We start from the raw sequence: 105809 nt of genomic DNA on the forward strand, positions 1-105809 counted from the left end.
AGAGGCCCTGGGATGTCTGATCTGGTTGGACCCGCCCCCTGGAATGATTTGACTGGCTCTGCCTCTCTTGCTTGAGCAGAGACTGTCATATGAGGCATTCAAAGCCACAGCGTTCTTCAGGAGCCCCATGGTCAGGGGCTGAAAGGGGGGCTGCTTTTCTGCCCAGCCACAAAGCTTAGGCCTTGCTGTTCGCACCAGTTTTATGCAAGTGAGGAGTAGTATGCACCCACTGAGGTCAGGGAAGGTTCTCACATGAGGTCAAGTCTAACTACCAGGAAAAAAAAAATTCAGGCCCTTATAGAGACTTCTCCTTTGGGAAGTCAACATCCAGGAGCCCGTGGAGAAAGTGTACTGACAGGGAGAAGCATGGCCTCAGAAACACACGGACTTGGTGGCCACATTGCATAGACCATAGGCCAGACTGAGGGCTTCTCACCATCTCCCTCCTGCTCACAGGAACCCAGACGGAGATGTGCAGCCGTGGTGCTACGTGGCAGAGACAGAAGAGGGCATCTACTGGCGCTACTGTGATATCCCCACATGTCACAGTGAGTAAACTCTGGAGCCCACCCAGCCAGAGGGTGCCTTTCAGGGGTGAGACGCTAACTCTGCTCCCTCCACAGTGCCTGGGTACCTGGGCTGCTTCGTGGACTCTGGGGCTCCCCCTGCTCTCAGTGGTCCCAGTGGCACCTCCACAAAGCTCACAGTCCAGGTGTGCCTTCGATTCTGCCGCATGAAGGGCTACCAGGTACTGTTCTAGAGCCCAGATCTAGACCCTTGACCTTGACCTCAGAACCCTACCCAGCTCCCAACACAGATGCCAAACTTGACACTCTAACTTCTGAACCTCACCAGTTCCCTACTTCCCTGTCCCACTACTCCACCCATATCCACCATCCCTGCCTTTGAGGTCACCCAGTCTGTGCTCCCAGCTGGCTGGCGTGGAGGCTGGTTATGCCTGCTTCTGTGGCTCTGAAAGTGACCTGGCCCGGGGACGCCCAGCCCCTGCCACCGACTGTGACCAGATCTGTTTTGGCCACCCAGGCCAGTTGTGTGGAGGCGATGGACGATTGGGCATCTATGAAGGTAAGACATAGACCAGAATGAAGGGTGGAGTCTAATGTGCCTTTTCCCCAATAGGAGTGGAATTGGGACGCCTTCTGTTGGAATGGGGCATGATAGGGAGACAAAGGTTGAAGGCGGGATCTGTAATGGGCCTGAGGCTGAACCTGATGGTGAAGCCAACACTTGATTAGGAATTGGTCCGAAGGCGGGTCCTATTTAAAGAAACTGTGCGGTGGGTGCCAGTACCGGGGCAGGAATGAGGCCTAGCTCGAAGTCATCCGGATCACTGGAAAGAAAGCCAGGCTGGCCTCTGTTGCTTGACCGCTTGCTCTGCCCGCAGTGTCTGTGGGCTCCTGCCAGGGAAACTGGACGGCTCCCCAAGGCGTCATCTACTCCCCGGATTTTCCGGATGAGTATGGGCCAGACCGGAACTGCAGCTGGGTACTGGGCCAACTGGGCACTGTGCTAGAGCTCACCTTCCGCCTCTTCGAGTTGGCCGATTCTCGAGACCGGCTGGAGCTACGCGACGCCTCGTCGGGCAACCTGCTCCGTGCCTTCGACGGCGCCCATCCGCCGCCGCCGGGGCCGCTGCACCTGCGCACTGCTGCACTGCTGCTCACCTTCCGCAGCGACGCACGAGGCCATGCTCAAGGCTTCGCGCTCACCTACCGCGGTGAGCCAGGGCCCGGTCCTCTTGCCGCCGCCCACACAACTTCACTCCTGGCCACCTCGCCTCACACGTCTCTCCGCAGGGCTGCGGGATACAGCGGAGGACAGAGCATCTCCAGAGGATTCAGCTGAGACTCCCGCAGAGGACCCCGATGGGGCTAACGCGAGCTGCAGCCCCAAGCCCGGACCCGCACAGGCTTCTATAGGTGGTGAGGCTGACTTACAAGGTGGGAGTTAAACAAGGAGTGGCCTCTCGGAGGCCTGTCCTCACCGCACCCCTGTGCCCGCAGCCCGAGTCTTCTCCACCGTGACGGCCATCTCTGTGCTGCTGCTGCTGCTCCTGTCGCTACTGCGTTTGCTGCGTCGACGGTGCGGGCGCTGGGGCAGGGCCTGAGGGCAGAGCCCGCAGTGGGCGCCTGATGCCTCGTGCCTCGGGTGCGGGGTCTCCGGTGGGAAGCCTGGGCTGGGGAACAAAGCTAGGAAGGTCCTGGGTTCTTGAGTGGGCGAGGCCTTGGGAGAACTGGTTCGCAGGCAGAGCAGGATGTTAGAGGCAGGGCTGAGTGTGGGTCCAGCTGACGTCTGCTCCCTCTCTAGGAGCTGTCTGCTGGCTCCAGGAAAAGGGTCTCTGGCCATGGGACCTTCCCGGGGCCCCGGGAGAAGCTGGGCTGTGTGGTACCGCCGGCCCCGAGGGGTGGCCCTGCCCTGTCCCCCAGGGGACTCTCAAGCTGAGGGTCCTGCTGCGGGCTACCGGCCCCTGAGTGCCTCCAGCCAGAGCTCCTTGCGTTCGCTCGTCTCTGCTCTTTGACCCCAGACGTACGTGCGTCCCTCACCACTTCTGCCAGCGAGATGGACACCTGAGATATTATGCAGCACCCTACCTCGACCCTGTACCCCTTTAAAGGCAGCTCGGCCTCTGGTCATCTCGGGGAAACCAGAAAATCGGACAGGAAGTATCCGGTGCTATTTGGGAACTTGGCCTGACTCTTGGGGTCCGTATGACTGAAGCCAAAAGACAAAGGGAATCCAACACCCTAATTCATGGACCTTGATGTGATGGGTGGTGTTTGGTTTCAGGGTTCTCTGTGCCTCTTTTGGGGGGTGGTCCTGGACTGCTGCCCTCGATCAAAGGTTAGGGGCCAAAAAAGTGATCTAAAGACTCAGTATAGACTTAAAATAAAAGGCCTATTTTGGTAGAGGCTTCAGCAAGTTCTTTGCGTGAGGAAGAACCTATGTTAACAAGGGTGTGAGGCAGGGGTCTGCGGGTGAGATGCTGGATGCTCGCATGGTGAGCTTTCTGACAAAAGGATGTGGAAATTGGTCGTGGGTACTTTTAAGAGGAAGAGGTACCTTCCTTGTCCCTGCTAGAGTAGAGGGGAACCGACTTTGACTGGTCTCCTGCCTTGCCCGTTCCTTGCCTGGGCAGGGCTAAGGGTGTGCTTTGTGGGCGATAAAAGGGAGTGAACTGGGTGGAACCCAAGCTCGACGCAGCCTGGCCGGAAGGGCTGGGCCTCGCCAAGGATTTCAGGTGCACCACACATCTTAGACGCTTGGCTTTCCCGCCAATAGAAATATACCCCCAAAGTGGGTAAGCGCGGGCTCTGCTCCGGACTCATCGGAAGGGGGTGGGGGAGTTAGTCAGCAGCACCTTGGACAGAGTCTGACGAGTTGCCGGGTTGTGTACTTGAGGTAGGTGCCCAAAGGTGCGACGGCCTGAAGGTCACTAAGAAAGCTGGGGTGTGATATGTTGGTAGACCCAAGGCGCTAGGCCACTCCAGTAGAGGAGCCCAACACAGAACGCCACGTCCCAAACCAACAACCACTCCATGCAAAGAAGGTTGGACCCGCATATGTTAAAAAGAGAAGGCCTGGGCGGTCTCGGGGCGGAGCATCCCCGTCCGCAGCGCCCATTGGTCCCTGCAACGCGAACGTCAGGAATCCAGCGCGCGAAACACAGGCAGGGTGGCGGGGGCGAGGAGCCGGGGTGGAGCCTGCTGTCCCCTCCGGCGTCCGGCCGCGCCCGTCCTCCGGGCTGCGGCGAGACGCCCGGCTGCCGTTGCGGCCAAGCGCTCTCCCTCCGCCGCTCTGCCACGGTGGAGCTGAATGCACTGAGCTCCGACACTGGGGTTTCCAGCTTCCTCTCTCTTGCGGGGGCGTCGAACTCGCGCGTGCGCAGCGCGTAAGGGAAGGGGGCCGGGATCCCCCGGCTGACCCCGGCAGGGCGACCGGACAGCCGGAGGTGAATCGGGATGAGCTTCCCAGCGCTGCAGCTCCACTGAGAAGGGAAGCCCAGGGGCAGAGGGTCGCCGGTCGGCCGCAGTACGTGAGGCCATGGCGTTCCTGACCGGGCCGCGTCTTCTGGACTGGGCTAGCTCGCCGCCGCACCTGCAGTTCAATAAGTTCGTATTGACCGGCTACCGGCCGGCCAGCAGCGGCTCGGGCTGCTTGCGCAGCCTTTTCTACCTACACAACGAGCTGGGCAACATCTACACACACGGTAGGTGAGCCGCGCCCCGATTCATGCTTCTTGCAGTCGCGGCCGCCTTGCCTGTGAGCACAGCAGCCCCCCAAGTCCAAGTCCTGGACTGTCGCTGCCCTGGTTGGGTCGGGCGCCGCGGTGACAAAGCTGCCATTGTCCCAAGCTTCGTTGCCAGCTTCTGCTTTCCCAGTAGTGCCCCAAGGCAGAAGAGGGGAGCCGAGTGGGAGCCAGCTTAATCCGGCTGAGCTCTAGGGGTAAGAATCCTGGTATCCCCTTAGTAATCCTGCGCCTTGGGCACCCTCCCCCTCCAGCGCTCATCCTGGAGATGGGCGTTCACTGGCTAGGAGGAGTCGGAGAGAAGAAAACCGCCCCTGCCTGACCCAAGCCCCTCCTCGCGGTAGCCTTGAGTCCCCGCGACCATAGCAGTACCATGGGGCTCCGCCTGGTGGCTCATTCCCCCCACCCCGCCCCCTAACACACTTCTTGCGGGGCCCCTAGAGCTCTGCTGACACAGCCCTGGCCTGTCCTTGAGCCGCCCCAGCTGGGAGAGGGAACTAGAGTCAGCTAGGTTTAGACTTGGGCTTTTCTCTAGAGGAAGAGCGCTATTGTTTAGTCACACCCCCAAGAGTGGAGCTGATGCCTGCGCTGCTTGTCCTCTCTCTGTTTAAGGCAATGCCAACTGCCTGTGGGGAAGGGAGGAATGTCCAAGAAAGGCTAGCACTGGAAGGATCGGAGCACCGGAGAGCACCCCAGTGGAGATAGGATAGGCGTCTTCCAGTGTTCCCCTGCATCTGGCGTTTCCCAGCTTGCTTTCTTTCTTTTTTTTCTTTCTTTTTTATTTTTGGTTTTTTTTTCGAGACAGGGTTTCTCTGTGTAGCCCTGGTTGTCTTGGAACTCACTCTGTAGACCAGACTGGCCTCAAACTCGGAGATCCACCTGCCTCTGCCTCCCAGATTACAGGCGTGTGCCACCACGGCCCGGCTCCTAGCTTGCTTTCTTTATGGAAAACAAAAAGATCCAAAGCCTCCTTCTGCCTGGACATTTGACAATGTTAAGTAACCCTGAGGCTGGTGTGTCCCTCCTGTCCTAAGCAGAACTCAGGCTGAGGTCTTGCATCTCTAGGTTTCTGCAGACACTCCGGGACGGACAGACAGACCTGGTCTGGCCTCCTGTGTAGCAGGGAGGAGCTGTGGCTTTAACCAGGAATTAGTCTGCCCTGGTTCCTCCTCTATCCTTTGCCTGCTGGCTGGGCTCAGCTGGGACAGATTACTCCAAGCTTGTCTCTGCACCTGCAAAGTGGGGCTTATTGCCTCTGCTTCCTAGATCTGCGGAGATCGTTCTGAAAGTTGGTAGCCCACAAGCCCTGCCTGCCTCCGTGTGGGTGGGCAGCAGCACTGAACTCTGCCTCGCTCCATAGTCAGGCTACCTTTATTTTTTAACATAGTGTATGAGTGGGTGGGCGTCCTTCTGCCCAGGAATGTGGAGGTCAGAAGACAATTTGTGAGGCCTGCTTCTCTCCTACCGTGTGGAGTCCAGGATCAAGCTAAGGCTGTCAGGCTTAACAGCTTTTATCGACTAAGCTCTTTTTCCTGGCTCCAATTGCTGTCTTTTATGGATGTGATTCTCCTGTTATGCTGAATGTGTCTGATGTACAACTCTCCCTCCTTTCTAGGGCTAGCCCTGCTGGGCTTCCTGGTGCTGGTGCCAATGACCATGCCCTGGAGTCAGCTGGGCAAGGATGGCTGGCTAGGAGGTACACACTGTGTGGCTTGCCTGGCCCCCCCTGCAGCCTCCGTGCTCTATCATCTCTTCATGTGCCACCAAGGGGGCAGTGCTGTGTACACCCGGCTCCTTGCCTTGGATATGTGTGGAGTCTGCCTTGTCAACACCCTAGGTGAGCCGGGGGTCCCAGGAAGGTGGAGGCAAGGGCCACTGGTGGGAGCCCTGGGTTGGGAAGACCAGCTAATTTGGATTTCAGTCCTTTCTCTGCTCTCTCTGTCTACAGGGGCCCTGCCCATCATCCACTGCACTCTGGCGTGCCGACCCTGGCTTCGCCCAGCTGCCCTGATGGGTTACACTGCACTGTCCGGTGTAGCCGGCTGGAGAGCCCTCACTGCCCCTTCCACCAGTGCCCGGCTTCGCGCCTTTGGTTGGCAAGCTGGGGCCCGCCTGCTGGTGTTTGGGGCCCGTGGAGTGGGGCTGGGTTCAGGGGCTCCAGGCTCCCTGCCCTGCTACTTGCGCATGGACGCCCTGGCTCTGCTTGGAGGGCTGGTGAATGTGGCGCGTCTGCCAGAGCGTTGGGGGCCTGGTCGCTTCGACTACTGGGGCAACTCCCACCAGATCATGCACTTGCTGAGCGTGGGCTCCATCCTCCAGCTGCACGCTGGGGTTGTGCCTGACCTGCTCTGGGCTGCACACCATGCCTGCCCCCCAGACTGAGCTGCCTCCTAGCTGCCAAACTGGCCTGCCCACAGCTTTCTGGGACAAATTACACCACCTTTCCTCCTGCTGGTCTGCAAGGGGCTGGCTCCCTGGAAGAACCAGCACATGGGACTTCCCAGCTGGGAGAGCACTCTTCATTCCTGCCCATGGATTCACCATCTCCTGCACCCAGCCCTTCAGATCCCAGCTGCCCCTCTCCTAGCCATACTCCCTCCTGGGTACTGTTTTGCTGTCATTAGAATGAAACCTTTTTTTTTTCTTCTCCCAATTTACCCTGTTTACCTGTGAGAGTCTCTGTCAATTGAGTTCTGCCAACTTACCAAGCCTCTAGCCCAGAACCACTACCCCTATGTTGCTGCTCCCGTCCTACACGTCCTGTCCTGGATTCTTGAACTACTCTCTCTGACCCTGCTTCCTAAGCGCCATCTTCCTGCTCTGCATGCCAAACCTCTCAGCAGCCAGAATGTTGCTGTTCCTGTCATTCCTGCAGTGAGGATGCGGAGGAGAGGGACCAGGCTTCTCTCAGAATCAAGTGGCACTGGCCCTGCTTGTGTCATCTGGCCAGGAGACATGAGGAGAGCTGCTGCTTCCCAGGGCGACAGGCAGGTGTGGAATGGAGGCTTTGGACTCATGGTCCACTGGACCAAGGACTCGGCTTCAGTGCCGTGGTCTGACTGACCTGCCCACCAGAGACTTGTGTGCTCACAAAATCCCTATACAGTGGGTGGCTCCAGCCTGCTGACCCAAGGGCACTCTAAAGCAGGGTGCCGACTCACAGCCAGATCATCCCAAAGGCCCAAGGCCCTAGGCAACATCAATAAAGAGACAAGAAGAGCTGTTGCCACATGAGCAACCTTGGGTGTTCCCAGGACGCATTCCTTTTTATTAGATACAGAACTTTCAGGGGACAGGTGGGCAAGAAGATCAGAGACTTAAAAGCACCAAGGCTGGCTGGGCCTGTGGCTCAGGCTGGGTCTAGGGAGTCCTCAAATAGGCTGAGGAGGTTCCTTGGCTCAAAGGTGGGGCAGGGACCTCTTGGAGGCTCTGAGTCCATATCAGTTAGGTCCAGGGCATCCCTTGGGGGAGGAACACAAAGGAATACGACACTGGGTCCTAGAGACAACTGTGCCCAGCCCCACCCTGGGCTGGCTCAGCTCCTCACCTTGGAATGTGCCTGCCCCGAGGGGTGGAGGTTCTCCTAGTGATTCGGGACAGGATGGTCTCTGGGGAGAGTGAGGGACTACAAGAAAGAGGACAAGCAGGGTGTTGAGGGTTGGGCAAAGTAGACTATAAACAGCTCTGCTCCTTCTTGGCTCCAGGCTCCTGCTTGGTGAAGGTACAAGGCCACAATTGAAATAAACACTGGCAGCTGACACGTTCTCCCACCTGACCGCGTTCATGGGTTAAGTCTGTCCTTTTTCAGGTTCAGCTGAGCTGGGTGTCGAGTTTTGGTAATTGAAGCTTTCCTAGGATTTTGCTATGTTAGAAAGAGCCTTCAGAGTGAGGAGACGGTTCTATAAAGGGAGGGATCCCAAGAGTGCACCATTCCTCCTTGCAGCCGTTTCTTAATTATACACTCTTTCCCTTGGCTAGCAGACACCTGGGAGCAGGGAACCCTCTCAGGACAGGGACTTACCAGGCGCTGGGAGGCGTCCACTCAGGGGAAGACAGCACTTTATCTCTCAACAGGGGCAGCTCTAGAGTTGGGGACTGCAGTCCTGCCCTGAATGTCAGAACTGCCCAGACAGACCAGCAGCTACCTCTACACTGGCAGTCTTTGTCCCGAGTATGACAGAGGCTCATTCACCCGCCTTCTGCATGGGGCCCGAGACCCCTTCCACTGACCACGGTGACAGACACACACACCACCCCTGAGTCCTGGGTTCTCTCACCCACCCTATGCTGTCATCGTCCCAGCTGCTGGAGAGGGTGTTGTCCAGGAGGGGGCTGCACGGTGGAGAGCCAGGTGGCGTGGCTGGTGGGCCTGGAGGCTGCAGCCAACTAGCAGGATGAACCAGCCCATGCCAGAGCCAGCAGAGCAGAGTGACCAGGGCCTAAGGAAGAGGTGAGCCTCAGAAACCAAGCCTTGTGACAAATCACAGCACTTGGGAGGCTGAGGTGGGAAGATGATGAGTTCAAGGACAACCTGATCTATACAGGTTCAGAAGTGAGCCTTGGGAGACCAGGAAGGATAGCCCAGCACCACAAAGGCTTACCTGCCACAGGGCCCAACCTCGACTCAGGGCTTCTGCAGCCATGTACCACAGAACATTCCAGGGACGTGGCTGCCTCAGCATGGGCAAGGCCAGCAGGGCCTCAGCTGTGGCTCGAAGCTGGGGGTCAGGGTCCAGCATCATGGTGAGGACGGAACGCAGCTCAGCAGACAGACCTGCCGATGAGGCAGGGCCATGTCAGGCCAGGGTAAGGCCGGACCCTTAGTCCAGTGGTGCCCCCACTACTCACCACCCTCGCCAGAAGCTGGCAATAGCTGGCTCTTCCTCTCAACTCCTACTCACCAGCAGTGAACTCAGGGGGCAAGTATCCCTGGCGCAGCTGCTGCCAGCCCTCTCCACCATGGGGCAGTTCCATGTTGCAGGCCACTTCCAAGATGGTGAGACCCAGACTAGGAAGGACAGGACACGAAGACAAACAGAGCCAAGTAAGCTTTGTGGCACAGATGCCAGTCCTACCCAGCATCCTGGTGGGAAGGGCTGTTCTCTTCTACCATAAACCATAAAGCTAGTGAGGGGGAGGAGCTCTGAGGAGAGCCCTGGAGGCCACTGAACACCAGCCAAGATGGACCCCACATTCAAGCAGTTAACCCAGTGGAGGGAGGGAAGGAGGGCCGTCAGAGCCTCAGAACCACACTGACATGCAAATTGGTTTCCATGGTTACTAGGGTTGGCATCGGGCATTCTGTAGAGACAAACAGAATACACTGAAGCAGGGCAGTATGGACTCAAAACTCTGGGCCTGGCTATAGTCCTCGATGTTAACTGCGGACCTGACAAATCCCTCCACCTCGTTACCCTCCCGTCCCGGAGCACAGCCATGGAGCTGCGAGGAGATGGCTAGCCTACAATGTAAGGGGCTCTGGTGGGCTTGATGCTTACTCTGGGGGCCTCTCAGCCAGCGGGAGGGACAGCACCCCCCAGGCCGGAATGCCTCCCTGTCCTCTGCCAGGAAAGAGCTCCTCTATGGGGCAGGCCCTTCCTTTCTGCTGACCCTCACCCCAGCCTCACCTGAACACATCTGCTGCTGTCCCATAGGAGCCCTGCAGCAGCTCTGGGGCCATGTAGCGAGGATCTCCCTCCTGGGCCTCGCCAGCACTGGTTGAACCCAGCTCCACAAGTAGTCCAAAGTCGCCCAGCTTACAGCGGCCCCTCGGGCCCAGGAAGATGTTGGCAGGCTTGACATCAAGGTGAACCAGGCCTTGACTATGCAGATGGTCCAGGGCGAGGAGAGTGTCCCGCAGGTAGCCCCAGACCTGGGCCTCCGGCAGGCTGGCCCCCCAGGCCTCACAGTGTTGCTGCAGGCTGGGCCCGCAGAGCTCTGTCTGCAGGTACAGGATGCCACCCTCTTCCCAGGCCCGCTCCAGTCTCACGCAGTGTGGATGCTGCCCCACCTTCTCGTGGCCGCCTACCTCAGCCAGCTTACGAGTTCGGTCTTTAGGGCCTCGGAAGGGCGACATGGAGCGCTTAACAGCATACAGTCGCCCATCTTCCTTGGAGCGCACCTAGAAGGGAGGGGTTGCCCAGAAGCAGGATGCAGGGGTGGGGTTGGGGGGGCAATCAAAGAACTGTTCCGACTTCACATGTAGGGAATACATGTCAGCCTTGGGTCTCTGCATGCAATAACAACTAACTGGACACATGTCCCCTGTAGAATGGTGCACCAGAGACCCAGCAACAGAGGAGATGGGGCAGACCTATGCCCTCTGGCCAGGGTCCGGGACTGAGAGGAAACGGTAGTCCCCAAAAACATTGGCAGTGTGCTCTACTGTGTCCAAGCTTTGCTCTGGTGAGGAACTGATCCAAGGGCCTGTGCTGCTTGCATTTTAAATAAAATTCCTTTAAAATAATGCTTGCATAAAGGAAAGCTACTATTTTAGGAGAAATATAGTTAAAAAATTAAAACCATATTAAAGAAAATGACGGTCTGGAGAGACAGTTAAGAGCACTGACTGTTCTTACAGAGGTCATAAGTTCAGCTCCCAGAATCCAACTGGTGTCGCACAACCATCTGTAATGGAATCCAATGCCCTCTTCTGGTATGTCTGAAGACTCTGTGTGTGTGTGTGTGTGTGTGTGTGTGTGTGTGTGTGTGTGTGTGTGTGTAAATCTTTAAAAAAAAAAAACAAAAGAAAATGAGGATGAGGCAGGGAAAGGACCAGCTTCTGACCCTGCTGGCCTGGGGAACACTGTCAGCCCCAGGTCAGACAGGAGCAGGCATGGACCCAGCACAGCCATCTCCAGGCAGAGAGCGGAGAACTGCTGTGGCTGTGCTGGGCCTGGACAAGAGGCCGGTGTGCGTGAGGCAGCTCCTGAAGGTACCTGATCTTGGGATGGAGAGGTGGCTATAAGCCTAGAGGAAGTCTGTCAGAGACAAAAGGGCAGCAGGATGCCTAGGACACTGTCCCACTGAGGAGGGAACCCAAGCAGAGAGGCCTGGGAAAGCACCCTCCCGTTTACCTTGAAGACTTCTCCGTAGGAGCCGTGCCCCAGGCGGCTGAGCCTCTGGAAGTTCTGCTGAAAGAAGGACTCTGGCCGGCTCGGGTCATAGCCAGGACTCTGCAGGGTCTCTGAGGTTTCACACAGGAAAGACACCCTCCGGGGCTGGGGCTGGTGCCAGCCTGGGGTCCGAGGGGGGAACAGACGGCTGATAGGGATGCTGCCCTTGGCAGGGGGCCGAGGTGGAAGGCTCCGGCTGAGGCCCCCAGGCCTTTTGAGGGAGAAACCAGGCTCTGCATGTCGGAAGTAAGCTGGAACTGGGATGGGGGTGCCGCTTAGGGGTGGTGGGGTGCCCTCAGCGGGCATGGACATGGCTAGAGGATCCAAGCACAAAGCAATGTGTCCACTCAAACAGTGCTTGATCCTGTGGCCAACAAGAGAGCCACTTCTCTGCTACACACACGTTGTCCTGTCCACATGAAGGTTGTGTGGGCCACAAGTACCTGTAGAGAAAAGAACAGTGCTGTCACACCCCTGCACACGGTGCCATCATACCCCTGCACACAGTGCCGTCACACACCTGCACACGGTGCCGTCACACACCTGCACACGGTGCCGTCACACACCTGCACACGGTGCCGTCACACACCTGCACACGGTGTCATCTGAGGCTTGGAGGTGGCAATTACATGGAGTCAGGACCACATCCTGTGTCCCTGTGTCCCCAAGAGCCTCACAGCCAGCAGGGAATTCTAGGCCCGGCCACCCCACAGTTGTCCACTCAGCCGTCCTCCTTGCAGTCTCCCCAAGGACCCTCAGCACCAGTTTAACAGTAAAAACAACTTCTGAGTTCCAAAACTTTCTTCTTCTATTTTCAGAATTATTATACTAGAATGGATTCTCTTCTGGAATATCCCTATAAAATATGAGACCTGAGGACTTCTCAGAAATAGAATGGCGGGGAACTGTTCCCATCATCTTAAGTCTCTGAATGTAGTACTAAAGACAGAGAAACGAAGTGTTTACAGAAGAAAATCTAGCAAATCTTGGTAAGAATGTGGAGAAACAAGTAGTAGGATCTGCAAGCCACTGGCGGTGGGCAGGGTCTGGAGTGAGGCTCTGCTGCCGTGCCTCCTGTCAAACCTGGGGTTTGCCTAGGAGAGCAGGCTCTCAGCATTCCTCAGTCTCCCACCAGCTCCACAGGGCAGAGGCTAGTCTTCAGCTGAGTTGTAGATTAGCCAAACCTTTTCTCTCTCCAGCCCCACTGAAAGACAAGACGGAAGCTCTGCACTGGGCCTAGCAGGCTGAGAAGCCCATGGGTCAAGCCCTAGCTCATTCACAGGAAGAGAGTCCCACACTGGAAGAGGCAAGCAGGGAACGCCAGGGGCCTCTGTCCTGCCTCAGCATCCCACTTCTAAGGCAACATGGCAAGCCAGGGAAAAGGGCACCACCTGTTCCACAGCACAGCTCAGATATTGCCCAGGGTCGAAGCAATCTGTCAAACAGAGTACTGAGGCTGTCCACAGGAAAACTTAACTTTGAAATACTAAGACGTTCATATCTGACAATTCTGTCAACAAAGTAAGGGGGAGGGGTAAATGGAGCTGGGCACAGGGACCATCACCTATAATCTCAGCACTTGGGAGGCAGAGGCAAAGGGTAAGAAGTCCAAGGCTATCCTAGTCACCTATAGAATTTAAGGCCAACATGAGTTCTGAGACCTTCCTCAAAAAAAAAAAAAAAAAACCAACAAAAACCAACAAAAAACCAGAACCTGAAAGATGGCTGAGCAGGGGAAAAGCTTGCCTTCCAAGACTGATGACCAGCCACATCCATGTGATAGCACTCCCGCCCTGATAACAATAAATAGTTCTTAGTGAATGAAAGCTTTAGGTCTTAGCTGTGGGGCTGGGCATGGTGTGTATCCCTGTAATTCCAGTAGGGACAACGAAACACGAAGTTCACGGATCAGCCTGGGTCACATATCCAGATTGTCTCAAAAGAAGGAAGAGGGCTAGGGAGGAGGCGGAGCGGTAAGAGGAGCGAGGGCTCCGCCAGGACTTTCAGCACCCCATGACTGCTGCTGCTGGGGGAACCAAACACCACTCACTTGTAAAACATAGGCAGGCAGGCAGACAAAACACCCACCCACATAAAGTAAAAAACAAGCAGCTAGGAAGAAACCCTGGGCATGATGCCTTCAACGCCAGAATTCAGGAGGCACAGGATCTTATGAGGTGAGAAGAACTTAGTCTTCACAGAGGTATCCAGGCTAGCCAGGGCTACATATACAGTGAGACCCTGCCTAGAACAACAACAAAAAAAAAGGGGGGGGGGGAGGAGAATAAGGAGGAAGAGGAGGAGGAGGAGGAGGAGGAAGAAATGTAGCTCCCTGGCTCAGTGGTAGAACACTCCCTGGCATGTGATAGGCCCTGGTTTGACCCTAAACCAAAACCAAAATGAAGGAAGATATGCTGGGGGCACAGATGTCCTTGCACTCACCATTAGCACTAGGGAAACCCACAATGTTAAACACACACACACAGTTGTCTTTTCAAACAAAAAGACCTCTTTTACCTGGAAGGCTGGGAATAGAAGTGGCTAATAACCTAACCCTGTGGCTCCCCAGATTGTCCCAAGCAAAACCGGAGGTGGCTAGCCCATGTGACTGCTGACCAGATCCTCCCCTAGGCCTTAAGATAACACATGTAACCTATCTACAGAACTGAGACAAGTTTTGATCTAATTATGCTTCCTTATACAGAAGGGATTCTGTTACACCAGGAAACCTTTTTCCAAATTGTACTGTACTTAAATATGCCTATAAACTACCCAGTGTCAAATTCTCGAAGTTTGAACCAACACCAGCTACTGAGTAGTGTTGAACTGGATTTTCTTGTTGCCTTACAGATCAACCATTTATAGGTCCTAAAGGTTGCAGATGTCCCCCATCGCCCACCCCACCCCACACCACACACCTACAAAGAACTAAAGGCCTAAATAAAAGGGGAAACCCGTTCATGGCGATGGTCTTGAAGTTGTGGACCGGTGTATACTTATGGTACATTGTCACCAGACTTTTCTCAAAACAAAGGCCCTCAGGGCAAACTGTACAATCCCTGTTAGAATTCCCGCTGACTTTGTTATTGAAACAATGAGCTTCCCAAGCAGTGGTGGCGCAGGCCTTTACTCCCAGCACTTGGGAGGCAGAGGCAGGTGGATTTCTGAGTTTGAGGCCAGCCTGGTCTACAGAGTGAGTTCCAGGACAGCCAGGGCTATACAGAGAAACCCTGTCTTGAAAAACAAAAAAACAAAACAAAACAAATAAACAAAAAGTTCCAGGACTGCCAGGGCTATAGAGAGAAACCTTGTCTCAGAAAACAAAGTGGGGAAAAAGTAACAAGCTGCTTCCAATTCCTATCCCGCCTTCGAGTGCCCACTGCCAGTCAAACTCACAAAAGACTAAATGTGGAAGAGACATAATTCCAAAGTTTCAAACTTCCTACAAAGCCATAGTAATCGAAAAAGTTTATTCACATAAAGATTAAGGGGATACAACTAAAGGCTCTAAAATTCATTGTTAAATCAATTTTTCTTTGAAGCCGGGCACACTCCTTTAACCCTAGCACTTGAAGCAGGCTGATCTCTGGGAGTTCGAGGCCAGCATAGTCTATGAGCAAGTTCCAGGACAGCCAGGGCTACACAGAGTGACCAAGTGTCATAAAAATTTTATCTTGTTTTTTTTCCCCTCAAGACGGGACTCATTATGTAGTTCAAGGTGGCTCTGAACAGCCTCCTACCTCAACCTCCAGAAAGCTGGAATTACTTATTTTCAAAAAGAATGCCAACCCAACAGGAAAGAAGAATCTTTCTAACAAATGACAGACAACTTGGTAGCTACATGAAAAACATTACTACAGGGGAAAAAAATCAACTTTCTCTACTTTTCTCCCTCAGTACACTTATAGTTTTATTTTGTTTTGAAAAGAGTCTATGTAGCCAGGACTAATCTTAAATTTGAAGCAATCCTCCTGCCTCAGTCTTCTAAGCGCTAGGATTACAAGCATGAGATACCACTAGCTGCCTTTCTTTCTTTCTTTCTTTCTTTCTTTCTTTCTTTCTTTCTTTCTTTCTTTCTTTCTTTCTTTCTTTCTTTCTTTCTTTCTTTCTTTCTTTCTTTCTTTTTGGTTTTCAGAGACAGGGTTTCTCTGTGTAGCCCTGGCTGTCCTGGAACTCACTCTGTAGACCAGGCTGGCCTCAAACTCAGAGATCCGCCTGCCTCTGCCTCCCAGAGTGCTGGTATTAAAGGTGTGCGCCACCACTGCCCAGCACTAGCTGACTTTCATTGACAGAAATATTTGGTTTGATCTTGGAATGTAGGCCTTAGATTCACTAGTAGTCTTATACATATAAGCTTGCTTTCTTTTTCTTTCTTTCTTTCTTTCTTTCTTTCTTTCTTTCTTTCTTTCTTTCTTTCTTTCTTTCTTTCTTTCTTTCTTCCTTCCTTTCTTTCTTTTCTGGTTTTTTTTCCGAGACTGACAGGGTTTCTCTGTGTAGTCCTGGCTGTCCTGGAACTCACTCTGTAGACCAGGCTGGCCTCAAACTCAGAAATCCTCCTGCCTCTGCCTCCCAGAGTGCTGGGATTACAGGCGTGCGCCACCACTGCCCGGCACATATAAGCTTTCTTAGGATGGAACGCTTCACGAATTTGTGTTGTCATCCTTGCGCAGGAGCCATGCTAATCTTCTCTGTGTCGTTCCACTAGGATGCCTTTTCAAAAGTTATTATTCATTTATGGATCACACCATTATTTAAAAGCTACTAGTCATTATGGGTCAAATAAAGGGGCTAACACATGCCAGGAAAGCATTCCACAGAGCTCCATCCTTAGCCCTGCATTTGTGCTTTCTAAATCTGAGACTTTTTTTTGTCTTATTTTTGAGACAAGGTCTCTAGTTCAGGCTGTCTTCATGCTCCCTTCCTGCACAGCCAGGGAAACCCGTGAGGTTTTGATCCTCTGACACCACCTCCAGGGAGCTAGGATCACACACACATCCCACGACATCAAGTTTATGAGGTACTGTGTATCAAACTCAGGGCATGACTCATGTTAGGTAAATGCTAAACCAACTGACTTATTAAAATAACTCCAGGCCCTACATCTGGGATATTTTGAATTAGGAAGAGCACGTGGCACCAGGAGTGTGTGGGGTTGCAACTCTGCACTGACATACAGAAAGCTGAAGGGCTTAAGACTGGGGTCTAGCAAAAATGCTACCCGCTGTCCTAATCAGTGCTTTAGAGAGTAGTTGAAATGACTCAAGGAGAGTAGTGTCCTGGTGTCAGTAACTAACTGTGCCCTTGGGGCAAAAGGGGGCATAAGGTTGCTACAATAGTAATTGTAATTTGTAATTGTACACTGTAATTGAAACAAAGGCAAAAAGAATCCATTTTTGGCAAAGCTACAAGGTATCAAAAGATGCCACACCTAGCCTAGGGTAATAGCTAGATCAAATTACTACTTAGGGCTGGGTGGTGGTGGCAGTGGCACACGCCTGTAATCTCAGCACTCTGGGAGGCAGAGGCAGGTGGATTTCTAAATTCGAGGCCACCCTGGTCTACAGAGTGAGTTTCAGGACAGCCAGGGCTACACAGAGAAACCAGCTCGAAAAAAACCAAATCCAAAAAAAATAAAACAAAACAAAAAACTGTAACAAATTACTACTTAGGTACTTAAATTAAGAGGCTTGGCTGGAAGGCTCTCTTGTGATGGTTCTATTTACTTCAAGAATCCCATCCCAGAGGTGGCATTTATTTATTTATTTATTTGGTTGGTTGGTTGGTTTTTCCGAGACAGGGTTTCTCTGTATAGCCCTGGCTGTCCTGGAACTCACTCTGTAGACCAGGCTGGCCTCAAACTCAGAAATCCGCCTGCCTCTGCCTCCCAAGTGCTGGGATTAAAAGCATGTGCCATCACCCCACCGCCCGGTGGATTTTTTTATTTTATTTTATTTTATTTGCCAGAGGTGGCCTTTTGCTTAGTGATAGAGTACCTGCCTAGCACCATCAGGGTCCTGCATTTGATGTCCACCCTAGAAAAAAAGAAAAAACAAACCCCATCCCAGGTCTTCTTGAAGGAATCAGACTGTCAGGATTCACAGTCATGCTGGTTAATTAAACCTACAGCCTTGGCATGGGGGTGGGGGTGGGGCAGGGTAAGAGTACTTGCCGCCATTCCAAAGGACCAGGTTTGATTCCCTGACACACAAGCATCGGTAATTCCAATTCCAAGGGGATCTGACACCCTGTTCTGACCTATGTGGGCACTAGGCACAAGCGTGGTGCACAGGCACACATACAGACAAAAATACACATACATTTAAAAAAATAGCAAAAGACTCCCCCCCCCCCCCCCAGATGGGGTTTCTCTGTGTAGCCCTGGCTGTCCTGGAACTCACTCTGTAGACCAGGCTGGCCTTGAACTCAGAAATCCGCCTGCCTCTGCCTCCCAAGTGCTGGGATTAAAGGCGTGCGCCACCACTGCCCGGCAATACCTTTTTTTTTAAGGAAGAAGGAATACAGTCTCCATTCCTAGCACCTGGGAATCCATCACCATCTGTCTTCAGCCAAAAGACCGTTCCCTCTCAATGTCATTTTCGTTTCAACATCACTGGTTATTTACATTCTAATACCTCTGGCATGGTCAGACGGCCTTTATGGGGTGAGAAGGATTGGTACTGGAGTCCCGGCGGAGTCCAGAGTGCCTCACCCTCTTACTGAGCTCGACACATCTGTGGACCACCATCTAGTGCAAGACTGTGAGTTCCTCCCGTGCAGGGCCGCTGCTCAATTCGCTCGGTGGGCGAGGGGGAACTCTGACAAACAATTGCGTAGACAGGCTGTCACCCGGGGATGGACGGGCTCTTCCCAGAGGGCGGCGGAGGAAAGAGAGGCAGTGCTGGGAATCCTTTCCCAGTGGGAAGGGACAGGAAGCCCGCGGGAGTAGGCGGGGCGTGAGCGACAGCGCTAACCTGGAGTCATCCGAGGGCTAGCCGGGCCCGTGACAGACAGGGAGGGGTGGGGCTGCTGCAGGGGGCGACCGGACACTGAGAGGAGGCCGGAGGGCCGTCACGGGGCGCAGCGCAGCAGGAGCGCGGGCCAGGGCGCCGGGCGGAAGAGCGGCGCGGCCGGGAGACCTCACTCGGGGCTGGGCTCACCTGGGGAGGCTGGGCGGGTCGCAGCGAGGCGCAGCAGCGAGGTCCCAGGTTCCGGGTCGGCGAAGGCCGCTGGGGACCTCGCAGAGGCCAGGAAGGCCGGGGTCGGGCAGAGGGGCCTCTGGACACCGGGACGAAGCACCCTCCAAGAAGGGGAACGGCCCGTGAACGCGCGCGGAGTCAGCTCGCGCCAAAAATTCCAAACCGGCCTCGAGGCCCCGCCCAGGCTCGCCCGTGGCCCCGCCCCCGCCTGCTGCAGGCGGTCAGGCTTCGGGATCATTGGCTCCGCCTCACGTCCTGCGTGCGCACCGAGGTCTCCCCGCCCCCGAAGTTTGGCCGAGCGATTTCAGTGCGCAGGCGCGCCTCTTCGGGGACCCTTGCAGGCTAGGTAGCTAAATTCTTAGTCCCAGACGCCAGGTGGGAGCGATCCTTGACCCCTCTCCCTCGGTATCTCCAGGACATTTGTCGGCCTTCAGACTATGGTCCCCACACCAGCTGCTCTCCATTGGCTGCCTTAATATTCGTGTCCATTTAAGGAACAGGTAGGGCTCTGCACCAAGTGGCATTTCCTCAGGGAGTTGCCACTGGGGGCAGCACAAGCAAACGCTACGAATAATCTTATGCGCTGGGCGGTGGTAGCGCACGCCTGTAATCCCAGCACTCTGGGAGGCAGAGGCAGGCGGATTTCCGAGTTCCAGGCCAGCCTGGTCTACAGCGAGAGTTCCAGGACAGCCAGGGCTTTATTTACATTTGAAATGTAAATAAAGAAAACATCCAATTAAAAAAAAAAAGCACTAACTGTTCTTCCAGAGGTCCTGAGTTCAATTCCTAGCAACCACATGCTAGGATGTGGTTCACAAACATCTGTAATGGGATCCGATGCCCTTTTCTGGTGTGTCTGAAGATAGCTAGTGTAGTGTACTCACATACATTAAATAAATAAAATCTTTAAAAAAAAAAAAGAAAAAGAAAAAGAAAACTTGATTTAAAAAAAAAGCAAGCCGGGTGGTGGTGGTGCATGCCCTTAACCCCAGCACTTGGGAGGCAGAGGCAGGCGGATTTCTGATTTGAGGCCAGCCTGGTCTACTGAGTGAGTTCCAGGACAGCCAGGGCTACACAGAGAAACCCTGTCTTGAAAAAAAAAAAAGTTGGGTAAAGCGGTGTATAGATCTATAATCCCAGCACTGAGAGACTGGGGAGGCTACAGCAGGGGGAATCTCTGAGTTTGAGGCAGCCCTGATATATGTCAGAAATTCCAGGCCAGCCTGGGCTACATAGTGAGACCCTGTCTCAAAACCCAGGGCAGTTTTAGCAATTTGAACCCTGTCTTGTAAAGGAAATGGGAAAGGGAGTAAAAAGGCTGATTTGTCAGTTCAGTGGTAGCTAGTGGGTGTGAAGCCATTGGTTCAAACCCAGCCTTGCAGGGAGAAATAAAAGCATTTAATTTCAGTGGCATATGTCAGTAAACATCTCACTCTGCAGAGAAAGACTGTACTATACACACAATAAATACAAATTAGTAGTGGTTACAGAAAAGTGTACAGGTGTTGTGTGAGGGAACTAAAGGCAGTATGTTGCTCTGCCAGTCTCCACATGTGTAAAATGAATAATAGCTCCTCCCTACTTGAAGAAACGAGCATCAACTGAGAAAATATACGTGAACTGCTTTTGTTAGAGGAGAGGCAGACCAGAGAGGTCTGCACTTTTCTGCCTAGGTTCATGGTTTCATCAGTTTAAAAGCAAAAAATCATGAATAGAAACAGAAGGTTGGGCTGGAGAGAAGGCTCTGGCTCAGCAGGTAAGAGCACTGACTGCTCTTCCGAAGGTCCTGGGTTCAAATCCCAGCAACCACATGGTGGCTCACAGCCATCCATAAAGAGATCTGACACCCTCTTCTGGTGTCTGAAGACAGCTACAGTACTTACATATAATAAATAAATAAATAAATAAATAAATAAATAAATAAATAAATAAAATCTTTAAAAAAAGTCTCCAGGCAGTGGTGGCTCATGCCTTTAATCCCAGCACTTGGGAGGCAGAATCATGAGGATTTCTGAGTTTGAGGCCAGCCTGGTCTACAGAGTGAGTTCCAGGACAGCCAAGGCTACACAGAGAAATCCTGGGGTTGGGGGGAGAAAAAGAAAAAAGGAACCCCCCCCCCCCAACAGTTGGTTTAATGCTTTTTACCAGTACAGGCGAGAACCACTAGAGGTCTCAACCTGTGGATCAAGACCTATTTGAAGTAATCTAAAGACCATTTCACAGAGGCTGCCTAAGACTGTCAGAACACACATATATTTACATTATGGTTCATAACAGTAGAAAGATTACGTGACAACAATAATAACTTATGGTTGGGGGTCACCTCAACATGAGGATCTGTATTAAAGAGTTGCAGCTTTAGGACAATTGAGAACCACTGATCTACTATAAGAGCCTTCTCTCTCTTTGATGCAAAATGGGCCCACGGGTTGCATCCGTCAAGACCAGAGCTCCTGGTTAAGTCAGGAGTCACTTCTACTCGTACTACGATGGCACAGACAGAGGCTTGTTCCCAAAGGAATCAAAACCAGGACTCTTAGCTGGGCATGGCAATGCACGCCTTTAATCCCAACACTGAGAGCCAGAAGCAGGCCGATCTCTCAGAGTTTGGGGCCAGCCTGATTTCCCTTGCAAGTCTCAGGCCAGCCAAGACTACACGTAGAGACCTTGTCTCAACAACAACAAAAACAAAAAACACTAGGACTCTTGCACTTGAGACCTCAAATCTCCCCCAGGCACTTGGTTCTACAAGCCCCACCCCTCATCCAGGGGAGGACCCCCCCAAACACTCCCAGTGAGACACTTCACCACAGAGCTGTACACACTTCCCAGACTCTTAAGAAGATTCCCTCGCTCAGATGAGATCACAAAAGGAGTGGCCTGACAAGAAAGGGAGGCAAAGACTATACTCAAATGGAACATACAGATCGGAAGGAAGCCAGATGGGAGCTTCTGAGGAGGGGCTGCCTTCTATTTCTGTTGCATAGTGTTTATGAGCATTTGTTACATTGTATATTTCTGTCTAGTGTATGCTTGCTTCTCTATGTGTATCATATATCATGGTTGCAACAATTCTAGTAATTGTCGGGGGTGGGGGGCTGGGAGAGGAGGTTAATAGAGGTCGGCTTTGCCCATTTGTGGGTTCCTGGGTAATGTCTGGGAAGGTGTCCCAAAGGCAGCCAAGGGAAATCGGAAGCTCAGATCTGGCCTAAAGAGCTGCCGACACAGGGCGGAGGGGGCAGCTGAGGGGCAGCAGCACAGCTGCCGGTACAGGAGGTGTCTGCCCACAGGCGCCTGGCTGCGCCTCCAGCTGTCCTCCCACATGCCCACCCTCACAGGTGCTGCTGGAGTTAAGCCACTGTCAGGGAATCCTTTGACACAGCCTGCCATTTTAGGTAGCATGTGTCCTGGGCATCAGCCCTGCGGTTCAGCAGCTACTATCTCCTTGCCCTTGATCCCTGCCAGACACCTCTTCTGTTTAGATATTTGGATACCGGGTCATGTCCCCTGTCCCCTTCATTTCAGGGTGCTCAGCAGCCCAGACTGGTACTCTAGCAGGGGTTGTTTGAGCGCCCAGCTCTGTTCTCAGACTACCTGGGTGGACCCAGTAGGGTGATTCTGCAGGGCTTGAGCAGATAGCAAACTGGCCCAAGGACCCAGGCTGGCTGGCATTTTCCACAGGCCCGTGCCAGCTCCCAAGCAGCCTGGCGCTGGCGAACACACCTCCCGGGTAGCCCCTTGGGATCGCTCCCCTTACCTCCCGGGCTCCCTGCAATGAGTACTGTGTGTCTGGCTCTGCTTAGGGGGCTCTCGGCTGCCATGGCTCTGAAACTTTCTGACATAATCGGGCCTGGGCCTGCTCAGGAGAACGGGGAAAGTTAAGAGGAGGAGAGAAAAACCCCTGGAGTGCTTGGCATCAGACTCTAGCCCAACTCAGCAGCTGTACCAGTTGGGCCAAATGCCTTTTCTTCTCTGCCTCTGTTTCCCCCATCTACAAAACAAGACATCCCAGTAGCTCTGACCCCTGGCTTTTACTGCCCTCACTTTGGAGGAAAGTACTCAGCCTCAGAAAGGCCAGATGATTGCCCAAGGTCCAAGGTCAACTCAGTGACTGCCTAGGACCCATTCAGCTGGCCTTTTGGGGAAACCAAGCAGGAAAAGCAGGAGACCAATGCCCATGATCTGTGACAAAGCAGGCCACGTTGTAGCATGAACGTTCTTCTATCCAGTCGTCCTGAACCCGAAGGGAGCAGTGGGAGCCTGAGCACCCTGTGTCCTTCTCAGTGACTAGTAGAAGATCCAGTCCGCTTGACTTCAAGCAGGATGGAAATGGGCAAGCGTGGGGCTGCTGTACTGAGATGCTGGGCTAAGGGACTCTGCAGTCGATTTTTTTCACAAAAGGTGAATCTTTTGGGGGAAGGTAGAGAGATACTATGGGATTGATCATATGAATGCATGTCTGTAGGAGTCCCAGAGTGGGGAAAGCTTATCAGTGGGGTGTAGCCCTGAGTTGGGGGGGGGGGCAAGAGTGGAGAGATCTCTAGAGCTAGCTTGGTTCTGGGATTGACCTATGAGTGAAAGAAGGGTGCTGAGTATTAGTCTGCTGGCTGCTGGCTGCAAGCACTGGCCTTCGAGGTGTGGTGGGCTCAGAGGGTCCATTGTCTCCACCCTGTCTGGAAGCCAGCATTGGCAAAGTGGCCTCCTCAGCCAGCAGCTCCAGGAGGGCCTGAGGTTTGAGAAGCGCCAACAGACAGACAGGATGCGGGGCTTTCTGGTCTTCAGTCCAAGGTCCAGGTTCTGACTCAATGCTGTCCTTAGCCAGCCCAGTGGGGTCCACAGATTCACTTTGCTACGAGTGGGGGCATTTCCTGGCCAGACACCACCCTAGTGTATCCCTTAGGAGAGCTTGCCTCTCCTAAGCACAACCTGCCAGGCCCCCTGCAGCAAGTCCAGCTCCAGGTTCAACAGTTCAGCCCCTCCCCCCAGAGAATGAAAGATGCTGCAGTCCTAAGCGCCCTGCACAGCCTGCCCCACCCGTCCTAAGCAACAGATCCTGAATTTACCCCTAAAGTCAATTCGGACAAAGAAGAGAAGACAACAGAGAGCAGAGTAATCGATTCCTATGTGACCCTGCCCCGCCCCAGGGGGAGTGAGAGCACAGGATGAGGACTGGAAGTTGGGGTACCCCTCTAGCAAGCCAGTCCTCGTTTGGGGGCAAAAAGATTCATTTCTATGATCCGTGGAGGAATCAGACAGGACAAGAGCTAGTCCCTTGTGACTGCAACCTGAGAGTTCCATAGCTTCTGATACACTGTTGTGTTTTCTGCTTGCCTTTCTAGTAACACTAGTTACCTTTCCCAGGTCTCTGGACCAGCCCTGCTCCCACCTATTCCACAGCTGTGTTTAGGCTGGGCTTAGAGTGCCAGCCTACTCCTCCCCAGCTGCTGGGGGAACATCTGAACCCTTCCAGTCTGGCGCCAGGGCCAGTGTCGTGGACAGGGTGGAGGCGCCCCGGGGAGGCCTATCCCAGCTGTCAGCACCACTGATGGATGAGGGGGTACATTATAGGGAGACCCAGAGGACCAGACGCCTGCTCTGCTCCAGGGGGGGGGAACCCCTGGACTGGCCCCCTGGGGTCTATAAGCAGAGCTGCTGCCCCTCACAGCTGGGGACCTGAGTAAAGGAATATCCCAGAGAGGCTGCTTAAAGCCCCAAAGGGTTGCTGAGCCTTCACACTCCCTGGACATCATGGGCATCAGGGTCTTCCCCGCTGCCCTCCTCCTGCTCTGCGTGACTTCTGAGAGCTTGCAAGGCGGTGAGGGTGGGCTTCTGGGGAGGGTCCTGGCTATGACTGGGGCTGAGATTTGACTAGAATATGAGTTAAGGCAGCTAGGTTCTGGGGGTGGGGATGGAATGAATGCAGTTGGTAGTGTTTCCAGGACAAGCAGAAGTTCACGATCTTTCTTGGCTTCATGGCTGTATGAGACTATACAGCAAGTTTGAGGCTAGCCTGGGGTACATAAGCCCCCTCCCAAAGTTCCAGAATGATCAGGGTTGGGTGGGCCTTGGGGCTAGGAAGCCTCATCCAGTAGAGAATTCAGATGAGAAGGATTTTAGGTGCATTGCACTAGAGGTAGATGTATGTCTGGGTCTAGCCTTTCAGTTTCTGAGATCGCAGCCTTGAATTGTAAGTACCCTTTGCTTCCCTAGGACTTCCCCGACTCCCTTCCAACCTGGGGAAAGGTAAGCGGCCCTCTGGATACTTTTGACCCCAGGGATCTTTGGAGCTTTCTAGATATTCCCTAGATATTCCCCAGCTCTGAGATTCCAGATAAGAAGGCCAGGAGAGCACGGAGTCTTTTCCCAGCAGGCAGCATTAGCAATGTCTGCTTGAGGATATGAAGCTCGGAAACTCATCTTCTTGGGAGAGTCGGGAGATTTGTCCTTGAGAACGTAGAGTCCCTACGATGTGACAACAGGGAGGAAGGTGACTCTGGCGGCATCCAAGGGCAGAGTGCTACAGTGGGACAGGAGCGGGGACCAGGGAGCCGAGAGGCTGCAAGGCTTTGGGACTGAGTGTCATGAACGGGGCCTATGGAGTTCTAAGGGTAGGAGGAGGGATCCCGGAGACTGGATGAAGAGGAGAGGGAACAGAGTCCAGTGATGAGGCTAGAGGGGGGAGGCTATAACAGTGAAAGGAGAGCAAAGTATGCGCTGCTCCTCACATATCCAGGGGTATAGCTTGGCACCCCCATTGATGCCAAGATCCAATCTTCGGTCCCCCAATCCCAGCCTATCCTCTGGCTCTGTCCTTATACCTCCTGTGACCAGAGGGGAAACTGAGGTTTAGAAGCAGAGATTTGGCATCCTGGTTCCCACCTCAATCCTCCCCAACTCAGCGAGCTTTGCCAGGCCAGCCGGCTACATATGAAGCTGAATCTGTTGTGGAGGTGAAAGCAGAGTGGTCCGGAGGCTCCTGCCCCGCTGCGCTGCGCTTCCCTAAGCTAAAGCCCTCGTTTCTCCTCCAGGCTACAGCCCCTCCAGTGGACTGGGGACAGGTGAGGTGAAGGGAGAATTTAGGGGCCGGGGCCAGGACACTCTATCTCTCTCCCCTACGAAGGAGAGCCAGACAGTGCAGGGAAAGAGGATACAGGCAGACAGACATCTTGGAATTGTGGGAAGCGGGGTGCGGTGGTTCCCACCAGTAAACCCCAGGCTCAGAACTTGCAGCAGGAAGGTTTCTGAGCGCTCAAGTCAGCCTGGACTGCATAGCAAGTTCCAGGCCTGCTCGGGTTGCACAGTAAGACTGTTCTACCCTCGTGCTCTACCCCAAAGGGAGGAATGGCGGGATGGACACTGGGCACTTGGTAGAGGCCCATTCTTTGCGTGGTTTGATCTGAGCATAGTCCCAGAAGGAGGGGCAACCCACTGACGAGCGTGACTATGTAGGGGGAGCCCCTCAGCCTGGTACCCTAGGTACGCACCTGCTTTCTTTCTCCCCTAGCCTTTGGAGGAGATGCTAAACCTCAAAAGTCAGGTGAGCTCTACCAGCCTAGCCTCCATCTGTCTGTCTGTCTCCCTTTCCCACACCCTTCCTTCTCTAACCAGGACACAGGAACCCCCAGCAAGGTGAGCATGCCCAGGGGGGAGGATGTCAGCATCTGGGGCCTTCTCTTGCCTCTGAGGCAAACCAGTGAGTGACAGAGGTTGAGGAGGCATTTGGGATATTTTGTTTCTATCTTGTTCTCCGAGAAGACTTTCAAGGCCCCCACACCCCCACTTCAGCTGGGACCCCACACTTCCTTAACTCAGTTCTTTCCCTCCTCACAGGCGCTCCAACTCAAAATGGCTACGGAACAGGTAGAGGTGGGGCTTCCATGTGGAGGAAGGAATCAAGGGCTGTCCCTAGGAAGGGGGAATCCTGTGACCTTCAGTTAACCTTCACCTCTTTCTCAGGCATCGGAGGAGGTGTGGAACCTCCAAAGCCAGGTGAGGCCTCCTCAGATGCTTCCTGGTTTTCCCCACCTCTGCACCCTCCCCCCGCGAGCCTCCCTGACAACCCTGACTCCATGGTGAATGGTAATGGCATTGGTACAGAAGCAGGAGCTTCCCCAAGCATAACATCCTAGGTCTGAGGTGCAGGAAAATAGGGGTGTTTCTGTTTGGGAGTACAGTCCCACTAGGTTAATTCCTCTGAGCCTCAAGGAGATAGAACTCCTGGCTTAGGAAGGGAAGGCAGGAGGCGTGGTAGCCTCTGGTGTCAGGTGTGGGGAGCAGAGAACAGGGCACTGTCTCACCACTACTTTATTTAAGGATTTATTTATTTTACTTATATGAGTAACTGTCTTCAGACACACCAAAGAAGGCATCGGATCCCATTACAGATGGTTGTGAGCCACCATGTGGTTGCTGGGAATGGAACTCAGGACCTCTGGAAGAGCAGTCAGTGCTCTTAACCATCTCTCCATCCTTCTTACCACCACTTTAGCTGGGCCCCAGACACCACCTTAGGCCCCTTAGTTCACAATGGATATAGAACAGAGAACCCGGGAGGAGGCTCGGTCCCAGAGGTCCCATCGTCTGCCTTGTCTCTCTCCTCAGGCTTTGGAGGGGTGGTGAAGCCCCAGAAATCAGGTGAGAGCTCTCTCCATGCCTGTTCCTCCTCAGCCCGATGCCCCCACCCCCTCGTTATCCTTCTTTCTGGCTCTTTTATCCCAGGATATGGACCTGGGCTAGGAACTGGAGCTTTTCCGGGAGTGGGAGGAGCTCAGCCAGGTAAGGACCACTGGATAGAAAAGGATAGAAAAGGATACACAAGGACCCCTGGCTCTGGAAGAAGGGAGGGCTCAGCTGTCCATCTGACCCAGGCCTGGGAGGAGACTCTCCAAGCTGTGGGCTTGAAGATCCTGCCCTGCCCATGTCTTAGCTGCATACCATCCTGTGACTCCCTGTGTCCCTCCGACACATCCACCCATGCCCTACCACTTTCTCCCCAGGATTTAATGGCAGAAATGGCGTGGGCATCAGTATGTCCCCTAAGGCAGGAAGCCTGCCAGGTGAGAGGAACTGGGCAGGGACTGTGGGGGTGCAGGTGGTAAAGAAGGGTCAGGGCACAGTTTTAATCCGAGGACAGGGATGACAATCTTGTTATGTCTCTCTCTGGCCCAGGAGGAGGCATGAAACCTCAGAAACCAGGTGCCTTTCTTCTGCATTGCTGTTGTTTGTTTATCTCTCTCTCTGTGATGCTATAGCCCCAGCCCAGTCCTGTCATCTCTAGGTTCCAGCTTTCCTTGTCCCAAGCTCTGCCCCTGCATTACCTCCCAAGAACAGGTCCCTTCCCTGCTCTTCCAGGCCTATTGCTTGAGAAGTAGTATCCCCTCTCGGGATGGTCTCCTGGGCTGATCCTGGGACATATTCCCCGGGAGAACTGCTGGAGGATTAGGACACAAATGTCTGGGGTAGGGATGCCATGAAGGTGGTCCAGGCCACCTCAGTGTAGCCTCCTGCCAGCCAGGCTATAGCCTCTGCCTTTCTCTACCCACAGCCCCTGCACCTCAGAATGGCTATGGACCAGGTAAGGAAGGGCCAGGAGGAGTTGGGGTATGTGCTAAGGTTGGGGTTCTGGGGAGCTCTTACTTCCTCACCTGGTCCCCATGTCTTTCTCAGGTACCACAGAGGGCATGAAACCTCCAAAGCCAGGTGAGGGAGGTCTGCCCGTCCAGTGCCCCTGGGCAGCCCACTGAGTCACATAGCCTGACTTCCTTTACTCCTTCCTGCTGTCTCCCAGGGTTCAGCAATGGGAATGGAATAGGAGCTGGGGCCTTCCCAGGAGCTGGGGCCTTCCCAGGAGCTGGGGCCTTCCCAGGAGCTGGGGCCCAGCCAGGTGAGGATTAAACTGGGCATCTGGAGATGAGGGCAAGGGGTACTCTACAGGAAGTCAGGAAATCGTGGACTGGGAGAGCGAAGGCTGATTTCTGGACCCTGGGGTGGCACACACCTTTAATCCCAGTGCCTAGGAGGCAGAGGCAGGTGGATCTCTATGAGTTCTGGGTTAGCCTGATATACGTATATACAGAGAGAATCTCAGGCCAGGTAGGACTGTATAGTGTGTATAGTGAGACTTTTTCAGTAAATAAATACCTAATAGTAAATTGGTGATGCACACCTTTAATCCCAGCCCTGTAGAGGCAGAGGCAGGCAGATCTCCGAGTCCAGTGCCAGCCTAGTCTACAGTTTCAGGACAGTCAGGGCTACACAGAGAAACCCTGTTCCCAAAAAAGTGGGAAAATAATGGGAAGGGGATAAAAGAAGGTAATGATGTTTCCGTGTGTGTGTGTGTGTGTGTGTGTGTGTGTGTGTGTGTGTGAGAGAGAGAGAGAGAGAGAGGGGGGGGGGGAGAACAACCAAATCCATTAAATACATGAATAAAATTGTCCAAGAATTTTAAAATAGATTGAAATAATTAAAATTGTGGAATACAGTTTAGTGGGAAGGGTGCTTCCTCGGTGTGCACAGAGCCTCAAATTTAACCTCTGGTGCTGAAAAAAAGAAAAGGAAAAAGAAAAAGAAATGAGACGTCGATTTCTTGGACAATAGGAGTAGCGATGGGGTCTGCACATGACTCAGTTTCCCCGGGTCTTCCCCCAGGCTTGGGAGCTGGCATGAAGCCTCAGAAGCCAGGTGAGCTGAGCAGGCCCATCGCCCCATTGTCCTCTTGGCTCTGTCCCCACCCACCTGAGACCTTCACTCCCTTCCTCAAACCCTCTGCTCACACCCACTTTTCCCCTTAGGATTTGGCAATGGAAACACCCTCGGGTCCCAGCCAGGTAAGCACATGGATGGTGGCAGGTCCAGGGCCCGCCTAGGCACCTAACGCAGGGTTTCTAGACGCTCACTCACGTGACCACTCTCCCAAGTTCACCCCTCAGCTAGACCTGGTGTTGAGCCCTATGGACACCCTGGAGCTCAAGTTCAACTTACACACAGATTGGTGAGCTCACTTTATAGCTCCTGCAGGACATGGAGGCTTACAGCTGTAATCTCCATGCTCAGGGCCCAGTGCAGGAGAATCAAGAGTTCTATATCATCCGATAGATCAACCATGGGAGACATGGTAATTCCAGGCTAGTTGGAGTAACAAAGCAGACCCTGGTGGTACAAATCTGCAGTCCTAGCACTGGGGAGGTAGAGACCCTCCCTCCATCAAAGTCACCCTAGGCTAATAGAGAGTTAGAGGCCCAGCCTCAGCTACAGGAAACATTGTCTCAACAAAACAAAGCTATACATAGTGACAAAGGTCTTTAATACCAGTTCTCAGAAGGTAGAAACAGGCAAATGTCTATGAGTCCAAGGACAGCCTATTCGATATAGAGAGTTCCAGACCACTTAGGGCTACATAGTGAGACCTTGTCTCAAAACAAACAAATAAACAAACATCCAACTGGGAAGGAATTTAAACATGGAGGAACAGGTCCACAGGCCAGGCAGCCGAGCCGAGAGCAGAGCAGTGGCTTTGCACCCTGTAAAGTGCAGCCACCGGTCCTATGTCAACTTCCTCTTCTCCCAATCAGGCGCTGCAGATCAGAACGGCTTCGGAGCAGGTAAGGGTTGTGTGTGTGTGTGTGTGTGTGTGTGTGTGTGTGTGTGTGTGTGTGAAGGACAGGGACAGATGCAGGGTGTCCTGGGCTGAGTTTCTGGAGAGAAGCAGGCCCAGGGATGGGGCACTCACCGTACCTCTCTTCCAGGCTTTGGAGGAGCTGGAAAAGCCCAGAAGTCAGGTCAGACACTTGCTGCCCCCATTCTTGTTCACATGCAGCTGCATTTCTCCCAATCTCACTCCTTTTCATGGTCTCCCCAGGACTTGGGAACAGAAATGGGCAGGGCGCCGGGGCCTTCCTGGGAACTGCAGCCCAGCCAGGTGAAGTACTGTGATTTTCTAAGCACCTCTGAATAGGAGTGCTAATGTGGAGACCTAAAAGTTTCTCTTCTTCCCCAGGCCTTGGAGGAGGACTACGAGCCCAGAAGTCAGGTGAGACCCAGTCGCTTGATTTCCAGCTTAACCCCACACAGCAAACACTCGGTCAACAAACCACAAACCACGCCCATTCTGGGTTAGCCAGGTGTAGGAGCCCAGGGTATGCTGGGAAGGCAGACAGGACAACAGCATGGCACTAAGGCTGTCACAAGAGCCACCCTGAGCATTCTAGAACAGAAGCAGAAGCTGGGGAGTAGGCTGTGGTCCACTACAAATTGGTGAAGGCTTGAGGAACATTGAAGAGAGGTCCACAGAAAGAAGTTGTAGGCTCTCAAAATGACCAAGGGAACTACAAGGCTGGAGGATAGTATTGACGAAGGACGAAGAAGTTTTTTTGGTTGGTTGGTTGTAACCAAAGAAGGACCCAGGCAACTGGATATGGCCTCCAGTGCTTTAGAGAGGCAAGGCCCAAGAAGAAGGTTAAAAGCCCATCACAACAGACGATAGACCCATCACCTTCTAGAACATGGGCAAATGAAAGGAACCCATGAAGAGACTGAGAAGCAGCAGGGGACAGAAGAGGGACAGGAAGTGAGGGACTGTCAGAGCCAGACCTGGAGGAACCAGAAGCTCAAGCAGGGCCACCATATGCAATGAAGATCTGAATATGCAGAGGCCCAGTGAGAAGCTGCTAGGACTTGGTGCTTCAGACTGGGACAAGGAGCCAGCACACAGTATGACTGCTGCCTCAAGACCATGCAGAGCTGTCTGTGGGGGGCTGGTGCTGGAACCCAAGGACTTGGGCAGAGAGAGGCCTGACATTCAGACTCTCTTGCTTTTCCCCTGCTAGACCCTGCGCCTCAGAATGGCTATGGTCCAGGCAGGAGTGGGGCTGGGCTCCTTAGGAGGAACCCAAATAGGAATCCAGGTCCCTCACCTTGATCTGTCTTTCCTACAGGCTATGAAGGTGTGAAGCCCCAGAAACCAGGTAAACTCTGTTCTGACCGGTTTCTCTATCCCTCCCGGAGCCCTGAGCTTCCCTCCGTCCAGTCACGCCCTTCTGTGCCCCCAGGATTTTGGAACGGAAATGGATTTGGCCTGGGAACTCAGCCAGGTGATGGTGGTGGACTCTGGGGTCCACATGCCTATAACCTGCTTTCCCTCCCAGGCTCTGAAGGACAGGGCCAGTCAGCCAGTGGGTTAGGGAAGTTGGTTCCCTAGATTTCTGCCTGGCCATCAAGTGGGGACTCACTGTGGGCCCTTTGTCCCTTGTTCATCCTTCTCATTCCCACAGGGCCTCCAGCTCAGAATGGCCACGGACCAGGTAAGGAAGGGACAGGAGGAGTTGGGGTACATGCTAAGGTTGGGGTTCTGGGGAGCTCTTACTTCCTCACCTGGTCCCCATGTCTTTCTCAGGTACCACAGAGGGCATGAAACCTCCAAAGCCAGGTGAGGGAGGTCTGCCCGTCCAGGGCCCCTGGGCAGCCCACTGAGTCACATAGCCTGACTTCCCTTACTCCTTCCTGCTGTCTCCCAGGGTTCAGCAATGGGAATGGAATAGGAGCTGGGGCCTTCTCAGGAGCTGGGGCCTTCCCAGGAGCTGGGGCCTTCCCAGGAGCTGGGGCCCAGCCAGGTGAGGGCACCAGGGAACTGGGAGAGGTCAGAGCCAGGGTAGTAGCGTTCTCAGAGAGGCATTCCTGAGTCCTCACCTGCTCCCCATTTCTCTCCCTTGCTTTGGAGTGCAATCAAAGCCCCAGAAGGCAAGTGAGCATCACTCCTGTCCATGACTGTCTTCTCCCAAGTTCAGTGCTGCCTCCCTGTCGCTCCCTGGGGTTTGGGAATGGGAATGGACTGGGAGCCCAGTCTGGTGAGATGGGGCCTGAGGGACCCACATTTGGGGTGTCCTTCTGTGCTCCCCTCCCAAGCCACAGAAGGGAAGATTCGGTAAAAAATTGAGGGGTTGCTGAGAACAGGCCTCCAGGATTCTAGGTTCCTAGTTTTATACAAGAGAGACCTTCCCCTTCCCCTATGCCGAACCCCAAATCCTACTTTCCCCTTCACGTTATAGTCTGGCAGCCCATAACAGAATTGTAGGAGGAAGGGCCAGGGTCCAGTGGGGGGGGGGGAGGCTGGGAGACTTTTATATGTGTTTGAGGGTGGGGTGGGGGTGAGCCAGCAGGGTTCACCAGTGCGTGTCTCCTATAGGTTTTAGAGAGGGCAGGAAACCCCAGAAGCCAGGTGAGTCTTGTGTCTCGTCTACTTTGGGTCTGTCCTTGCCTTAGGTTTTTTTTTTTTTGGTTTTTTGGATTTTGGTTTTGTCGAGACAGGGTTTCTCTGTGTAGCCTTGGCTGTCCTGGAACTCACTCTGTAGACCAGGCTGGCCTCAAACTCAGAAATCTGCCTGCCTCTGCCTCCCAAGTGCTGAGATTACAGGCGTGTGCCACCACCGCCTGGCTTAGTTTGGGTTTCTGCTACTGTGCTAAAACACCATGACCAAAGAAACTTAGATGGGGAAGGCTTTATTTAGCCTTAAATGTCCTGATCATTGCCTTTCTTTCTTTCTTTCTTTCTTTCTTTCTTTCTTTCTTTCTTTCTTTCTTTCTTTCTTAAGATTTATTTATTTATTTTATGTATATGAGTATACAGTAGCCGTCTTCAGACACACCAGAAGAGGGCATCAGATCCCATTACAGACGATTGTGAGCCACCATGTGGTTGCTGGGAATTGAACTCAGGACCTCTGGAAGAGCACTCTAAGCCATCTCTCCAGCCCAATAACTGCCTTTCATAAAGGGGAGACAGGGCAGGAAATGGGCAGGCTCTGAGGCAGAGCCCATGGAGGAGTGCTGCTAACTGGCTTGCTCCTCCGGGCTTCCTCCGCCTGCTTTCTTATACACTGCACCACAGCACTGTCCACAGTGAGCTGGACCCTTCCACATCAATCTCCAATCAAGAAAATGCCCCGCAGGCCAATTTGATGCATGCATTTTCTCAATTCAGAGGCCCTCTTCTCAGAAACGCTAGGCTTGTGTCAAGTTGACAAAAGCAACCAGCCCAGTGCCCTGACCTTGCACTCCTGAATCCAAACACGCGGCCACACCACCACTCACGACTCTCTTTAAGGCAATGGGCTGACAGCTGGGGTCTTTCCTGGGACCGGATCTCAGCCAGGTGAAGACCTTAAGGCAAAGACACACCTTTTAGAGATCTGGAACTGGGACCACAGAGGTCCTGATTGAGTGGTGGATGGATGGGTGGTCTATCCTGAGGCTTGGAGTCTGTGTCTTCCTTCGTAGACCTGGAAGGGGATCCTTCTAGGTGGACCCCTAGGAGTCCAGGGGAGAGGGGGTCTTCTCATTCCCCTGCCTGTCTCAGAGGGAGATTGTCTCCTCTTGAGGGCCGCATCTCACCCCACTCCCTTTTCTCCCCAGGATATGGGAACGGAAATGGACAGGATGCCCTGCCAGGTGTGGTCTTCTAGGCGTGGCTGTTGGCAAACCAGGCAGATGGGGAGAAGGGCTAGGGGCAGGTACCAGGAGGACAGAGGGCTGCAGGGGTTTCCCGACACAACTGTCTCTTGACAGATGTAGGGGTAAGTGGGAAGCTTCAGAAGCCAGGTTAAGGCGAGCCTATGACCTCTCTATCCACCTCTGCCCTCACCGTCCTTGGTCCTTAAGCTCAGGTGATAGGGGTTTTCTGCCCCTGACTCCAAGGAGAAGCCAGCCTCAGTCTCTAAATAGAAGGAAGTATGTAAATCAGTAGAACCAGTGGGGATCCTGGCGCTGGGGAGGGAGGTGCAGACACTAAGGGACCCCCTCCTCCTGGCCTCTGCTTCTGTGGTCCACGGATACCATCTCCTCTCCTCCCACAGCCCCTGCTGCTCAAAATGGCTACGGACAAGGTAGGAGCAGGGCCAGGCTTATGAGGCGGAGAGACAGGGAATCCAGGAGCTCTCACCAGTACCCTGTATTTCTTTCAGGTTACAGACCAGACTCGAAGGCTCAGAAACCAGGTGAGCCCAGTTCTAGCCTAGCTTGGCCACCTGCCCTACGCTCTTCTCCCCTTTTTAATGTCCCCTCCCTCTGTATTCCCAGGATTATGGAATAGTCACGGGCTTGGAATCCAGCTGGGTAAGGAGTGTGTGTCTGGCTCCTCTGCCTCTGTCCCCTTTCAGGTCTGCAGGGGCAGGTCCAAAGGCGTCTCTAGTTTCTGGCCTGAGTCTTTAGAGTCTTTAGGGAGGCTAAAGTCCCTTCCTCCCCAACTTTAGCTCCACCCTCTTGCTTCCAGGTCAGAAAGGTAATAAGCAGATACTAGGGGCTGGGGGTGGGGGTGGGGCGGCTGGGAAAGTGGAGAAAAGGAAACAAACGGATACTCACTCTTAACACTATCTGAGGGACCCAGAGGCTTCTGCAAAACCAGAGGACACTTCTGCCCTTCATCTTCCTCTGCCCAATAGACATTGCAGTTCCATCAGCTATGGACCAGGAAGTGAAGCGGAGGTGCTGTAGGCCAGAGGTTAGAGACTAGAAGAAAGGTCTTTACAGGAGGGGTAACCCCACTTTTCTCCATAGGGTACAGAAACGGGGGACCTAGATCCTTCCAAGGCCAGGGACCATGGCCAGGTAAGGGGAACAAGCCATCTGGGGCATAGATGGTCCTGGGAAGGGGCAGGGGCAAGGTGGGGTCCCCATACCCTGTTCACCCCACCTCAGGACTCGAAACTTCTGAAGCTAGGTGAAACCCTTTCTGCCTCGCTCCCTGCCCCCTTGGTATTCCCACCCCTAATGTCTTGTCAGCCCTGCCCTCATAGCCTTCCTCCCTCCCAGGGTACATGCCAGGGAGCAGGCTGGGGATCCCACCAGGTGAGTGCCAGGCAGTAGGGGGGCGGTGCAGACATTTCACTCCTAAGGAAGGGTGTATCTGTGATCAATTCTTTGTCTCCCCCAGGCCTGGGAGCGGGTATGAAACCTCCAAAGACAGGCAAGTGAGAGACCCCTGCACCTCTGCCTCCTGTCTCCCCTGCCTCTCCCTCAGGCTCACCCCATCCTGCTCCCCCCTCTTCTCCCCTTTCTTCTCCAGGATACAGTAATGGAAATGGCATGGTAGCCCAGCCAGGTGAGTGCTCCAGCCAGGTGAGTGCTCCAGCCAGGTGAGTGCTCCAGCCAGGTTGAGAAGAGGGGTCAGATGGCATGGTTGGGAGGTGGGGGGGTTGGGTGGTTGACAGCAAGAGCCTTTGGTCTATGTGAGCTAGCTACCTTATCCCCCTGAGCAGTATGGCCCACGGAAGCTGGGCTGTCTCTCATCTAGTAGATGTCTCCAGAGGATGCCGGGAATGTCCTGTCCACTGCAAAGCTTGGCTTGTCCTGGCACAGGTCCAGAGAGGTTCAGGGTGAGCAGCGACCTGTAGCCAACTCCTCACTGTCTTTCTCCCTCATTTAGGTCCCTGTAGTGGAGGTGCTCCAGCACAACTCCTCCCCAGGCCTCCCACACCAATCCCTTCAGATACAGGAGGCAGCTGGGGCCTGAAATCCCAGCTCCCACCCCCAGTGCGGAATGGTAAAATCCCAGGTCAGCAAGAAGCTTGTGGGTAGGGTGGCACCAGGAGGCGTGTGGCTCTGGGAGGGTCTGGGCCTGCCTACATGTTCTGGTTACATGTCCTCTGAACGGACGCTCAGAGAGGCCCTGTGCTGGGCTCATTTCTGTGTCCCTCATTGTAGCACCAACCCCAGCCACCCAGTGGGGAGTGAAGCCTCAGAAAGCAGGTACGTAAGTCTCCAAGTCTCGTATCTCAGAGGGGCAAACCCTCAACTTTTCTGCCTGTCTCTGGGTATCAGGGCATCCACCACCCTGTTCTCAAGCTGCTTCAGGTACCCTAAGGCCAGGCAGGCACCCCAGGCTGCCCTCAAAGTCTCTCATTGCTAAGGTCTTCTGCGTTTCCATTTCGGGTAAACAGGGCCAGTTCCTGCCTCTTCCTCAAGGTTCCCTAGGTCAATACGTGGCCCCTAAGGAGATCACAAGGTCTCTAGCCACCATCTCTGACCTCCGCCTTCTCGCAGGTTACCAGCCCTTCAATGGCTATGGAGCTGGAGCAGAACTGGGTGAGAAGGCTGTTTCCTCTCCCCACTCCTCTCTGCACCTCTTTCTCCTCGGTCCACCTCCAGAAGAGGGGAGGGAAAGGCCCGGGTCCTGTGGCCTCACAGTCTTCTCTCCCCTCAGGCTTCCACGGTGGCCTCAAGCTGCAGAAAGTTGGTGAGCCCTGCAATACCGCCAAGCAGCTCTGCCTCTCCATTTATCCTGGACTCTCTGTCGTCGTCGTCTTCTTCTTCTTCTTCTTCTTCTTCTTCTTCTTCTTCTTCTTCTTCTTCTTCTTCTTCTCCTCTTCCTCCTCTTCTTCCTCCTTCTCCTGTTGCTCTTTCTCCTCCTCCTCCTTTTCTGGTTTGTTTAGACAGAATCTCACTATGAGGACCTGGCTGGCCTGGAACTCACTATGTAGATAAGACTGACCTGACGTTCATAGAGATCTGCCTGCCTCTTCCCCTGTCTCCACAGCACTGGGGTTACAGGCATGCACCACCACCTTCCTTATCCACCCAACACCCATTCCTCCATGATGGTGGCCAGTGCCAATGTGACCCTGCCTGAGGTGGAGGCGTGATGACACTCAGAAGGAAGCCAGGAGGAAGGCAGCTTCAGAAGTTGCCCAGAAGGAAAGTCAGGGAGGGCTTCCTGGGGGTGACAGTGGGAAAGTTGAACAGGGATTAGTTGGATGAGGAGGTACAAGAGTGGTCATGATGGATGTAGCCAACACTACCCCAGCCGTCTTTTTACTTTCTGTTCTTGATATCATCATCATCATCATCAGGTGTTTTGTTTTGTTTTGTTGTCTCTTGAGACAGGGTCTCTCTACATAGCCCTGGCTGTTCTGGATCTCCCTCTGTTGATCAGGCTGGCCTGGAACTCAGAGATCTGCCTGCCTCTGTGTCCCAAGTGCTGGGATTAAAGCCGTGCACCACCATGCCAGGCCTTTTTACTATTTTCAAAAATGTATTGTTATGAGCAAGTGGTGAATGTACCGTGTCATACATATGGGGCTCAGAGGACAACTTTATGGGGTCATCTCTCTCCACCTTCATGTGACTTCTAGAAACACTCAGCACATCAGGTTTACCCATCTCATCAGCATCCCAAGTATTTTGTGCCTGCACCACCAGGGGGCGCTCTGCCCTGTGATCTGAATTGGTCTTTCTGTATTGTCTTGCTGAGAGCTGGCTACCAGGCTGCCCTGCCCTGGCCCTTCCTGCTTCATTCTTTCTCTCATGCAGGTTTCCATTATGGGGATGGAGCTCTGGAAGCTGGAATTTTGCCAGAGACTCTGCAGCCAGGTGCCTGGGGAGGGGACGACGGGACTGGGACTGAGATAGGAGACAGGAAGGTTTACGGAGCACCACCCCCTCTAAACCTTCTCTTTGATCCTCCAGGATTCCCCATGGCCAATGGCTTTAGGAATGGTGAGTTGGAGCCAGGGTAACAGAAACAATGAGGAAGAGGATGGGTCATAGTGAACAGCTGGACAGGAATAATGACCTGATCCTTTGCAGGACTCAGAGGGGAGACTCTTCTCTACCCTAAGGCAACAGTTCCAACCCTTGGGAGACATGGTAAAATAGTAGTAGTAGTAACAACAACAACCAGCAATGGAGGTCAAGAGGGCTCCAACATCCAGAGGACTGGGGCCTCTTGGGTGCCCAGTTCTGGGGGATACTGTACTGTACCCTAGTTCTCCTCTTGGGTGCCCAGTTCTGGGGGATACTGTACTGTACCCTAGTTCTCCTCTTGGGTGCCCAGTTCTGGGGGATACTGTACTGTACCCTAGTTCTCCTCTTGCAGGTCAGGCTGGGGCCTTCCAGCCCTGGGGGGCTGGAATGAAGCCAGGGTATGGATACGCAGGCCCAAGGATGCAGGCAGGTAAATGGGGTGTGAACGTTGGGGTGTCGGCAGTGTCAGGGCCCTGAGTTCAGGCCAAACGCACAGCTGTGGGGGAGAGCGAAAGAGGACACATACCCATGGCTGAGAGAACAGGGAACAACGGCATGAGGGCACAGGGGAGACTGAGAAGGAAAAATAAGGCTGGGGGAGGGGCTGAGCCCAGGCTGGATGCGGTTCTGAAATTTGGAGGAAAAGAAGGGATTGTGTAGGTTATCAACCTAACCCTCCCCCATCCCCCCACCCCACCGCCATCCCCTCAGGGCCCTATGGGCAGCTCAGGCCAGAGCATCTGGAGCATTTGGGTGAGTGAGAGAATCTCTATGAGCCCGAGGTGAAGGAGCTGGGAAAGCAAAGCAGAAGTGCCCTAGTGTCCCACATGTCCCTGGTGTCCCACATGTCCCTTGGCGGTCTGTGTTGTAGGGGATCCTGCAGTGAAGACATACACCAACAGCCAGCTGGGAAATGGCTACAGAGGTAGGAGGAGTCATGGCGGCAGATATGCTCCTCTCAGGGGTCCCCAGACCTTGGCAGGGATCGTAGGCTCCAAGGCCTTAGACTGCTGAGGAGTGATCCCAAGAGACATCCCTGGTGCTCCAGCCTCCCTCCTTGTTCTGCCTCTCCCAGGACACTGCCCTTCTGGGAAATGCTGAATGACTCCTATCCCCTGCCTACCCTGAGGGTCTCTGCATTAGCACCTGGTTGGAGGAGCTCAGCAGAAGGCTCCCGAGACTTGCCTAGGGCACTGCCCTGCCCTAACCCTCAGGGCTGAAGTATTAATAAAAACCTGCGATTCCCCATTAGCCTCTGTGTGCCCTGGGGGGATGCTGACTTCTGGGAGGGTGGTATGTGGTACCTCACCTCATCTTCATCCCCTCACCGATGACAGTGTGGCTCTGTGCCAGGGGTGGACTCCAGATGGAAGACAGTGAAACAGACTTAAAACCTGTCCCTAGGGAGCTGGTGTCATTTGGTCACAGTTTAGTAGAGGAAAAAACAAAACAAAAACAAAAACACATGCCCCATCTTTCGTATGTACTGGGTATGTACCTCAGTACTGCCCGGAATGCTCCAGACCCTGGGTTTGAGCTCCAGTACTGAAAAAGGAAGACCGACCTCTAAATAGAGTCACATTCTGAGCTCCCGGGGGTGGGGTGGGGGGGTCTAGGATGTAGGGAGCTTTTCTTAACCTTGCAAAAGAATGTTTTATAACTTCTTTCAATTTATACCCCATTTGCTAAAGTTGTTAAGGAGGCTGGGTGTGCTGGCTGCATTCTAACCTTGAAAGGGAAAAGCAGGAAGGCTGAAAAGCTGAGGCAGGAGGGTTCAGAATTCAAGGCTACACAGTGTGACCCTATCTCAAAAAAAAAAAAAAGAAAGAAAGAAAGAAAGAAAGAAAGAAAGAAAGAAAGAAAGAAAGAAAGAGAAAAGAAAAGAAAAGAAAAGAAAAGAAAAGAAAAGGTTGGGGTCTGGAAGGATGGCTCAGTGGTTAAGGGCACTTGCTGCTTTTCTGGAGGACGGACGACCCAAGTTCAGTTCCCAGCACTCACATGGTGACTCTCAACTGTCTGTGACTTCAGGGGATCTGACCCCCTCTCTGGCATCCAAGAGCACTGCACGCACATAGTATACAGACAGACATGCAAGCAAAACACCCGTGCACATAAAATAATAAATAAAATAAAAATGTTTTCTAGTTTAATTGACTTATTATTTTGCGAGGGTGTGGCTTGTGTGTGATGGTGGGTGCGTGAATGTCACTGCCCACAAGCAGAGGTCAGAGGACAATTGGGGGTGGGGTCAATACTCCCTCCTAGTGTGCGTTCTGCAATCAGGCTCCTACGCCAAGCCGGTTCACCAGACTCTCTCTGGTTTTTGTTGTTTTGTTGTTTTCTTTTGTTTGAGACAGGATCTTACAGTTTCCGTAAGTCTGAGGCTGGCTCTGACTTGCTGTATAGCCGAGGCTGGCTTTGAACTCCCGATCTGCAGGTATTTAGTTAACCACTTTGCTCCCGCAGGCCACTCCTTCTTATAGTCACTCACTCTCATTGCACCAGCCAGGAGCTATCTGGATTCACAAACGAAAGATACACAAGATACACACACACACACACACACACACACACACACACACGTGTTTGAGCATGCACTTGTGCTAGTTAATTTTGTTTGTTTTGCTTTTGTTTGTTTTTTTGAGACAGGGTTTCTCTGTGTAGCCCTGGCTGTCCTGGAACTCACTCTGTAGACCAGGCTGGCCTCGAACTCAGAAATCCGCCTGCCTTGCCTCCCCAAGTGCTGGGACTAAAGGTGTGCACCACCACCGCCCGGCATGCCAGTTAGTTTTAATATGCCTTTAGTAGCTCAAAGGCTGGGCAGTTCTAATCCTTGCAGCAAGCACATATTTCCCTCTGGTACTTCTGGCTTAACGCCCTCTAATTCTATATTTAATCTTTGTTCCCCTGGCTCCTTCTGGGTGGCTCCGTAGTCTTTGCTGCCCATGATGCTTCTGGGCAGCCCTTCCAGGAGACATTTTCCTTCTCACCTACATTTCAGATGATTTTCCTTCTGCAGCTCTAAATCTGATCCATCTCCCTCTGAATCACGGTGATTCTCTGTCTTCCTTTCTCCCAGTTCCTAACCCTGCAAATCTAAAGGTCCTGCCTCAGTCTGCCTGCCCAGCCATTGACCTTTGGCTCCTTACTGACCGATCAAAAACTAACTGGGAACAAAGACCTTCTGCGTTCAGACATGCAGATTCCTGATTTTTTGGGGTGGGATTAACTCAAAGCGTTAGAACTGATCCCCAACACCGATCTTCCTGCTTCCGGTTCCCAAGTGGCGGATTACAGGCACAAGCCACCATGCACCAGGCTCAAAAATATTTTTCCTTAGGATTTACAGTTATGGCCAAGAAATGGTGGCACACACCTTTAATCCCAGCACTTGGGAGACAGAGGCAGGGGGATTTCTGAGTTCAAGGCCAGCCTGGTCTACAGAGTGAGTTCCAGGACAGCCAGGGCTACACAGAGAAACCCTGTCTGGAAAAACAAGAAAAACAAAACAAAAAAAAACAAGGCTTTCTCCTTACTGGAGAATAGAATTGTGAGGCCCAGTAAGGTCCTAGTAAGGTCAATAGAAAGGAATCCAGAACACAAACACGCTAAGAAGTACTCTGTCAGAGCCCCATTCCCAGGACTGTCTATATCACTAACCCTAGAATAACCATTCTGTTATTACTAATTATTATTGTTATTGGTTTTTGGAGACAAGATTTCTCTTACAGCCCTGGCTGTCCTGTAACTGTCTCTGTAGACCAGGCTAGCCTTGAATCCCGCCTCTGCTTCCCAAGTGCTGGGATTAAAAGTGTGCATCACCACCGCTCCATGCTATTAATTATTCTAATAAAAGTTCCTAAATTCCAATGCCAAATTTTTCTTAGTTTTTCAAACCTTGTTTTATACAAATATAAGGAGGCTGGAAGAGGGCACTCGACCCCTAGAACTGGAGTTACAGACGAGACACCCAGCGGGTGTTGGGAAGAGACCACTTCAGAGTTATTGGCCTTTTTCTTTTTTCTCCTTCTTTTGCTCTTTCATTTCATTTTGAGTCAGATTCTTGGGCAGTCCAAGCTGCCTCAAACTGGCTGAGTAGCTGAGGCTAGCCTTGGTTTCCTGTTTCCCCTGTCTGTGCCTCACAAGGGCAAGGAGAACAGGCTTGCGTCTTTTTTATTTATTTATTTATTTATTTATTTATTTATTTATTTTCTTTCTTTCCCAGAATCCCACCCATTTGTCATTCAGAATTGTTGGGACAATACGTACAGCATATTGTCCCCAATCTCCCTCATTCCCTTCCCAGGATCTCATCTAGCTCTGACTAGCCTTGACTTTGGCTATGCGGTTGAGGGTAACCCTGGGCTTCTTCTGATCTTACTGCCTCCATCTCCCCTGAGTTCCGGTATTACACCTGACTCGTGTGGGGGCTGAGGACTGGACTCAGAGCCTCACACAGCTAGGGAAGCACTTCATCAACAGAGCTGCATACTCGACCCAAAACCTTGTATTTGAGCACTTTTATTTATATTTTGTTTACTTATTTTATGTGTGCGGTGTGTTCTTGCCGCGGGTTTGGGGGTCAGAGAGGACAACTAGTAGGTATTAGTTCTCTCCTTCCACTATGTGGGTCTCCTGACTGAACTCAGTTCTAAGCTTGGAGGTAAGCAATTTACCCACCTGGTAGTCTGTATTCCTGGACTCAAGAAGTGGAAGTAGGAGGACCTCGAGTGAGACGGCATCCTGAGCTGCGTACTGATACCAGCCTGGGTTCCCTTGTCTCAAAACGGAAAATGGAATGAAAATATGCATCACTTCGGAGTCAACATTAAAAAACAGCAACAATTGCAGGGGCACGGCCTGGAGACTGCAACTTCTCAGAGCACAGTCGGACCAGGAGAGGGCGCCCAGGGCGCGTGTGCGCCAGTAGCGTGGCTGGACCCGATGATTGGTTGGGGTGCCCAGGCAGCAAGCGCACCAGCTTGTGTTTGGCTGGAACGCGTTGCCGGCAACTCCAATTGGCTGGACGGACCTAGCGGACTCGTGGCCCTCGCTCCCAGGCAGCGGCGGGCAGCAAGCACTGGGTCCTAGGGTGGCAGCGTCGGCCAAGCTGGCGGCGCGGTGGCCCCGCTCCCGCTCGCACCCGCGGCGCGACCGCGGCCGCTGGCACTCTCGGCTGAGCCGATCTCGCGCGTCCCTGCCGCCCACCCCGCCGCCCGCAGCGTCCCTGCCGCACCCGCCGCTACCGGGGTTACCGCCCGGCTTGAGTTCCGGACCTCCGCCGCCCTCGGCGCTCGCCCTAGCTGAGCTGCCGCCGCTGCCTGCCCTCCCGCTGCGCCCGGAGCTGCTGGCGCCCTGGGGCCCCGGGGTCCACCTGGCTCTGCCAGAGCTGCCGCCCGAGGTCTGCGCGCCCGCGCCGCCAGCAGCCGCGCTCGCCCTGCAGGATCTGCCGCGTCTGCCCGCGCCCGCGCCGCCGCCCGCGCACTTGCCACTACCACCGCTTCCGGAAGCCGCGGTCGCCGCCACCCCCGGACCGGTGGGTGCTCGCGGCCGGCCCCCGCTGCTCGCCGAGCCTCCCCCGCAGCCACTGCCGCCGCTGCCCGCGCGACCCTCACCCTTCACCCTGCTGGCGCCGCCGCTCCCCCGCGAGCCCTGGCCGCTCCCCGCGTTTCCCCCGCCGCTGCCGCCGCCGCCCCCGCCGCCCTACTTCTTCCTGTCGCCGCCCTGCTGACCGCCTGGCTCCGCGGGGGCTGCAAGCGGGTGAGTCCGTGCCTGGACACCGGCAGGCTCGGAAGGCCCGGGCCAGAGCTCGGCTGGGAATAAGACAAGAATGCCAGGACTGCAGCCAAGGCTCGGGGAGAAAAAAGTAAACCTGGCATTAAGATGAGGGATGTCAGCTGGGGCTGGCGGCACACGCCCGTAATCCCAACATTAGGGATACTTAAGTAGAGGGATCACGAGTTAAAAGGTCAGCCCTTGTTACTTAGTGAGACCCTGACTCAAAGCAACTTAAAAGAAAGAGAAGGGACCTTTGCCCCTCCCCCACCCCTCTTGTCCTGCAGCGTCCTCCCTAGGTAATTTAAGGAGAAACTCATCAAAGTACTGATAAAACTAGCTGTTGCTTTGGGACTGCAGCGCCTACCCAACAGCACTGATGTGAAAGAAACCCAGGTCCTTCTATATGAAAACACAAGTTTGGCTGGTGTTTGCCTTGGGATTTTTGAGACAGATTTCTTTTTTTTTTTTCTTGTTTTTGTTGTTTGGGTTTATTTGTTTGTTTGTTTTTCAGAACATGAACATTTCTCTGTGTAATAGCCCTGGCTGCCCTGGACTCACTTTGTAGACCAGGCTGGCCCCAAAGTCAGAGATCAACCTGCCTTTGCTTCCGGAAATCTAACCTTTTTGCTATGTAGTACTAGCTGTACCTTGAACTCAGCAATCCCGTTATCCTGTCAGCCTTCTGAGTGCTGGGTTAAATATTTGGGACACCGAGATGGGCTTTGAAAACAAAAACTTCAGACACTGCAGCTAGGGTCTGGAATGATACCTTGTCCTTTACCCAGGGTGTATGTGTATTGCTAAGGCCTTCTCTCCTCACTTGGAAACTCCCAAGTCTTAGGAGTCAAACTTCCACCTGAAATAGATCCGGGAGTCCTCCTACCCACAAATGGTGTGGATGCACAGTTGATACTGGGCAGGAGAATCACATGCAGGGACTATGAAGTCATCTCCAGGGGAGAAGAGACTCCCCCCTCTCCCCCCACCTTTCAGGCCCCCTGCCCCCACAGCTGGTTTCTGTGGCAGCCTGGACACTGTAATACAACGTTCTCTTTGTTCCACAGGGAGCCTGGGCTGAGGTAACCAGGTGGATGGCAGACCTCTTCAGCACTCAGGAGTGGCATCAGGAAGCCAGCCCTGACCTTGGGGGACCTCTGAAAGCCCAGGTCCCATCAGCGAGATCAATTAGTTTATTAGGTTCCTGTGACTGAAATAACAAATTATGTGAACCGAGTAGCCTGAGACAGCGGGAATGTATTCTCCTCACAGGGCGGTGGCCAGAGATCTAAACTAGGACCCGCAGTGGCCGCAGCAGCCTGAGACATGGCCTCCCCTTGCCTCTCTTCAGCAGGTCCTTGCATGGGCTGGGAAAGGAATTCCTTTGCGTCAGCCGCTAAGGGCATTGCCTTTCTTAAATCTGAGTTGACTTCATGTTGAGATCCTCCATCAAGCATGTTTGCAAAGATACTTTTATCAGCCGGATGTGGCAGCATGGTCCTTTAATCCCAGCACTTGGGAGGCAGAGACAAGTGGATCTCTGAGTTCAAGGCCAGCTGGGCCTACGTAGTTTCAGGCTAGCCAGAACCATATAGTGAGACCTTTGTAAAAGCAAACCAGAGACACTTGTCACATGAGGTGTCACGGCCAAGCTCCATCACCATCTGGTTCATACAAGCCAAGCCCTCTCTACAGGCCAGGCTGCCTTTGAACTCAGAGTCCGAATGCTCTGATGTGGATTGGAGGATTGGGCTCTGGCTTACTTAGGCTTGTTTTTCCACTCTGTCTCACCTTCTGTCTGTCTTCTCAGAACTTAACTGTTTTCTAGGCCATGTCCTTCGCTGACCTGGGCCCTCGAGTGGTCTGAGAGCCCGTGGGCAATAGTAGCTGACACACTATCCCCGGTACAGGGAAAAAGTAACATGCCTGCTTTTCCTAGTGCCCAGCTTTCTACTCCCCTCTCTTCCTAGGGCCTCGTTTCCACCTGGTCCCCACCCTATTGTCTTTCTGCCTTCCCACCCTCTTTCCTCTTGTGTAGCTCCCCTCTCCTTGCTAAGAAGCGGAGGATATCAGGAGAAACGGTGAACGTATCTTGTGGGAGCCCAGCTCTCCAGCTTCGGAGTGATAACTGCGGCTTGGGTTGAACACTGACGGAGACTGATAATAAAGTTAATTGTTACCCAGCTCTGGGCTGTGAGCTATCCAGGTGAAACTGTCTTTCCTTTGTCTGAGACCTCGATGGGGAGGAACGGGAAAGGTATTGCTCTGGAAACTGCTTGTCATGGCCCCGTGTAGGGGAGCTCCTTTCCCATTACAATCCAGAGCTGCACTGGAAATGGGACACCTGTGGCAGGCCCAGAGAGGCTCAGTGGTGGGAGCCTGGGCTGCTGCTTGTGAAGACTTTCCTCACTAGGGATCCAGGCCCTGGGAATGAACCCAGGATGGAAAGAGGCTTCCCGGTAAAGTCAAGTACATATATACACGCGCATATGACAAGAGGTTCTGTCTGGGAAGCAGATAGGTCTTAGGGACGTCCGGGTGGTGTACAGATACTCAGCAGTTCCGGGAAAGATGTCTTTCCCTGCTGCAGATGGATGGGTACTCAGAGGCCTGCCTTCCTGACCTGTTGAGAGAGCAGCAGACTTAGAAATGGTGTCTTTAGCCCATTTTAGGTGGTGGTGCACGCCTTTAATCCAGGCGCTTGGGAGGCAGAGGCAGGCAGATTTCTGAGTTCGAGGCCAGCTTGGTCTACAGAGTGAGTTCCAGAACAGCCAGGGCTACACAGAGCCCAACAAGAACATAAAAACAGAAATGGGGTCTTTGCTTCATGTCCCTCCTGTTGCCTCTGTCTACACAGTCTAGCTTTTTTAGTGTTCTGGGCCTGTTTTCTGTCTGTAGTAGGTGGCTAGTGAACTGCTGAGAACTACAGGGATCTAAAGTCTTCAAACTCACTGAAGGTTCGGGAGCTGGGGAACTGGCCCCTCTACTGGGCTCTACGGTAGCTGGTGGGCTCTCCAGAGGCCGTGGAGGACACAGCCTGAGGGTTCTTCCCTTCCAGTGTAATTAAGCAGCTTCAACTTTGAGGAAACCCACTTAGGCCCGGTTCATGTAAACTGAACCCTAGTTTGAACTGCCCTCCAGAGCCCACTGGCCCCTGATGGGCCTACTCAGCCAGGACAAAGAATGTTGTTTAGTTACTCTACATGGGGGTGGGGCGTTTCCTCTAGCAATTAGGACACTGAGGAAAATTTCTCACATCCTTCCTAGCCTAGGGAAAGGGGGGTGGGGTGGGGATTCTGGAGGACCTGTTAAAGTCTCATTGAGATGGGAACTGCACAGGGGGGCCCTGCCTCTTCATATCAATGGAACTGCCTTGCAGTTAGTAAATCCAAACTTGGTTAACATTTGATTTCCCGGGACCCAACTGAGGTGAGACAGACTGGGAGATAACCTAATTGAAATCTAGGGCCACCCAGGTGGTCCTGAGGAAAGCAAAGCCCCGCCCCCCAAGTACAGAAGTCCAGGTGGTCCTGAGGAAAGCAAAGACCCCACCCCCAGCCCCCAAGTACAGAAGCAAGCTTTTGCAGCCTGAGCTCGAGTCCTCCAAGGAGCAGTGCCCAGTTCTTCAGGTTTCCGGAATGTAGGGGCTGTTCCCCACGTTTGCTCTCCCCAGACCTGAATCTTAGAAAGAAACGGTGAAGCCTGATGGTATTGCTGTACACTTTTAATCCCAGAGCTTGGGAGGCAGAGGCAGGTGGATCTCTGTGAGTTCAAGGCCAGCCTGGTCTCCAGAGGGACTTCTAGGATAGCTAGGGCCACATGGGGAAACCCTGTCTTGAAACACCAAAATAAAACAAAAAACAAACAAAAAGGCCATTGGGAGACATGCTACCTGAGCCACTTGAAGGCCAGTCCAACCAAAACTGCTCACTGGTGGTGTGTCCTGTCCACAACACAAACTTCCCGGTGGTTCAGCAGTACCTGGCGTTCTGGGTGATTTCTACTATGCTTCTAGATAAAGGACAGGAAACATCCCGCACACTGGGGCTGCAGAGAAATTGGGGCCTCTTGCCCCCTGCTTCCTGAGAATGCTCACTCTTAGTCTACCACGGGGTGTAGAGCTTAGAATTGCAAAGCCTTCTGTAGATTAATCAACTCTCCCAGATACAGAATCCAAGAACCCAATCTTGGATCAGTCCTCAAATTCAAAATATCCAGGGCCAACCAGGGTGAGCTAGCCTCCGACACACAAAGCCAGAAGACTTTCTCTGTGCTTGGTGAAGTCGCTCCAGGCTTGGGCTTGGAGAGGGTGGAGTCCTAGGCCCCTAGACCCGGGCTAGCCTCTGTCTCAGATACCTAACCAAACCTGCATGACCAGATTCCAGGAGGCCCCGGAAGGCTTCAGAAGAAACCTCTAGCGACCAGACTCCGCTGGCCCGGTTTCACAGCCACTCCCTTACAACATCCTGTGAAATCCATGCCCCAGGAGGCAGATGAGTAGGACAAATCTGACCTATCACCAGAGGGCTGGAAGCTGGCCCACTGATCTGAAGAGCCTCCTAGTTCTGACTCAGACACTACAGAAAAGAGATCCCCACTGGCTATCAAAATGGCTCAGTGTGTAAAAATATACTTGCCAACAGTGTGACAAACTGAGTTTGACTCCTGGGCCCCGTGTTGAGGAAGAAGAGCACTACCAAGCACTTACTGAAAGTTGTTCTCTGACCTCACACATGCCTGATGCCTGGGTGCCACACCCACCACACACAGGTAAGTAAAATGTTGTCAGACCTTATCAGCTGAAAGGCTGGAAAGGTGGCTCAGCAACTCTGAGTGCACACTGTCCCTCCAGAGAATCAGAGGAGTGTCCCCGGCACATAGCCACCTATAACCCCAGCTCCAGGGGGACGTGATGCCTCAGGCCTCTGCAGGCACCTGCACCCGTGTGCACATACCTGCACATGCAAAATTAGCGGGGGAAAAGTAAATGTTGTGTCTCCATGCTCCAGATGGTGGAAAGAGAACTGCAAGTTATCCTCTCTGGTTATCCTCTCTGTCTGTCTGTCTGTCTGTCTTTCTCCCTCTTCCTCTCTTCCTCTCTCTCTCCCTCTGTGTGTGTGTGTGTGTGTGTGTTTGTGTGTGTTGTACCTCCCAGCTCTGCCCCATCAGTGTCTCTCTGAAATGAGAGGCTGACCTACCCTACATCAAGAAGCCCTTTCTCGCACAGTCCCTGCTCCTTTTTGTCTTTTTTTCAGTGCTAGATAGAAATGCCGCTCAGGGCCTGGTGCATCTGGCATACACAGAACAAGCCCACTGCTGACTCACACCTCTAGCATCTCCCTTTTTATTAGTATATAGTATTTATTGTTCAAACCTACAGATGTCAAGATAATATTTTTAAAGGCAGAAGTGGTGCACGCCTTTAATCCTAGCCCTTGGGAGGGAGGCAGAGGCAGCCTGATCTCTGAGTTCAAGGCTAGCCTGGTCTACAGTGTGAGTTCTAGGACATCCAGGGCTACACAGAGAAACCCTGTCTTGAACAACAACAACAACAAAAAGATAGTATTTTCATAATGTATATTACATGATTTACTAAAACCTGTTTCTTTTTCCGTTCTTAAAAGATGTGTACTCTTTCTTTCTTTCTTTCTTTCTTTCTTTCTTTCTTTCTTTCTTTCTTTCTTTCTTTCTTTCTTCCTTCCTTCCTTCCTTTCTTCTTTTGTTTTTTCCTGAGGCAGGGTCTCACTCTATAGACCAGGCTGGCCTCAATCTGGCCTCAGACTCAGAGAGACCAACCTGCCTCTGCTTCCTAAGTGCTGGGATTAAATTCAGAGACCATGCCTAGCTTTTCTTGTTTGCTTGTTTCTCTTTCTTTCTAAGATTTTTTTAATCTTTCTTTCTTTTTTTAGATTTATTTCATTTCAAGTAAGTCTGTGGTTGCACTTGCCTTTTTACTTCCAGATTTCTGAGTTCGAGGCCAGCCTGGTCTCCAGAGGGAGTTCCAGACCAGCTAGGGCTACACAGAGAGACCCTGTCTCCAAAAAATGTTTTATTTAATTTCATGTGCAACTGTGTGTGCAGGTGCCCAGAGGCTAGAAGGTGTCATATACCTAAGAACTGGATCTACAGGCAGTTGTGAGAGCTACTAAATGTGGGTGTCAGAAACCCAGGAACCCAGGAACTGTGCCCAAGGGCAGCACTCACTCGGAACTTCTTCTTCTTCTTCTTCTTCTTCTTCTTCTTCTTCTTCTTCTTCTTCTTCTTCTTCTTCTTCTTCTTCTTCTTCTTCTTCTTTTTCGTTTTTTTTCGAGACAGGGTTTCTCTGTGTAGTTCTGGCTGTCCTGGAATTCACTCTGTAGACCAGGCTGGCCTCGAACTCAGAAATCCACCTGCCTCTGCCTCCCAAGTGCTGGGATTACAGGTGTGCGCCACCACACCCGGCTCCTCTTCTTCTTCTTCTTCTTCTTCCTCTTCTTCTTCCTCTTCTTCTTCTTCCTCCTCCTCTTCTTCTTCTTCTTCTTCTTCTTCTTCTTCTTCTTCTTCTTCTTCTTCTTCTTCTTCTTCTTCTTCTTTTTTGGTTTTTTGAGACAGGATTTCTCTGCCTCTGCCTCCCAAGTGCTGGGATTAAAGGGGTGTGCCACCCCTGCCCGCTTCCCTTTTCCTTTTTTAAAGACAAGAGTTTCACTGTGCAGCCCTACCCTTTTGTATAACACACACAGACACGCACAGACACGCCCATGCCCAGACACGCCCATGCCCATGCACACACGTCACGCATGCTGTTTCTGCTCAGGTACCGTTGCCTGTGGATGTTTGCGTAAGTGACACTGGGTGTGTTAATATTTTTTCTTTTTAAGACAGGGTTTTTCTGTGCAGTTCTGGCTGTCCTTGAAACTCTTTAGTCGGTCTGCTTCTGCCTCCTGAGTGCTGGGGTTAAAGATGTGTGCCCGGCTACTGTTTTTTTTTTTTTCCTTTTCTTTTTATTTATGTATCTGATGCTGTAATTGTCCTGGCCGTCTTGGAATCCTGGAGCTCACTAGGTAGATAAGTCTAACCTTGAACTCACAGAGACCAGTCCTTTTCTGCCTCCAGAGTGACAAGAATGTGGCACCATGCCTGGATGGCAGTTTTTGTCTTTTAGATAATAGTCCTTGGGCCTGGAGAGATGGCTCAGCAGGTTAAGAGCACTGACTGCTCTTCCAAGGGCCTTAGTTCAAGCCCCAGCAACCACGTGATGGCTCACAGCCATTTGTGATGAGATCCAGTTCTGCTGTGTCTGAGGATGGTGACGGTGTATTCACATACAAAAGTCTTTAAAAAAAAAAAAAATATATATATATATATATATATATATTAAAAAAATAGTGAAGCTGGGCATGGTGGTGCACGCCTGTAATCTCTGCACTTTACAGATGTCAAGATAATATTTTTGCCGGCAGAAGTGGTACATTCCTTTAATCCTAGCCCTTGGGAGGGAGGCAGAGGCAGGCAGATTTCTGAGTTCAAGGCCAGCCTGGTCTAGAGAGTGAGTTCCAGGACAGCCAGGGTTACACAGGGAAACCCTGTCTTGAAAAACCAAAAAAAAAAAAAAAATAATAATAATAATAAATAAAAAGTCCTCAAAGCTGGGCATGGTGGCAAGCACCTTTATTAGCACTTAGGAGGTAGAGGAAGGCAGGTTTCTACAAAGGTCAGCCAGGTCTACATAATGAGTTCCAGGCTAGCCAGAATTATGAAGAGACCGTGCCCAGACAAAGAAGCCCCTGGAAGGAACTGCTCAATGAAATAGGCAAATATTGGTTGAGAGCTCATTCACCAAGCTCTCTGCTCCAAGCATCCCATGCAAACTCTTTACATTTTCTCAACAGGGTCTCTGATCCCAACAGGTTAAGACGCCTGGCCCTCCCTGGCCACCCTCGGTGGGGGTCCTTTGTGTGGCCTGGAAGTAAGAGCTCAGGGGCCTCCCTCTGGTCCTTGCTCCCCTGTCCGCCTCTGTGGTATCTGTGCCTGGCTGGCTATTCATGTGACTGTCGGAAAGAGCACTCCTCAGGGTTCCCCTTGTCCCTTCTTGCTTCAAGTCTCTTTCGGCCCCTCCCCATCTCCACAAAAGGCTCTTTTATCACCAGGCCCCCAGAGACCTGCAGCCGCTCAGTTCTGCCCCCCCAGTTTTGGCCATGGGGGTGGAGTGGGAACACCTGAGCTGAGGTAGAGGCGGGTGCCTGTGTCTGTGTGAGGGCAGGGCCGATAGTTTTCTAGGCCGTCGCCTTGGTAATGCCACCTGAGCTGGGCGCCAGGCACCTGTTGTCTGGGAAACTGTAGGCGGAGCCTCTCCCCTAGGAACTGCCCGGGTTATTGAACTGAGACTGGAGACAGATCAGATTCCAGAGTCCTGAAAGGATGGGGGAAGGGGAGGGGGTATAATGATGGATAAGGGGGACAATATTTACCCCACCAACACAGAGTGAATTAGAGGGGTGGCAAAGAGGGAGCGGCCGGTCTCAGGCTGGGAGCTTATCTGACCATTCCAGGCAGAGTAATGGGATCCTCTCTCCCCTTTCTGTTTGTCCTATCTTCCCGGAATTTCTTTGTTCTTGAGTTTCCATTTGGTCTTGGCACCAGACCCTAACCCTGAGGCTCCCCCATCCATCCCTTTTCCCCACTGCTCTGGCTCTGCTACCCAATAGCAGCCTCCAGGTCTCTTGCTGGGCTCCTCCCCTGCCTAGGCCTTAAAACCCCGCCTGCAGTCAGCGCCCTCAGACGCCCCAAGTGGCACCTCACAGTTCCCTGTTTTGAGACAAGCTGTATACCAGCTGGGAGAAGACTTCAACCAAGAAAGTATGCGGGCAGCCAGCAGAGAGGAACGCAGCTGTTCCTAGCCCGTGGCAGACCTGGAGGGGCTGTAATGGGCAAGGGCTGCCAGGGAGACACAAGCAAGGCAGCTGAGCCGGACCTAAGGACTTTTTCCTATTCAGTGAGTACCAGATGTGTGAGAGACCCGCAGCTGTGAGGTCTGTCCTGGCCTGAGATCAACAGATCCCCCTCCTGAGACGTGAGACCCGCCCGAACTCCAACACAGGTGCTCCCAGCCCTGTGGAGTGATTCAGGCTGAGAGCTGAGAGACCTGAGGAGCAGATGGCTTCCACGGGCCTTGAACTCCTCGGCATGACCCTGGCTGTGCTAGGCTGGCTAGGGACCCTGGTGTCCTGTGCCCTGCCACTGTGGAAGGTGACCGCCTTCATCGGCAACAGCATCGTGGTGGCCCAAGTGGTATGGGAGGGGCTGTGGATGTCCTGCGTGGTCCAGAGCACTGGCCAGATGCAATGCAAGGTGTACGACTCACTGCTGGCGCTGCCCCAGGACCTGCAGGCTGCCAGAGCCCTCTGTGTAGTGGCCCTGCTGTTGGCTTTGCTGGGCTTGCTGGTGGCCATCACGGGCGCCCAGTGCACCACATGTGTGGAGGACGAAGGTGCCAAGGCGCGGATCGTGCTCACCGCAGGGGTCCTCCTCCTCCTCTCGGGCATCCTGGTGCTCATCCCTGTCTGCTGGACAGCCCATGCCATCATCCAGGATTTTTATAACCCACTGGTTGCCGAAGCCCTCAAGAGAGAGCTGGGGGCTTCCCTCTACCTGGGCTGGGCCGCCGCTGCCCTGCTCATGCTAGGAGGAGGGCTTCTCTGCTGTACGTGTCCTCCGTCCCACTTCGAGCGACCCCGCGGTCCCAGGCTGGGCTACTCCATCCCTTCCCGTTCAGGTGCTTCGGGACTGGATAAGAGGGACTATGTGTGAGGCTGAGGCTTCTTCTGGAAGCTGCCACCTGCAGCCGTATGCCCGGCCCTGGGCTACATGCTTACATCTCATCAAATTCACGCGCCTGGGAAGCTCATGTATGTGGTGAGGACTTGGCTCTAGGGGCATCTCAGCTGGTCTGACTTGAGCTGACATCCTCTGCAGTGGTTGCAACCTTGAGAAAGGTCCAGATACTGGGTACCTACCCTGCCCATCACTGCCTCCCAGGATATTGCTGTGGTTTTTCTCCTGGACTTTCTTACTCTGGATCCTGGACCTCAGACTCCTTGCCTTCAAGTAAGAAATGGACTGTGATCTAACGGGCCTTTAGCTGGTCAAGTCTAGCCCAAGCGCCACCTGAATCAAAGTTGCTCAGCCCCCTCCCTACCCAACCTGGGAATAAAAGCACATTGTAAACGACCCTCCCCTGGTCTGTGAAAGAAGGGTGTGTATGGTGGGGGAAGGGGTCTCCAGCCGGTGAGCAGCTGGCTTAGACCATGAACTGGCTTCTAACTCTACCGAGGCTGGTACTGAACACCAAGAGACGCAACCAGGAAAACATCATAAGAAAAAAAAATCTTGTTTTATTTAGTAAAACGTTGTGTGGGCAGGGAAATGTGCAAGGTTAGAGGTATGGGGGGGAGGGTCTATAGCACAGCTGGGAGAGTACACAGTAACCTTGGTGATGGGATTCAGGGGCCAAAGGTTGGAAGTCTCAGGGTAGAAAATTCTTTGGTAACTTATCACCTGCCCTTCCAGGACTGGGAAGAGAAGTCTGACCAGGGCGGGGGCAGTCTGTCCTGTGAGTTACCTCCAGCCACAGCTGGGACTCTTGGGACAGGCCATTTTGAGAAAAACAAAGGCCAGATTCACAGGCAGCTGTAAGCCACTTTGCACAGAAGATGGCCAGAATGAAAAGACGCAGGAACTCAAATGTCTCATCCTTCCAGCCGCAGTAGCTAAAAGCGAGAGAGGCCAGCAGCAGAGAGAGGTGGAGCTCGGACTCAGGCTGAGGCAGGAACACTTCAGCTGGAGGTCAGTCAGATGCACAAGGAGAGGAGAGCCCGCCTCAAAAGCAGGTGGGACCAACCCAAGGGGCAGGGTGCCACGCGGCTCACTGGTGGAGTGCTTGCCTCCTGAATGCGCGGGGCCCCAGGTTCAATACCCAGTACTGCAAAAGAAAAACAAGAAAGCAAGACACCCCCCAAACCTACTCAGCATCCTTTCCTGACTGCTCAGCTCAGGTTCCCCCCCGGCTTGTAGAGCCTCACTCCGAAGTGAGCATCACACATAATTCTTGGTGGGGTATTCAGAGGGGCCCCGAGAATGTGGGACAGATGTAGAATAGCGGGCCATGTAATGGCCGGGTCCCGGGGTCCCTCCAGAAGAACAGGCACAGCACAACAGACCCCCGCCTAGCAGCAAAAGGCTCGAGGCCGCCCAGCCCAGGTAGAGGGAGGCCCCCAGCTCCCGCTTCTGAGCGTCAGCAACCAAGGGGTTGTAGAAGTCTTGGATGATGGCGTGGGCAGTCCAGCAGACAGGAACGAGGGTCAGGACTCCGGAGATGACGAAGATGATTCCAGAGATGAGCACCAGGCGAGACTTGGAGTTCTTGTCTTCCACACAGGTAGTGCACTTGGCTCCGGCCAGGTACACAAGCAGGCCAAGCAGGACGATGAGGAGGGTGACCACACAGAGGGCTCTGGCAGCCTGCAGGTCCTGGGGCAGCGCCAGCAGTGAGTCGTACACTTTACACTGCATCTGGCCAGTGCTCTGGACCACGCAGGACATCCACAGCCCCTCCCACACCATCTGGGCCACGACGATGCTGTTGCCGATGAAGGCGGTCACCTTCCACAGTGGCAGGGCACAGGACACCAGGGCATTGACCCAGCCAAGTAGGGTCAGGACGATCCCCAAGATCTGCAGACCAGTAGAGGCCATGGTGAGGTGGAGGGGGGCTGTATAGTGTGGAGGAGATAAGAGGAGAATGAGGTTAAAGGTCGGCATGTCTGGACATCCGTCTCACCTGCTGTGAAACGAGGACCCAGCACCTTGACAGTTGGTGCTATGTCCTGCAGTGTGGGTTAGATACATTCCCCGGGATCAACCAAGAGCAAAATAGGTATTTGATTCTTTCCTAGACTGTGACAGGTGGAGAATGAAATCTTGTTCTCTTGCAGGGGACAGGAAATGGGACATATCTGAAGCACAGGCTAGCCCACAGCGACAGCTACATTCTAGTTTTTGTTGTTGGTTTTTTTTGTTTGTTTGTTTGTTTTTGTTTTTTCTAGACAGGGTTTCTCTGTGTAGCCCTGGCTGTCCTGGAGCTCACTCTGTAAACCAGGCTGGCCTCGAACACAGAAATCTGCCGACCTCTGCCTCCCAAGTGCTGGAATTAAAGGCGTGTGCCGCCACTGCCCGGCTTGCATTCTAGTTTTTAGGTTTGCTTTTTAAAATCTTGGCTGAGACAGGGTCTGATGTAGCTCAGGCTGGCCGGCCCTAAATTCCCTGCATAGCGGATGCTGGCCTTGAACTCCTGATCCTTCTGGGTCTACCTCCTGAATGCTGGGACTGCAGGTGTTTATCACCAGAGGTGTAAACACCTCACCCAGTTACAGCCGACTGCAGGCAGAGCTTTGGCTTTGTGTTTGCCCGGCAACCTTTCTAGGAGCTGAGCCACATCCTCAGGTACATTTTTTGTTTGTTTGTTTTTCGAGACAGGGTTTCTCTGTGTAGCCCTGGCTATCCTGGAACTCACTCTGTAGACCAGGCTGGCCTCAAACTCAGAGATCCGCCTGCCTCTGCCTCCCAAGTGCTGGGATTAAAGGCGTGTGCCACCACTGCCAGGCCCTCAGGTACATTTTATCCGAACCAAGAGAATCAGGTGTGTAATTTCTGGAAGGTCAGACTCTTGCTATAAATTTCAGGCCCAACGTTATCAGTTCGGCACTCAGGAGCCCTGAAGCTTCTTCTGACCACCCAAGCAAGCTTCAAGTGGAACCCCCAGCTCTGTTTCAGGGGGACCTAATTCCATGAAATGCCCCCCTCCCCGGGTTCCAAGGTCACTTCCTCCCAATCCCTGGTAGTTGCTGGAAGAAGCCCTTCTAGGCCCGGCCCACCCTGTAGGGCAAGAGATAAGGAAAAACAAGCCCTTTTACCGCAAGGCAGAGTTTTCTAGGCTACCAGCTCATTCTGGGTCCACCTCCACCTCTAAGGGTCAGGGTGCACGCTTCAAGGCGGGGGAGCATTCTTTTGAAAAAAAATTTTTTTTTTGGTTTTTCGAGACAGGGTTTCTCTGTATAGCCCTGGCTGTCCTGGAACTCACTCTGTAGACCAGGCTGGCCTCGAACTCAGAAATCCACCTGCCTCTGCCTCCAAAGTGCTGGGATTAAAGGCGTGCGCCACCACCGCCCGGCTCTCTTTTGAGTTTTAGACCAAAGGCCCTGCTACCCCTCTCGGCACAGCTTGAAGGCGCTAAAAGTCCAAGACCCCAGTGCCTTATGTGTCAGGATGCACCTGTGTCCTTCACTCCGCACTTCACGCTGCTGATACGAAGAGAATCGGTTCCGCTTGGCGCCCTGCTGTGGCTCTCCATTACCCTCGGTTCTAAATGTCCACCTTGCCCCTAAGAATGGCAAAGGCCCCTTTCGCCTCCTCTCTCACTGGCGGCCTCACGCTGGAGACCGTTCTCTCCCTCTCCTCTCTGTCCCTCTCTACTTACCGAATGCTCAGGCAGCTCTGTCTGCGGGCGTCCTGTCCGGCTTGGCCACCCCTGATATCCGAGCCTAGGAGTGCGAGACCAGGAGGGGCTTAATGGCGGCGCCCGCAGCTGGGTCCGCGCCTGCAGGTGAGGGGGAAGGGAGTCCCGCCCCAAAGTGGCCAAGCAGGTGGAGGAGGGGCGTCCCAGGTTTCGGTGTCTTTGTCCCAGGGGAGGGGGAGGGGCGTTTAACTTTTCCTGGGCCGCGGGGACTCGATCGCCTCGCGGGGCTCGACGCAACCCGCTCCTGCCGAGGGACATGCCTCCCCAGGTGGCCGCCCCTAGGATCAAAGCTTCAGCACTTTACTCGCGCCCCCACGCACTCGGCCACATCCCCCTGCCTGCGTATTTTCACACCCACAATTTACACACATACCCCAGGCTCACCTGCAAAAGAGACTGCTAAGATTCCCAGGTGGAAAGTAGGAAGGAGGGCGGAGGCAAGGGGTCTTAAAGTCTCAGTGACGTCACTGGACCACCTCTCTCTGGGAGGAGCAGAGACCCCTGCGGCGACCGCCACCTGCGTGCGTTTCCCAAGTTCCCTCAGTTGCTGACTCCGAGGGCGGCACCTGCTGAGGTCAGTAACCTGGGCTGTGACTTGAGACTTCACTTTCCCCAGACCCAGTTTCTCATTTTGCGAATGAAGACCGGTCTGTGTGTTACCTAACGACACATTACTTTTGAGGCTTTTTTGAGGATTGGAGTCAGGGGGCGCGGGGGGGGGGGAGGGGAACCTGTCACACTGCATAGTTATGGTCAGAGTTTGTTTTCTGAGTTCTCAGAGTTGTTGTCTTCCACTCTGTGGGCTGCAGGGACCGAACTCAGAACCCAGGCTTGGCAGCCGTCCACTGAGTCATCTGGTGCTCTTATGTTGTTTTTGTTGTATTCCCGAGGCACTTAAGAAAGCAACATATATGGCCAAGATGACACATGCCCTTAATCCCAGGGCTGGGAAGGCAGAGGCAGGTGGATCTCTGTGAGTTCGAGGCCAGCCTGGTCTACAGCGTGAGTTCCAGGACAGCCAGGGCACAGAGAAACCTTGTCACACATACACACAAAGGCAGCATGTGGGTCTGGAAAGATGACTCACAGGTTATGAGCCTTTCTGCTCTGACAGGTGACAGGTTTTTTAAGCCCAGCTGATAACCAACCACCTGAAATTCCATTTCCAGGAGATCTGTTGCCCTCCTCTGGACTCCAGAGACACTCAAACATATGTCACACACACACACACACACACACATACACACACACACACACACACACAAGATATCTTCTAAAAAAGAAAGTAGTGTATATATATATATACTTGCGGTACTGTGTACTGATACTGGAGAATGCCGAGATCAAGACCTGCCGAGATCAAGACCAGCCTAAGCTATACAGCTAAAAAACCAAACCAAACCAAAGAAACTCTGGGTGTGGTGGCGCCTGCCTGCAATCCTAGCATACCCTGGCATAGAGTATGAGATCTCGGCTCAAAACAAACACACAAACAAACCCAAAAAACAAATTCGAACAAAGCAAACAACATAAGGGATGTGTGGATATAACTCAGTGCTCGCCTGATATGTTTGAGCCTCTTGTCTCCACCCCAGAATTGCAAAATAATGGGCAATCAAATCTAATTTATTTGGACTTAAAAAGAGGAAAACCCTTATAACTGATTTCATCTGCTCTTGGAGGGACTGTGTTGAATGAATGGTTTAATTTAACTGCTTACTCTGGCATAGCTAAGCGGAGTGGCTGCTGGGGCGGGGCGAGGCAAGCTCCGCCCCGGAAGGCGGGGGCGGGGCGGAGCCGCAGCCCTGAGCCCCGGCCGGCGGGTAGTGGGAGCAGACCGCTCCTGCCTCTGGACCGGCAATCATGGCTCCGGGTTGGCCGCGGCCTCTGCCGCAGATCCTCGTGCTGGGATTCGGGTTGGTGTTGATGCGCGCCGCGGCCGGGGAGCAAGCACCAGGTATGCACGGCTCAGAGGACGGTAAACCTCGGACTTGTGGGTGGTTAGAAACGGAATTTGGGTGCCCGGAGAACCGGGTGAAACCGGGAAGACACGAGGATCTGCGGTCTGTGCTCTTCGGGCAGCGAGTTCCGAGTGAGGAAGGTCTCACTCCAAGTTTTATTCGCAATTCGAGCTTCAGTTTCGCTACCTGTCCAATTGAAGCCTGGGGGTCTTCTGTCCCAAGAGTGAGAGCCAGAGTAGAGAGAGAAAGTAAACTTGAGGGCAGGAGGTTTGTTTTGGGAAGGGGGCACGCCCTCACACTGGTCTGTAATGGGGTCTGTCCAGTCCTGGTACCTAAGAATCGCGAAGGGGCAATGGGGACTTTGCCCTCTATACCATGTGGGGGTGCCCCTTCCATCCGGTGACTTCAATGCCCAGTTATGCGGGGGGAGGGACTGGGGTCGGGCCCGGTGCCCAGGAGTGAGTCACACTGTGGCGCGGGGGGAACTGTCCCCCCTCCCAAGTCCCGCGCTACCCGACCCCCTCCCGCACTGCCGCGTCTGGGTCAGGCGGTGCGGTCACCTGTGAGGAATGCGGGGGTGGGGGGGCGATGGTGACTCACGTTATTCGAGCCGACTGACCCTGACCTCAGCCCCCAGAATAGCCGCACCCAGCCGCCAGCTTCTGACCTGCAGCCCCCTCCCCAGGCACCGCCCCATGCTCTAGCGGCAGCTCCTGGAGCGCGGACCTCGACAAGTGCATGGACTGCGCTTCTTGTCCAGCGCGACCGCACAGCGACTTCTGCCTGGGATGTGAGTGGGGGCGGGGGCGGGGGCGGGGCAGGTGGCAAGCGGATCCTAGATCTGGGTAGTGAGTTGTTGGGGCAGAGAGAAGGGTTGTCGATTCTGTATAAATCAGGGAAGACTGCCTGAGGAAGGGGCTTCTATCAGGGTGTGTGTGTGTGTGTGTGAGTGTGTGTGTGAGTGAGACCCCCTTGAGGGCAGACTGGACTGGCGTCCCAAGGGCAAGATCTGATTTGAACCCTGATCACTAGGCGCTGCGGCACCTCCTGCCCACTTCGGGCTGCTGTGGCCCATTTTGGGAGGTGCTCTTAGTCTGACCCTGGTTCTGGCGCTGGTTTCTGGTTTCCTGGTCTGGAGACGATGCCGCCGGAGAGAAAAGTTTACTAGTAAGTGAGCTCTCCACCCTCACTCCTCCCACGCCCCTCGTCACTTCCCTAATGGTCCCCTAACTACGACAACCCCACTTCTTATCTTCCAGCCCCCATAGAGGAGACTGGTGGAGAGGGCTGCCCAGGTGTGGCACTGATCCAGTGAGGAGCGCCCGCGCTGGTGCCCACTCATCGTCCATTCATTCATTCTGGAGCCAGCCTGGCCTTCCAGACACACGCGGAGCCAGACTCTTTCAACCACAAGGGGGCGGGGCGAGGTGGTGACTCACCTCCAAGGACTGGGCTTAGGGTTCAGGGAGCCTTCCGAGGTGTCTAATTGCCCTGCCTCTGGTTCCGGGGCAGACTGGGTCACAAAGCGACCCATACTAAGCATCTGCAGCGTTTGCACAAGGGGATCTCTTGCTCCCCACAAGTCCCGGCGGCCTGGCTGACTTGAGGGGCAGACACAACACTGGGTTCCACCCACTAGGATGGACTATAATGCCACTACCCCGAGTTTTAGCCCTGGGAGTGGGTCAGATTGAGGGACCTGTTCTTAACACTAAGGGGGCTGGCCCCAGTACACACAAACACAACCCATCCCCCAAGGGGGGTGTGATATTTATTGTGGGGATAAAGTTTGGGGGGGAGGGAGACAGACTTATTAATAAAAGAATCTTTAACTTTAAATGGTCTGGAGTACGGCCTGATCCCCAATGACTCCCCAGAACCGGAGGGAGGGAGGGAGGGAGGGAGTCAGTCGGCCACTGCGGGGGCGGGGGTGAGGCTCTGACTCACACATTCTCAATGCCTGGAGCCCGGCCTGCCAGGACCTGGCTTGCCCTCACCGTTTTCCAGGGAAGATTTTTGAGGAGAAACCCCAGCGTCCAGCACCCCGCCCTCCCCAAAGGCTGCTGAGAAATCTTCAACTGTTCACAGGTTTTTATTTACTAATGGGGTGACACTTTCCCAGGCCGCTTCTCACTGAGGGTCCCACCAAGCTCTGTGTCTTCCAGTCAGGGGAAGGTCCTGGTGGCCAGGCACCTGGTTTGGAGAAGGACTTCATCCCTTTCTGGGAGTTGCTGGTCTTTGTTGTCAGGAAGAAGATGGGGAGGGACACAAGCCATCAGCACTCAGCTCCATGATGTCCCCAGCTGGGGATGCAGGCTAGTAGGGACTGGGGGTATCCCCCAGCCTCAGCAGCCTGAGGGCCTCAGGAATCAGGCTCCCGGGATAGCGCCAGAGAAGCAGCTCTGGGCAAGGGCTCCTGAAAGAAGAAAAAAGAGACTGAAAGACCAGAGCAGGAGGCTGGCCTGGCAGAGCCACCTCCTACCAGGACCAGGTCACCCGGAGCCAAAGATGGAAAACAGCACAAGTTGGCTAGAAGCTAAAAATAGCGCGATGAGGCAGAGCGTGAGGAGGGGCTCTGAGGACCGGATGTGATCCTCCAGAAGGCCCTCAAGGGGAGGTGCCTACCTGAGTGGTGGCAGGGCTTCGGGGAAAGTCACAGGGGGGCTGCAGTAGGGGTGGTCATTATGTAGGCTGAGTCGGGAGAAATGGGTGGCCATGTTCTCCTCAGACAGGAACTGCTTGTGCAAAGGTTCCCTGGGGGAAAGACCAGAGAAGAAAAGAGGCAGGGATGTTGAGAGTGGAGGCAAACTCCTGCGGACCAAAGGTGCTATCTTGGGAGCCCCGTCTGCCCCTGCACTTAGAAGTTCTTCTCCAGGGTTCTCCGTGTTCACTGGCACAGCTCCTCGGAAAGGGGAGCTGGGAAGTAGCGCCAGGTGTAATCCACCCTCTTTGCCCCTTCCCAAAGATCTGTCCACCTGAGTCTACAGGGTAAACCAGGATCCCAGAACCAACCTTGTCTTGTGTGGCCTAAGCCACCTTCCTCTCCCAGGCTGTACACCAGGTTACCTTGGAAATCTTGACCTTGGCTTCCCTCCTTCAACACAAGCTCAGCACCACGGTTTCCTACACCGCCTCGCCACTTTCCAGAATCCCCCTCCTGACCAGCCCTGGATCCCCCCAGCCAAAACTCCAGCCCTCCGCTAGTCCGGCCCACTCCGGGACCAGTTACGCACCTGGCATCCAGGCGGCGGGTCACCCCAGTGGTGGCCCGTGGGTCCCGACTTGGGGGACCTCGCTCCAGGGGCTGTTGCAAGATCATTACGGCTCAGGGTCCTGCAGATAGAGGGGTGGGATTCACGCAGCAGAGGCGGAGCCTTTGAGGGCGTGGTACAGCGCGAGGGGCGGGGCCACCGGCGTGCGCACTGGAGACGTTTTACGCAGGCGCGGAAGACGAGCCGTACGAGGTTAGAAGGCGGGACAGGTCGGCGCGGTGGGGGAGGGGATCCGGCGTGGCTGGACAGTTCTGGGCACTGCTTAGCATAAGAGTGCTTCGTGGAGTTCTAGGTTTCTGTGGTTCGAGACAGCACTGACCCGCCGCCTTAGTTGTTGGGCGATAGGCAGTGCCAGGTCTTGGGGCGCAACGAGAAGAGCCACCCTCAGACACGTCCGGAGTCGAGAGGTTGTGTCGCGCGTCGAGAGATTGTGTCACACGTAGAGCCCTCTGGGACTTGTAGTTCTCAAGATGGAGCATGCCACACCGCTCGCGGTGCCTCTGGGTCAGGTGAGTCGACTGTACGCACAGTGCCTTCTGGGGTTTGTAGTCTTGCTCTGACATCTGACCCTGGAGTGTTCCAGAATACCCAGTGTTCAAAGGTGGTTTGTGGGACTCGTACCCTGAGGCCCCAAAAAGTGATCCCGAACTTTGGGATCTAATAGTGACTGAAGGATTAGATGTCGGTACATTTTACTGTGCGGGATAATAGAGCCACTTAAAAAATTTAGCGCCGTTGGAGGTGGTGCCACACTTAAAATCCTAGCACTGGGAAGGCAGAGGGAGACAAATCTCCTATGAGTTAGAAACCAGCCTACTACTTAGCGAATTCCACGTCATCCAATGCTATATAGTTAGACCCTGACTCAAAAAAAAAAACAAAAAACATTCATCGTAATTGTACATGAGGCACCCCTGCCCCTTTAAACCCAGGGTCTTGGGCATCATAAGAACGTGCTCTATCATTTAGTTACACCTCAGCCTGCTGCTTACTGTTGTGAGACAGTCTTGTAAGTCTTGAACTTTGTTATATACTAGAGAATGACCTTGAACTTCTGTTCCTCTTGCCTTTACCTCCCACTGATGCTCCAGGCTATTGGGTGTGCTGCAAAGCCCAATATATACAAGGCTGGTGCTCAGACACTGGGCTTTGGGTAAGGATAGACTTTCAGACTGGAGAGAGCGCGGAGGATCTGAGCTGGCCCAGCACTCTAGTTCCAAAGCTTGTAATTGCCTGTTAACTCCAGCTACAGGGGATCTAATCCCCTGGCCCCTGCGTACTCGCTTGTATATACTTCCCTCACATATTTATATAAAATACAAACAATTAAAAGCAGTCAAGTAAATCTAAAAAAAAAAAAAAAAGGAAGAAAAGAGAATGCTCTACCAGTTGAGCACTTACCCTCAACCTTAAGAACCACTGCGCCTGCACACACACACACACACACACACACACACACACACACACACACACACAGGTATTTTGAGACAACGTTTCTCGTGTAGACTTGGCCTTGTTTTTACAGAGATCTGTCTGCTGCCTCTCAAGTTCTGGGATTAAAGGCGTGTGTCACCACTGCTCATATATATATATATATATTCGTAATATTCGTATGTATGTATATGGGCAGTATATATAATATATGGGCCAGAGAGGGTTTCTTTCTTTCTTTCTTTCTTTTCTTTTTTTTCTTTTTTCTTTTTGGTTTTTGGGGTTTGGTTTTTTTTTTGTTTTTTTTCGAGACAGGGTTTCTCTGTGTAGCCCTGGCTGTCCTGGAACTCACTCTGTAGACCAGGCTGGCCTCGAACTCAGAAATCCGCCTGCCTCTGCCTCCCAAGTGCTGGGATTACAGGCGTGCGCCACCACTGCCCGGCTGCACCCTCGTTTTTTAAAGGTTGATTTATTATTTTGAGTCACTTAGTTTTTTGAGATAGGGTCTGAGATATTTCAGGCTGGCGTGGGGTTTGTCACATAGTGGGAAGTGTCCGCGTGCCGGATCCCAGGCTACACGGGCGTGCTTGCTCTATGCAGTGTGCTGTGCTAAGCAGGCACCTTACCAACTCAGTTCCATCCTTAGCGTGTATCTGAGGCCGGCTCAGGTAGCCTGGGCTGCCTTTGAACTCGCTGAGGATAACCTTGAATTACCGCCGATTCTCCCGCCTCCAGCTATCACATGCTGGGCTTACACTCTGTACTGTCCCCTCTAAATCCTCTCACAGTTTATTAGTTTACTAATAACTAATAAACAGTTGCCCTCTGTGCCCCGGGTGGGAGAGGCTTGGTCTTGCTCAAGTGTCAGGCATGGCTCCTCAGTTCTTCTCTCTTCTTGGAGCCCCTCCTGCGCGGGCTGATGCCTGTGGGCCTGACTAAGGCAGGCTGAGAAGCCTGGGCCGGGGAGACAAGCAGAAGTCTGTAGGAGGAGGCCACAGATTTCTTAGAGTCTTTTTTGTTTGTTTGTTTGTTGGGTTGGTTTTTTGAGACAGGGTTTCTCTGTGTAGCTCTGGCTGTTCTGGAACTCACTCTGTAGACCAGGCTGGCCTCGAACTCAGAAATCTGCCTGCCTGGTGAGATGGCTCAGTGGTTAAGAGCACTAACTGTTCTTCCAAAGGTCCTGAGTTCAAATCCCAGCAACCACATGGTGACTCACAACCATCCGTAATGAGATCCAATGCCCTCTTCTGGTGTGTCTGAAGACAGCAACAGTGTACTTACATATAATAATAAATAAATCTTTAAAAAAAAAAAAGGAAATCTGCCTGCCTCTGCCTCCCAGAGTGCTGGGATTACAGGGGTGCACCACCTCTCTCAGTGATTTATTTATTTATTTATCATATGTAAGTACACTGTAGCTATCTCCAGACACTCCAGAAGAGGGTGTCAGAACTCATGGATGGTTGTGAGCCACCATGTGGTTGCTGGGATTTGAACTCAGGACCTTCGGAAGAGCAGTCAGTGCTCTCAAGCACTGAGTCATCTCTCCAGCCCCTTTCTTAGACTCTCTCCATCCACCCTTCCCACAGGCTGAGGTGTTCCAGGCCCTGCAGCGACTGCACATGACCATCTTCTCCCAGAGCGTCTCGCCCTGTGGGAAGTTTCTGGCAGCTGGCAACAATTATGGGCAGATCGCCATCTTCAGGTACCCTCAGCCCTGATGCCCACTACACGTGAGCCCTGGCACTCGTGCCTCCGTGGCTTTGACGTGCCTCCCCACCTCTCTTTCAGTTTGTCTGCTGCCTTAAGTTCAGAGGCCAAAGAAGAAAGCAAAAAGCCCATGGTGACCTTCCACGGTGGGTCTAGCTGCCTAGTGTGGCTCAGGTGACCTCGGGAGAGAGAAGGGCGCACAGGGGCTCACGAGAGTTTTCTGTGTCTCTCTAGCTCATGACGGGCCCGTCTACAGCATGGTCTCCACAGATCGACATCTGCTCAGTGCTGGAGACGGAGAGGTCAAGGGCTGGCTTTGGGCAGAAATCCTCAAGAAGGTAAGAAGTCTGGAGACTGGGGCGGAGCTGGGCTTCCCCACCTCAAGAGGCCGGGGGTCAGTGTTTCCTCCTGTGTTTCTCCATGAAGGGCTGTAAGGAACTGTGGCGGCGCCAGCCTCCGTACAGGTGAGCATGGTGGTGGAGGCAGGTGAGGTCACGGACACTCTCTGTGATTTTGACTCTTCTCTTCCTCTACCTAGGACCAGCCTGGAAGTCCCTGAAATCAATGCCTTGCTGCTTGTCCCCAAGGTCTGATCTCTTTGTGACCATTCTAGATCAAGCATTGATCCTTTACCCTTTCCCTACCCTGAGGGACAGGGACTTTCAGCTCTCTCCTGCCTCCCTCCATAGGAGAACTCACTCATCCTGGCTGGGGGAGATTGTCAGCTGCACACCATGGATCTAGAAACTGGGACCTTCACAGTGAGTAGGGCTCTGGAGGCAGGTCTGGGCCTGTGCCGTGCTTCCTGGATCTCCTGAGCCATCTCTCTTCCCTGCAGCGGGCCCTCCGGGGCCACACAGACTACATTCATTGCTTGGCACTGAGGGAACGCAGCCCTGAGGTATTGTCCGGTGGTGAGGACGGAGCTGTACGGCTTTGGGGTAAGGAAAAGTCTAGTTAGAAGGTAAGGTAAGCTAGGCCTAGTGGCGTATGCCTTTAACCCCAGCACTTGGGAGGCAGGCTGGTCTACAGAGTGAGTTCCAGGACAGCCTGAGCTTTGTAGAGACGTTGTCTAGAAAAATAAAGAAACAAAACAAAAAATAAGAAAGTGGGGGTGGGGGAGGTCCTCAGGCTCTGTGGCTCTCCGGGAGCCCTGGTGGTTTCATTTCCTCACAGATCTCCGTATAGCCAAAGAGGTCCAGACCATCGAAGTCTACAAGCACGAGGTGAGGAGAGACTGTCCCCGAGTCCCCTTTCTCATCCGTCCTCAGGCGCCCTCACGTCTTTTCTCCTTCCCAGGAGTGCTCGAGGCCCCACAATGGGCGCTGGATTGGATGCTTGGCGACCGACTCAGACTGGATGGTGAGCGGGGCAGAGTGTGGGGTGGAGTGTTCCCTGAACGTCCGCGGCTCACAGTGACCGGAGCCTGCCACCTTTCTGCGCAGGTCTGTGGAGGGGGCCCAGCCCTCACCCTCTGGCACCTCAGGTCTTCCACACCCACTACTGTCTTTCCCATTCGAGCACCACAGAAGCATGTCACCTTCTACCAGGACCTGGTGAGACCCTGTCTTGATTCTGTCCCACTCTCCAGTGCCCCCACCTAGACCTGACCTAGACCTCCTCTTTGTCCTCCACAGATCCTGTCTGCTGGCCAGGGCTGTTGTGTCAATCACTGGCAACTGAGTGGGGAGCTTAAGGCCCAGGTGCCTGGCTCCTCCCCGGGGCTGCTCAGCCTGAGCCTCAACCAGCAGCCAGCAGCCCCCGAGTGCAAGGTGGGTCTAGGAAGGGCCGTGGGGCCTCACGGGGCCCGTGGGGTGGGTGAGTTAGCCGTGGGGCCTCATGGGGCCCGTGGGGTGGGCGTGTTAGCCGTGGGATCTCACGGGGCCCTTGGGGTGGGCAAGTTAGCTGTGGGATCTCACGGGGCCCGTGCGATGGGCGAGTTAGCCATGGTGTCTTCTTTGCCTTTAGGTCCTGACTGCATCGGGCAACAGCTGTCGTGTAGATGTCTTTACCAACCTGGGTTACCGAGCTTTCTCCTTGTCCTTCTGACATTGTGAGCCTCCATTTTAGGAGCTACAGTGATGTTTGTGTTTTGGGATGGGGGTCTTATACTTTAGCTCAGGCTGGTCTGGAATTCTGTGGCTTAACTTGGTCTCAAATTCCTGTCTGAGAGTTAGATATGTGAACCATTACATTCAGTTTTTATTTTTCTGACAAAATAAAATTTTAGGCTTTTCTTGTTTGCATTTTCTTCCCAAAAATGGAGACCGATTAAGTATAGTGATTTATATATTGCTCTGACTTATCCTTACACATAAATACCCATCCCCACCCCTCTCGCACAGATGGGGCAGGACCTGGCGCTTAGAAAAGATAGCTCTATATAGATTCAAAAAAATAAACAGCTCTGCCCCCGCCACCCACCCGGGGCTCCTGCCCCAAAGCTGGCCCCTGCTCCCAAAGTGCCTCTGTCCACCTCTTGGGGCATGGAAGACAATGACCTCCCTTGGAAGTCATTTTAGGCCCCGTGGTTCCATTGGCTGTTAGGAAATTGAGCTCCAGAGTGAGAAAAAGTAGTCCTGGCCCCCAGCCCTCAGGTCCTTCGGAAGAGGCTGCTCAGAAAGCCTCCACTCTGCCCAGACCCCAGGCGCAGTGAAAAGCGGGTCTTCGAGCGTCTTGGGGCGGCTGCTGCCTCACTGAGTTCTTTCTGGCGCTGGGAGCGCAGCTGCTGTCCAATCACTACCTGCATGTCGTCCTGCAGGTAGGAGGCAAAGCAGGGTGGGTATGGGGGTGGGATCAGGTCAGGATGTCTGTGCACCAGTCCTCCCCGGGCCCGCCCTCTCACCTGCCACGCCTCGAGCTCCTGCGTCAGCTCCACCTTCTGGCGGATGGCGCGCATCAGCTCCCGGGACAGAGAGTCCCGCTCTAGGGAGACACGGCTGAGCTCCAGGGACAGCTTCAGGGCCCTGCGAATCAAAGGGGTAGAGGCGGTGGTCCGGGGAGTGCTGGGGTCTCCTGGACCTTGGTGAAAGGGGGGCTGAGGCTTCTGAGTCAAGATGAAGGCTCTACCCCTGTCAGGGTGGTGGAAATCAGCGACCCAGAAGGACCAGAGTCCAAGCCCCGCCGAGGCAGTGGGGAGGCTAGAATGCGGGGCTCACTTGTTGACTGCTTCGTCCCGGTCAGAGAGCGCACAGCTCAGGGCTTCCTCTGGCTTGTCCTGCGCCCTCAGCTCCTTCTGTCTCTGCAGCTCATCCCGCAGCGTCTGTAGCTCTGCGCGGTGCAGCGTGATCTACAGGCCAGGGAAGAAGGCAGACGGACAAAAGCCGTGAAGGACAACCTAAGGACAACCTGCCCTCCCGCGACCTGTCCGTGAAGGACAACCTAAGGACAACCTGCCCTCCCGCGACCTGTGCCTGCGCGACAAACACTGCAGGCAACACAGCCTGTGTTCAAATCGGAGCGGATCCTCTGACTCAGTCTGGTGGGGGTGGCGTAGTAAAGGAGAGGCAGGGTAAGCCTTCAACAGGGCGGATGCAGGGAAAAGTTTAGGGAGGACAGCGGAGCCCCAGAAGGCTTCCTGGAGGAATAGAGCAGCTCGGGAAGGCTACAGGTTCATTGAGAAGAGGGCTCGGCAGTGGAGATGGGAAAGGATTGGAGACCTGGGGCTCTGTGTGCAGTGCCGTGCTCCCCCACCTCATCCTGCAGCCTGGCCACTTCTGCCTCCTTCTCCTCCAGGATCTCCACTGGGCTCAGGGTTGCTCGCTTCTTGGGTGGTTCCAAGATCTCTTCCTGGATTGAGGGCTGGGGACTGGATGGCTCTTGAGTCTCGGGGGACAATGTGGTCTGTTTGTCAAAGGAATTGGTCAGTGATGTAGGTTACCTCTGGGAAAAGGAGGAGTCGAGCCTGCATCCTTCATGAATTACTCAAATGTGGGGCTGGTAGGCTACAAGCTCACCTGAGAGCCCCCGCATTCATTGACTTGCTGGTCTTGGTCCGGATCACTGTCTAGGCTGTGGGCGAGCTCGGTCTGCAGGGAGGCGCCCGATATCTCGGCGTCCTGGAGTCGTGACTCCTCCTCCAGCTCTGACACCCGTCGCTGCAGCCTCCTCAGCGAGCTCAGCGCCTCTCCAGCCTCGAAGCGAGCGCGTTCCAGCTGCAGGTCAAACAGCTGTCAGCAGGAAGTCGGCCCTCTGCGGTCGGCCCACAGGGGGCGCCCGAGGGCAGTGCAAGGGTCTGCACCCCGGTGGAGCAGGCCTGCTCACTCCTGAATCACAGTTACCTAGAACACCCTTTTGCAGGCACCAATTTCCTCAGCTATAAAGCAGGGCGTGTCTGGCATCATCCTGTGTCCCAGGTCTGGCTCCATCAGGTCATCTCTCACAGAGTGGGTCCCCTCCCTTGTGCAGTCTCCTTCTAATTCACTAATTGCTTTGATCTAGCGTTTATTGATTCTTCTGAGTCCTGCAGTCTCACCACAGTCCTTTGAGGTGTACGGTACCACTCCAGTTCACAAATGGGGAAACTGAGGCAGGGTGTGGCTAAGAAGCCAAACCATCTGAACTCAGACTGCCCTTCCTTTTCACTCCTTTCCACCGTGTCCACAGCCCCAGACTGTCCAGGCCAGGGATTTCTGTCTTCCTGGCCCTCTTCCTGGCCTGCCAGGCTGCCTGATGCACCTTAAAAGTTCCTGTCCCTCCCTCAATACACTTCCTTGCCTCCCACTTCCCGTCAGCGTCCCACTAGCTCTTGGTGATCTAACCGGCCATATCTCCCAGAAATCCCGCGGCCCTTGCCCAGCTGGCTGCCCCTCCCCCAGCCCCTCTGATCACCTCCATCCTGTGCTCTTTTCTCTCTCTACGAAGCAGCAGCAATTCCTCATGGGTGGTCTGTAGCCTGCCCTGCCCTTTGTCCACTTCTTCACGAAGGCCTCGGATCTGGGCCTCCAGGTCCTGCCGGCGGTCCTGCAGCATCTGGTTCTGGGGCCAGATGTCAGAGATGAGGCGGAGGTAGGGGCACGGGGCTGCCTGGGCCAGTCTCGGGGAGCCCCAGCTGCTACTCACCTCTGCCTGCAGGCTCTCCAGCCTCGCTCGCAGCTCTGCTTCTGCCAGGGCCTGAGTCTGACACTGCCCCCGAAGGGTGTCCAGCTCCCGCTGAAGCTCCTGCTCAGTCCTGGAGGCCTGGGGAGGGGGCGGACAGTGGAGCCATCCGTCGGTCTGGAGCCACCAACCCAGCCTGTCCACTGACCCGCCCCCCAACTGAGGACCTGTGCAGCAGTTCCCATCGCCCCGGGGGCCAGGGCCATCCCACCTGGGCCAGCTGCTGGCTGAGCCTGAGGTTTTGCTCGCTGAGTTCGCCCAGGGCCTTCGCCCGCTCTCGCCCACTGTCCTGCTGCTCTGACCGCTGCTCGCCAAGCTGGGCCCGCAGGGCTTCCACATCTCCCTCCAGCTCCACCGCTCTGGCCTCCCACTCAGCACCCCGGGCTGCCAGTCCTCGACGAAGCTCATGATTCTCCTGCTGCAGCCTCTGTGTGGAGGGAAACACGAAGCCACCACAGATTGGAGCAGACTCGGAGACAGAGATGGATGGGGGCGGGGTGGGGACACCCAGAGCTTCCGTGAAAGAGGCCAGACAGGAGAGCAAAAAGCAAGTCTGTGAGAGGCAGAAAGAGTGAAATGAAACCCAGACAGCTAGGAAGAAGCCTCCAGGCGAACTAGGTGGGCTCACACAGGCAGCGTTGGGAGCCAGAGCCCTGATGCCCACTCACCTCCTGCTGCCGCCTGGGCTTCTGGACCCGAAGTCGTAATCGACGTTTTTGGCGTCTGAGTCTGGTAGAATTTAAGCCCCGGCCCATGGCCTCTCACACGGGCGAAGTCTCCTGGAACTTCTGTGGGCCAGCTCGGCCCAGCCCCTCTTCCCATCTCCCTCTAATTAATCCTGGGCTGTCCCACTCAGAGCCCCACCCACCCCTCGATCTGCCTTCCCCCAAACCTGTTGGACCAGAGAGAAGGTGTGTGTGTGTGGGGGGGGGCACTTTACACACTAAGGTGCCCAGCATGGGAAGAGAGACGAGTCTGGGAGGCTCGCTGTCTCTTGAGGCCTTAAAGCAGGAAGGGATGGGCCAAGTGACTCTGACCACAGTTGCTAATTAAGAGCAGGTGTTCCTGCCAGGTGCTTTGCTGGCTCCCTATCTGCATTACTTCATTTCAGCCACTAGAGGGAGAACATTCAACATCCTCAAACGAGGAACCGGGGTCAGAGCTGGAAGCGTGGGACCGCAAGCGAGGTAGCCTGATTCTTAATATTGCTAGGGCAATAAAAGACTGCTTGGTGCTTGGTTCTGCTACTGCTTTTTTGACGAGTCCTTTTAATATCTTGCAAGTCCCTTTAACACCCCCAAGCCCTTTGTTCTTCAACTGCTACAGACATCATCCCTACTCAACATTTCCCGATTTCCTTCTATTCTAGGGTCTGGCTAAGTAAGAGCTGAAGGAGACCTTCACTGCTAGAGGGTCACAAGCAAATGGGCATATGCCTGAGTCAGGCAGATTCAGAGGGGGAGAGAGAGAGAGAGAGAGAGATTGAAAAGCAGAACAGGGGTTCACTTAAGGAGGGGCTGTTTTGACCGGGTGGTGGTGGCGCACGCCTGTAATCCCAGCACTCTGGGAGGCAGAGGCAGGCGAATTTCTGAGTTCGAGGCCAGCCTGGTCTACAGAGTGAGTTCCAGGACAGCCAGGGCTACACAGAGAAACCCAGTCTCGAGAAAAACCAAATCCAAAAAAAAAAAAAAAAAAAAAAGGAGGGGCTGTTTTCATTAACGCCTGCAGAGCAAGGGAGGCCGACCAAAAGGAGGGTGGCGGGTGGAACACAGTGCAAACCAGGAGCAAAAGCACACATCTGCATTCTCAACATCTGGGAGAGTAAAGGCTGGAGGAGGAGTTCAAGGCCAACCCTGAGTGGCAGAGCAAGCCTGACTCAACACTGGGGCAGGCAGGCAAAAGTAAAAGCCCTAAGAGCAGGCCTGCCTCACTGGAGGAACTGAAAGAGACCCTGTCAAAAGACGGGTATTGTCACTGACACTAGAGGCCACAAGTTCCTTGGACTTTTAGGCCACAGTGAGGAATTTCAGTTCTATGGTGACAGCTGTGGTTTGGGAATTAAGTCATACGCAATAGAGTACTTTTTCTTTTCCTCTTCTTCTTCCTCCTCCTCCTCCTCCCCCTCTTCCCCCTCCTCCTCCTCCTCCTCTTCCTCCTCCTCCTCCTCCTCCTCCTCCTCTTCCTCCTCCTCCTCCTCCTCTTCTTCTTCTTCTTCTTCTTCTTCTTCTTCTTCTTCTTCTTCTTCTTCTTCTTCTTCTTCTTCTTCTTCTTCTCCTTGACAGGTTTTTCTCTGTATCCCTGGCTGTCCTGTCCTGGAACTTCCTTCATAGATCTAGCTTGGTCTTGGAGTCACAGAGACCCACCTGCCTCTGCCACCCAAGTGCTAACATTAAAGGCATGCACCACTGTGCCCAGCCTAATTGCACTTTTGATATTCATCAGCTACTAGAGTCACAGAGTCCAGGAAGGCTGTGGCCAGGGTGGCAATGCTGCAGAGTCTGAGGCAGAGCCATGGGCACTGCCACCAGTGTTGAAGCTACAGAGAGTGACATACGGGATGGGGAATTCGGAACCAGGTGTAGAAGATTCAACAAGGCTACAGCTATGCAGAGACCTGTGCGCCACCATTTTTGTGCATACGCTGCTTGGTGGCCTGGCAGGGATGGTGCGGGGCATTTAGTCACCGAGGTCAACTGAGGGCAGGGAGCCAAGTCTACAGTGTGGGCCCAGGAGGGCATTTACAAATGCAGAGATGAACCCCAGGGTGACAGTGGGGCTGACAACAGACCAGGCAGAGGGAAGACCTGACCCTGCAACCCAGGATTAGACATGAACAGAGAGGTGCAAGGGAACCCTTAGCTGCGTGCAGGCTGGCAGTGGCTCCCAGTGGCAGGGTTTGCTGTTGATGAGGAGCCTTTAGGTTTAGAGAGGACCAACCTTGTACCCAGGGTCACAGAGCCAGACAGGGATCTGACACAGATCTTGTGTTCTTAGATCATTTATCTGTCATTGGGACAGGGTCTCACTATGTCGTCCTGGCTGGTCTGGTGCTTATGGGGATCAGTCCCAGCTTCACGTCCCTGCCTGTCCCTGCCTCCTGGGACCCTGGGATTAAGGTGTGATTAAGGTGTGTTCTCCCACACATCCAGCCTGAGATATTTATTTATCATGCATTGCTGTGCTGGGGACTGAACCCAAGGCCTTGCATGTGTTACAGAAATGCCTTGCTACTGAACCACTACACCTTATGTGTGAGTCCTCTCTGTATGTGCTGTGTGTGTTTTCTCTTTCTTTCTTTTCTTTTTTCTTTTCTTTTCTTTTTTTTTTTTGAGACAGGGTTTTATTTTGTAGACCAGGCTGGCCTTGAACCCACAGATATCTAGATTTTCCTGCCTCTGCCTCTGCCTTCCAAGTGTTGGGATTAAAGGCATGTGCTACCATGCCTAGCTCTTTTCCTCTGGGGACAGGTCTTGTTATGAAGCCTTTCTCTGCCTCTAGAGTGCTGGGACGATGGCTTTCCTGCCCAGATCTGTCTGAGAGGCATTACTCTCTCTGATGCTTCCCCTCTCCTCTTCGGTGCTCCCCTCTCCTCTTCGGTGCTCCCCTCTCCTCTCTGATGCTTCCCCTCTCCTCTCTGGTGCTCCCCTCTCCTCTCCTTGCCTGGCTCTCATTCCTGTCCATCCCAGCCCCGCCCCCTCCCCGTCTACCCCGAGGCCAGCTCACTTCTTCACGTTCCAAGTGCTGAGTATTCAGTGTTTCCAGCTGCCTCCGAAGCTCCTCGTTGCGCTCCAGAAGCATCTTGCCAAGTTCAGCGGCCAGCAACAGGTCCTTTTCTTTCTGTTGTAGCTGCAGGGCCAGGTCCTCTGGTTCTTCTGGTCCTGGCCCTCCTCCCAGGAAGGAATCTCGCCGCTCCAGCACAAAGGGAAAGAATCCTTCATCGCCACTAGGCGAAGCGCCCCCGGAGAGCAGCCCGGAAGGGAAGCTTGGCCCACCAGGGGAGTCCATGGTGCCTCCGCATCTGTGAAGAAAGGTTGTTGCTGAACATTGCCATTTGGCAGCACCCCCCTTCCCGGGCTCGCCCCCTAGTGGCAAGCACCTAAGCCTTTCAATCTTGCAGCCTGGGCCAACAAGGGTTAATGATCCATGTTGGCCACCCAGCTCCGTTAATGTCCTCAGGGTAGACTGAGGCTGGAAGCAGAATGAAACCGGCCATCTTGCCTTCACCTCCTGCCTCCTGTCTTTGTCATACATTCTTTGCCCTAGGGAAAATTTGTCCCTGCACTCTGGTGCCACAAGCAACCCAGTGACAGACCCTGCTCCTCTTCGCAGTCCCTCACCACCTGGGCACTAATCCTAGAAGGGCAGGCTCAGGTCGACTCTGTCTTAGGGATGAAACCAACTCCCTCTCCGAGGAGTGCAGGCTCTCACCAGTGGGGACAGCGTGTCTTGACTCCACAGGGATCCACCTCCTTCCCTTCCAGAAACTCCGGTCTCTAGCTCTTTGCCGTCCCATATCCTGATCTACTTTCTCAGAACTCAAGTGCCTTAGACTTCATTTAGCCTTGTCAGCCTTGATGGCCATCGCGTCCCTCTCCTGGACTCCAAGTGGAATCTCCGGAATCCTTATTTTATCGAGACTCGGGTATTCCAGCCTTTGCCCCTCCTGACTTAGGAACCTTCATCCGCAGACCCCCCAATTTCCCTGGGCCCTGGCGCTGACCCAGCGCAGGGCGAGGTAACAGGTTGTGCCAGCCAGCGCGCCACAGCCTCCACTTCAGGTTTCTGTTTACTTCCCGGCCCGCCCCTGGGGATGGGAGCCCTGTGCTTTACGAGGGCCGCCCGGGGAGAGGGGTTCAGGGGCTCAGGGGGAAAGGCCTGACACTCTGGTTTCTCCGAGCCAACCCCGGGAAGGTCCCCGCCCCCTACTCACCCCGGAGCCCACGCGCACCTGTTCCCCTCCCCTCGACAGGTGCCAACTATAGCTGGGCCGGAAAATCCCAGGTGTTACACATGTCCCAGGCCAGTTGTCCTAGGCTAGACCCCGGGTTCCCGGACCCCTGGTCTGGATATCCAATGCCTAGCCACCACCCTCTTTGCTGCAGGTGTCCGACTTCCCGGAGTTACTTCCAGAGTCCCTAGAGGCTGTTCCCGATCTCCTTCATCCTACCCTTCCGACCGGTCCTCGCCAACCATGCCCAAAACCTGGGTGTCCCGCCCTCAGCACCCCCTAGGCTCTTACCTGTCGCCACCGGGCTCCCTCCGAGGTTCCCCGATCCCCGATGTCCTCTTCCGGAGGCGGCGCCAGGTGCAGGCTTGCACAGGTGAGGGGGCGGTGCCGCGGGAGTGGCTGGGGCGCCCCCTGGTGGTGGGAATGGTTAGGCACTGTCAAAAGAGTGTCACATCTATCCATCTTGCTCCTAAGAGGAACATTAATTGAACACCTACTATGTGCAAAATTATAGACTGAGCAAAGAAGTTAGCTTCATACTCTTTCATGCTTGCACTTATGCTAGGAAATTATTAGTACGAATATTGTGGTAAGCCCTTCACTAAGAATGCCCTTTTATAGGATTTTTTTTCCTTTATGATATCCTAAGGAAGCAGCAGCTACTGACACTCTCTTTTATAGAAGGGCAGGCTGAGGTTCGGGGAAACCACCGGCTTTGTTTGGGGTACAAGTTTGTTACTATCTTAATTCCATTTCTATTGCTGTGACAAAGTGTCATGACCAAGGCAACTTATTAAAGGAAGCATTTATTTTGGGGCTCATGGCTCCAGAGGGCTCAACATCATGGCAGGAGCCTGGTGGCAGCAGGCAGGCTCGGTACTGGCGCAGTAGCTGAGAGCTTACAACTGGCACATGGGCAGGAAGGAGAGCGAGAACAACGCTGACCTCTAGTGGCACAGTAAAGTTTGACTTCCTAATCCTTCCCAAACAGTTCAACCAACTGGGGACAAAGCATTCAAATGTATGAGCCTGGGGGGGGGCATTCTCATTTGAACCCCCACAGTTACAAACAGTGAAATTAGGAGGTAGCAGCACTTGCGAGGCAGAGGCAGGCGGATTTCTGAGTTCGAGGCCAGCCTGCTCTACAGAGTCAGTTCCAGGACAGCTAGGGCTATAGAGAAACTGTCTCAGAAAAGAAGAAGAAGAAGAAGAAGAAGAAGAAGAAGAAGAAGAAGAAGAAGAAGAAGAAGAAGAAGAAGAAGAAGAAGAAGAAGAAGAAGGAAGAAGAAAAAAGAAAGAAGAAAGAAGAAAGAAGAAAGAAGGAAGAAGGAAGAAGAAAGAAGAAAGAAGGAAGAAGGAAGAAGGAAGAAAGAAGAAGAAGAAGGAAGAAGAAGAAGAAGAAGAAGAAGAAGAAGAAGAAGAAGAAGAAGAAGAAGAAGAAGAAGAAGAAGAAGAAGAAGAAGAAGAAAGGCCGGGCAGTGGTGGTGCACGCCTTTAATTCCAGCACTTGGGAGGCAGAGGCAGGTGGATCTCTGAGTTCAAGTCCAGTCTGGTCTACAGCACAAGATCCAGGACAGCCAGGACTACACAGAGAAAAACCTGTCTTGAAAAACCAAAACTATAACCAAAACAAACAAACAAAAAACCCAAAATCAAAACCAAAAAGAGGCTGGCAAGTGGTGGCCTGGGAGGCAGAGGCAGGAGGATCTCTGTGTATTTGAGGCCAGCCTGGTCTACAGAGCGAGTTCCAGGACAGTCTGGGTTACATAGAGAGATCACGTCTCAAACAAACAGATAAATAAAACAAAGCAAAACGAAGTTAGAAATTGGGATTCAGGGGACTGGAGCGATGGCTCAGCGGTTAAGAGCACTGACTGCTCTTCTGAAGGTCCTAGTTCAAATCCCAGCAACCACATGATGGCTCACGGCCATCCGTAAAGAGATGTGATGCCCTCTTCTGGTGTGTCTGAAGACAGCTACAGTGTACTCACATATAATAAATAAATGAATCTTTAAAAAAAAAAAAAGAAAGAAATCGCGATTCATAGCTTATGGGCAAAGCACTACTTGAAGAGGCAGTTCAGGGGCTGGGACTCCTGGGCCTGGGGTTGGAGGAGGCTTCCTGCCGGCAGAGACGTGGAAGGTGATGGGACTGAGACTGCAAACCTTCTGGGATTCTTGCCATGTCATTTGCCTCCCATCCCAACCCAGAACTCATAAGACAAACACTGGAAAGTTAAAGACACCGCTGAAGACACCCCCCCCCCCGTACTACCTGACCTCTTTGAAAGTCAAGCAAAGCGTCCCCTCCAATGGCCGGTCCCTTGGACCCCACCCAGCTCACCACGCTCAGCAGACTTTGGCAAAGGCCTTCCAATTAGCCAGGTGCTGAGCTCATCTGGATATGATGAGGAGACTACAGCCCTCCCTCTGGGAGGCTCACAGCACACCCAGGATGTGGGAGGGAGCATGGACCTATGAACTGGAAACAAACCAATAAAACAGTAGAACAAAGAGTCTCAGTCCACGGGTGCTGACATCACGTGGCTTCAGTTCTAATTCCAGTTTGGCTGTTGGCCAGATCTCTCTCTCTCTCTCTCTGTGTGTGTGTGTGTGTGTGTGTGTGTGTGTGTGTGTGTCTGTGTCGTTCAGCGGACTAACCCCTAAGGCCCTCAGTTTCCTTATCTGTAGGTAGGGGCAACAGTAGTTTTTGGCTTGCAGGGGTGTGAAGATTCATTGACAGTGAAGAATTCTACTTGGTGACTCATCTGTGTATTCCATTGTCTCTCACCCTCGGGACAAACCTATGAGGTCACCACAGTGATAGGTGAGGAGCCCAGATGTGAGGCATAAAGCCAACTGTTTGTGGGTGCCTATACACCTTCACCCTGATAGTCTAGCACTGCATTCAGGTGTGTGTTTTTCTTTTTCTTTTAAAATGGAGTCTTCCTATATCACCCAGACTGGCTTTGAATTCTCATTTCCCCTATTTTCTGTCTCTACAGCACCACAGTTTTGGACATCCGAATGTAATTCCCACCTCTGTACCTAGCTGTGGGACCCCCCTACCTTTGGAGACTTCCGGGTCTATCCCCACTTTTCCTACTCATCTGGAAGAAGCAGGGCGGTAGTGTCCCTGGGGAGGCACTGGAGTAGCTGGAGATGAGGGATCATTCAACAGTACTCTGCTCTTCAGTGGTGCTCACAAGCAAGCCAGCTTCTTGGAGGTCCTAATGAGACATGGCTAGGAGTGGACAGAGGGAGAGTCCTTCTTGGGGACACCTTCCGAGAGCTTACAGTGTCCTGGTCGAGCTCTGATGGGCACCTAGAGGCCAGGCAAGCTTGAGACGTCCCTTCTCTTCTACACAGGCAACCGGACAGGAAGGGTATTGGTTCCAAACCTTGGTCCAAAAGCCTTTAGGCTTCTGTGTCACGTCCAGAGTCTATGAACAATAAGTATATTGTGGGGAGAAGGTAAAACCTCTGTATGAAATATTTCACACTGAAGGCACTGTTGATTTATTCTTTTTTTTTAATGATGTGTAGATCTGATTTTGTTGTTGTTGTTGTTGTTTTGTTTTGTTTTGTTTTGTTTTTGGAGACAGGGTTTCTCTGTGTAGCCCTGGCTGTCCTGGAACTCACTCTGTAGACCAGGCTGGCCTCGAACTCAGAAATCCGCCTGCCTCTGCCTCCCAAGTGCTGGGATTATAAGCATGCGCCACCACTGCCCGGCTGTTGATTTATTCTTAAAAATTACTTAGACCCTTTCAGAGTATCAAGAAACTAGCTGCAATTTTTTTTTTTTGCAATTGCAGAGTAGTATTTAGCTAACACAATGACGTCATACATGTTATATCAAAGACAGGGTGATGAAAGGAACGCTGTCCTTATATATAGCTAATTTGTTCCATATGTCCACAAGAACCTGCTTCAAAGCCTGCTGCTGAAAGGCAGACATTATAGAATAGTGATCTTGATTGAGTCTAGCCTGATCTACATAGCAAGACCCTGGCTCAGACTCGAAGACATACAAGTTTCTTTAGCCTTGCATTTCACCTTTTTTCTTAGAAAAGGTAAGTTATTTTCAGGCAGAGTGGCTCGTGCTTATAGTATGAATACTCAGACAGCTGAACTCAGTCCAGCTTGGCCTGTGTAGGAAGTCCTGGGCTATCCTGGGCTACAGCATGAGATTCACCCTCAAAATCCTGGGCAGGGGGAGAAGAGTGACGTGTTGTGATGGGAGAGATGCTTTATAGACAAGGAGGAAGTCCTTCTAAACCCAAGTCTTCTATCATCTTCATCATCATCCTCTTGTTCTTTCCAACTTTGATGCCTACTTCAAGTTTTTCTTTAACTCCGTGTACAATAATATCCTTTTCCTGTATTTTCTTCCATTCAGCAGACTGTTTTCTTTAGTACCAGAGATTGAATTCAGGGTCTCACAAATTCAGGGTCTACAAAAAAAAAATAGGCAAGAGTCTTGACTACTGAATTAATATTGCCAGCGCCCTTCAAAACATATTTTAAGCCAAGTGGGATGTGTTCACCTTTCATCCCAGCACTGAGGGGCAGGGGGCAGGGGGTGTCTGTGAGTTCGAGGCCAGCCTGGTCTACAGAGTGAGTTTCAGGACAGCCACGGTTCTTGGGGCGCGGGTAGGGGGGAAGAATTTTGAGGAATCCCAGAGCTCAGGAGGCAGAGGCAGGAGGATCTCTGGAAGTTTGAGACCAGCCTGTTCTATATAGCTAGCGAGTTTCAGAATAGTCAGAGCTACATAGTGAACCACTGTCCCAAAGCAAGCAAGTAAGCAAGCAAGCAAAACAACAACACAACAACAACAACAAGAACAACAACTGACGTTTTGCCTGCTTACACTCACTCTTGCTGGCAGCTTCATCTACTCCGTTGCCGAGGCAACCTTCACCAATATTAGAACCAGCTTCTGGGTCCCAACATAAACTAAAGAAATCCCCCAGGCCTTCAGCACCAGGTTGGGAGCGCTGAGACTTCCAGCCTCCTGGACTGAATGATTTCCAGACCTTCCAGGCTTTCCAGTGTCAACAGCCAGTGTTGGACCACGCAGACCATGCCTTGCTTCCTCCTGCTTTGAATACCCAACACATCTTCAGTTCCTTTCGACTTTGGATAATTTCATCGTAAAATGGGTCTAAGATCAAAGTACCAGAGGGGTACGGTCTTCTGCTACAGGTAGCCCCTCTTTTCCTCAATCACTGTCCAGCATGTGTTAGTGGGGACAGAACTGCCTACTCAGGAGGAGTGTACAGATGGGAGCTCTGGAGTCTTTTGGAATCTCATGCCTGTGTCTATCACCTGCTGTCAGAGGGATGTCATAGAGCAGCACTTCCTCGGTGTGAGGGAGGCCTGGGATTCTGAGGGCCAAAGCCCGTAATCCAGAGAGACCTGCACCTAGGAGGTTCCCTTTGTATTCAAAGTTAGACCACTTCTCTGAGGACAGTTGGAACTTGGGCAAGGAGCTACTTGCTCTGCCCTGAGGTTTCTTGACTTGGGACACAAGCCCAGAGAGCTTCCTGAAGAAGTAGGAAGGACACCCTGGCTGGGTTCCGAAACCTGCAACCCAGAAGTTGCCACAGGCGTCTCCAGGAAAGCTGAGTCCCTCTGGCCTGCCTGCCCAGAGCCAGTTGGTAGAGCCTTGCTCTTCCAGATCTCTGGGCTCTGGGAGATGACTGCTAGAGTCTGAGAGACCCAGCGTGGTGATTTAGAGTAACGCCTTTCGCCTGCTTCAGGCCAGCCATCATCGAGTATAGCCAGAGTCTTGTCGATGGCTAAGCCCCCCTCCAGTCACAATGGATTCCCCAGCCTCCTTGTCCACTTTCCATAGCCAGGCGTAGTGGCACAACCTGTAATCCCAGCATCTGCGGAGGTGGAAGTAGGTGGATCAGTAGTTCAAAGCCATGTCAGGGCTACAGGAAACCCTGACTCAGAAGAAAAACCAACAAAGCCTCTCTCAGTGCATTCAGATCCCTTTTTATTTCCCCTTTAGGAGAAATATAGGTTTCTATTTCTCTTTCATAAGGGCCTTTTCCAGTTAGGCCATATATATATATATATATATATTTTTTTTTTTTTCTTGTTTGCAGATACACTCTCCCGTTTAGAGTCCTCTGAGAAAAAGCCATGTTTGTCACAGCATATCTGAGGTGGGAGCTTCTGGGGGGCGGGGCCTCCAGAGCAGCCTCAGCTACACAAGTTCAAGGTCAGCCTGGGGTAGAAAAAAGAGAGAAAAGGAGGAAGGGAGCGTGGGAAGCAGGAGAGAGAGACTGGGGGCAGGGGGAGAGATGGGGAAGGACTCATACACAGAGAGGCAGAGAACTGTGATTTCTGGTCACTTCCTGTGCTTCTCCAGGAAACGTGCCCCAGCAGTGCCTGTGATGACGTCAGTCTCTGCTTGCCTCTGCTCTTCTGGAATTTTCCTTGCCTGTGTTCAGCTCTCTACCTCAGAGCACCACCTAGTGCCCGCCTGTTTCTCAGGACCCCTTACCACTCTATAGAGCTGAATGTACTGCTTAGCACCTTGCGTCCCCTCCCCCCTTTGAATGTGTGTGTGCCTGAGTATATATGGGTGTGCGCCACACGTGTACAGGAGCCCGCAGAAGTCGGAAGAGCAGAAGAGGACATCACATCCTGTGGGACTGACTTGCAGGCAGTCGTGAGCCTCCGTGTAGAAGGTGGGAACCGAAACTGAGCCCTCGGAGATTAGGAAGAGCTATGCCAAACTTTCTTTTTTCTTTCTTTCTGTCTTTCTTTTTTTATTTTATTTATTTATTTATTTATTTATTTATTTATTTATTTATTTATTTATGGTTTTCTCGAGACAGGGTTTTTCTGTATAGCTCTGGCTGTCCTGGAACTTACTCTGTAGACCAGGCTGGCCTCAAAGTCAGAAATCTGCCTGCTTCTCTGCCTCCCAGAGTGCTGGGATAACAGGCGTGCTCTGCCGCTGCCGCCCGGCTAAACTTTCTTTTTTCTAATTGTTTCCAAGGTCTGGTGAGATGGCTCAACACCTGCCAGCTGAGTGACGGGTGGAAGAAAAGAACCAACGACTGTAAGTGGTCCTCCAGCGTCCACACATGTGCTATGACGACATGTTAGTGCTGCACGCACCCCGTGCGCCCAAATTGGATAAATAGATTTTCAAACTTCACACTCCCCAACAAAACAAATGAGCCAAAAGTGAGGGTGCAGGTCTGTGACCCCAGCACTCCAGGAAAACTGCCATTTATTAGAGTAGCCTGAGCTACCTATTGAATTCCAGGCCAGCCTGGGCTACCTGTCAAGACCGTGTCTTAGCTGGGTGTCACAGTAGATGCTTGTGATCCCAGAATTTGACAGATGCACAGATGGGAAGATGAGCAGTTCAAGGTTATCCTAAGCTACATGGCTAGGCCGGGGGCAATCCAAGCAACATGAGACTATGTTTCAAAAATAGCAACAGCAACAAACCCTTTCCTAAAAGCTAAGCAAGCAAACAAAACAATGTTATTGATTTGAGATTAGTTTCTCAGGATTGGTCAGACAACATGACTTAATGACAACACTGTGCCTTTTCACAGTTCTGGAGGGCAGAAGTCGGTAACCAGAGCCTCTGCCTCTGTTTCTCTGTGTAGCCCTGACTGTCCTGGAACTCTCTCATCGGACCAGGCTGGCCTCGAACTTAGAGATCTGTCTGTCTGCCTCCCAAGTACTGGGATCAAAGGTGTGTGGCACTGCCACTTGGCTACATTTAAAACTTGAAAGTTTTTTTAAAAAAATGTTTTTCCATTGCAGAGACTGAACTAAGGCCTCCAGAATGGTGAGATCTTCTCCCAGCACAGCTTTGAAGTGTTTCGTTTTGTCTTTGAAACGAGATCTCTAGTCCAGGCTTTCCTGCCAGCCTGGGATTACCTCTACAGTTAAAGTTCACTTTGAACTTCCGACTCTCTTGTTCACATCTACTGGGTGCTGAGTTACTGTGCCACTAACACTTGTTCATGTGGTGCTGGGAATGGAACCCAGAGCTTCAGGCATGCTGGATGTACTCTGCTAATTAAACTACATCCCTAGTTTGTAACTGTTTTACATATCACGAGTTTCCACGGAAGTGGAGCACAGCACAATCACCCTAATCACGATTAACTCACTCTTTCCCACAAAGTTCTCCATGACCTTTGCAGTCAGTGTCTAACCCCTGGTAACAACTGAACCATGTTTTCATGGATTTCCCACAGTGCCCCCTACAGGGAGTAGGTTGAGGCTGGAGAGATGCCTCAGTGGCTGCTCTCTGCAACGATTCAATTCCCAGCACCCACAGGTGGCTCATAACTGTCTGTAACTCCAGTTCTGGCTGATCTGGCTTCCCCTGCTGGCCTTTTGGGGAACCAGGCATGCACATGATGCATATATATGAATGCAGGCAAACGATTCATACACGGAAGTGTTTTTAAAGATTTATTTATTTATTTTACTTATATGAGCATACTTTAGCTACTTTCAGTCACACCAGAAGAGGGCATCAGATCCCACTGAACTCAGGGCCTCTGGCTTCTGCAACCCCATCAGTGTCAGATCCTCACTGGGACTCCTCTCAGACATCCTGTTGTTGCCCTGTGTCATGGAGGTCACAGCACCTGAGAGGAGAGGCAGATGGATCCTTGGCTCCGTGGTGAATTTGAGCCCAGTCTAGTTGTCAAGAAACCTTGTGTCAAAAACAAAGACAACACCTAGGTGGTGGCAGCGGCTTACACCTTTAGTCCCATTACAGGGGAGACAGGCAGAACGTTTGAGGCTAGCCTGGTCTACAGATCCAGTGCCAGGACAGCCGAGGCTACACAGAGAAACCTTGTCTAGAAAAAAAACAAAAATAAAAACCCAAAGACAATACTTAGTGAATATCTCTATGGACACATGGGAGGGGGTTTCACTGTGTCTTATACACAAGCGTGGAGTTACTGGGGGGCGAGGGCTGGGAAGACAGTTCCAGGATCCCTTGCTGTATAATAATTATCTCACAACCTAGATGCTTAGCAACCTTTTATTTATTTTTTTTGGAGGGATTGGACCAAAGCTTTTCATTCGATAGGCAAGTCACACCTTAAGACACACCTCTAGATCAATAGTTCTTAAAAAACCTCTCTCTCACAGTTGTGAGGTTGGCAGATCTGCCTTGATGAACTTGCAGGTAGATTGTATTGTGCTGGGGTGGGGTGGGTGGCAAAGTCAGTGGAAGTTTTTTCCACACCCACACTGGGTGTCTGGGCTGGCTGGCTGGATCAGTACAGGGTGAAGATTAGATCCCACCTCTTAAGTGGCAGAGTTGGCATCTGTCTTTCATGTCACGTTGGCTGACTTGCCAGAGCTGTCTAACATCAGCCACACACTAACCCCTGAGTGCAGGGTTCCATTCTCACCCCGCCGTTAGGATCCTGATTCTGTGGTGTTTTATTGTTTGTAGTTTGTTCTTGAGGCGCGTGGAGGGGCCGGACCTGCAAATCCAAAGCTCCGGGACCTCCATGACACAGGGCAACAGCAGGATGTCTGAGAGGAGTCCCAGTGAGGATCTGACACTGATGGGGTCGCAGAAGCCAGAGGCCTTGAATCAAAGCAATCACTCACTGCAATGTGTGGGCACACTACAGATTCCACTAGGAGGAGTTATTTTTTTTTTTTTGTTTGTTTGGTTGGTTGGTTTTGTTTTCTTTGGGGGGTAGGTTGCAAGGGTGGAGGGCAGATGTGAAGGAACAGGGAGGGAGATGAGTGGGATTGGGTACATGATGTGAAACTCCAAAAATAATCAATAAAAGGTTAAAAAAATAAAGTTAGAGGATGTCCTATATATTTTTATGCTGACTCTAATCCCCATTGCTTGGGAATGTGTTTACTTCAAGGTCTGGGGAAGACATACCAGGGGTGTCATGAACCAGATATGACCATGTGAAGAGACAGGAAAGGGGCAGCTCCCTCTATGCCTAGAGGTTTCAGGGGAAACCGAAAACCAAGAAAACTCCTGGACCTTCCAGGACTGTAAGAAATGAATTTCTGTGTTAAGTCACCTCAGACTGAGGCTGGAGAGATGGCTCAGCCGTTAAGAGCACTCTTCCAGAAGTCCTGAGTTCAAATCCCAGCAACCACATGGTGACTCACAACCATCTGTAATGAGATCTGACCCCTTCTTCTGGGGTGTGTGTGTACTCACATATAGTAATAAAAAAAAAAAATCACCCAGACTGCGACATTTGTCCACACTTCTGTGGAAGAATAAAGGACACCAACGTTTCAGTTTACATCTGCAACTCCTTCATCCTTCCCACTATTTATTTCTAAAATGCAGAAAGAGAGAAAAGGAGGAAGGGAGCGTGGGAAGCAGGAGAGAGAGACTGGGGGCAGGGGGAGAGATGGGGAAGGACTCATACACAGAGAGGCAGAGAACTGTGATTTCTGGTCACTTCCTGTGCTTCTCCAGGAAACGTGCCCCAGCAGTGCCTGTGATGACGTCAGTCTCTGCTTGCCTCTGCTCTTCTGGAATTTTCCTTGCCTGTGTTCAGCTCTCTACCTCAGAGCACCACCTAGTGCCCGCCTGTTTCTCAGGACCCCTTACCACTCTATAGAGCTGAATGTACTGCTTAGCACCTTGCGTCCCCTCCCCCCTTTGAATGTGTGTGTGCCTGAGTATATATGGGTGTGCGCCACACGTGTACAGGAGCCCGCAGAAGTCGGAAGAGCAGAAGAGGACATCACATCCTGTGGGACTGACTTGCAGGCAGTCGTGAGCCTCCGTGTAGAAGGTGGGAACCGAAACTGAGCCCTCGGAGATTAGGAAGAGCTATGCCAAACTTTCTTTTTTCTTTCTTTCTGTCTTTCTTTTTTTATTTTATTTATTTATTTATTTATTTATTTATTTATTTATTTATTTATTTATGGTTTTCTCGAGACAGGGTTTTTCTGTATAGCTCTGGCTGTCCTGGAACTTACTCTGTAGACCAGGCTGGCCTCAAAGTCAGAAATCTGCCTGCTTCTCTGCCTCCCAGAGTGCTGGGATAACAGGCGTGCTCTGCCGCTGCCGCCCGGCTAAACTTTCTTTTTTCTAATTGTTTCCAAGGTCTGGTGAGATGGCTCAACACCTGCCAGCTGAGTGACGGGTGGAAGAAAAGAACCAACGACTGTAAGTGGTCCTCCAGCGTCCACACATGTGCTATGACGACATGTTAGTGCTGCACGCACCCCGTGCGCCCAAATTGGATAAATAGATTTTCAAACTTCACACTCCCCAACAAAACAAATGAGCCAAAAGTGAGGGTGCAGGTCTGTGACCCCAGCACTCCAGGAAAACTGCCATTTATTAGAGTAGCCTGAGCTACCTATTGAATTCCAGGCCAGCCTGGGCTACCTGTCAAGACCGTGTCTTAGCTGGGTGTCACAGTAGATGCTTGTGATCCCAGAATTTGACAGATGCACAGATGGGAAGATGAGCAGTTCAAGGTTATCCTAAGCTACATGGCTAGGCCGGGGGCAATCCAAGCAACATGAGACTATGTTTCAAAAATAGCAACAGCAACAAACCCTTTCCTAAAAGCTAAGCAAGCAAACAAAACAATGTTATTGATTTGAGATTAGTTTCTCAGGATTGGTCAGACAACATGACTTAATGACAACACTGTGCCTTTTCACAGTTCTGGAGGGCAGAAGTCGGTAACCAGAGCCTCTGCCTCTGTTTCTCTGTGTAGCCCTGACTGTCCTGGAACTCTCTCATCGGACCAGGCTGGCCTCGAACTTAGAGATCTGTCTGTCTGCCTCCCAAGTACTGGGATCAAAGGTGTGTGGCACTGCCACTTGGCTACATTTAAAACTTGAAAGTTTTTTTAAAAAAATGTTTTTCCATTGCAGAGACTGAACTAAGGCCTCCAGAATGGTGAGATCTTCTCCCAGCACAGCTTTGAAGTGTTTCGTTTTGTCTTTGAAACGAGATCTCTAGTCCAGGCTTTCCTGCCAGCCTGGGATTACCTCTACAGTTAAAGTTCACTTTGAACTTCCGACTCTCTTGTTCACATCTACTGGGTGCTGAGTTACTGTGCCACTAACACTTGTTCATGTGGTGCTGGGAATGGAACCCAGAGCTTCAGGCATGCTGGATGTACTCTGCTAATTAAACTACATCCCTAGTTTGTAACTGTTTTACATATCACGAGTTTCCACGGAAGTGGAGCACAGCACAATCACCCTAATCACGATTAACTCACTCTTTCCCACAAAGTTCTCCATGACCTTTGCAGTCAGTGTCTAACCCCTGGTAACAACTGAACCATGTTTTCATGGATTTCCCACAGTGCCCCCTACAGGGAGTAGGTTGAGGCTGGAGAGATGCCTCAGTGGCTGCTCTCTGCAACGATTCAATTCCCAGCACCCACAGGTGGCTCATAACTGTCTGTAACTCCAGTTCTGGCTGATCTGGCTTCCCCTGCTGGCCTTTTGGGGAACCAGGCATGCACATGATGCATATATATGAATGCAGGCAAACGATTCATACACGGAAGTGTTTTTAAAGATTTATTTATTTATTTTACTTATATGAGCATACTTTAGCTACTTTCAGTCACACCAGAAGAGGGCATCAGATCCCACTGAACTCAGGGCCTCTGGCTTCTGCAACCCCATCAGTGTCAGATCCTCACTGGGACTCCTCTCAGACATCCTGTTGTTGCCCTGTGTCATGGAGGTCACAGCACCTGAGAGGAGAGGCAGATGGATCCTTGGCTCCGTGGTGAATTTGAGCCCAGTCTAGTTGTCAAGAAACCTTGTGTCAAAAACAAAGACAACACCTAGGTGGTGGCAGCGGCTTACACCTTTAGTCCCATTACAGGGGAGACAGGCAGAACGTTTGAGGCTAGCCTGGTCTACAGATCCAGTGCCAGGACAGCCGAGGCTACACAGAGAAACCTTGTCTAGAAAAAAAACAAAAATAAAAACCCAAAGACAATACTTAGTGAATATCTCTATGGACACATGGGAGGGGGTTTCACTGTGTCTTATACACAAGCGTGGAGTTACTGGGGGGCGAGGGCTGGGAAGACAGTTCCAGGATCCCTTGCTGTATAATAATTATCTCACAACCTAGATGCTTAGCAACCTTTTATTTATTTTTTTTGGAGGGATTGGACCAAAGCTTTTCATTCGATAGGCAAGTCACACCTTAAGACACACCTCTAGATCAATAGTTCTTAAAAAACCTCTCTCTCACAGTTGTGAGGTTGGCAGATCTGCCTTGATGAACTTGCAGGTAGATTGTATTGTGCTGGGGTGGGGTGGGTGGCAAAGTCAGTGGAAGTTTTTTCCACACCCACACTGGGTGTCTGGGCTGGCTGGCTGGATCAGTACAGGGTGAAGATTAGATCCCACCTCTTAAGTGGCAGAGTTGGCATCTGTCTTTCATGTCACGTTGGCTGACTTGCCAGAGCTGTCTAACATCAGCCACACACTAACCCCTGAGTGCAGGGTTCCATTCTCACCCCGCCGTTAGGATCCTGATTCTGTGGTGTTTTATTGTTTGTAGTTTGTTCTTGAGGCGCGTGGAGGGGCCGGACCTGCAAATCCAAAGCTCCGGGACCTCCATGACACAGGGCAACAGCAGGATGTCTGAGAGGAGTCCCAGTGAGGATCTGACACTGATGGGGTCGCAGAAGCCAGAGGCCTTGAATCAAAGCAATCACTCACTGCAATGTGTGGGCACACTACAGATTCCACTAGGAGGAGTTATTTTTTTTTTTTTGTTTGTTTGGTTGGTTGGTTTTGTTTTCTTTGGGGGGTAGGTTGCAAGGGTGGAGGGCAGATGTGAAGGAACAGGGAGGGAGATGAGTGGGATTGGGTACATGATGTGAAACTCCAAAAATAATCAATAAAAGGTTAAAAAAATAAAGTTAGAGGATGTCCTATATATTTTTATGCTGACTCTAATCCCCATTGCTTGGGAATGTGTTTACTTCAAGGTCTGGGGAAGACATACCAGGGGTGTCATGAACCAGATATGACCATGTGAAGAGACAGGAAAGGGGCAGCTCCCTCTATGCCTAGAGGTTTCAGGGGAAACCGAAAACCAAGAAAACTCCTGGACCTTCCAGGACTGTAAGAAATGAATTTCTGTGTTAAGTCACCTCAGACTGAGGCTGGAGAGATGGCTCAGCCGTTAAGAGCACTCTTCCAGAAGTCCTGAGTTCAAATCCCAGCAACCACATGGTGACTCACAACCATCTGTAATGAGATCTGACCCCTTCTTCTGGGGTGTGTGTGTACTCACATATAGTAATAAAAAAAAAAAATCACCCAGACTGCGACATTTGTCCACACTTCTGTGGAAGAATAAAGGACACCAACGTTTCAGTTTACATCTGCAACTCCTTCATCCTTCCCACTATTTATTTCTAAAATGCAGACGGAGCTCCTGAGCCTCCAGGCACCGAGCAGTCAACGAATTCCATTGACCACTTCCGTCCATTCTGACCCGCAGCCTGCACCTTGATTACTCCAGATTCCTCTCAGCCGGTTTTCACTGAAATCTGATCTCCTATCTCTTCGTTTCTCTAGCTGGAGGGGAGACTCTGTAGGTCCTCTGCAAAAGATTGGCTTTTTTTTTTTTTAAACCTTTTGCTTTTCTCCTCGCGTGTAGGTTTTGGATTTAAAAGCTTAGTCCGGGGAGGGATGGGGGAACTTTGAAATGGGAACAGGACCTGAGTTTAGAGTCTAGAAGTGCCAGCGCCCTGTGCTCAAAACAGGCTCTGTACATCTGGGTGGGTTGGAACAATGGTCCCGGGGCAACCATACTGCGCACAGCTGGCCCGGGCTGGGACCCCGCGGCGAAAGGAAGCTACAGAGCTCAGAAGGCCGGCAGCCTGGGGTCCCCCGGCAGGGCGGCAGGATGCGTGGGGGAGGGGAGCTGCGGCCACCCCGCCCCCGGCCCGCGGTCCTAAGGAAGCAGAAGAGAGCCCTGCGACGGAGCATGGATCTGGGAACAGAAACTTTTAGACTGAGGCGACGGAGTAGAGGACTTGTCAGCCGGCTTGCCCCACAGTAGCTAGCCCTTGCGCTCTTCGGAGAGTCCCTGCGTGCCGGTGGGGAACAGGGAGAGCCCCCAGTCCTCCTCTAGTACACTGACTTTGGAAGATTGGACTACTTCCCCTACCGCGCCCTTAATGCTTCTCTGGGCGAGCCCCGCCCCATCCAGGCTCCCACTAGCAGATTGGGCAGCTGGCGCCTCGCCCGGACAAGCACCTGGAGGAGACAGGAGGAGGGGACCTCTTTGTGGGACCTCTGTCCCTTCTGCGCCTTCTCCACGCTCCCAGCTCAACTCCCACTCCCCAGCTCAACTCGACCCTCGATTATCGCCGCTCAGCCCGTGATGTGCCTCCCAGGATCCCAGATCTCTCCTGCCCATCTCTGCTACACCGTGTCGGCTCCCTGGATTCGCACCGGGTCCCTGACCTCCTCGAGACTTCCAGGGCGGCGGGAGTCAGGGCCTCTTCGAGTGCCCCAGCGGTCGGTCCAAGCTGAACGCATCCTGAGGCTGCGGGCTCTCGGTCTCCGGTTGCTGGCGCTTCTGTTGGTTCTGCTGCAGCCGGTGCGCGCTGAGAATCCCAGGGCGCAGGACGTGAGCATGGGCGTGGTAAGACAGGGTCCGCAGGCTCCTGGGATCACACAGAACCTGTAAAAGGAGAGGGCGGACTTCTGGTCTGAAGGGAAGAGGGGGCTAGCTTCAAATGTCCTGAAGAGTGACTGCGGGTGGGCTCTTGGAGTTCTGGAATACTGGCTCTGTCAGGAGGTTTGGTGGCTGGGATTCAGAAGTCTGGAAAGGAGCTAAAATGGGAAGCTGGGGCCTCACCTGCTGGTTCTATAAAGATGGCAAACCCAGGCTGGGGGATGGAGGCCACATTGTGTATATAAGGGAGGAAGGTTCTATCATCCAGGGCTAGGAGCGGAGGCACTGGCTTCCTGGAAGGGCGGGACTTTCAAATAGTAGTGAGAAGGGAAAACCCCATCCTTTTCGGGTTTCATCAATCCTCTCCTATGGCCTAGGAGTGGCTGACCCGCTATGGCTACCTGCCTCCGGCCGATCCTGTCCACGCCCAGATGCAGAGTCTTAAGAAGCTGCAGGATGCGATCAAAGTCATGCAGAGATTTGCCGGACTACCTGAAACTGGACAAATGGGTAGGTAGCCCACCACGCTGCGGGACAGTCCTGCCTCTGTGATTGGTCCGGAGTGTTTAAACCACAGGGAGTGCCGAAATCTCTAGAGGTTAAAGATGCTGGTCTCCGATCCCAGACCTTGGAATCTCACTAGCCAGGCTTTGTCAGGCTGGGGGATAGAACAGATCCGGTCCCCATTCACAATAAAGAAAGAACATCAATATGCAAAATTACTTCAGATGAGGCCATTCTGATGCTAAGAGCCGCTAGGCTGATTAGGGTAAGCCACCATTTTGTTTTTGACAGTCTTCCTGTGGAGCACAGATTAGCCTAATACTGTCGTCTATACCTACCTCGGGCCTCAGCCTGAATGCTGAAATTCCAGGTCTGTACTGCTGTGTCGAGCTGGGCAGACCTCTCTGAAATATGTCCTATGAGCTTATAAACTCTCTCCACAGGAAAGCATCTCAATAACTGCATAACTGCGGCAGGCACAAGTTCATCTGCCTGCAGTGCAAGGCAGGCTGAGGGGCTTAGGCAGGGACTTGATCAGGTGACCTGGGAAGAGGTTTGTTCCAAAGAAACAGGGGAGGGGGGCTCAAAGGCGGAGAGCTACTTCATCCGAGTTGCAGGGTTTGTTGCTAGTTTTGTTGTGAGGGTAAGCAGTCTAATCTGTTGCTTAGGCTGGCCTTGAACACGCAGTCCTCCTGAATAGATGTGGTCCCATTGGTGCCAGGGCATCGTGCTCAACTCTGGTTTGGTCTTAAGCTTCTTTCATTTGCTGCAGGCGGTGCAGGGGAGAGGGGGTGGGGCTGTGGGGATGTGCGGAAGCTGAGTTCTGGGAGTCTATTTTGGAGGTAGAGCTGAGGGCTCCTCTCTGGAGTTAAATGGAAAGGCAGAGGGAGCTTGGAGAATCTTCAGTAGCTACAAGGAAAAGAACGTCCCCTGCCCATTCATTCAAGCAGCCTGGAACAGAGTCTGAGATCACTATATTCTTGGTTACCATTTGCTATTGCTACCCGTGAGCTGTGGTTTGACCTCCTTTGAAGGTGAAGTGATTTCTGAAAATGGGTGGTGCTGGAAAAGCACACAGAGCTGATTTGGATAGCGATGGTTATCTCGCGGGACGAAGACTCCCGCGGGTCTTCAGATGTTTGTTGATCAGCTTCCCATGAAGACTTAAACCAGGCAGGGTGGTGGTGACAGAAGGCAGAGGCAGGCTGCTGATCTTCAGAGTGAGTTCCAGGACGCCATGGTCTACACAGAGTAACCAGGAAGAAAGAAAAAAAGTGAGGGACATGGGCAGCGTTAAGGGGAGAGGCAGCTTTGGAGCTCTGGCCTTAAAAGGAAAGGGGAGGTGGCTGAGTTGCTTGTAAAGCCCCGGCCTTGCAAGCCTGAGGGCTTGAGTTGCTAAAAAGGGGGCCTGCTGGACCGCCTTCGCCTTCTAATCCCAGCTCTGGGAGGCAGAGATGCAGATCCTTAGGGTTCACTGCCCAGCTAACCTAGTTGGGCAGCTCTGGGCCAAGTAAGCGATCCTGTCTCAACCTCAAACTAACGATAACATACCATGACACACCGGAAGATGGTATCGGATCCCATTATAGATGGTTGTGAGCCACCATGTGGTTGCTGCGAATTGAACTCAGGACCTGTGGAAGAGCAGTTAGTGCTCTTAACCACTGGGCCATCTCTCCAGTCTCCCAACTTCTTTCTTTTTTTTTTTTTCAAGATTTATTTATTTATTCATTATATGTAAGTACACTGTAGCTGTCTTCAGACACCCCAGAAGAGGGCATCAAACTCATTATGGATGGTTGTGAACCACCATGTGGTTGCTGGGAATTGAACTAAGGACCTTCGGAAAGGCAATCAATTCTCTTAGCTGCTGAGCCATCTCTCCAGCCCCTCAACTTCTTTCTTAAAGATTTATTTACTTTTGTCTTTTATATTTGGGTGCTTGGCCTGTGTGTATGTCTATGCATCACGGAGGTCAGAAAAGGGTGTCATGTCCCCTGAAAATGAGTTACAGACCATTGTGACCCACCATATGGGTGCTGGGATGCAAACTCAGGCCTTCTAGAAGAATAGCCAGTGGTCTTGACTGCTGGGTCGATTTCTTGGTTGGTTAGTGCCACCCTCACAGACCGTCCTGTTGTTCACCAGGCCTTGTTGTCTTCCACAGACCCAATAACAATAGCGACCATGCACAAGCCCCGGTGCTCCCTGCCTGATATTCTGGGAGCTGCTGGGCTGGTCAGGCGCCGGCGTCGCTATTCTCTGAGTGGCAGCGTGTGGAAGAAGCGCACGCTGACGTGGAGGTAGGCCTTGCTCTGTCCCTCCCTTGGCCTGCTGACTAGACCCTGCTTGGCTGGCCATTTCATCCACAGCCATAGGATCTCCTTCTTTCCTCAGTATCCAGTCCTTCTCTCAGAGATCCCAGTTGAGCCAGCAGATTGTTCGGACCCTCATGAGCTACGCCCTGGCTGTCTGGGCGGCTGAGTCAGGCCTTACGTTCCAGGAGGTGAATTCTCAGTACCAGGAACCTGACATCATCATCCATTTTGCCCGGGCTTACCACCAGGACAGTTACCCCTTTGATGGGCCTGGGGGCACCCTGGCTCATGCCTTCTTCCCTGGGGAGCACCCCATCTCTGGAGACACGCACTTTGATGATGAAGAGACCTGGACTTTTGGGTCAACAGGTAAAAATTTCCATCTTCAGTTCTGTCTGTGTTGAAGAACTAAGCTGTGTTGGTCAGGGATCCCCAGAGGTGTGGGAAGTGTAGACTACAGTGGTATACTGCTTGTCTAGCTTGTATGGGTTCAACCCTGTGTGTATATGCACACACACACACACACACAGCCCACCATAGTAAAACATAGCTTTAATCCCAGCACTCAGGAGACAGGTGGCTGGTTATCCTGGTCTACATAGTGAGCCCAGGCAGGGTTATGCAGTAAGAGTCTACACCTGCAACAAACAAACAAACTTAAAAAAAAAACTTGTTAATTTTTATGTGTATGGATGTTTTGTCTGCAAGTCTGTCTCTGTACCATGTGGAAAGCCATAGGGATATGGAACTGGTATCACATATGGGTGTGGCCTACCCCGTGGGTGCTGGGAATTGAACCTGGATCCTGTGGAAGAGCATGCAGTGCTCCTAACCTCTAAGCCACCTCTCCAGTTCCTACCCGCCTCTGCCCTCCCCACCCCACCCCTGGGGAAAAAAACTTTTTAAAAGAGATTGTTTTGAGACCTGGTCTCATTATTGTAGCCCAGGCTGGCTTTGAGTTCACTATTTGGCTGTCCAGAAAGAGATTTACTTTAAGAACTGGCTCATGGGGGGTTGTGGCCAAATTTTGTAAGGCAGAATGAAAACTCGTGGCAGATTTCTGCTTCAGTCTTGAGACAGAATTCCTTCGGTCCTAGAACCCTCAGTATTTGCTGTCAGAGCCTTTTTGGACTTGGTCCGTCTGCACTGGGGTGACACTTCACTGAGAGTAGATGGCAGTCAAGTCTGAAGTACTGTCACAGCAACATCTGGGCCAGTGTCTGGCCAGTCTACTGAGACACCACCAAATCAACTTAAAAATGACCACGATAGCGGCCTTTCAAGTGCCCAGCTCAAAGCTGGGCTAGTGTAAACCATTCCAGCATCTCCCTGCCCATCAAGTGAGGCAGAAGCTGACTGGTACTTACTGTACACACGGACACAACTGCCAGAAATCACAACAGAGAGTTCTCAGCTTAAGTGTCTGAGGAGGCAGCAGTCTAGTGCTCTTGGATAGGGTGGTGGTGGTGACACTTTCTGCTCAAATACACACCAAGTGCCGGATGTGGTGGTACCAAGGCTAACAGCACATGCCTGCAATCACAGTGCTTGAAAAGCTGAGGCAGTGAAGTCAGCTGAAGATATATAGCTACACTCCAACTCAAGACAAACATTTTTACTTTAAAAGACAAGGTTCCAAGCAGGTGTGTAGACTGTGCACCTATAATCCTAGTGTGTGGAAGGCCAAGGCACGTTTGTTGTTGGCCACCACCGCCCAGCAAGAAGTAAGCAGAATTTAAGCAACAGGTTTTGGAAAGCACCGAGGACACATCAAGTAGTTCTGCATCCTAGAAATGTTCCTGGATGCCTAGGGAAATGGAGTGGAGAGGGGCAGAGTGGTGGGACTGCACAAAGAATCCGGGGAAGAAAATACGGGGCGGATGGTGGAGGGCAGGATCTGAGGGACACTGGAGCAGGCCCAGATTCGTGATCTCTAGATCCTTTGGTGACAGGGAGGACGAGATGGTCCAGGTTGAGCTCAGCATCCTGAGATCGCTACTGTTAGATTAGGGTTCGCGGAGAGGAAGCAGTAGGCCGCAGAGAGTGAATAAACATCCTCTGCAGAACCTGCATCCCTGGCGCTGGTGAGATGGTGCAGAGGTTAAGAGTGTGGCTGCTCGGCTGGGCGGTGGTGACTCATGCCTGTAATCCCAGCACTCTGGGAGGCAGAGGCAGGCGGATTTCTGAGTTCGAGGCCAGCCTGGTCTACAGAGTGAGTTCCAGGACAATCAGGGCTATACAGAGAAACCCTGTCTCGAAAAAACCAAATCCAAAAAACAAAAAAAACAAGAGTGTGGCTGCTCTTTCCCAGGGCCTGGGTTCAATTCCTAGCATCCACACAACAGCTCATAACTTTGTGTAACTTGAGTTCCAGGTTGCCAACACTCTCACACAGACACACATGCAGAACCTGGACTTCTAATTCTGTCCCTGGTCAGGTTTCCCAGAAGTTGAGCTTCAGGTAGAAATTTTTTTTTCCCCTTGTCCTCCCCAATTCCTGCGCTGAACTCCCATTTTCCCCCTCTTGGACTTGTTTTCTTATCTCCAGATAGAAAATTTTCTTTTCTTTTCTTTTCTTTTCTTTCTTTTCTTTCTTTGTTTCTTTTCTCTTTTTTTTTTTTTGAGACAGGGTTTCTCTGCGTAGCCCTGGCTATCCTACTCTCTGTAGACAGACTAGACTTGAACTCAGAGATCCGTGTCTCTGCCTCCCGGGAGCACTTTTGTGTGAACCACCACCTCTCCCCTGCTAGGAAGAAATTCTTTTTCTTCTTTTTCTTTTTTTAAAGATTTACTTATTATATGTGAGTACACTCCAGACACTCCAGAAGAGGGCATCAGATCTCATTATGGATAGTTGTGAGCCACCATGTGGTTGCTGGGATTTGAACTCAGGACCTTCAGAAGAGCAGTCAGAGCTCTTAACTGCCAAGCCATCTCTCCACTCCACCCCCAGATAGAAATTCTTAAGCAAGTAATTTCTCAGGGGAAAGGGTAGCAGGAGGGAGAGATAATACGGCTGAGCAAAGATGTGGGCCAGTTCGTCCCCGGTCGGTGCCAATCGGTCGTTGCTGTGTTAGGTAGGAAGATGGGAAGGAGACAGCTAGGTCCCGTGCCCAGGCTCTGTGGGGCACTTGCTGTGAGGCTCGGGATGCAGGCCGAGCAGATGTGGCGAGTGCTCTGTCACAGAGCCACACACATCTCCAGTGCAAGTAGGTCAGCTTCGAAGCTGAATCGGTTCAGCTTCCTCTGCTTGCGATAAGTATGGATGGCATTGCCTTCTTGCACTGTCTCCTCAGCTAGAGCTGAGGTAAGGAGAGTGTCCGTGTCGGTGGTTCATCTCCTTCTTACCACCAGCTGCGGTGCTGGGCCTGCAGTCTCGGCCGGCAAGGCTGCCCAGAAGAAATGGGAGAATTTGAAAGTCAAGAAAAGAGCAATGGCGAGCCTCAAATATAAGAAGTAGTGGCTGGGAAGGAGGACTTAAGAGAGATAGGGAGCTGGGTGTGGCAGACCATGCCTCTAGTTCTAGCATTTGGAGGCAAAGGCCGGGTGATCTATACAGGTGACCAGCCAGTGAACAATCTGGAGAGTTCTGAGCCAGCAAGCAAGAGACACGGTCTTAGGGAAAAAAACCCAAGTCTAAAACAATGGAGGTAGGGAGAAAATGAGCAGTAGTTAGGCATTGCCACACCACAAACAAATATCACCTGGCCAGGATCTGTTTATGTGGGTCCAAGTGACCTTTCTGTGCCTGTAAATCACATCTCCATGGATGTGAGAACCCAAAGTAGAGTTCGGTGTGAGAAGAATAGACAAAGTGGAGGCTGTGACCACTGAATGGCCAAGAAGCAAGGGCAGATCCTAGTGTGGCTGGAATTCTGGCAGCCAGGTCCAAAGGGTGTCTCAGGATGATGTGCTAAAGCATTGGATCTACCACTGAGCCCGTAGAAAGAAGGATGGATGTGGAGGCATAGAGTGTGTGTGTGTGTGTGTGTGTGTGTGTGTGAGGAGGGAGGGAGAGAGAGAGAGAGAGAGAGAGAGAGAGAGAGAGAGAGAGAGAGAGAGACCTTTCATCCTGACACTTGGCAGACAGAGGCAGGCAGATCTGTGTATGGTGACAATTTTGGAATTTTTTAAAAAAGAAAAACACAGCCGGGCGGTGGTGGTGCACGCCTTTAGTCCTAGCACTTAGGAGGCAGAGGCAGGCAGATCTCTGAGTTCGAGGCCAGCCTGGTCTACAGAGTGAGTTTCAGGACAGCCAGGACTACACAGAGAAACCCTGTCTCAAAAAAACAAACAAAAAAAAAGAAAAAGAAAGAAAAACACAGAAATGATATAAGAATATGTTTTCGTTTTAATCCCAGGTGTGGGGTGTGAGGCTGCTTCAGACCGTCCAGGGGTGTGGTTTTGCCAGCTACAGATAGTTTCTGAGATTGTGTGATGTTTGGAATTCTGGGGACTTTTCAGAGGGTTGGTGAGGGTGAGTGGGTTGGTTGGTTGTGGTTTTTTTCTTTTTGTTTTTTTGGGGGTTTTTTTGTTTTTGTTTTTTTTTTTTTTTTTTTGGTTTTCTTGGATTTGGTTTTTCCGAGATGGGGTTTTCTCTGTGTAGCCCTGGATGTCCTGGAACTCACTCTGTAAACCAGGCTGGCTTCGAACTCAAAAATTTGCCTGCCTCTGCTTCCCAGAGTGCTGGGATTGCAGGCGTGCGCCGCCGCTGCTTGGCTGTGGTTTGTTAAGTAGTTATGTAGAAAGAAAAAAACAATGACAAGAAGAAATTAGGTATCTTGACAGTGAAGATCAATCTTGCCCTGAGGAACTCAGTGTCCCCAACCAGCAGGCAGCAGTCTGTAATGGCATCGTCACCCCTTTGTGACTCCAGACTTTATCCAGGGATCTCTTTCCTTTCCCTTTTATCCTTTTTTTTCTCTTATCTAGTGTTATGGGGCTGAAGAGGTGGAAGAAAGGGGATAGAGAAGGGTAGAAAAAAGGGTACAAAGTAGCCAGAGACAGCCACTACATCTGTGAGCTAAGGATCGCCTTGAATTCCTTAATATTTTGAAGTCCTGGGGACCAAGCACTCGACCAACTAAGCTTCATCCCCAGCTCTGCCTGTGTTGAGGAGATAGGAAATATACTTGTCAGCGTGTGTCACATGAAGGTGGGGGCGGAGTCTGGGTCCCATCTTTGAGGGGCTGTGGACCTAGAATACAGGGTGAGAGGATCAAAGGAGCCATCTGCTAGGCCAAAGACAAGCAAGGCAGGTGGTGACAGGGAACTGAACATAGCCCATCGGGGCTCTCAGGGTTAGTTTAGGTGATTGGGTAACTTTGTCTGCTAGCGTGAGAAAAAGCAGGAAGGGGCTCCTGACACGGGAGCCCCAAGTTGCCCCAAGAGAGGTGAGATAAGGAAGGGGAGAGAGAGAGAACCCCGGTTGAGACACCGAACTTCCTCCGATTTCTCAGTAAAAGAATTCAGAGCAGTAAGCTGACCTGCACCCAACATGGAAGTTCAAATGTAGTTTGAACAGGTTCACCTGAAGTCATGGCCAGGGGCAGAGTCAGGGCACAGAGGGCATGCGGTCCAGGTTTGCTGCTGCCTCTGTGAAATGATAAAAGATGGAGGTCTAAGATATATGGAAAGCTAGCATTAGCTGTTCTTACGATATGCCAGTACTTACTGCGCTTAGGAGGCAGAGGCAGGAGGATTGCATCACCGTCAAGGCCTGACTGGTCTGAATAGTGGATTAAAGTCTAGTCAGGGCTGCACAGTGAGACCCAGGCTTTAAAGAGAAGATAAGCAAAGCAAAACAAAACGTTCCCCCTGTTCTTTTGCTTATAGACTCAGTAGCTGAGGGCAAATTCTCTTCAGTTTATGGGTCACCTCACTTTCATCATCATTAACGCTGGTGAGAAACAAGGAAGTAGGTAACCTTCGCAAACCTGGGCCTTGTGGAGGGGTCTCGTGACTCCATCTCTTCCGGGCAGGCCTTATACAGTGAAGTCAGAGATCGATGAAACTAAACCTGAAGAGGCTCTGTCCTGACCTGGGTGGGATCCCCAGGGAAGAAATGCTGCGGTGGGAAGAGGCTGGGAGTGAGACGGCGCCAGAGCATCGGGCTGTGGTCTGAGAGTGTTTCTTGTTGGGAGCTCTGAGCTCTGTCTGCTCCCACCATTAGAAGAGCTTCAGTGGGAGGGGCAAGGCCCCTGGGGAGGAAGAAAAGGTGGAGAGAGGAGAGGTGAGGTCTGAGAGCTGACCTGGAAATGTGCATCCAAGGACAGGAGGGGTGGAGTGGAAGAGACCCTAGACTGAAGATGGTGGGAGGGTAGGGGTTAGTATCTCTGTCTGCCTGCCTGCCCGCCCGTCTGTCTGTCTTGAGGCACAGTTTCTCTATGTAGTCAGTCCTGTCTAGATTTTCTTCACTATGTGGACTAGGCTGGCTTCAAACTCACAGAGACTTGCCTCCCTCTGCCCTGCCATCTGAGTGGTGAGATTGAAGGTATGCACCACACACCCAGCAGAGTGGGTTGTTGTTGTTGTTTGTTTGTTTTCCTTTCCGAGGCAGGGTTTCTCTGTGTAGACCTTGTTGTCCTAGAACTTGCTCTGTGGACCAGGCTGACCTTGAAACTCAGAGGTCTGCCTGCCTCTGCCTCCCCAGTGCTGGGACTAAAGGTATACACCATCCCCCACCTCACTCCACCCCACCTCACCCCACCCCCAGCCAGAGTGAGAGTTTCTAACCACAGGTTGAAATTGGGCAAGGATGCTCCAGGTACCGGATACCCCAAGTTCCTGCCCCCAAGTTTCTGTGTGCACCATTTCCTTCCGGGGTGAGGGGGACCCCTTCTGTCCTTCTTTTGGGTTTCTTTCATCCCATATCCCAATGTCACTACTGCCAAAAGAGCTACTCAAGAATATTCACTGAATGGTTGCAGGAATGTAGGAATGATGATAACCATTTAGGAAGGGTCGGGCAGAGCAGAGGGAGCCCCCACCGCAGTGTCTCCTGGGTCTTCCCCTTGGCGACTGGGCCCCAATCCTTGTGCTCTCTTCCCTCTGTGGGGTGGCCTCAGCCTCAGCCCTTGGTCCTCTCTCTCCAGATGGTGAAGGAATCGACCTATTCGCAGTAGCAGTTCATGAGTTTGGCCATGCCCTAGGCCTTGGCCACTCTTCTGCACCCAACTCCATTATGAGGCCCTTCTACCAGGGCCCAGTGGGTGACCCTGGCACATACCATTTGTCCCAGGATGACCGCGATGGATTGCAGCAGCTCTATGGTATGGGGACGGGGACGCCCTGAACCAGCCTCAGGTATGACTTCCTTGTGGCCTATACTGCAGATCCAGGGACCCCCATATCTGTCTGACTCTTCCCCCACAGGGAAAATATCTCAAACTCCAAATGCCAGGCCCACAAGGAAACCCCTGGCTCCACCTCCCCAGCCTCCAGTCATGCCCCCTGGCAGGTAAGTGTGTGACCAGCTTCCTGGCTCAGTGTCCTCCATTAAAAGGGGCTAGAAATGCTGGTGAAATGGTTCAGGGTTTAAGAGTACTTGCTGCTCTGTCGGAGGACCCAAGTGGAGTTCCCAGCACCTACTTCAAGGGGCCCACAACCACCTGTGACTCCAGCTCTGGAGCATCTGAAACCTCGTGACCCGCTCACACCCATACACACGTGGCACACACAAATACAATATAAAAAAGAAAGGCCTGGAAGATGACCCCTTTAGTACAGTGTCTGCTGTGCAGGCATGTGAAAAGCCAGAGGCATGGGTGCGACCCAGCAGGGAGGGATGTCAACCCATCACTCAGGGAGGCAGAGACAGGCAGATCTCTGTGAGTTCAAGATCTGCCTGATCTACAAGTTCTGGGATAGCCAGGACTGCACAGAGAGGCAAACACAAACCCGAGAAACACAAGGTGAACAGCGATGGAGGAAGACAGGTTTTGTCAGCCTTGGGCTTGCACACATACAGATGCACACGTGCCACTCTCCACACAAGCACACATGAGACTGTAGTCAAAGCAAGGAACAGGGAGCCCCGACTTCTGTTCACCCCCTTTTCCTCCCTCCCCAGCCCCTCCACACCCGTGCCTGATCGCTGTGAGGGCAATTTTGATGCCGTTGCCAACATCCGAGGGGAAATTTTCTTCTTCAAAGGCAAGTCACTTTGGATGGCCCTTAGATCTGCATAAATGGCTTACTTCTGGTGACATACTCAGGCTGCAGAGTTGCTGGGGTGGGGGGCATCCTGAGTAAGCCATGAAATGGTCATCATATATCCGGTTATTTGATATCTAGAGGGATCCTCCCCCTGCATACATCTTATGGGACAGGAAGATGCAGCCCTTTGCCCAGCCACTCACTGGGTCAGACAGAGGGACATTAGGAAGGGGACAAGATCCCTTACCAGGTCGCATCTCCATCCCTTATTCTTTCTTCCCCTACAGGCCCCTGGTTCTGGCGCCTCCAACCCTCAGGGCAGCTGGTGTCGCCCCGCCCTGCTGGGTTGCATCGCTTTTGGGAGGGGCTGCCAACTCACGTGAAGGTCATCCAGGCTGCCTATGCCCGACCCCTAGATGGCCGAATCATCCTCTTCAGCGGTGGGTAAGGGTTATAGGTACTGGATAGGGCGTGTCTAGGGACCCCTCCCCCCGCCCCCTTACCACCATGCCTTCTTCCAGGCCCGCAGTTCTGGGTGTTCCAGGAACGACAGCTTGAGGGTGCAGCACGGCCACTGGTAGAGTTTGGGCTGCCCCCAGGAGAGGAAGTAGATGCTGTGTTCTCATGGCCCCTCAATGGCAAGACGTACCTGATCCGAGGCCAAAAGTACTGGCGGTATGACGAGGTGGCCGCGCGCCCTGACCCTGGCTACCCACGTGCCCTGAGTCTCTGGGAGGGGGCGCCCTTTGCCCCAGACGACGTCACCGTCAGCAACACAGGTGTGGAGAGTGCTGGAAGTCCTCATTTGCAAATTGTTGCAAATTGTGGTCCCTGGGAGAGAAAAAGGGGGGGGGGGGAGATGGAGAAGAGGGCGTGGCAGATGGGGACCTCCTGGGAGTTGGAATGAAAAAGGAGTGTTGGCTTCGGGGCAGGTCTAGACCAAGACTCTGAGGTGTCTCCTTCCCTACAGGTGACACTTACTTTTTCAAGGGCACCCATTTCTGGCGCTTTGTGAAGGGCAGTGTCAAATCTGAATCAGATTCCCCCCAGCCCATCGGGCCCAAGTGGCTGGACTGCCCTGTCCCCAACACTGATCAAGTCACCAGCCCTCCGAAAACGACATCTAAAACGCAAAGCTGTGATTGTCACTGCGAGCTCAATCAAGCCTCGGAGCAGCTGTCGTCGAGCCTCCTGCTGCCCCTCCTACCCCTAATGGCTGGAGCCCTCTTTTCTTGCTGAAACCTGGTCCTTCCTTGTGGACTTCCTATATAGAAGGAAGCCGGAATCTCCCGCAGCTGGACCTAGTGTAGGGTCGTGAGATGCTGCGTAGCCTCACCATCTGTTTCCACGTGAACAGAACTGAGCCTAGCAGAACCCCGGGGGACATCTCCAGTGTCACTGAGCCCGCTTTCTGTTAGGGCACGGGGAGCTGTGGCCATAGTGAGGGTGGCCACCAGGGGGCGGTGTGCACACTCTCCATCGCCAAGAGGGGCGCGCCCGCAGTAGAAACCCACCAGAACTGCAGTTTGGACAATTGCTCCTCAAACCAAGGCAACGCTACACACAGATTGTGTGCTGCCTTCTGCTGAGCTGACTGGCTTTCCGGGAATCCCCGCTCCTCTGATTCTCCACAACTAGTCATTCTGGTAGTCACAGTGGGTTGGTGACTACCCTGACTAGATGTGTGAAACAGGACCAGGACATTGAACCGCAGTGGCTCCTGTAGCCTCTGAATGTGATCCTGAACCTTCTTACCGTGTTCTAGTCCCTCCATGTCCCTTTACAGTCACTGCCACAGGGTGGGGACTTAGACCACACACTACCACCTCCTCTGAGGGTGTGTGTCAAGTCTTGGCTGACATCAGTGTTGAAGTGGATGGGATTTCTCCATGTTTGGCCCAGCTGATCTCGTTTTAGGTCACCCTCATCCCAGAACACAGCCTGGGAAGCCATGGACAGGACTCTCTCAGAGATGCATCTGTGTGGGTGTGTGCTGGTGTGTGCTGGTGTGTGCCGGAGCCCGAGGGGCCGGAGGTGCTGGATCCTTTTGGAGCCTGATCACGGGTGTAGGCCTGGGATCCTCTATAAGGGCAGCTTTTAACCACTGAGCCAGGGCCCCAGCCTCCCTAGTCCTCCCTGGGTGCTATGATACCCAGCGAGCAGTGAATAAAATCTCAGGTAGCTTCCTTCACACCAACTTCCTCATAGATTCCTGAATCTGTAAGGTCACTGCTTCTCAGTGTAAGGACACAGAATCTCAGGGGAATTTTTTTTTTTCAAGACAGGGTTTTTCTGTGTAGTCCTGGCTGTCCTGAAACTCACTCTGTAAACCAGGCTGACCTCAAACTCAGAGATCTGGGGCCTCTTCTTACCACCGAGTGCTGGGATCAAAGGTACCACCACCATCCAGCATCTTATGGGTATTTAAGAAGAAAGATTGGGCTGGTGAGATAGCTCAGCAGAGACCTGATTGCTCTCCCAAAGGTCCTGAGTTCAAATCCCAGCAACCATATGGTGGCTCACAACCATCGGTAATGAGATCTGACACCCTCTTCTGGTGTGTCTAAAGAGAGCTACAGTGTACTTACATACATAAAATAAATAAATCTTAAAAATAAAATAAAAGAAGCCGGGTGCTGGTGGCGCACACCTGTAATACCAGCACTTGGGAGGCAGAGGCAGGTGGATTTCTGAGTTCGAGGCCAGCCTGGTCTACAGAGTGAGTTCCAGGACACAACCAGGGCTATACAGAGAAACCCTGTCTCAAAAACAACAACAAAACGAAACAAAAAAAAAAGAACAGTCTAGCAAAGCACTCTGAAGAGAGATTAAGTAGACTACCTCAGCGTGGGGGAAGAGTCCTGTGGACTCCACCAGTGGGGTTTATGAATATTTATGAGGTAGGTGGAACACTCTTGGGGGTAGTGTGACCTTATTTCCATCTCAATGGGGGACCAGATCTTCCTTTTAGGATCATTCCATTGTTAGTTCCATAACAGGGAAGGAATGCAAAAGCATTAGGAACTTTTGTGATATATATGATATTTTAACATTATATATATCTCAAAATATATTTTGGTTTATATGTATTCGGTATATATTGAATATTCGATATTATATCTATTGAAGGTATGTAGGTTGAATGTCCTTGGGGTTTAATTTCTGGCATTGTGGGGACAGTGTACCTGCAGCTTCAAGGAAGTACAGGTACAGGGGGTAGTCTGACTGTCAGGAGACAGCCACCAGGAGGCAGCTGTCCTCACCATCTAGTTCCTTGGCTACAGGGTGGTCTCTGCTGGGACCTG

The 105809-nt window shown here is 52.6% G+C and overlaps 11 protein-coding genes, 2 long non-coding RNA genes and 1 pseudogene across 23 annotated transcripts in view; 8 read left to right on the top strand and 6 right to left on the bottom strand.

Moving 5' to 3' along the window:
- Kremen2 (kringle containing transmembrane protein 2) overlaps positions 1-2875 on the top strand; it is a 3770-nt gene extending 895 nt beyond the window's left edge. Inside the window, exons 3-9 of one of the 4 annotated variants that reach the window (XM_052196235.1) lie at positions 457-548; positions 624-748; positions 933-1086; positions 1406-1738; positions 1818-1943; positions 2025-2103; positions 2329-2875. In XM_052196235.1, the coding sequence (XP_052052195.1) occupies positions 457-548; positions 624-748; positions 933-1086; positions 1406-1738; positions 1818-1943; positions 2025-2103; positions 2329-2539 (1120 nt within the window). In that variant the 3' untranslated portion in view covers positions 2540-2875. The remainder of the gene's footprint in view (positions 1-456; positions 549-623; positions 749-932; positions 1087-1405; positions 1739-1817; positions 1944-2024; positions 2104-2328) is intronic. The other 3 variants (XM_052196236.1, XM_052196237.1, XM_052196238.1) reach the window with 3 other exon arrangements.
- An 811-nt stretch (positions 2876-3686) lies between these two features.
- On the top strand, positions 3687-7501 carry Paqr4 (progestin and adipoQ receptor family member 4). 2 transcript variants are annotated; one of them, XM_052195346.1, is made up of 3 exons: positions 3687-4228; positions 5883-6104; positions 6189-7501. In XM_052195346.1, the coding sequence occupies exons 1-3, from the start codon at positions 4063-4065 to the stop codon at positions 6647-6649; spliced, it is 849 nt and encodes a 282-aa protein (XP_052051306.1). In that variant the 5' UTR covers positions 3687-4062; the 3' UTR covers positions 6650-7501. The 2 variants fall into 2 exon arrangements, with proteins under 2 accessions (XP_052051306.1, XP_052051307.1); XM_052195347.1 differs by having other exon boundaries at positions 3689-4228; positions 6216-7501.
- An 11-nt stretch (positions 7502-7512) lies between these two features.
- Positions 7513-18769, bottom strand: Pkmyt1 (protein kinase, membrane associated tyrosine/threonine 1). Of its 4 annotated transcripts, none has more exons than XM_052195343.1 (8): positions 18540-18769; positions 18015-18197; positions 11344-11825; positions 9895-10388; positions 9169-9275; positions 8869-9041; positions 8549-8706; positions 7513-7975 (listed from the first exon to the last, which is right to left on the bottom strand). In XM_052195343.1, exons 3-8 carry the CDS (start codon positions 11692-11694, stop codon positions 7708-7710), a joined length of 1551 nt encoding a protein of 516 aa, XP_052051303.1. In that variant the 5' UTR covers positions 11695-11825; positions 18015-18197; positions 18540-18769; the 3' UTR covers positions 7513-7707. The 4 variants fall into 4 exon arrangements, with proteins under 4 accessions (XP_052051303.1, XP_052051304.1, XP_052051301.1 ...); XM_052195344.1 differs by lacking the exon at positions 18015-18197 and having other exon boundaries at positions 7513-7728; positions 7815-7892; positions 18540-18767; XM_052195345.1 differs by lacking the exon at positions 18015-18197 and having other exon boundaries at positions 7628-7728; positions 7815-7975; positions 18540-18768.
- LOC127695638 (uncharacterized) lies at positions 16007-16103 on the bottom strand (annotated as a pseudogene).
- Positions 18770-40204: 21435 nt separating the features above from the next.
- Positions 40205-42952, bottom strand: LOC127695168 (uncharacterized). The gene is made up of 2 exons (XR_007979911.1): positions 42768-42952; positions 40205-40603 (listed from the first exon to the last, which is right to left on the bottom strand). It is a non-coding gene; the product is annotated as an uncharacterized LOC127695168 (long non-coding RNA).
- A 79-nt stretch (positions 42953-43031) lies between these two features.
- Positions 43032-46063, top strand: LOC127694494 (uncharacterized). The gene is made up of 3 exons (XM_052195991.1): positions 43032-43038; positions 43148-43847; positions 44930-46063. The coding sequence occupies exons 1-2, from the start codon at positions 43032-43034 to the stop codon at positions 43816-43818; spliced, it is 678 nt and encodes a 225-aa protein (XP_052051951.1). The 3' UTR covers positions 43819-43847; positions 44930-46063.
- Positions 46064-52994: 6931 nt separating this feature from the next.
- Cldn9 (claudin 9) lies at positions 52995-53778 on the top strand. The gene has a single exon (XM_052196562.1). It carries the CDS (start codon positions 52995-52997, stop codon positions 53646-53648), a length of 654 nt encoding a protein of 217 aa, XP_052052522.1. The 3' UTR covers positions 53649-53778.
- Positions 53779-54212: 434 nt separating this feature from the next.
- Cldn6 (claudin 6) lies at positions 54213-57934 on the bottom strand. 2 transcript variants are annotated; one of them, XM_052195301.1, is made up of 3 exons: positions 57796-57934; positions 57373-57436; positions 54213-55609 (listed from the first exon to the last, which is right to left on the bottom strand). In XM_052195301.1, the coding sequence occupies exon 3, from the start codon at positions 55590-55592 to the stop codon at positions 54933-54935; it is 660 nt and encodes a 219-aa protein (XP_052051261.1). In that variant the 5' UTR covers positions 55593-55609; positions 57373-57436; positions 57796-57934; the 3' UTR covers positions 54213-54932. The 2 variants fall into 2 exon arrangements, with proteins under 2 accessions (XP_052051261.1, XP_052051260.1); XM_052195300.1 differs by lacking the exon at positions 57796-57934 and having other exon boundaries at positions 57373-57479.
- Positions 57935-59215: 1281 nt separating this feature from the next.
- On the top strand, positions 59216-61210 carry Tnfrsf12a (TNF receptor superfamily member 12A). The gene is made up of 4 exons (XM_052195808.1): positions 59216-59368; positions 60058-60162; positions 60405-60539; positions 60632-61210. The coding sequence occupies exons 1-4, from the start codon at positions 59275-59277 to the stop codon at positions 60685-60687; spliced, it is 390 nt and encodes a 129-aa protein (XP_052051768.1). The 5' UTR covers positions 59216-59274; the 3' UTR covers positions 60688-61210.
- A 235-nt stretch (positions 61211-61445) lies between these two features.
- Hcfc1r1 (host cell factor C1 regulator 1) lies at positions 61446-62789 on the bottom strand. Its single transcript, XM_052195810.1, has 3 exons — positions 62606-62789; positions 61998-62126; positions 61446-61788 (listed from the first exon to the last, which is right to left on the bottom strand). Exons 1-3 carry the CDS (start codon positions 62689-62691, stop codon positions 61689-61691), a joined length of 315 nt encoding a protein of 104 aa, XP_052051770.1. The 5' UTR covers positions 62692-62789; the 3' UTR covers positions 61446-61688.
- Positions 62790-62819: 30 nt separating this feature from the next.
- Positions 62820-68021, top strand: Thoc6 (THO complex subunit 6). The gene is made up of 13 exons (XM_052195807.1): positions 62820-63153; positions 65665-65780; positions 65867-65931; positions 66020-66123; positions 66212-66249; positions 66324-66372; positions 66475-66546; positions 66624-66726; positions 66962-67011; positions 67085-67147; positions 67231-67341; positions 67423-67557; positions 67754-68021. Exons 1-13 carry the CDS (start codon positions 63115-63117, stop codon positions 67832-67834), a joined length of 1026 nt encoding a protein of 341 aa, XP_052051767.1. The 5' UTR covers positions 62820-63114; the 3' UTR covers positions 67835-68021.
- A 146-nt stretch (positions 68022-68167) lies between these two features.
- On the bottom strand, positions 68168-74887 carry Bicdl2 (BICD family like cargo adaptor 2). Its single transcript, XM_052195811.1, has 9 exons — positions 74606-74887; positions 71094-71309; positions 70847-70963; positions 70616-70762; positions 69742-69939; positions 69479-69628; positions 68944-69074; positions 68631-68751; positions 68168-68540 (listed from the first exon to the last, which is right to left on the bottom strand). Exons 1-9 carry the CDS (start codon positions 74885-74887, stop codon positions 68379-68381), a joined length of 1524 nt encoding a protein of 507 aa, XP_052051771.1. The 3' UTR covers positions 68168-68378.
- Positions 74888-82275: 7388 nt separating this feature from the next.
- Positions 82276-89632, top strand: LOC127694775 (uncharacterized). 3 transcript variants are annotated; one of them, XR_007979859.1, is made up of 3 exons: positions 82276-82535; positions 82850-82912; positions 89390-89632. It is a non-coding gene; the product is annotated as an uncharacterized LOC127694775 (long non-coding RNA). The 3 variants fall into 3 exon arrangements; XR_007979857.1 differs by lacking the exon at positions 89390-89632 and adding an exon at positions 85298-85540; XR_007979858.1 differs by lacking the exons at positions 82276-82535; positions 82850-82912 and adding exons at positions 86370-86627; positions 86942-87004.
- A 1273-nt stretch (positions 89633-90905) lies between these two features.
- Positions 90906-104784, top strand: Mmp25 (matrix metallopeptidase 25). The gene is made up of 10 exons (XM_052196446.1): positions 90906-91492; positions 91903-92035; positions 94197-94332; positions 94427-94716; positions 101442-101618; positions 101722-101806; positions 102419-102501; positions 102792-102944; positions 103026-103283; positions 103475-104784. The coding sequence occupies exons 1-10, from the start codon at positions 91229-91231 to the stop codon at positions 103741-103743; spliced, it is 1848 nt and encodes a 615-aa protein (XP_052052406.1). The 5' UTR covers positions 90906-91228; the 3' UTR covers positions 103744-104784.
- The last annotated feature ends 1025 nt before the right edge of the window (positions 104785-105809 follow it).

The sequence above is a fragment of the Apodemus sylvaticus genome, chromosome 10, assembly GCF_947179515.1.
Source record: "Apodemus sylvaticus chromosome 10, mApoSyl1.1, whole genome shotgun sequence".
Classification (NCBI taxonomy): domain Eukaryota; kingdom Metazoa; phylum Chordata; class Mammalia; order Rodentia; family Muridae; genus Apodemus; species Apodemus sylvaticus.

Coding starts and splice junctions, on each gene's coding strand:
- Paqr4 (XM_052195346.1), top strand. CDS start 4,063: ATGGCGTTCCTGACCGGGCCGCGTCTTCTGGACTGGGCTAGCTCGCCG. Junction 4,229..5,882: donor GGGCAACATCTACACACACG/GTAGGTGAGCCG, acceptor CCTCCTTTCTAG/GGCTAGCCCTGCTGGGCTTC. Junction 6,105..6,188: donor CTGCCTTGTCAACACCCTAG/GTGAGCCGGGGG, acceptor TTTGGATTTCAG/TCCTTTCTCTGCTCTCTCTG.
- Pkmyt1 (XM_052195341.1), bottom strand. CDS start 11,694: ATGTCCATGCCCGCTGAGGGCACCCCACCACCCCTAAGCGGCACCCCC. Junction 9,276..9,894: donor ACAGCAGCAGATGTGTTCAG/GTGAGGCTGGGG, acceptor TGTCCTTCCTAG/TCTGGGTCTCACCATCTTGG. Junction 7,976..8,548: donor TGGGACGATGACAGCATAGG/GTGGGTGAGAGA, acceptor TTCACCAAGCAG/GAGCCTGGAGCCAAGAAGGA.
- Cldn9 (XM_052196562.1), top strand. CDS start 52,995: ATGGCTTCCACGGGCCTTGAACTCCTCGGCATGACCCTGGCTGTGCTA.
- Cldn6 (XM_052195301.1), bottom strand. CDS start 55,592: ATGGCCTCTACTGGTCTGCAGATCTTGGGGATCGTCCTGACCCTACTT.
- Tnfrsf12a (XM_052195808.1), top strand. CDS start 59,275: ATGGCTCCGGGTTGGCCGCGGCCTCTGCCGCAGATCCTCGTGCTGGGA. Junction 60,163..60,404: donor CAGCGACTTCTGCCTGGGAT/GTGAGTGGGGGC, acceptor CCTGATCACTAG/GCGCTGCGGCACCTCCTGCC. Junction 60,540..60,631: donor CCGGAGAGAAAAGTTTACTA/GTAAGTGAGCTC, acceptor CTTATCTTCCAG/CCCCCATAGAGGAGACTGGT.
- Hcfc1r1 (XM_052195810.1), bottom strand. CDS start 62,691: ATGATCTTGCAACAGCCCCTGGAGCGAGGTCCCCCAAGTCGGGACCCA. Junction 62,127..62,605: donor ACCCGCCGCCTGGATGCCAG/GTGCGTAACTGG, acceptor TCTTTCCCCCAG/GGAACCTTTGCACAAGCAGT. Junction 61,789..61,997: donor GAAGCCCTGCCACCACTCAG/GTAGGCACCTCC, acceptor TTCTTCTTTCAG/GAGCCCTTGCCCAGAGCTGC.
- Thoc6 (XM_052195807.1), top strand. CDS start 63,115: ATGGAGCATGCCACACCGCTCGCGGTGCCTCTGGGTCAG. Junction 66,124..66,211: donor GGGCAGAAATCCTCAAGAAG/GTAAGAAGTCTG, acceptor TTCTCCATGAAG/GGCTGTAAGGAACTGTGGCG. Junction 67,342..67,422: donor TCACCTTCTACCAGGACCTG/GTGAGACCCTGT, acceptor TGTCCTCCACAG/ATCCTGTCTGCTGGCCAGGG.
- Bicdl2 (XM_052195811.1), bottom strand. CDS start 74,887: ATGGACTCCCCTGGTGGGCCAAGCTTCCCTTCCGGGCTGCTCTCCGGG. Junction 71,310..74,605: donor AGCACTTGGAACGTGAAGAA/GTGAGCTGGCCT, acceptor CCCTCCACACAG/AGGCTGCAGCAGGAGAATCA. Junction 69,075..69,478: donor TGGCCAGGCTGCAGGATGAG/GTGGGGGAGCAC, acceptor CCTGGCCTGTAG/ATCACGCTGCACCGCGCAGA.
- Mmp25 (XM_052196446.1), top strand. CDS start 91,229: ATGTGCCTCCCAGGATCCCAGATCTCTCCTGCCCATCTCTGCTACACC. Junction 92,036..94,196: donor ACCTGAAACTGGACAAATGG/GTAGGTAGCCCA, acceptor TGTCTTCCACAG/ACCCAATAACAATAGCGACC. Junction 102,502..102,791: donor GGAAATTTTCTTCTTCAAAG/GCAAGTCACTTT, acceptor CTTCCCCTACAG/GCCCCTGGTTCTGGCGCCTC.